The 144,179-nt window shown below is 34.0% G+C and overlaps 1 non-coding gene and 1 pseudogene across 1 annotated transcript; one reads left to right on the plus strand and one right to left on the minus strand.

The window, feature by feature from the left end:
- Positions 1-22,316: 22,316 nt before the first annotated feature.
- Positions 22,317-22,419, minus strand: LOC122496650. The gene has a single exon (XR_006300886.1). It is a non-coding gene; the product is annotated as a U6 spliceosomal RNA (small nuclear RNA).
- Positions 22,420-35,924: 13,505 nt separating this feature from the next.
- LOC122478745 lies at positions 35,925-120,624 on the plus strand (annotated as a pseudogene).
- Positions 120,625-144,179: the final 23,555 nt, after the last annotated feature.

A 144,179-nucleotide genomic window follows, 5' to 3' on the forward strand; every position in this document is an offset into this window, starting at 1 on the left:
GTCACTTCTCTGCTCACACTCTCTTTTCTCTGTCTCTCAAAAATGAATAAATGTGAAAAAGAAATAAATAAATAAATAAAAATAATAATTAAAAAATAATTTTTAAAAAGTGAGACAGCCAGAAAAGAATAATAAAATTGTGGTACAGTTGTGTAAATCTGTTGAAATACTAACCTTGATTTAATTTTATAATTTAAATGGGCTATGTTTATGGTATGTGAATTATATCTCAAATTGTCTGTTAGAAGAGCACAAAGCATTGCTACTACAAATCCACAAGACTGAAAAATTGTAATGACTGCCAACAACAACTCTCATAGAAATGAGAACAACAATGGGAGCTTTCATTTATTTTAGTCTGTAGTATAGAACCTGTTCACCCACTTTGGAAAATCTTTGAATATATGCATATTTTGTGGCCCAGCAATTCCACAGAATATATTCAATCAAGAAGTTGATATCAGCAAGGTTTATTATATCCAATAAGGAGAAACAAATCAAGTGCTCAGCAAGATTGGAATAGATGGATAAATTGAGACATATTCATAGTGACTGAATATTATATAACAAATAAATGAACAGCAGCTTCATATAACAATACAGATAAATCTCACATATAATTGGGTGACAAAGGCATTTGACAAAGTGATGCATACAATGTAATTTTACTTATATAATGTTGAGGAGCAAATAATATTCAGCTGTATTGTTTAGGGGTGTTTACATATATGTCAAAATGTTTTAAAGCACCGAGATAGTTTTTACATGTGGGAGAGAGCTGAAAGTTTGTAAAAAGGAAACTAAATATTGGGAACTTCTGGGATACTGTCTGTTTTATTTCTTGATCTGGGAGGGCATTATATGGGTTTTTGATTCATATACTGTTAATTATAATTTATATTTAATGTCCTCCCCTTCTGTATGAATGAATAAATATGGCCTTTCTTACAGTTAGTAAGACAAAAATAAATAAAAAAGTCATTTCAGGCATAATAAAAATATATTTCCTGATATAAAAACTGACAAAAAAGACTTTGATGTAGAATAGAGAATAGGATTCCATGTGGTAGTAGCACATGAGGTAAATGAGAGAGAGAATAGTTTGAAGTGGGTTGTGACAAGAAACGAATTATAGCCACGAGTGCATTGTGAAGCCTTTTAAAACTTGATCTGAGCAATTTTGAGCCACTGGAGGCTTTTAAACTGAATCGAGAGAGTCAGATGAAATTTGTGTTTTTATTCACCATGACTACAAAATAGTCTAAGGAACAAAAGCATTAACACTAGAAGCAAGAAGACATATTAAGATACTCTTGCAAAATTTCAGTTCCTGACCGAGATAGTAAGCCAAAAAGGAAAAAGGTATTTGTACACGAAATCTAGAGGGTGTAGTAAATACTTGAGTACAGAAAGACAGTGAAGAACTATACTGGCATCAAGATTTCCAACTTGGTGTATTAGGACTTCAGTACTGTTGTCAATAGCCATGAGAAAGGACACCTCAAAGGGAACATAAGGTTTCCCTTCTTGGAAGAGGAAGTTTCTCCAGGTTATTTGTAGCCATGTGCCCAACCAAACATTCTAGTATTATTCAAGAACAGGAGAATGGAAATTGTTAGTGATTAACAGTCTTTTATACAGATATGCATTTTGGAACAACTTTAGAAGAATATCAGAAAATTAATTGCAATGGTTATCTGTGAAGAAGAAGTGAGAACAGTGTACATGAGGGTAACATTGGTTGGAAAGTTTTCATAATATATCTTGTTACACATTTTGATTTGTGACCCATATGTATTGCCTATTTATGATAAATAGGGTAATTAAAAATCTGTTCCCTAAAGGTTAATAAATAAAAGAAGAAAAAAATATGTTCCAGGCAGTCTCAGCTTTGGTAAGAAGCAAGGAGGGTCTTGTGTCCATGTTTGGGTTAGAGCATCACATAAGGAGTCCATGTCATGGAGCTCAGTGAGCTAATAATAGTTCCATCGTTTTTAATGACTTGATAATAAGAAGGTATAACACAGAGTGCATTTGTTTTCTATTGTTGTATAACAAGTACAACAAACAGCAGTTGAAAATAACCCAAATTTTTACCACATTTCCTTGTGTTAGAATTTTGGCATGCTTTATCTGGGTCCTCTGCTCAGAGTCTCATAATGCTAAACTCAAGAAGTTGCCTGGCTATATAATTATGGGCAGGTTCTCAGCTGGAAAGATCCATTCATAAGCTCACTGGGTTATTGGAAGAATTCAATTCCTTGCAGTTATAGCACTGAAGTACTCATTTTTTTAATGTTTTACTTATTTTTTGAGAGAGACAGAGACAAAATGCAAGTGGGTTGGGGCAGAGAGAGAGGGAGGCACAGAATCTGAAGCAGGCTCCGGGCTCTGAGCTGTCAGCCCAGAGCCTGACACGGGGCTCAAACTCACAAGCTGTGAGATCATGACCTGAGCTGAAGTCGGACGCTCAACCAACTGAGCCACACAGGTGCCCCTGCAGCACTCATTTTGTTGCTAACTCTCCACTCCTATGAATTGCTTTTAGGTCCTACTGGCATGGCCTCGTCCATCTCAGCAATGGAGAGTATGCATTGCATCAAATTTACTCATGATTTAAATGCCTCTGATGTCCCTTCTGCAAACCCTGGAGAAAATGCTGTGCTTTTTAAAAAAAATGTCTAATGTTTATTTTTACTTTTGAGAGAGACAGAGAGCGAGCAAGCGAGCATGAGCAGGGGAAGGGCAGAGAGAGGGAGACACAGAATCTGAAACAGGCTCCAGATTCTATGCTGTCAGCACAGAGCCTGATGCAAGGCTCAAACTTAGGAACAGCGAGATCATGACCTGAGCTGAAATCAGACACTTAACCTACTGAGCCACCCAGGCGCCCTGAAAATTCTATGCTCTTAAAGAACCCTTGTGAATAGAATAGGTGCACTCTGATAATCTTTCTTGATTAAAGTCAACTGTACAATATATTGTAACCTAAACAAAGGAGTAATATCATTTTCCCAAGTTGCAGACATAATCAAAGGGAAGGGGATTATCTCATATTTGAAAAATAATTTTGCCGGATAAAGAGTTATTATTGACAGTTTTCTTTCTGCACAATGCCTGCCGATTGACCTACATGGCTTTGATATGAGAAGTTATCTGTCAGTCTTATTGTGGGTCCCTTGTGTGTGATGAATCACTTGTCTCTTGCTGCTTTCCAGATTCCCTCTTTGTCATTTTATAATCTGATTATGATGCGTCTCTTTGTGGATATATGAGCTTTTCCTACTTAAGAGTTCTTTCAGCTTCTTGCATGTGTACATTAATGTTTTTCATCATATTTGAGGAGTTTTCAGCTACTTTCTCTTCAAATATTCTTTCTTCATATGTTAGCATGCTTGATAGTATTTCATAGGTCCCATAGGATCCGTTTTTTTTTTTTTTTCTTAGACTGGGTAATCCTGATTGACCTATTTTCAAGTTCAATGGTTCTTCTGCCCTAATCTGTTTAAATGTGCTATTGAACTCTAGTTATTTTTTTTCCAAATTTTTGTTTTTATACTTTTCAACTCTAGAATTTGTATTTGTCTCCTTTTTATAATTTTTATCTTTTCATTGTGATTCTCTATTTGGTGAGACAAAATTAATTATTTATAATTCATAACATATTGGTGAGACATGTATTCTATTACTTCTTAGGTAGGTTTTCATCAGCTATTTGGATATATTTAAAATGGCTGATTTAGGGGTGCTTGGGTGGCTCAGTCAGTTAAGCTTCTGACTCTTGATTTTGACTCAGGTCATTATCTGATGGTTCCTGAGAGGGAGCCCACATGGGCTCTGAGATGACAGCAGTAGAGCCTGTTAGGGATTCTCTCTCTCCCTCTCTCTCTCTGTCTCTCCCCTACTGACACCTGCCCTCTATCTCTCAAAATAAATAAATAAACATTTAAATTAAATAAAATAGCTGATTTAAAGTATTTGAAAACAGGGGCTCCTGGGTGACTAAGCTGCTTAAGTGTCCAACTTTGGCTCAGGTCATGATCTCATGGTTTGTGAGTTCAAGCCCTCAAGCTCTCTGCTGTCAGCATGGTGCTCCCTTTGGATCCTCTGTCCCCTTCTCTCTCCACCCCTCCCCTATTTGTGCTCTCTCAAAAAATAAATAAATGTTAAAAAATTAAAGTAAAAAATAAAAAAATAAAGTATCTGAAAACTAAGCCCAACATCTGTGATTCCTCAGGATCAGTTTAGTTTCTTTTGACTTTTTCTGGTATCTGGGCCATATTTCCTTATTTCTTTCATGTGTTGTAATTCTTTTGATAAATGGTCATTTTGAAAATTATAATGTGGTGAAATCAGATTATCTTACCTCTGTTGTAGTTATTTTATATGTTTAATGATTTTTCTGAACTAAATTTGTAAAAGTTTACATGTGGCTAAAGAAATCTTGCTTCCATTTGCTTAGTGGCATTCTAATGATTGAGCAGGCCAAATACTTAAATACTTGGAACAAAAGAAATATCAGAGTGGCTCTGTGTGTGTTGGGAATGCCTTCAACACACAGCCAGTCCACTTATAACTCTGCCTTATCCTTCAACTCCTGCTTTCATATAGCTTCAAAGTTAGCAAGAGGTAAGGGAGTAGGGCTTCCTCAAGACTGTCTTGAGGATGCACACAATCCTAGACATGTACATGGTCTTATACATTCCCAAAATGTGTCAGAGCTTTCAAAGCCCTTATTCCCTGAATAAGATGTGCTTATTCTGCTGTTAACTTGAAATTTGATCCATTGCCTCAAAGGAAACTGATTAAAACATTTGTCTATATGTGTTTCTTCATACTTGCCCTAAGTTTCGGCTTTCACATTGGGCTTGTTCAATTTAGTTAAAATAAAGGGAATCCTTTTGAGCCAGTCTTTCAAGGAAGCACCAAACAAAATAAATAATTACAGTTCTTTGAAAATGAGATCCATTATGTTCCTTCTGGTGCTGTTACTGGAAACGCAGGCAGAATTTCCAAGGTCACCACTGAACTGAAGAGCAAGGAATGGGCTATGCTAAGTTAAAATTCCACAAAGCACTGTTTTTTCCCCAAGGTTCAACTGTTTTTTTCCTAAACAATTGTTCATATGGTTACTGTACACTATTGGTTGGTTTCTAGAGCTCCAAAAAGTTTGATGCCTATACTTTTTTTACTAGTTTTTTTTTTTCCATTGCTTTCATAAAGAGGTAGATGTTTGGAATTTTTTACCCCACTATTTTCAGTGATGTCATATTAATATAAGTGTCATCTCAACTTTATAGATGATAAATCTAGATCAGGTTATATTGATACAGCCTGCCAAATAAACACGAACATTAGACATTCCTTTTTCTTACCTGCAGCCCACACCCTCATTAGATGAAACTTCCAGGTTTGCTTTATTATGCCTATGTATTTTTTTTTAATTTGAGACCCTATAAATAATAGTCTTTAAATTTTAGAATGAGACAGTGTTCAGTATGAATGCATTCTTCATTTTTAGTTTTCATAGCTATAAATACTGGAAACCCTTGCTGAAATAATTAAGGCTCTAAGAATGAAAGATACGTTCTTATAACAATACCACTTATTCCTTTGAACATTTTTCAAGCCCTGGGAAAAATTATGTAGTGAATGATGAGTTTTAAAAATTAGTTATCATTTTATAATTGGATATCCTCCTCTAGCATTTTTGAAAGCAAAAAGAAGAAGAAGAAGGAGAAGAAGAAGAAGAGGAAGAAAGCAAGCAAGCGAGCTGGAAAACACAAGAAATTGAAATAGATGTGTTTATCCTATCAATTAGTACTGTAACATTTTAAACATGACACATATTCTTGTTTTACCATTCACCAAGTACAATGCACATCAGTGAGATTCAGAATGGTTGAGAATTTTGTCTTGCAAAATAGGAGATGCTTATTTGTACAAGGAGAGGTGAGGAATGAGCCACCATAAAGTCTTAAATACTTATCTATTATTTGGCATACTGATTTTAAGATATAATATGTAATATATAATATATGCACAAATTGAGGATTTGGAAATTGATTTACTTTAAATCTTTCTGTCTATGGGTTACTTGGAAAATCTTCATATACACTCAAATTAATAATGACTGCTGCTTATTTGTCATCTGCAAATTGCCCATGAGTAGTAAGACAAATGCTGGATACATTTTAGAAGTAAAGACAAAGCGTTAACACTGTTAAATCTAGAGAGACTAAGTAAAAGCTATACACAATAAGAATGGTGTCATAGTATTAAGGTTTCATTTCCAAACAGGGAAGAATCATCCCTGAGAAGCTGCCAAGTGGAATTAGTTTCAATAATACTGTTTCTCAACTAGCCAGACTAACTCTTGGTTGCTATCAGAAATGTTAATACTTTCTTTTTTCAAACTCAAAATTCAACTTGAAAGTGTGATGCCAGACTTTAACATGTAATTTGGTGATGTCATCATTTTATCATTGAAAAATATACTGCTTTATTGATTTATATTTTAATTTTAAACTTCTGAAAATATTCGCATGCTCTTGGCAGGGCATTAATGGGCAAGGAAAAGAACTTATCACATCCTCTGTAGTAATCATTAGATTGAAAAATGTAACAATATGATCTTTATAGGAAGATAAAATTGGAACTCCAGTATATGAAGAGAATGTTCATAACTGAGAATATTTTTTATTCAAATAACATCTTTGATACCTTCTTTTGAATAAAAGAGAGTTTATGGTTATTCACGAGAAAGGATTTCAAGGTTCAAGTTGCAATTGAAGGTGGCAGAGATTATCATACTATTGTGGGTTGAATTGTGTCTCCCAGAAAGACATGTTGAATTCCTAAACGCTGGTACCTGTGAATATGATCTTATTTTGAAACAAGGACTTTGCAGAGTGAATAAAGTTACGGTGCTCTCATCCTGCATTAGTGTGGGCCCTAATTCCAATGGATACTGTATTTAAAAGGAAAGACGCACAAAACAGAAGGCCATGTGAGGACAGGAGCAGAGATGGGATTTATGCTGGCACAAACCAAGGAATGCCAAGAATTACTAGCACCCACCATAAACTAGAAGAGGCAAGGAAGGATTTTATCTAGTGTTGTGGATTGAGCACAGTCTTTCTGACAATTTGATTTCTGACTTCTGGCCTCCAGAACTGTGAAAGAATAAATTTCTGTTTTGTAAGTCACCAAATTGGTGGTAATTCCTCTGTCAGCTCCAGAAAGTTATACATTGACTATTTATTAAATCTGCATCCTTTTATTCTTGGGCTTGCTGTTGGACTAAATTTCTCAGACTGTCTTGTTTTAGCCACAGGACTGAATTATAACCAATGAAACATGACAGGAATAATAAATGTCACTAGCTGATCAAACAAATGTTTATATAGTCAGTTTTTTCCGGGTCTGTGCTGTTCTATTTTGTTAGGCTTCCAGGAAATTTTTGTTAGATGCTTATTGGAAATGGGTGATCCTTTATCAGTTTAGGTCCCTCACGGTTCCAATGACCATAGTTTCTTTAACCCACTAAGCAAACCAACTACATTAAACTTAGCAGCTGTTTTGTTATGATGCTGAAACTTTGGTGTTTTTATGCTGAATAATCCACTGGAGATTTGTTTACAATGTGGTTGTTTTGCAAAAAAGGAAGATATTCCAAAATATTTTCAGTGTTAGTTACCATTGAAATCTGTTTTGTAGATTATTCCTTCACACTGCTCTGTAGTATTCCATTTGATATATTAAAAAATGACTTTGACCTCTACAAAAATGTATATAAAATATAACTTAATAGGTAATATATCCTTATTTTGAAAGGCAAAACAAATATTTTTTTAGAAAAGAGAAGTTATTGAGATAAAAATCATTTGAGAGAAAGCAGCAAATAATAAAGATGATAAACAACTATTTCTGGTTAATAAGTAGCATACATATGATAGGATTCCATGAAGAAAAAAAAAACAGAATGCAACTCCCTGAAAACTTTGAAAGTACTATTGAAATAGTATACCACATTCCTGAGAATATTGGTTCATAAATGCTAATAGTTCAATAGTTGAAAGAAAAATATATCTTTTGGGCATCTAGGAAGAACATGTGCTTATAAAATAAAGGCAAAAATTATATAATCAGCAAAACTTTCAAGTAAAAGAGTGCAAGCTTTGACTGCGAGTTCTTTCTGAGGAATTTACCAGGAAATACAATTCAAATAAACAAAAGATACTAGAGAGACTTTGACACAGAATCCATGTGTCACTTCTGACTAAGTGATCATTAAAGACGAGGGAAAAAAAAGCAATTATGGAATGATATAATTTTATCATCTCCTATATCCTTCATAACCAGCAATGCTGGTGTGAAAGAGAGACACATGTAATTGGAATGAGTTTTTGTAAAACTCATTAAAGTCTGTTGTCTTTAATTTGGATTGGAATTACCCATATGAACTCATGAAAGTTGTCTTGAAAAGGCCTGGAGGCAATTACTCATCCAGGAGCAATGAGCATCTGAACACCCAGACTATAGTCTTGAAATGCTTTTTCTCACTAGAAGATACCAAAAATTGTAGAGATAGCTGATCCTGAGTATACCTTCCAGGGAAGCAAATATACAAGATGATACAGTAAAACCCAGAGTTTGGAGAATACTACAGTTCAAATGGACCAAATTCATGCAATGTATTTTTTATAATAAAAAAAAATCACAAAGATGAATAAATAATCCATTTTGTACCAAAGGTGTTTGTCTTCTGAAATATCTGAAATATGTATTAAATACAATTTATCTCTGTAAGCATAGAATTGTAGACAATTGTCATTCCCCAAGCATTACTTGAATTGCATTTTGTATTTTTCCCTGTAAGTTGAAAAGTAAAAATGCTGTTATAATGTATATTAACAATAATGAAAGCAACAAGAAAACATCTTTCTTCCAAAAATTTTTAGGGTTGTAGCCAGTTATGGAATCTGTATGCACATGATCCAAAAAATGCTTAGAGATTCAAACTGATCAATTAAATTAGTGAAAGTCACTTAGTGTTAAATTCAGTCTGTCAGCATGTGGTAGATCCGCTGAATTAAACCAAATTTTCCACCCAAACAGGTTAATTAGTGCTCATTAGCAAACTCATTCATTTTGCTGTTCTTTGCCAGGCTGTATGACTCTTATGAATATTAGACAGATGTTATCTTCTAGCACTGCTGGAAACTCCCTACAGAAGAGTCTCATCTCATTCCCTTTTCAAAGGCCTTTTGTTCCTAACAAATGTATCTCCTGCCACCTTTGGGATGATTCCCTGGCTACAATTTTTAAACTATTTAAAACAACAAAGATGTTATAATAATTATAGCAAGTAATTGCAGATTAATTTGCATTTTATAAACCACTTTCTTTTCCATTGTCACCTTCGTTATTCTAAACTATCATTTTAAATGATTTATTGTTAAGTTTGAGAAGCATTATTATTCATCCGAGGTCATACAGTTAGAAGATGATGAGTGCTGTAGCTTTAACTCAGGACTTCTGAATGAAATTATGTACCATTTACATAGGCATACATATGCACCCCTGCGCACATACACATTTAAACCCCAGTGTTCTGAATAAAACTCTGCATTACTTTTGCAAAGCCCTACAACATAATCAATTTCAGTGTATAGCTGTGATTCAAGTTGGCCAGTAATAAGTACCAGGTAGTGTTCAAGGTTCTGTAGAGATGGTCAAATTACAACATTTCTACTTTTATGTAGTGCATAGCCCTGGCATGAAAAAGTAAGATTTTACTTATTATTCACATTACTAAATATAGATTTTCTTTTGCCTCCTTAAGCCATGTTATTAAACACACACAGTGCAGTAGAGAGGTCTGAACAGAAGGACTAGAATCCAAAAAAGCCAGGCTTTCACTTTTCTTTAGTGAGAGTATGATTTGGGTGGCCTTTATTTTCTGTATCACCAAAGTGGATTATTTTAGCACCAAATTGGAATGATGCATAAAAATATAAAGCACTTAGTATAGTGCTCCCCCCAGGTAGGTGTTCAATAAGTGTTTGTTACTAAGTTATTATCTCAATTGAGAGATCAAATTTAAGTGCTGATTCAGCATTTTCTTGATGTCATTTAAGGTATAATGTTCAGAGGATAACTCAGTGACCCACAGAAAGTTCAGTGCAATAACTAGAAGCATCTAGAAAAACAATAAAAGATCCACTCTAAGAGTGAGCATTAATTAAAAAGTGAATTTTCCCATGTGATATTGAAAGTAAAGGCCAGGGCAGGTTTGATATTGCTGTTTCTATACTCTTTGTTCATATCCTGACATCTATTTGCCATCTGTTGATGCGAATTAGTATACTCAACTGGCTGGTGAAAAGTTTTATATACATTTAATATAAATTTTTCCCTAGATGAATGATTAAGGTCAAATAGAATTTACATAGAATTTAAAAATATTAATTGGTAAGTGGATACTTAATACAGAATAAAAAATAATCTGTTATTTAATACAGTGTCATTAAAATACAATATTAAGAATAATATAATCATAAAAGGTGTCTGTGGAAAATATCTTAACAGGCTTTATGAGAAAGGAAATGGCATATAACAAAACTAACAAACTTCTATGAAACAAATGAGAAAAAGTGAGCAAATTGAAATATAAACTTTCCTTGATTGTAAAGAATCAAAAGTATAAAAATGCCAATTACTTCCACACTGGGAAGTGCCTCAAAATCCACCTATGGTGGGCAGTTTTACAGTATGTAGTATTTACAATGCATTCTCAATTTTAGGAATTTAGCTGAAGAAGCTAATTGAGTCTGGAAGTAAATGTGCATATAAAAAGTATATTAATCAGAACAGTTTATAGTAAGTAAATAGATAAAAACATTTATTAGCTATTGTTACAAGGTAAAAACATCCTATTGTAAATGGTTTTTCATAGTATGTCATACTTTGGAAAAAATATTTATCTGTATTGCACATATAGATGATTGGATATCTGTCTTCCTAGCTACTTATATATGTATATGTAGATATATAAATATATGTTTCTAGATATCAAAAAAATTAACTTCTTTCTGAGTATGGGCACAAAAGTTATTTTAAAAATATTTTATTGTAATCTTCTAATCATTTACCATCGTTACGTATTATTTCCGTAGTTTCTATGTTCTCTTTGCATAGAAGCTTAATTATGCCATCGAATCCTCTTTTCCACTCCACACAATACCCAACACCCATACCCACTTACTTCTTTGTATAATACCTTCTTCATGTGAAAGAACTGACAAAGTATGTGGATCCATTTTGGTACCAGATGCTCTTGCATTTCATCAGAATGCAGGTATCCATGACAACTGATGCTTTATGAGGGCAGGGATTTTAACTGTTTTGATCACCATTATATCATTGCTGGTAAGAGGAGTGCCTGACACCATGTATATATTCAGCAAATGTTTCAACTTAATTAAGCAATTACCAGAATTTACAAATACATGTTTTGTTCTGCCTTGAAAGCAGAACTATTCATTATTTTTTAAACTCTAGTTAAGAATTAAAAATGAGTAACTCATGGCTATCTTAAATATTTTGAGTGAATAAATGTCCATCTGTTTAAAGATATAATTCTAGACTTAGAGTAGTAAGCCTAAATAAAAAGTGACTAAGCCTAAGGTTTTTAAACAATTGCCAGTTCTTAAAAGGGTTGCTGGCCCAAAGAAAACAGTGGGATATAACACACCCCATTAATGAAAATGCCCTAAAAGAGTTGAGTCTTGTTTGAGTGTAAGAGGAGAATTATGCCTCACAGGAAGGTGGTATAGAAGCTCTAGAAATGGAATGCATGTGTACGTAAACATTTCCCACATTCCCATTATTTCTGGTATTACTCGTGTCTTTGCGTAATCCTATGCCTCTGAAAACGATTGGCCATCAATACCAATCGATACCAATTGATAATCTGGAAATGGGTTTAAAGAAACAATATGAACATATCTTTAATGTTGAAATAAGGTTGCAATAAATGATGTTACAACTCTAGGCCTTGATCCTATTTGGGGGTGTTGAATATACCTCTTTTCTAGACTCTGTGTGTGTGTGTGTGTGTGTGTGTGTGTGCATGTGTTTGATGATTTTTCTGTATGCATATTTGTAACGATACCTCCATAGGATGTGTGAAAAATACCGACCGTGCATTCTTATTTCAAGTACCATTTACTCTAGTCCTCCAAAATTTCCCCTAAGATCTCAGTTATTAACAGCTCCAACTGTATTTATTTTGAATAAAAGTATTATAAAGGCATAGGAGATGCCTTTCATTTGCTCTTCTAGATTCATTCTCCACCTATTTCCTTCTTTTCTCTGCCTCAGTAGGTACTCTCCATGATTAGTTATATCAATGTGCTCCTGTGCCCTCGGTCTTCCAGTTGGATCTAAGTAGTTATTTCCCTAATTCCCCTTGTGAGTTTGACTTGAATTTCTTGTGTTCCTTGGGCAGAGGTCACTGCTCCTCTCAAGATACCTTACCCTGTTTTACACTCTTATTCTAAATTCTAATATCTCCACCTTGTCTTTGTTCCTTCATACTTGTAGGCAGTGATAACTGCAATTTGCCTGATTTGGGTTCGTGCATTAATCCTTGCATTTACCCTCACCCCAACCACATCTTTGTAAATTAATCCTTTGTAATAATTCTTATTTGGTAGGGCTATCTTTATTGCACTTGATATAAAAATTGGTATTACAAATAACCCAGGAAGCATGTATTTGTGTCAGGTTGTTCAAATATTGAAGGCAAACACATATTCAAGCCATATTACTGGAACAAACAGGATTAATCTGTAGTAGAAGCGATCTCAGAATTGCTCAAATTATCACCAGTGGTAACTTGGTATGAATTATAGGTAGAAGGGATAATATTTAGAGAACAAGTCATTGTGGTACTTAGTTGCTATGGCAACTACAGTGATTATAAAGATAGCAGATTCACCTGATTTCTTCGTACAGTTCTAGAGAACAAACACAGAGAACAAAAATTTAGCAGTTATCAATATACAGTTAATATGCATAGAAACCAGAGATATTTCCAAAATCTTTGAAGAGGTCCCTCAGCTCCTGAATTATAATGAGTTTAAGGACCTTGTATGTCCAGTTTTTCCTAAATTTCCTTTGCCCCCACTCCTACCCAGGAATCTGATCTCTGCATGCCAACATTTCGATGGTTACATGCAAGGCATTATCTTTACAAACTGAGGTCAGTTATTCTTAGGTGCACCCACATTACCTTTTATTCCTTTCATTGTCTTCAAGTCCCTAATGACAATCAAACCTAATAAAATCCTGCTAAAGAAGCACAAGTCCTGATCCAGGAGAAAATCACCTTGACATTGAAAAAATTATAAGATTTCTAGGATCTGTATTGGCATAAGACTGGGAGCAATTGTGGAAGTGATTCTAGTGTAATAGACCAAAGGAAACATAACAAAGACTTGATTTGGTCAAATATATTGAAAAGCATTTAAGCTTTAGAGTGCTGATTTGATTAACAGGAAGTAATAGTATATTAGATGGGCTATTCAAAGGCAGGCTCAATGATGACATTAATTAATAATATGAAAACGCTGTAATTTCCTTGTGATATTGAAGTGAATGCAGTCTAAAGAGTTAGGAATATGTGAATATGGGGATGTTGAAGTGGATCAATTGAGTGCACATTTCTCAGCTGCATCTAAAAATAACTCCCTGCTGGGCCTTCCATAACCAAATATTAAGACCACTGTTTTTTGAGAGATACTCCCTTACCCTTGAAAAGCTCTCTGTACATCAGTGTTGACTAAGGGTGATACCACACGAGACACAGGCATCCCGATGTCATGATGATAATAGAACCTAGGGACACAGGCCAGTTGGCAACAGTAAACCATGAGGGACAGCATGAATGCAATTACCACAATTAAACTACACTGGCATAAAGTTAATTAGGTGTTTTAAGCTCAAGGATTTGTGACAATGGTTAAATGATCTCAGGGCACCTAGAAATTAAATAGAAATTCAGCTTCTAAAAGCATTGCTTGACATATATAGCAAGAACGGTCCTAGGTCTGTTGAGGTCTGCTGAGCAGAACACTAACCTGTCCACAGTAATGATTATTCTAATAACCTTTTAGGAGTTGTTAGATATAGACTTTGAATGTGAGCTGACCTTTGGCCACCTCAAAAGCTACTATAGTTTTTCATTCAGTGCAAAGATTTGTGGCAGTCATCTGGTAAATGGGTTCTTGGCCTGAGTCCAAGTAATTTCAGTGGGACTATGGTTTCCTCTTCAAATTATTTCCTCAATTCTGAAATGAATAGTCAAAATTTATATGTTTACTACATGGCAGAATTTCCATTTTGGTTTCCTAAACCATGGAGTGAGAGACATTATGGCAAAAAAATGCTCAAGTTGAAAGCATTATATTTGAGTCTTTCTTTCAGCCACAAATATAAAACAAAAACAATGCCACATTTATAGAGAGAATGGCAGAAGTCAGCATGCCAACTGAAGTCTTTTGAGATGCATGGGTGCTGATTTCTACATCTTTTAACTTGTTTACTTGGCTGATGCAAACTTCCCTGGTTAATGTAAATGTTACACTTCTTGGCCATCATTGGCCATCATTTTACTTGATATGGCATTATCTCAGTGGGATTCCCGCTAACTACCAGGTGGCAGGTCTATTACATTGGACTCCAAACACAATACAAATGAAAGGTATCTCTTCTCACACATATTGAATCACATTCTGAGTATGGATTTGCCATTTTTGCCCTCAAAGGCTCTTCTAACACCACCACACATGAAACTTTACCATCCTTTATCCATCAACATATTTCACACACATCATATCTGACCAAAGAAGTATAGCAATGCACTCATGGTATGGAGTTCATTTGTCATATTTTGTGTTCCCTTGCCCATAAAGACTGGGCTTAATAGAATGATTTACTGATGCTGAAGAATGAGTTATGGTGCTAGCTGGAGACATGTGGCTGAGAAATAAGCTATAAAATAAGAGAAAATGAAATAATATCATACTGTTATTAACTCACAAGCTTAAAAATTCTAATTTTAAACTCACTGTTCACATGATCAGCAGTTGGTCTCAACTGGGTAATTCTGATGTCAGCTGAGCTCATTCATGTGTCTTTAGAAATCAGCTTTGATGTTGACTTCTCAGCAAGAAAGCTCTGCTTCTGTAGGGTTGACTGGCTTTTGGGTGAGTATCTGTTTCTCCACATAGTTTTTCATCCTCTACTAGGCTAGTGAAGCCTTGTTCCAATGACAACAAAATTTCTGGAACAAGGGAAGAAACATACAATTTTTGTATGGTATTTTGAGGCCTGGATTCAAACCTCACACAATATTAATTCTCATATGTGTATTGCCAAAACAAATCCAAAGTCTAGCCCATAGTAAAAGGATAAAGAAAAGATTCATTTTATTGCTGAAAGGAGCTGCGACATTACAATGCAAAGATGTGTGCATTTGGGGTAAAGTGGAGGACTGTGAACATTTTTGCACTTTAATGTGGAGCAAAGGGTTTGTAACAAAATGAGATTAATTTGGGTGCTCCTTATTATTCTTTTGCCTGATATTAGTCAAAGAAAAACTTCAGAAATCCAATAAATACAAGAACACAAGGAATTGTATGCTATATGAATAAAGGCATGGAACACATGATCAAGTAAAGTAGATGTTATAAAATGTTAGATACTAAGGGGACATTTGAACGTGCAATGGAAAAAGGCAGACATTATTAGTAATTATGTCAGCATCAGAGGTAGGAACAATATGGGAACTATATTCCATATTACTCTCTTGTTATCATCATCCCTGTTTTACTCCACAATCTTATATAAAAACCACTATGTGTGACTGACATTTAATTTTCAGATAGGGTCTTAGCTGAACTAATATCAACACTTAATATAGTTGTGTTTGGAACTTGGTACTTCCTCTGAGTTAGGCTTTTCAATGTAGAAAAAGACTTTCAATATAGAAAAAAATCCAAGAGTAGATCCTGAAATTTTACATAGTGAACTGTACTAAATATCTTCCTATTGTCCTATAAATCCATTCCACCTCCTCTTTGTTCTAGGGTTCTAAGAAGAATGGGCTAAGGTAACAGGTATTCAGTGCTTTCTGATTTTTCATTTATTTTAGACACAAGGAACCCTGACAGTAGATCAGTAGATCAGAGAATGGAAAAGAGTGAATTCATTTTTTATAGAGAAACAAATAATTTGTTTCTCTATAAAAACAAAACAGAAACAATTTGTTTCCTGAGAAACAAATCTCTTCTAAGCTTACGCCATCATTTAATTAATAGTGGTGGACATTTATTGACCACCACTATTCAGCACTGTGCAGGATACACATGTTCTGTTGGCTTTAAATATTACAACCAAACTAAGATGATAGATTTCTCACACAAGATAAAATAACAATGATGTTTCTCAATAAGTAGTTTGGTATAATTTCCAAAATAACTGTATCATTATGGGTATTTAATTTAAAAACTCTCAGAATACATATTTTTAATATCAATAAAATTAAATATTTGAAGACGAAAAAAGAGACAGCATGCAAATGTCACTCTGTTCATGTCCACTGCCATGTCTGCTCTTCCCTTGGATTTCAGTGGTATGCTGCACAGATTTTTTAAATGTCTATTTATTTTTTAAAGAGAGAGAGAGAGAGAGAGAGAGACAGAGAGACAGAGAGACAGAGAGACAGAGTGTGAGTGGGGGGAGAGGCAGAGAAAGACACACAAACACAACCCAAAGGAGGCTCCAGGCTCTGAACTGTCACACAGAGCCTGACTCGGGGCTCGAACTCATAAACCGTAAGATCATGACTTGAGCTGAAGTCAGATGCTTAACTCACTGAGCCACACAGGCACCCCCAGGTTTTTTTTTCAATGTAGAGAAATCTGTAAAGTTTTAACTTTCTCCCTTCTAGCTTCATATTCTTTGACAGATGGTTTCAGGAATGCCATCTCTCTCAGCCCTGGCCATGAGCTCTGTGTTGCCTCAATTTTATAAATCTTTCTGTTGACCCACAAGGGAAGTGTTGCAGACTGAGTCTGGAGTTCTCTCTTGTCCAGCAAGAGAGTAGACACAGAATTGAATATGAGAGAGGCTAACGTACAGAAGGAGATGAGAGTCCCAAACAGGAGAGCTCTTATTGAGCACTTAAGATCCTTCATATGTGGTGAACGTGAAGAAAACAAGATCTTAACACATGTAGTGAACATGAAGAAGACAATCAGAAAGTAATTGTTAACTTGTGTGTAAGAAACAAAGGGTCTGGGGAGGGGGCAAGTGGGGTTTGTGATCAAAGTATATTGGTGCCAGATGAAAAGTAATTCCCTGCACATGATATAACAAGTTACTCAGGATCCCATTATACTATCTTCCTAACTAACCTTGGGCGCTTTTGTCCTGTGGTGGCGGCTTTCTGCCCTAAGCTTTCTTAATCCATTTATGTAAATATAAGGAATTATTGAACCTGTTTCCCCACAGGGAAGAAGACTCCCTGGTCTCATTCCACCTCCAGAAACAGAAGAGTTGTACACACTCTGCAGAAGGCTCCTCCCGAGAGGCTCATAATCAGCACTCAGGAAGGTAGGATGGGTGGTAAAAAGATTTATGCATTAGTGGCTATGTTTTTAGGAGGCAAGTGATAAAGAGATCCTGGAGGGCTTGTTGTGAGCAGTTAGAGTTTCAGAAGTTCAGTAAGGGGAAGCAAAGGTAAATTGTTTCCTTTCTGTTGCTTACTTCAGGTACATTGTTTCCTTTCTATTGCTTACTTCTAATTTCATTTATTCTTCTTATTCTATTTTTAACCGTAAAATTTAGATATATAATTTTAAACTGTTTGCAATAAGTGATTTGACTTTTTATAATTATACATTTCCCTCCCTAGAATGCTTTAGGTGCAGCATAAGTTCTGATATGCTATATTTTCATTACGATTTATTTAAAAATACTTCATGTGACTTTTTGGTAAACAGATTCTTTAGAAAATGTTTGCTTAATTTCCAAATATTTAGGGTTATCCTGTGTACCTTCTTTTTTAATGTTATTTATTTTTGAGAGAGAGAGAGAGAGAGAGAGAATGAGTGAGTACAAGGGGGCAGGGAGGGCAATGAGAGAAAGAAAAACACAGAATCTGAAGCAGACTCCAGGCACTGAGCTGTCAGCACAGTGCCTGACACAGAGCTTGAACCCACAAACTGTGAGATCATGACCTGAGCCAAAGTCAGACGCTTAAGTGACTGAAACACCCAGGTGCCCCCTAGGTATCTTATAGGCTTTTAATGTAATATAGTTGCAGTTAGAGCATATATGTATGTATGTATAATCCCTTAAAATTAATTGAAAATCTGTTTATGATCTAGTATATTGTCTTGGTGAATTTCCCATGTGCAGTTGAATTTTATTAAGAAGCTATTGGTTTTAGTGTTTTTAAACTTTCATTACAACTTCTTGTTCAACCCATCATGTGTTTACCATATCCAAAAGTATGGTGTTAGTTTTTCAGAGCTGTCATAATAAGTCACCATAAACTGGGGGGCTTAAAACAACAAAAAAGATTATCTCACAGTACTGGCAACTAAAATCCAGGTGTCGGCTGGATTGGTTCACCCTGGAGTTTCTGTGAGAGAATCTGTTCCATTCTTCCTCCTAACTCCTGGTGGTTGCTGGAAATTTTTGGTGATCCTTAGCTTATAGATGCATCTCTTTAATCTCTGCCTTTGTCTTCACATGCCATTCTTCTTTGTGTGTCTGTGTCTTCATGTTGTCCAACGTTCTGCATGTTTGTGTCCAAATGTCCCTCCTCTTATAAGAAGACTAGTCATTGGATTAGGGTTTACCCTAATCCAGAATAACATTGTTTTAATTTAATTAGGTCATATGCATCGATATTTTGGCATTAGGATTTCAACATGTCTTTTGGGTGAGGGGGACACAATTTAACTCACAACATATGGTTATGATTTGTACTGTCTTCAAAAGAAATTCTAATTTATTTATTTTTAAAATTTTGTTTATTTATTTTGAAAGAGAGAGTGAGAGAATGTGAATGGGGGAGGGGCAGAGAAAGAGGGAGAGAGAGAATTCCAAGCTGGCTCCATGCTTTCAGCTTACAGCCGAATGCGAGGCTCCATCCCATGAAATGTGAGATCATGATCTGAGCCAAAATCAAGAGTCAGACGCTTAAGCAACTGAGCCACCCAGGAGCCCCAAAGCAAATTCCAATTTATTGAGCAAAGGACATGAATAAAAATTTTCCAAAGAAAACATCCAGATGGCCAGTATGAAAAGATACTCAACATCACTCATCATCAGGGAAACACAAATCAAAACTACATGGAGATACCACCTCACACCAATCAGAATGGCTAAAATTAACAACATAGGAAACAACAAATGTTGGCAAGGATGTGGAGAAAGGGGAACCTTCTTGCACTGTTGGTGGGAATGTAAACTGGTGAAGCCACTCTGGAAAACAGTATGGAGGTTCCTCAGAAAGTTAAAAATAGAACTACCCTATGACCCAGCAATTGTACTACTAGGTATTCACCCAAAAGATATAAAAATACTGATTTTAAGGAACACATGTAGCCAATGTTTATAGCAGCACTATAAAAAATAGCCAAATTATGGAAAGAGCCAAAATTTCCATTGACTGATGAATGGATAAAGAAGATGTGGTGTATATACACAATGAAATATTACTCAGCCATCAAAAAGAATGAAATCTTGTCATTTGCAACAATGGGGATGTAGCTGGAATGTATTATGCTAAGCAAAAGAAGTCAGTCAAAGAAAGACAAATACCATATGATTTCGCTCGTATGTGTAATTTAAGAAACAAACAGATGAACATAGGGGAAAAGGAAAAAAAGAGAGGGAAGCAAACCAGAAGAAACTCTTAACTATAGAGAACAAATGATTGTTGGGGAGGATCTGGGAGGGGAATGGTCTAAATGTGTGATTGGTATTAAGGATGGCACTTGTAGGGCACCTGGGTGGCTCCATTGGTTAAGTGTCTGAATTCGGCTCAGGTCGTGATCTCACAGTTTGTCAGTTCCAGCCCCACAGTGGGCTCTGTGCTGACAGCTCAGAGCCTGGAGCCTGCTTCAGATTCTGTGTCTCCCTCTCTCTCTGCCGCTCCCCAGCTGGAACTCTGTCTCTCTGTCTCTCTGTCTCTCTCAAATTAAATAAACACTAAAAAAAAAAAAATTAAAAAAAAAAGGATGGCACTTGTGTTGAGCACTGGGTGTTATATGTAAGTGATGAATCACTAAATTCTACTTCTGAAATCAATATTATACTATAAGTTAACTAAATAAAATCTAAATAAAAATTTGAAAAAGAAATAATTAATAAGTAATTCTAATTTAATTGCAGTGCTTTAAAAATATATGCATGATACCAAATCTTTGCAATTCTTTTTTGAGTTGTTGTGGAGTCAATTTTCAAAATTTCAAAAATTTCAATTTTTGAAACGTCGTATTCAAGAGAAAATAAAACGTAAAAGATTCCTTTCTAATTGTTATTTGAAGTGTTCCATAAAAGATTAATAAATTTATTTATTATGATGTTGAAATTTTCTCCATTACTACATTTTTGTCTGTTTTATCTATCAAAAATTGAGAAAAGTATATATTTTTTAAAAATTTTAAGTTTATTTATTTATTTATTTATTTATTTATTTATTTAGAGAGAGAAGGAGCAAGCAGGGGAGGTGCAGAGACAGAGGGAGAGAGAGAATTCCAAGCAGGCTGTCTATGGTCAGCACAGAGCCCGATGTGGGTCTTGAACTGACCAACTGTGAGGCCATGACTTGAACCAAAACCAACAGTTGATGCTTAACTGACTAAATCAGCCAGATGCCCCCAAAAAAAGTATATTTAAAGTGCTCAATGTGATGAAAATTGGCTAATTTCTAAGAGGAGTTATGTAGATTTCTACCATATGTATGTACACATACACATAAATATTACAGACATTCACTTATATGGATGTGTATACTGTATTGCACTTTCCTTTAATGTATCATCATCATCATCATCTTTATCATCATTTTATAGAAACAGGGTTTATTTTATATTTACCTACATGTCTAAAGATTATTTGTTTACAAGTATTTTTTTCTCATTCTGGTTCTTACCTCTCAGAGAATACTTTCAGAATCATTATTTTTTTAAGGTACATCATATATAATTATACTGGTGAATTGTATTTTTATTAAATACACATATTTTTTTTCTTAAGTAATATCATAAGAAAGTGATTACTAGTATTTATTGTGCTGTTCATTTATTGTATATCCTTCCTAATATGCTGTCTTATACTTCCATAATCACTGAAAGGATTGTGTTGACATTCACAAGTATATGTGTGGATTTCTTAATTTCTCCTTTCAGCTGTAACAGATTTTGCTTAATGTACTTTAAAGCTTTGTTATTTGGTGTATATATATTTAGGATCATAATGCTGTGCTGATGAATTGATACTTTTATCAACATATGAAGTCCCTCTTTATCCCTAATAATTTTCTTTGGTCTGAAGTCTGTATTATCTGATCACATATAGCCATCCCTGCCTTACTTTGTTTTCCAAAGTAATACCCGAATGATGTATCATTTTCTATCCTTTTGCTTTCAGTATAACTGTATCATTGTATTTGAAATGAGTTTTTGGTGGATGAAATATAGTTGGATCTATATTTAACCATCATATTCAATGTAATTATTAATATGCTAGGACTTAAATCTGTCATTTTGTAAGTTGCTTTCTGTTTGTTTTTTTCTAGTTCTCAGTTCTGTTTCCCTTTTATTGCCTTACTGTGAGTTACTTGAGTATTTTTGGTAGAACTCTATCTTGATTTATTTATAGTATTGAGTATATTGTTTTATATCATTTTCTTACTGGCTCCTTTGGTTATTAAAACAGACAGATAAAACTTATCACAATCCACTGATAGAAAAATTTTACTTCTGGGGCACCTGGGTGGCTTAGTCAGTTAAGTGTCCCACACTGGTTTCAGCTCAGGTCATGATTTCATGTTTCATGAGATTGAGCCCCATGTCAGGCTCTTTGCCAACAGTCCATAGCCTGCTTGAGATTCTCCCTTTCTCTTTGCCCTTCCTCTGCTCATGCTCTCTCCATCTCTCTCTCAAACAAAACAAAACAAAAAACATTTTACTACTTAGAGTGAAGTGTAGAAATTTTATTTACGTTCAGTTACCTTTATTATTCTCACTTTCTTTTTTTTCTTGTAAACAGGCTATGCTAATCTTCTCTGTGTCATTCCAGTTTTAGTATATGTGCTAACAATGCAAGCACTATTATCCTTACTTTTAAAACAGAATTGCCTTGGTGCACCTGGGTGGCTCAGTTGGTTAAGCATCCGACTCTTGGTTTTTGTCTCAGGTCATGATCTCGTGATTCGTGAGTTCGAGCCCTGCATCGGGGTCTGTGCTGACAGCATGGAGTCTGGTTGGGATTCTTTTTCTCTACCTTTCTCTCTTTGCCTCCCCTGCTCGCTCTCTTTGTCTCTTTCTCTCTCCCTCTCAAAAATAAATAAATAAACCTAAAAACTTAAAAAAATAAAATAAAATATAATTGCCATAAGTATTTCCTCTCTCTAGATCTGAGGTATTCTGATTTTTTAATGAGTAGTCTTACTATTAAGGTTTAGTTGAGGGCTGGGTGCATATGCATTTTCACCAGGAAGCTGGTTCCATTTGACTCCACCTCAGTGCTGACTCAAAATGCCTGGCTGCAAATGGGTAGAGTGGAATTTCTTTGGTCTCTCCACTTCCCTCCCCAAAATGAGGCACCACAGGCACCAATTCTTTGCCTCCCAATGGATGTAGGATCAGCTTGCCATTGGATCTAATTGACAGCACTGGAGGGGGGAGGACAGGGTAGCTCACACTGCCACCTTGCTGTAATGTGGGCAGGTAGGCTCAGCTTCCAGATGGGAACAACAAAAATGGCAGGAGAAGTGAGATGCTGTCTAGCCCCAGCCCACTCTGTCTTGCTCATTTCACTGATATAAAATATAAAATAATATTTTTTTGCCAAAAATTTCAGAGACAATGGTTGGGAACTATAGCTAGTCAACAGTTCTTTGACTTGACACCAAAAGAATGGTAGATAAAAAGAAAATTGACAAGTTGTTTTTCATCAAACTTCAAAACTGTTACCTGTAAAAGACCCTGTGTAGAGAGTGAAAGCACAAGCTACATACTAAGAGAAAACATTTGCAATCCATATATACAGCAAAGGATTTCTATCTAAAAATAGATAATTTTTTAAAAATTTATCAGAATGGATAAAGTAAGAAACGGGGATAACACCAAATGCAGGTAAGGATATAGAGAAACTAGTTGGATCACTCCTTTATTGTTTATGAGAATGTAATATGAAGGCATAACAGTTGGTGACTTCAATAAATAAGAAAAGATAGAGTTGGAAGCGTTCATATGATTATGTATTAAAGATCTTCCTCTTAAATGGTCTAGTAAACGAAGAGGAAACAATGAATGAAACAGAGCAGTGAATGAAGTAGCAGAAATACCAGGATAGTATAAGGTCATAATACAAAAATAGAAACTGTCTTAAGAGGGAGGAGTCAAGTTTTAAGTGGTCAGTGTTTATGAGAAATACAATTTAGAAATCACGTGATATGAATTGGTTATGTTGTCCTATAAGTTATTAATGTTAACAGAGAAGATTTTTGTTGCATGGCTGAGGGTGGATTCAAGAATCATCAAAAGATGATAAAATTCAGAAGGCTAATTAACCAACCTTTTTAAAATATATACCTGTGTGAAGGTACATTGTATAGTTAAGGATTGTGGTTAGGATGGAAAATTCAGTAAAGGAGTTTTTTCTTGTTGTTTTAAATGGCTAGAGCATCCTAATAAAATGTGCAAATGCTTTTGAGAAAGATCAGGGAGAGGAACTGAAAGACAGAAAATGGAATATTTCTTTCATTTGAACATGAGGTAAAAGGGAAACATAAGGGAAGGAGAAAAGTTTGGATTTATACATTTAGTCATGGGAAGCAAAGTGATTCCTTCTCTCAGTGGTTTATATTTTCTAAAATTGGATGGTGAGCTTATGTACAGAGTGAACATGAGGAAAAACAAAGAATCCATGCCTGTGTGGAGAGTGCAGCATCTCAGAAACTAACATGACCAGCGCTGTGTTGACGTTTTCTGTAGCTGAGAACAACCTTGAATTTATAGAGGCACTTACAGTTGTCAACAACAGTGAAGTGTATGAGATTTTACTCTACTTTCTCACTGACAAGGTAGCCTATTGCATTTTCATGGATGACAGTAGAAAACCTGAGACACTTGAGTTGTAGACAATAGATTATTAATCATAGTACATCAATGGTCAGAATATCTGTACTTGGGCCTGTTCTTGTATGTTCCAATTCCACGGGGTGACGCAGACGGGACTGCCTGATGCCTGCACATGCAGTGGGTTGAATTAAAGGGGAGGAACCATGTATTCTGGGGAGATGACTCTTTTATAATAGGTAATTGGCCTGACCTTTGCCCAGAGGGTGGTTATCTTTGTTATACTAGACAACATACAAACCAGCTTGGGTCTCAGACACTGTCTCTTATTTTCCAACACTGTTTGCTATTTAACTATCCTTGTAAAAATAGTTTGGAATAAAGAGAGTCACTGCCTCCACTCATAGGCATGCAGATACATGAGAGGCATATGCTTGCAACTCAGTCAAATGAACTTCCAATGCTTTTAGTTTATTCACTGCTCTGTGTGGTCAAAGCTCATTTAAATTTACATCTAAAAAGGATGTATTCCTCTGTATGAATTGTAAAATCATAGTTAAAATCTTGGGTGTGTATATGGTATTTTTTTTTAATTTTACACAATTGTTGCAATCATTTATTTCCTCCTACCCTGTCTGTGCTTTCTCATTCTATTGTCTTTGCTTATGAACTTTTCGTCTTAGTTATATGAACTGTGTTGGACAATGGAATTTGAGCACATGTGACCATTGCCAATATGAGTGCATTTAAAAGTTTCTTCTGATTATTCTTGTTTAGTCCTTTTCTGTAACGGCATGTCCCACATGGTAAATCCCTTTCAGCCTGGATTATGAAATGAAAATGAGAAGAGACGTAAAGGTTAGCCTAGGTAAGCAAACTGAAGTCAAACCCAACCCATTGGGAACAAATCTAAGCCTCCCATGAGGCTGAGCCAACCCTTACCAGACCCAAGCTCTGGACAACCCATCGGAGTCAAAGCACTTCCACTATACTCATGAGTTTTACGGGATAAAACAACACGAAACAAAACTGTTTTAAAGCACTGAGATAAGATTGTTGTACAGTATCAATTAGTGAAGGTTAATACAGGGCTCATAAACTCATTCAGAAAAAGTGGACAGAAACAAGCTATACTTCAGAGTTATAGTAAGCAAATTTAAATGTGTATTAGATGTGAGTCTGTAATTATGCAGAAAAATATCATTGACAGGAATTATGAAATCTAGGATTTAGTCTCTACCTTCCTATTAGCACACCATGAACTTAAGAAAGCCAATTATTTTTTAAAATTCAAGTTTTTCACTTGTAATATAATGGAGTTGGAAAACTGATCTCCATGTTATCTCATTTTAAAATTCTATGATTGACTTTATGCTTCTGCTTATTGAAAAATAGCATATTGGACATAGACTTTATCAAGGACTGTGAAAGCTGGAGAATTTTACCTAATGACAAGATAACAAGGTAGTCTGTAGGTGGTGGCAGAATGCAAGAGATTTAGGATAGAAATGAGAATAGTTCATTTCTCACACATCTCTTGGGTGAGATGAAGAGAGGAAACCTAAGCTTAGAACACCTGATTTTTTTTTTATAATAAGCAGTTAAATATACTTCTCTGGAGAGAGACTTTATTTTCGTCTTCAAAGGCTTTCACTCTACAAACATCATTGGAAAACTTGTGCCGAAAAAGGCAGTCAGTGATTCTGTTGACAAGACATGCAAAAATGCAAGAGACTTGTAGAGAATGGTCTTCAAAGAAGCTTTAAAAAAATTCATGGTATAATATTATTAGTATGTTAGTACATAGAATAGCTTTTAATTAGTACAAAGTACATGGAATAACTTTCAATATAAACTAGTGTCAGAATTTGTATTGTGTAAAATATTATATACTATACTATTGGAAATTTACTTATTTCAGTTTTGCCCATTTTTATGTTTAGTGAGTGCCTATTAGGCCCTCAGTGTTACAAGGAGCACAAAATGAATATAAGATACGTCCAAATTCTGTTAAGAGGTTTAAAAAAAAAGTTCCCTGAATATCCTATTGATGAAACTGCAATCAAGTGTCAAACATGTTGCCCAAGTTGGTGCTAAGGAAACACAGTATTTAAAACAAACAAACAATCAAACAAACAAACAAAAACAATGGTTTTGGGTACCTAGGAAGGGTTTCATTACAAAGCAGGGAGTGAAGATAACAATAATGTGACCGGGGTATGCACAGATGTTCTCAGAGCAGCACCTGAAACTGTTCCAGGCCCTAACACGATATAGGTCAGGAAATCAGTTTAGTACTAGTAAGTGAGGGAGTATTAGTGAGTGTTAGTAATTAAGTTCCACAGTAACCCTTTGAAGTAGGCATTTTAAAGAATTACTGTGATTCCTATTTTTAATTGAGAAAATTGAATTTCAAGATGCAAAATGACTTCTCAAGGATGATACAGCTGACAAAGTAGAAGCAGGCCTTTAACTTATATTTATCAACTTCTAATCTCTTTTTCTTTTGAAATGGTCACAATCACTTGTGGTAATGAACAAGAAAAAAATGTGAAGTTTGCAATATTTACAAAATTAAAGTTGTATATTTTAGGAGCACCTGGATGGCTCCGTCGGTTAAGCGTCTGACTCTTGGTTTGGCTCAGGTCATGACCTCACAGTTCTTGAGTTCAAGCCCCATGTTGGGGTCCTTGCTGCTGGTGCGGAGCTTCTCTGTTCTTCCCCTGCTTGCACTCTTTCTCTCTTTCTCTCTCTCTCTCTCTCTCTCTCTCTCTCTCTCTCTCTCTCTCTCAAAATAAATAAATAACCTTAAAAATTGTGTATTTTATTATATATAGTTATTTTTATTTAATACATGAGAATTTCACCGAAATAACAAAAACAGAGAACTGATTTTGCAACGGTGAATTAGGAAGATCTGGAGGTGATATTACTATATAGCTAGTTAATTAGTCAGTTACAGGTCCTGCCTATCAGATGTGTGCATGTGCGTGTGCACAGATGTCTGTATGTGTGTGTGAGAGAGAGAAAGAGAGAGAGATCGATCTGTATCTTCTTTTGATTTTCAGTTTGTTACTTCAGCAATTCAAAATACACAAGTTGTTTGGTTTTCTGTCATAGTTGAGGTATTTTACTTGCGTTAACATTTTGACTGGGGTATATTTATTTTCACTGAGGGAGTAAGTTAATGTTAAGTGTGTGGATTTGTGATTATTTATTTCATTGAACACATTAAAATATATTGTCACTGAATGAGAAAAAAATAGGAATTTGTTTTTTCTTAAATGGTTTCAAAGTACTTTATTTTAAAATGTATATTTATGTTTGCATTTCAATTTCAATTTAAATCTCCACAGGATTTTTTTTTTTAATTTGATATACTACAAAGAGAATTGTGCATATCCTGTAATTCAAGAGCTTTAGATAAAATCTGAGAAAATGGAGCCAGTATTGTTATCAGAACTTAGGTTCTGAACTGCAAGAGTAAATACTGTTTTCTTTCTGCCTTCCCTCCTTTTCTCTTCCTTCCTCCCTCTTCTTTCCCATTCTTTTCTCTTTTTTTGTTTTCTCTTTCTTTCTTTGTTTCTTTAATATAGAATACATATTCTTTCTTTAGTATATACAATCTATAATATATGATATATGTAACATATAATATATTATATAATATGTATTATATAATTTGCATTATATTGTATATTATGTAATATATATTTCTTTTTTAATATTGGGTAGGATAGACCAAATGGGGTTCATGCCTCAGTTATATTTATATGTGATTCATGCCTCAGTTATATTAAACAGATGTTTAAATGGTGTAAAACCTTTAAATGTACCATTTGACTTTGTGAATATATGAATTGCATGCATGGATTCATTGATAAAGGCTTTATTGTCATCAGAAAGTTTTGCTTATATAATATCAATGTTCTGATTATTTTGAAGTTATGAGTAGTTTTATGAATATTATTGAAATGTTTTTACACAAAAAAATTCTTAATAATAAATTTGTACCCAATATTATATGTAATATATTTAATGGGTAAATTTTACAACCTGATGCACTTACAGTATAAATGTATGTAGTTTAATACTTTTACACAATTTCAGATCTTTTAAAAAATTTGAGTGACAAACTTTATTAGGAGAGTTTTAAAAGCCATAAGATTCAGTTAAAAGTTACTTATATAATTCATTTTAATAAAATGTTCATTTAACAAACTCTGACAAAAATTATATCATGAAAAAGGGCCTGGCAGGAGAATAGCTTCAGTAGAAATTTTCACGCTAAGGAAAACATTTACATATGTTTCATTATAGTTGGGAGCATTTTTATGCTTCCGTAATTTATAAAGGTACGTAGGCATGTGTACCTCAGCTGCAGTCAGAGTGGCCGTTCTTGTAAACTCTATGCACCTGTAGTGTTTTAAGCATCTGTGTGTGTGTGTGTGTGTGTGCGCGCGCACAGTGTAATTTATAAAATCAGTAATTTAAAAAAATACAAAAAATAACACAAAAAATTACTGTAATAGTGAGAAAATAAACATGTTGATCTAAATAAAAACAAGACACCCATGGATTGCTAGAAGTCAGCAGAGTAGTACATTTGTTCTAGTTGTTTAATGTGCGGTAAAACAATGGAACAGGCTTACTTCCCAAAGGATTCCCAATTCAGGTTGTACACTAACACACATTGAACTTTTCCAGATTGATATAGGTTGGTGAGCTTTTGCTTAAATACTAAATGTGTTGTATTTCTTTTGTATTCTCTGTTGTAGACAAATTCAGAATTTGATGTGAATAAAAGGAACAGTGGTGGCTGATAACTTGAAAGCTTTAATCTGACCTTAATATTTTAGTAAAGTTAATAACTATTATTTTTCATAATAATTATTATTGGGATGATATGGTCATTGGGTAAAAGGGATTGATTGTTGTCACATGATCCCTAAAGTTAAGGTGGACATGGTTACTGTAATGGATAACTGATTCAAAGGAGTGGAAAAATCCCTCTGACTTGGAGATGTTTGGTATGAGCTATCTGATCATAGTGTCTGAAGAACTGAAATAGAATGCTAGTCTGTTGAAGTTTTATTTGATCTGTGGAAGCAGGAAATCTCTAGGTCTACTGAGAAGGGGGTCTCACTTGAATCATCAAAATAGGGAGTCACATCTCTTATTTTCCAGGCTTAATTGATAGACCTCAAGCCTCTTGATGAAGGGGAGGCCATGGCCCCTTAAGAAAAGAACCTTCTACACTGACAGCAATTTATACTATCTTCCTTGCACAACTTTAAAAATGCATATACAGCCATTTCCCAAGGTGGTACCTCACTTGGCACATTCAGGAAGGGAAAATAATCAGTATATTTCTGGACACGGACTCTGACTGACACTAATTGTAGAGATCCAAATAGTTACTGCTCCACAAGTCAGAACAGAACCTTGTGGACATCAGGTGAACAATACAGTTTTGACTCAACTCTCTCATAGGGAATAATTTGGTGTCAGGACCCACTGTTGCAAAATGCCTACTTACAATAAGCATGCTTAGCCACTGGCAGAATCTGCACAGTCTTCTTCTGGGCAGTGGAATGAAGGCTTGATGCAGGGCTAGGAACTAGAGCAAGATAAATAAGCAGCCTGGGAAACAATATTTAAGGAGAAATATGCATCATTCTGAGAATGAGTGTTTTTTTTAAATTTTGTGCACTAAGTTTCTTGCTTGCCTCACTCTAGTCCCAACAGGAAGGGCTAAATGAAAGCCACAGTAACTACTTCTACTCAGAAAAGCGTTAAAGCAGAGTAATATCATTTTCATTGAAGGAATACAGAGATTATTGCCACCATCAAGAATTTGTCAGAGGCAGGAGTGGTGATTCCCATCACATTCTGATTGAACTCACTTATTTTGGCCTTTGCAGAAGACAGCTGGGCCTTAGAAATGACAGTAGGTTATTGTCAACTTTATCTGGTGGTGATTCCAAGTGAAGTTACTGTTCCAGTTACGTTTCATTGCTGAGGCAAATCAGTGTATCTTGTGACATTTGTTTCTTCACCTGGGGCATACCTTTTCTCTATGCCTTTTTTAAAAGACCACCAAAAGCAGTTTACTTTAGCTGGCAAGTCCAGCATTATACCTTCACTGTCCTCCTTAGCAATATATCAGTTCTCTAGTTGTAGGTTATAATTGAGTCCACTTGGAAATTTGAATGTCTTTCCTTCCACAGAATGCCCCCGTGGTCTATTAGATTTATGATACTAAACTGACTGGAGCTTGTGAGCATGAAGGAGACACTACTCTGTGTATATTGTGTTAACAACTATGTGCCAGAGGGGGGGAAATAAATACCAGAAAAAATTGATTACATATTAAATTTATATATCTAATAAATCTGTATTTCTTCTAGTGACATTATTGTTGAATTATGTTTCACTAATATTTTCCACTTATTTTAAACTTTTAAATGTACTGATAGAAAGTACTTCATAGTATAATGTTATGATCTTTAATCTGTAGAATTACCTTTATATTGCTCTTCCTGTGTTTAGTTCCTGTGTTTAGTTAAATTTCCATCTTGAGTATATTCAATGTTCATAGTATTCTAGGTGGAAACCTGTATACATTTTAGCTATTCTGATTGTTGTGAAGTGATGGTATCTCATTGTAGTTTTGTAAATCACCCTGGTAATATCATTCAGTATATTTTGATTCCATGATACTGTTGAAAAGTTAAATGTCAGTCTTATTGTTGTTCCTTTGTAGGTAATAAATCTTTTTCTCTTGCACTTTTTAGCATTTTATCTTGGCTTTGGTTTTTATTAGTTATATTGCAGTGTCTGAGTAAGATTTTTCTTTTATTTATCTTATTTGTGGTGGGGTCATAGCACTTCTCTGTATTTGACGTAAGATCGCTCATCAGTTTTGAAAGCTCATCAGTTACTTTCTCAAATGCTTTTTGTGCCTTACCCTTTTTATTTACTCTTCTGGGACTCTAGTTAACAGATACTGCATTACTCCAGGTTTTATATCTTTTAAGAATTTCTTCCTAATTTATTACTCGCTTTACTTTAGTCTGTTGATCTATTTTCCAGTCAACAAGCACTCTCTTCAGTGGTATAAAATATTTTGTTAATTTATTACAATCATTTTATTTTTAATTTCTAGGATTTGTAGGATTCTCATTTATCTCTAACTCCCTACTCTCTGGTGAAATTTTCTTCTATTTTCCTGAATATATTTATCATAGCTGTCTATGTTAGTCCATAATCTGTAAACTCCTAGATCTGGGTTTTCTATGACTCTGGTTATATTGCCTATATATAACCTATAATTGTAGGTACTGGTCCCTGGAAATTTTCCATGGATTACCATATACTTTCCACAAGGAATTTTTGAAGTTCTAGATATCTTCCCTGAGGTAAAACTTATCCTATTCTCTAACAGGCATGTGGAACAGTAGTTAGATATCCTCAATTTGATCAGAGACTGAGCACTTTGTGTGTTTCAATTTTTTTAGGATCGTTGTTTTTCTGATTAGTCTCCACTGATACAATGCAATCCTCTAAGAGACTCAATAGACAATTTATGGTATTTACCCTTATTATTTAGATGTTTTTGTATTCCAATTCTCTTCTCTAGCAATGTAAGACTTCCAAACCCCACCCACTGCATTTCCTTGTAGGTTTCTTAGCTACAACTTCTGGGATGATTATAAGTGCAGAAATGACTGCACATAAAAGAGGCAAAGAATGGATAGTTCACTTCTCTATAGTACTTTTTTTTTTCTTTTTGTCTTTATAATATTAAGCCATGAAATCCTTGCTGCCTTTGCTGGCTTACAGTCCATTTTTTACCCTTTATTATCTCATGAGTCTTCTGGTCTACCTTTCATTTTCTAACCTCTAATAATTTCCCAGTCTGTTAATCTGTAGGTTCCCTAATGCTTCCACCAAAGGTATTTTGTACTTATCCTTCTTAGTTAAATACAAAATCAGAAACATGTCTCATCTGAAGATCATTGTGCTATTCTTTCTTCCTTGCTGATATCATGAAACTGCATCTTTGTATCCTCGTCATTCTGTGATAAAAATGATGTTGAGTTTAAGCAATAAAACTATAACCATAGGGGCACCTGGTGGTTCAGTCGATTGAGTGTCCAACTTTGGTTCAGGTCATGATCTTACTGCTCCTGAGTTTGAGCCCTGTGTTGGGCTCTGTGTGAACAGCTCAGAGTCTGGAGCCTGCTTCAGATTCTGTGCCTCCCTCTCTCTCTGCCCCTCCCCCACCTCTCAGAATAAACATTTTAAAAAAAGCTATCACCATAATTATGAGTTACTGTAATGTAGTTGGAAGGAATTTGCTTAAAAACTAAGTGGGAAAGGTTGGATTTTTTGCAAAGTCCATGCTTAAGTGTGTGCCTTTTTTTTTTTTTTTCCAACGATTATTTATTTTTGGGACAGAGAGAGACAGAGCATGAATGGGCGAGGGGCAGAGAGAGAGGGAGACACAGAATTGGAAACAGGCTCCAGGCTCTGAGCCATCAGCCCAGAGCCCGACGCGGGGCTCGAACTCACGGACCGCGAGATCGTGACCTGGCTGAAGTCGGACGCTTAACCGACTGCGCCACCCAGGCGCCCCATGTGTGTGCCCTTTTAACAAGAGTGTATGAAAGCATCTCAATAATGTGATATATTTGTTGGGTAATCACTTAAAATTAAAATTGGGCTGGCTGAAGTTCTCATTACGTGCAGTGTCTTTGGAGTGAGGTTCTACTAATGTTTTTTGTGAAATATTTTTTTCAGCTTTCAAGACGCAGATATAGTTAAAATTATTTATTTTTACTGACAATTCTAAAGTAAAAAGGGATCACAGATATCATATTAGTGTTTGGTTGTACTATTTATATTTCAAGTTGTAAATCTAATTGAAAAGCGCAAACACGTATATAATCCATATTTATTGTGTAGGTATAAGTAAATCTTACCAGTATTAGCTCAGTGAGGTAACCTGACGCCTATTTCAGTTTCCTTGTCAGTATTTTGTTGTCTTGACATATTTTTATTTTATTCTTGGAACCCAAAAATCAGCTTTAAAAATGTACAGGAAGAAGCAGACAGAAATGCTGAACTTTGTACTAAAGATGTTTTTGATATCCAAGTCATTTCCTGGGTCCAGGAAACAGTGCTATCTATAATTAAAGAAATGATGTCCATCACTCTCTCTGACCTAAAAATATTTCAGTGTGAAAAAAAAAACCATTCAGAAAGATACGTTTTTAAAAAAATGATCTGAAATGTGCTGTGAGACTGAACAGTATCACATTGGTGAAATCTTTCACCGATACCTTCAGTGCATCAAAAGCAGCTATTTTGATGCCCCACATTCACTTCACCCTCAAAAACAAAATAAAACAAAAAAATGGAAAACCTCATTTACTTAACCTATATTATCCCACCCAACTTGTACACATAACACGTAATAATTTCATCATATCTTGTGTGGAATACATGTCTACATACTAGTCAAGGGAACTATAAGGGGAATCATGGTGGAAAACAAAGAAAAACTGATGAGAAAAAGAACCAACACAACAAAACAAAACCCTGTCTGTACTAGGGCCTTGTTTTCCTCTTTCTGCTTGGTAAGTTATCTATAAAAAAAGAAAACAGAAAGAGAAATATTTTATATATTTCTCATACTCTATTTCCCACCCACATTCATTTAAGTGTTCCTGATGGAAGTACATCGTTATTCAACATACTTGTTTGGAGCCCATTCTATAAAATACCACAGCATTGTGGGTTTTCATCCATCATAGTAGCTACTGACATTTATTGTTATTTTATTATGATGATGATGATCGCATTGTTCTTATTCCTCATAGAGTTGCCCATGCTGCAGTAAGACACTATGCTTCTTGAAAGTCAAAGCTTTGTTTCATCTCAGTTTCCTCAGTGTATGACACAGTGTTGTTACATAGTAAGAATTCAATATATTTTCTTGAAGAGTAGATGACAAAGTTTTATTGAAAATCTAGTCAAGCAGTTTGCCTCTAAATTATACAAACATGCAAGAAGAGATGGTGAAGAAACAGTCCTCTGTTAATTAATGCCTACATGTTGTTTTGCGCTGGCACCAGGAATTAATCACCGTATCAAACACTAAATAAGGATGTAAGTTGAAACTGTTTTACTTTAAATGTTTTATAACCATTTCATTTAAATATATAAAAGTTTTTTTTTCCTTTGACTTTAAAAACATAGGTTATTTTTCCACATAAATGGTATTGTGGTCATAATCTCCTAGAACAGCACACAAACACCCCCAAAAAGACACTTTTTGAACAAATTGAAATGTTATTATTTGATCATTTTACTATTACTGACTTTGAACTTAATTGAACTATGTTTAGATACTGTGGTCTGTATGATACATGTTTGTAAATAATTTGAAACATGCTTTATGGCTCAATATAAGGTAAATGTTACATGTATTCTCTGCATATTTTAAAATTTTTATTTTTTTAATTGATTAGGTATACATTGATATTGTGTTTTAGAACACACTTATTTAAATTTGTCATCAAATTTCTCTACAAAATTATTTTTGTTTTCAGTAGTAACCTTTTAATCAGGGGTATCACTGGCAAGAGGAGGCAACCTCAGAGTCCATGATACTGTAGTTTAATGAATGGTTTACAAAATCTTGTTAATTACAAATAGCATAGATAAATTCTTGATTTTAGTGATAAGCACTTACTAGATATATATAGATTTTTTTTTAAATATTCTATTAACCTTTCCAGGGTTTTTTGATGTGGGATAAGTAGAACTTTTTCAAAATAACTAGTTTTCCATATTGTCAAAATTCAAAAATATGATTATTAAAATTAAAGAGAAATAATATGGGGCGCCTGGGTGGCGCAGTCGGTTAAGCGTCCGACTTCAGCCAGGTCACGATCTCGCGGTCCGTGGGTTCGAGCCCCGCGTCAGGCTCTGGGCTGATGGCTCAGAGCCGGGAGCCTGTTTCCGATTCTGTGTCTCCCTCTCTCTCTGCCCCTCCCCCGTTCATGCTCTGTCTCTCTCTGTCCCAAAAATAAATAAAAAACGTTGAAAAAAAATTTAAAAAAAATAAAAAAAATAAAGAGAAATAACATTAGAAAATAATTGTTATTAAGTCTTCTTGAAAACCAAATATAATTTATGAGGTTGATTTTATGGTGAAAAATGTGTATGTACAAGCTTGGAAACCTCTCTCTCTCTCTCTCTCTCTCTCTCTCTCTCTATATATATATATATATATACTCATATTTGTATATACTTAATATTTAGTATTATGGTCTAATAGTTACAAGTACAGTTCTAGGCACCAGATATACAACAGAGAAATTAGCATAAGGAATTCTCTCTTATAAAGAGCTTAATGACTGTGGAGTTTAGCAACAAGCAATGAAATAAATATGTAATATAATTTTTGATGGCGATAGTGCCTTTAAAAAAAAAGTCTAAATATGGGGGAAAACGGTGACTATGAGGGGATCAGTGCTAGATAGTATTACCAAGAAACACTTGCCTGAAGAGGTGATAATAGGAAATGGGCCAGGTAACGTGTGCTTGATGTACTTGGTTTCAGATTCTCCAGTATGCATAGACTAACCCACTCCTGTATGCCAAGGCTTCAGGACAACTTCAGGTCCAACTATTCCTAGTGGATCTTTATTCTCACAGCTTCTTCATTGTTCTGCAAGGTTTAATTTCTATAATAATTATTTTATCACATATATCGCCTCTGCTTCCCTATCACAGCTTGGCTGATGCACTGATGATGACTTAGAAAACTGTAACTTTTGTGGAAGTATGAATACATTGTAACAGGGTTATTTTTTACCAGTTGAACTAAAAACCCTATTGTAACTCTAGTGACAAGTGTCATTTTTTTCCACCCTCTTCTTTTTATCTATAGTTGTGATGATGAAAGTTACCTCCCATGGCAATTGTCACAAGGAAATCTCTAAATTAATGTGTAAAATAAAGTTTTAACATGGTATTCCTAATTTGAGTACTGTATCATATAAGCTATTAGAAACAATAAATTATTTCTCTCTATTCTTATAATACCTAGCATAGAAACTAAGAGTAAACTTTTCAGAAAATGAAAACTACTCAAATCAAAAAAAGAAAAAAAATCTTGTTATTAACAGCCAGTGTCACTCCACAAATGTCATGAAACAAAAAAATGAATGCCAGCAGGGTTTCCTGGCAGTTATAAGTGCTAGAGAAACGGGGAGGAAGAAACTTTGAACACTGCATAACATATTTGTCTCTGCTTCTTTTCAACTTTTAAATAAATGCAAGGATGGAAATCACACTAAACTAAATTCACACACCTAGAGAGCTTTCAGTGCATTTTAGTTTTCATATATATTTCATTTAATCCATAGAAACCTCCTCCCAATTAAAGAAGATGGTAAGATTATCTTCATGTATAGATAAAGAAAGCACATATAGAAGACAATAAAACTGAAATGTACAGGGTCTAATCTTAAGAAAGTTACCTATCAAGACAAACACAGCAGGGGGGCCATGTCAGTTTATCTCCACATTACATAAGGAATCCCCAACAAGATAAATGGATGAACTCAATAATTATTGGAATATATTCTCAAATTTCTGAGAGTATTTTTTAGACTTACATTGAAAAATCCATTTGGGGGGCACCTGGGTGACTCAGTCATTTAAGTCTCCCACTCTTCATTTCAGCTCAGGTCATGATGTCACGGTTCGTGAGACAGAGCCTCATGTCGGGATCTGGGCTGACACCACAGAGCCTGCTTGGGATTCTCTCTATCCCTCTCTGTCTCTGCCCCTCCGCCTATGCTCTGTCTGTCTCAAAATGAAGAAATAAATGTTAAAAAATTACTTCAGTAATTCATTTTAAATATTAAGTGTAGATTAATTTTTGTTCCATTTGTTTCATAAGATTTATTCAAAATGAGCATTTTTAGAGTATGTCTTGAGAAAATGGATTATGAGATATTTAGAAAACTTAAATGGGAGAGAGGGCTTCTGAAAAAAAAATTTGGGTCACATTTGAGACTCAGATGGCTTAAAGATAAACTATCCTTGTGCATCTATTAAATATTCAGATGCTAAGGATATACAAAAGCACAATTTTATTTTTTGTGCCAACAAGAATAATGCACGGATCCATAATGGCTTTAGTTACACAATGGTTTCCTTGTGACAATAATTTCAGAAGTTTATGATTCATTGATTTCATTAAAGGTTAATAGAATAAAGCTTAGGACTCACAGTAAAGTAGACATGTTCTGGGGTTTTCAAAGATCATTGCCGCTGGTTAAGAGAAAGGCACAGAGTGTGCTGAGATCAATCTCAACTCCTCTGGCACAAAATCAACAACACGACACAAGCTGTTTCCATGCAAGTGTTCTTTCATGCTGAAAAAGTAAGATGCTGAAGGTTAGGAGCCCTCTTATTCAGCACCTTTATTATGGAAACACGAACCGGATCCAATATGTCTTCTTTCATATTATAATGCTCTCTATTCTTTTAATAAAAGCAAAACCAAACTTTGTATTATTCCATTGTACTTTTGGTACTGAAGAAAGGTCTCTGCAAGCCAGGCGGCCCGTGGGGACTGACGAAGATGACACACACAGCTGGGGGAATGGACACGGCTCTGCACCTGGTTGCTTCACTCAACTCTCTCACCCACTTTGGTTTTTCTTTTCTTTTCTTCTTTTCTTTTCTTTTTTTTTTCCTATCCTTCTGTGCTTATGATTCATACAGATCAGGCAGTCATTCCCAAAATGGTTCATCGGTGGGCAGAAGGAAGGGCTAAGGGAAGTAATTTTGTTCTTTGGTAAATCTTACTTAACATTATAGGGAAATACTCATGCATAGGATCATTATTAGCAAAAGATTGCAGTTTTTCGTTTGGAGGCACTGCTGATACTCATTAGCAGGTACTTTCCTCTGAAAGCTAATAAACATAATCCGTGATATGGAGTTGCTAAATGTTATTGATCATGATCTGTCAATATTTTCTCACACTAAAAACTTAACGAAGCTTTATAAAACTCTAAGCCTCCTTCACTGTATGTGAAAAATGTCATTACAAAATCAAGTTTATACAAAAGCTGAGTTGGAGTATTAAATTAAGGAATATGGATAAGTTAAGTCTCACCACTAGTTATGTCACTTGTTTGATGTAGAGCCATGGTCAGTTTTCATAAGTGATTTGAAATTTAGTTTCCTCAAATGTGGAACTGTGAGGTAATACCAAATGCAAATTTCTCTGAGGATCAAATGAAAAACAAAATGTTATTGAAAGACTATTTTTAGAGATTTCTTTTTGATCATGCAGTTAGCAAAAGGCAGGGCCAGTATCTGAAACCCAAGACTCAGAACCAGCTTCACTCCGTTAGGTCATACTTGCTACCTAAGAAGCCACAGAACAGTGTGCTCGTGGCATGAAAGGGAAAGAGTGCTGTGTGTGTGTGTGTGTGTGTGTGTGTGTGCAGGCACACGTTCTTTCCAATTAGTGATAAAGACAGACTTTAGACTTGTTTTTCTCTTATTTATTCCTCTGTTCGTAGGCTCAGCACCTCTAGCACATCCCCACAGAGCTGCTCTGAGTGTAAGACTGAGCCATAGGAATTGTTGATTATGTAAATGAAACACCCCATCTAAGCAGCTCCATGGAGAGAGAAAACAGCAAAGGAGTAGATCCAGACATGAATTGAGTTAATAAAGCCTATAGGGAGTTCCACTTATAGTTTTCTCTCATACAGAGCTGAGAAATTTTTCATTTGATGTGGAATCTCATGGTTTTGCTGTAAATGAGGTTCACTCAATTTCATACTTTGTGTGTGAAAACATGTGTGTGCATGTGCACGTGCACACATGTATATGATTTGTGTGTGAGTGTGGCATGTGGGCATTGGAGCTTAACTGTGTATTTTTTTTATTGTATAATCATATTTTAAGACAGGAAAGAGGAGAATTTAGAGTGAGTCTCATTAAACATAACAAACTTAAGATCTACTCATAGATGTTAATTATGGTGTGAAAGTCCTTATTAGTTATTGCATATTTCATAACACAGAAACTATAGCAGTAAATACTTCTATCCTTTACAGTTCTTACTAATGTAATACTATATCTAAAGCAGTAAGATGCCCTAGATTATGTGTGGTTAATATAAACATAGGACTTGATTTTTCACATTGAAAAATCTCATTATTGGGTTATAAGAAAAGCTAACATTAATGCAGAATGTGTATAATATTCCTTAAAAGTTCCAGACGCATTTTTATAATATTTTTTCAAAATGTAGCATAAAAAAGGTATCACAAATGTATGTCAGGCCAGGTGTACCTTGATACAGGTATACCTGTATAATTGAAACAGTATCCAAAGAGTTAGTCAGTTTTACTTCAATATTTAGTATCCTCATATACAATTGATGGTTAGTGGTGCACTGAAACAGAATCACAAAACGAATGTGACTTACATTCTGCTTTTGTTTCACTTTGTTGCTACTAACCATTTGATACTGCCCTGCTATCTTGAGTTTTATTCTCTCTTCTATTTCCTTTAAAATTAAAATTAAAATTTTGGATGGCTCAGTCGGGGAAGCGTCCAACTCTTGGTTTCAGCTCAGCTCATGATCTCACCGTTCCTGGGATCCAGCCCTGTGTTGAGCTGTGTGCTGAGAGCACAGAGCCTGCTTGGGATTCTTTCTTTCTGTGTCTCTCTGCCCCTCCCCTGTTCATATTCTCAATCTCTCTCTCTCTCTCTCTCTCTCTCTCTCTCTCTCTCTGTCTCTCAAAATAAATAAATAAACTTAAAAAAATATTTTGTTAGGTTTTAGACTTGCTGATGTCTGTTCCGGCTTCTCCAGACAGTTGTCTTACAAAAATATTTCGAGACATAATGCATCTGCAGAGAAAAAAATTCCCACAACTGTCTACCATATTCTATTTAGCCTCTATCAACCTGCAATGAACATAAACATTTCTTTTAGAAATTCTGAGGCCAAACAGCATTCTTTTCATGCTTCCTTTCCCACATAAAATGATATGAAATATCACAAAACCAAATAGTTTCCTGGACTTTGCTTTTCATTTGAATCTTAATGTTGGAATCGCAGGACTTGCACCACATTTTGATACTATTTTAATATCCACCATATTCTTCTACATTAAAAAGTAAACAAGATGAGTAATAAATGTTTGAATGGATGTGAACAGATCTTGATGATTTTTGCCCCACAGGGCTTTATTCACAGAACAAAAAGCTCAATTAAATTGTTTTATGTAAGGCTCTTCTCTATTTGGGTATAAGAATATATCCTTTAAATACAAGGATGAGATAACGTATCCTTCTGTATAGAAAACTAATTTGCACACATTCCTGTATTTTCTGAAGTGAGAGATACAAGTGTGATCATTTCCTTGAAAAATTAGATGAAATAAGGAATAAACACATATACCTTCTGAGAAAAGTTCCTCAAAAATCGTATGTGATTGAATTCTAAAATGAGCATGAAGACAAGTTCTATAATACTAGATTTTAGAATGACTATATATATATATATATATGGATATACATAAATATATATAAATATATACATATATATACACATATATATATAAATATGCTATATACTATATACTATAATATATACTATAGTATATACTATACTATATACTATATATAAATATATTTAAATATACTCTCTCTATATATATACATATACATATATATATACATATATATATATATATATATATATATATATATATAAAGTGGAATCTGTAGGAAAGGGAATGGCTTATGTTTTTCTTTTTCCTGTCCTGAAAGAAGAAATGCTCTTTCAGGACAGGTTGATACCACTATTTATAGTATGAACATGCAATTATCTATTTGGGGACTTGGTATCTTGGCAGTTTTTCTCAATAGAAACAGTCATATTGGCCCTTCGCTTTATACAATAAAGTGAATAATATAGTTGTTTACACAAAAAGCCCCTTTTTGTTAACAATAGAAATTTCTAAAAACTGTGTACATTTGATGGTGTACTCATATTCCTGTGAGGCATAATTGGTGCCAATATCTAGTTTCTTTGTGTTTTTCTGCTGCTGTATTTACCAGGAAGCTTCTATAATTGTTCCAGAATTCACTATCATTAAAATAAATTGCCTATCTTTACATATTTTTCTGTTTTGGTAATTATGTTACTTTTGAGATGTAAGATCCAACAACAGTTTTTACCTTTATATGTGCAGTATGCCTTTCTAAAATGTGGTGTATTTTATTCTTAGTCTTGATGGAGTGGGATTAATTGGGGACACATACACACACACACACACACACACATATACATACACACATACACACACACATATATGAAGTCTATATGCATTTCTATTATGTGCCATCTTGCTATAAATTTTAAATTAAAGTATTACATTTTATTTTTGCTTTTTTATTATTGATTCCAATTCAGTTATTTTTAGAGTTATGACATATGTGCATTACAAGGTAGTGTTAGAATCATAATGCTAGATACTGTTTAAAAGGGATTGCATGTATTTGATGTATATAGTATGGTTATACATATTTAGATTAGATTAAGCATTAAATAAAGTTTCATGAATAAAAAGTAAATGAATTTTCTGATATCAACAGAATATATTACACAATAAATAAAAATCTACTTCATTTTAACATTCTAATTTTCCATAAAATTAAAATAAAAGGAGAAATCATATAGGTCCTTGGAGTACAATTCTTTAAAATTTTATACATAAATAACTGACATAAAATAGCTTCATGACAATATGTAGATAGTTGACCCTTGAACGATGCTAGGGTTAGGGATGCTGACCCCATGCACAGTTGAAAATCTGTGTATAACTTTTGACTTCCCAAAAGCTTAACCACTAATAGCCTACTGTTGACTGGAAGCTTTACTGGTAGCATAATAGTCTGTTAATATATACTTTGTATGTTATATGTATTATATACTGTATTCTTACAATAAAGTAAGCTAGAAAAAAGAAAATATTACTAGGAAATCATAAGGAAGAGAAAATACATTTGTAGTACTATACTGTATTTATGGGGGGAAAAAAAAAACAATGTGTAACTGGACCCATGCAGTTCAAACCCTTATTGTTCAGGGATCAACTGTATTTTGTTTGTTGTTTGTACATAGAATTATCAAATAAGCTATTTTCCTTTACTTTAAACAAATATGAAACATCTAATTCACTCACTTTATATACTAGTATGATTCCTTAGATGTACAGGGATTAAAACAATGAAGTAGTTTTAACATTATAATACCATATGGTATTTAAATACTCACTAAGGTAGGTCTACCTTGCTGGAAGCTGACAAAAGCAAAAATCTGCAGCAACTTGCATCCAAGCACTAATAAACACTTTGGCATGTTGTCACAATTACAGAGGCAGTAGAATATTGCTTCTGTTTCCTCTCTCAATATACCAGGAAATATGTCCATTATTGAATTCATCAAGAGAGTTAGATCAGCATACTTTGTGCATTTAAAACCTAAAAATATATCATGTACATAAAATTCTTTAATTTTCCCTTAACTATAAAATAACATATTGCTGAATTTTTGCTTACTTTATCAATGTGTACAGATGTTTTTCTCAAGTTTCTTAATAATCTTCTTTTGATAAATATTAGCATACTTATTAGATACTTTCTCTCCTCCTGCCTATAAATGAGCTTACGCTTCACTCATTTTTAAACAAACCAACCAAAAGCACTCATTCCCTTTACACACACACAGATAATACACCATATCATCCTTTATCTACAAAAATTTATTTTCCTTTTCCTTTAGAATCAGTCTCCTAAATATTCTATGCAAGCTGTGTCTCCTTTTCAATGCAACATTCACTACTCAAATCATACGAATACCTGTCCCAGAACTCGGAACATTTTCTCTGCTAAAGATCCTCAGTGAACTGCTTTGATCAAGTGAGGATATATATCACTTGATATACTACTATTATCTTACTTGAATTTGCTATAATACTTAAGACTATCGATTTTTACTTCCTTATAACTGTTCCCACTTCTTACCTCAAAAAGCATTGTCAGCTTTTTCTCCAGTATTAATGACAAATGCTACGCAAACTTTGCCAGGGGTTGTATTTCTGTTTTCTGTCCCATAAATTCTATAGTGTAAATTGTTAATTCCTGCTTACCTTTTCTTCTCATATTTTTTTTCATGTTACTACATATGTGGCTCTTTTTCATGTTACTACATACATAATTACCTTATATCTCCTTAGGGATTCAAGCTTTATACCCGTACTAAGTGGCCTTAAGTCAGCTAGTTACTTGTCGTTCTTTTGTCTCATTGGTGTTTCAAACTCTGTAAATTCTGTATTTAATAATCCTTCCACCCATAGATCACAAAACTTCTTGTGTTTTCTCGTTGCTTTCACCCCCCTACACCAATTAGCATAGTTGAATTCCATATTCTTGAATGCTGATACGATGAATTTTTTCCTTCGTTGTTACATCATTAATCCAGACTCTGATTGTAATTCTCTTAGATTATTGGAGCAGCATCCCACATTTCTCTCATTTCTTCTCTTCTTGAAGGCACTCTCCACTGAGAGTTCTAAAATCCAGTTTGCCCATGTCATTACCTTGGCTAAATACAACTTTTGCTCATCAGAGCCTATCCGGGAAACACTGAACTCTTTGTCATATTATGCCAGAAGCTTTATCATTTGGCCTTGCCTAAGTGTCCCCTTTCTACCACTCACCTCATAATTCTGAATTAGGTCCATTTCCATGATAATAGCCATGTTTTCCATTTCTTTCTACTAAGTTGGATCTTCTTTCCTTTCTTGTCTTCATAAGGCAAATCAAGGATAAACTAGTTAGGGAAGATTTCTTTAACCTTTCTCATCAGATTAATTACCGCATCCTCTATTTGATCACCATGCCACACATGTTCTTAGCTTTCACACTACAGGCGCCCCGAGGATAGATTTAATAGCAAATCATAGGAAGTAAAATAAAAAGTAAAATAAAATAATAATTGTGCTTCTCTTAGAAAATAAACACAAATAGTGCAACTTGAAATAATACAAATCAAATATAAATGATAGAAATATATACATATTATATAGTTATATATAATATACATGATTATAATTATACATATATAATTATTCAAATTACCTATTCCATTAAGAGCAGAATAGAATAGTGAAAGGAAGTTTATGTTTTAATGTTATAATATTGTCTGAAGGACACATAAGAGGAAATTAGTGAAAGCATATATGATAAACACATGAACAATTTGTTCATCAATGCATGCATTACTTAACTTTCCATTTAAAATATTTCCCTTTCTGGGGCATCTGGATGGCTCAGTCGGTTAAGTGTCCGACTTCAGCTCAGGTCCTGATCTCACGGTTTGTGAGTTCAAGCCCCGCATCAGGCTTTGTGCTGATGGCTCAGAGCCTGGAGCCTGCTTCAGAGTCTGTGTCTTCTTCTTTCTCTGGCCCTCCCCCAACTTGTGCTCTGTCTCTCTCTGACTCTCAAAAATAAATAAATGTAAAAAAAATTAAAAAATATAAAATATTTCCCTTTCAATTAAAGTAATTAAACTTAAATATTTTCTTATTTTTCACTTAAAAGAATTTACATAGTTAGCTAAAACCCAAAATGTCAAGGAATTAAAACTGTTAAGAATAATTCAAATAATTTTTCTGAAGTGTGATAACAAATATAGATGTTTAACGATTCTTCTAAGATTAAGAAACTGACCATATAGAACAAGAGTCCAGAATCATGTTTATTTTAAATAATTTTTCAAAATTTAGACTATCATTTGACTTCTTTCTATGAACGACAAAGGTATTACCTCTCTCAATATCCCTTTCCAATTACTATTTGCTATACTTTTATATGCCAGCGTACATCACTTATCCTTTCTGTAACACCAATTCAAGCAGTGTGTTTTAGCTTTAGTTCGAGAATTAAATGGAGTGACTTCTTATTACCATTTCATTTACCACGACTTATTTCTAAATTATTTATTTTGATTCAATGTTTAATCAACAGGATCATGTTACCAATATATCTTTAAACAAGAATTCATGAATTTTTTCACACTTAACATTAGGGTTTATGGCCTTTATACTTCAATGTCATTTTGGTTACATACAACTCTCTTGGATCAGAGACCTTCCTCAGATCTTTGTGGGCATTTTTTATTATCTTCTGCCAATGACCAATTTTGAAATCAAATATTTCCTCCTTGTATTTGATTTACTTATTATATCTTGATGGATTAAGAAGTATGTCTCAATCTCTGAAGTTAAATAATTTAACAGAGAATATGTCATTGTCTTTAGGATTATTTAACATAAACTCTTAGAATTTTCTGTGCTCTTCAGGTAAAAGTTTAATTGGTAATTTGTTCTGAAGTATGTGTTGAGATCTCTACTTCAGAGTTACCAGTGATAATCCTTATTTTGGATTCTCTTTGCTCCTCATAACTATTAGCTTTTCTCTGATTGTTTTATCTTTTTTACTGCATTCACTAAAGTTATTATCTCAGCTTCTACTTTTCTTTTTTTAATTTTTTTAATGTTTATTTTGAGAGAGAGGGAAAGACAGAGCACGAGAAGGGGAGGGGCAGAGAAAGAGAGAGACACACAATCCGAAGCAGGCTTCTGACTCTGAGCTGTCAGCACAGAGCCCCACGTGGGGCTTGAACTCCCAAATGGTAAGATCATGACTTTAGACTAAGTCGGCCACCCAATGGGCCAAGCCACTCAGGCGCCCTTCAGCTATTTCTTTACATCAGTAATGTTATTTCCATCCATATATTTTCAGTGCTTTGTTCTTTCTACTTATTTTCTTAATCCTAGCATGGCACTTTGTTTCTCAATGTAGTTTGTTTTGTTTTAATGTTCATTTTTTTTATTTTTTTAAATTTTTTTAACGTTTATTTATTTTTGAGATAGAGAGAGACAGAGCATGAACGGGGGAGGGTCAGAGAGAGGGAGACACAGAATCTGAAACAGGCTCCAGGCTCTGAGCTGTCAGCACAGAGCCCAACGCGGGGCTCGAACTCACGGACCGCGAGATCATGACCTGAGCCGAAGTTCGGCCACTCAACTGACTGAGCCACCCAGGCGCCCCTAATGTTCATTTTTATCTCATTCTGTTGTTTTCTCATCTTGAACTTGTAGCTTTGATTTCACATTGTTACCAACTTGCCCTATAATTTAAAGAATTTGAGAGAAATTTCTTTCTGATTCTTTATGTTATTTGCATCCAAAATTGCGTATTTTTCTTCTTCTTCCTTTCCCTGATCATCTCCTTTTTCTTATAATCTATTTGCATAGAATTTCTTTTCATTTCACTCATATTAAACAGCTTTTTCCAGACCTCCAATTTGCTGATATGGTGGGAACATTTCTTTCTTTTTTTAATGTTTATTTATTTTTGAGAGAGAGAATAAGACAGAGAATGAGCAGGGGAGGGCCAGAGAGAGGGAGACACAGAATCAGAAGCAGGCTCCAGGCTCTGAGCTGTCAGCACAGAGCCTGACGTGGGGCTCAAACCCACGAACCGTGAGAACGTGACCTGAGCCGAAGTCGGACACCTAACCAACTGAGCCACCCAGGTTCCCTGGTGGGAACATTTCTTAAATACCCAACTACTTTAACCACTTAGCTTTTATTATTAAGAGCTACTTTTTGCTATGTTTCATATTTTAGACATAATATTTTTCTAGATATACTGAGTGGAGAAAGGAAACCACAGCTTAATTGGTAGGTGTCCTTCTTTAGAATAATTGCACTTTGCCCTCACTTCCTAGGTGCCTGAATACCTCTTTACTCCACCTAATTGTTGGATGTAATGCTATCCATAAGAATACAAAATACACTGATCCATTCATATAGCAAACAGAATGAAGCATCTCATTTTCCCAGACCCAAATTTAATCCATTACTCCTCAGCAGTTGTTTTCAATATTCCCACAAAGTGGGAAGAGATTACTAAACATTTGAGTTTGCTTTGCTCCCTAGTTGGAGGTAGAGAAATTTTCAGAATTTAAAACAACATTTGGGACTGAAAGGGGGCAGGTTGATTTGGGGAACTTTCTGTGCTATGTAATCTTTCTTACATTTCTTGATATCACTTTCTGAGATCTATATCATTGGAATGCAGGTTATATACATTATCAATTAAGGGCCATTACATATAAATTAGTATCAAAATATTACCTGATAGTGTTACTTAATATTCTGTCTTCTCTCTTTGCCTCTTTCTCCTTTTATTCATGTTGTTGCTTTCACAGCTAATCATATTTCCACCACAGTGCCTTATTTTGCTGAATTCTCGTTTAGAACATGATGACTCATCTTTCCTTTTGGTAACTTAAGAAGAAAAAAAAGTGATGAAACTCATCATATAATGGAAAGCAATGTTGCCTGTATAGATTGGAACAGATTAGAATAATGGAATAGACCTATCATGTGAAAGAGTAGGTGCCATTTTGTTTTTTGTTTTCTTGCTTTATTTTGGAAAACACAAGACTAATAAGAATTCTTATATTTTTTAGAAGATGTAAAAGAATTTTATATACTAGAAAATATTTTTGCTGTTTTAGTATTTGTAGGATTATGGATGGTTTGAGGCTACAATGTTTTATTTCTTTGCTTTCTTTTAATACTTTCAAGAATTTTGACTGTCTGTGCTTCTGGTGTCCAGGTTGTTTTTCTTAATGTATACTTGTTTACTCATTAGTGTGTGGATGCCTTTTTCTAAGTAAACACAATTGGGTAAGAGTGACAAGCTGGTCCAATTTTGGAAAGAGTAGAGTTTTGGGGAGTAGAGAAAAGGATTTAATATTTTTGCAAGGTCAGAGCTTTCTGAGAAATAGGAGACTTGAGTCAAAGGACATACCTAAAATGTTAATGAATGATTAGATATTAAGAGACCTTCAGAAGAGTTTGCCTCACTCTAGGTAATATATATTTATATCTAGGTATATATATTTAAGCTATATTAGGTGTATATATATATATATATATATATATATATATACCAATTAGGTGTATATTGCAAAGGAGCTAAGAAAGCTGGTGGTAAACTTTCCCCCATGGAGACATTTATTTATATAAAGAACCCAGGGTTCTTCCCTTTTCTACCCCAGGAGAACAATTACTTTAAGAAGATTTTGTTTTTCTTACTTTCTCGGGACAGGAGGGAAAATGTATACATAAGCCCCCATCATTGTATAATTGTGATTCCTTTTCTATATTACCTTAGGACATAGGGTGACATCTGATGTCATTGCTTCACTTCACATGAGGGAATAATTAAGGAAAAGGGAAACCAATGTATTATTATTATAAAATAAACTCTGATATTTACTATAGAAAACATGTGTTTGCATTCAAGGTAATAAGCATAAATATAGATATTAAAATTATCTCATAGGAAAGGGAGGATTAGACCTCTTTAAACTCTATATAATTGAAATACAATGTTCATATACATGTAGCTTTCGAAATCTTCTATCCCAATTCATTTGGATAGGAATGGATGCATAGAAGGAGGGAAGAGGTTTTGCCTAATAATATATATAGCATGAAAAGATGAATGTCAAGAATAGAGCTCTAAAAAGGAAAGAAATCTGAGCAAAAAGCACACTTACGAGTGGTGCCCCTCCACTTCTACAAAGCTTATGTCAACTAAATCCATTTTATCTTAAGGACTTCAAAATTATGATGAAGGAAACAGATTTAGCAATTACTGTATGCTAAGTGCTTAGATCAAGTCTCAATTGTCACACTAAAAGTAGAATGTAAGTACAAGATGGTTATTATATTCTAGATTTAAAAAAAGGACCAGCATATAAAGAAATCAATAAATTCAATTCACCAGACTGTCATAAGTAGTATTGGTATTCACATTTCAAATTTGTATTTGACTTTAAAATAAAGCATTTTATAAATGCAGCCTTTCATCTCTTCAGAACAGTCTCTTCTGCCTCCACAGATCTGAGATTATCTGTAGACTAAAGAAAAAATATCATTTGGGAAATTATATTTTCATAATTTAAAGAATCTTTAAAACATCTATGCAGAGTCTACTAATGTTTACATCCATGTAAGTTTTAGAGTTAGAGAGAAAAACATTCAAGACAATAGAAAAACACTTATTTACGAAGAGTTTAATTTTTGATTTCTCTTCTCTCTATATGGAAGGATGAATAATTTATTAGACATACACCTATTTAGGATGGAGCAGTAAAATTATTAAATTAAGTGATATTTCACAAGCAAAATTTCTATAGTCAAATTAATCCAATTGCATTAAAATGGTGAAAGTAACAAAAGTTCCTTCCAAAGTGCACATGAATAATGAATTATAGGTAATTTCCTAATGTGACCACCTAGTAAAATAGATTTTACTGTTTCATGAAGCAAAAAATAAGTGATTGCTCCTATAATCTACATTTATCTATGTTGTCACTTCATTCTTAAATTTAGCACATTCTTGCCACTTCTCTGGGCTTTATGCTTTTTTATCTCTTTGGGTCCAATCTGTGACCTATGAAGTCAAGAGCCAATAATATATGTCATAAACTTTATTCATTAAAAACTAAGTTAAAGACTTACTGGAGAACTCATTAATTTAATAAAATCTCAAAATTCCTAAAATGATTAATAAAGGTGTATGTGCACCCACTCCCACACCCTCACTTCCCCAACCGCCACACCTCCATACACATACACATCAGCACAGAGAGTATCTCTGTCCAGCCACAGAATTATTTTCCTTATTCAGTGATATTAGGGCTGAGATTTTATTGAGGTATTGTGAAGAGTTCCTTTGGTCTTAGAAAGGCCAGACCATACTGTAGGAGTGTGACTTTGATGCAGTTCTTGCCAATAAAATACAAGCAGATATTGATTAGAAGTTCTTGAGAAACCTTTTACTTCCTGAAAAGAGTAGGGAACATCACACAAAGTACTTCCACTGTCACCAAGACCCCCCCTGTATGTTAAATGTGGAATAAATATGTAATACTTAAAGTTGCTACATCCACATAGCTGTTTTGTGACCATAAGGAGAAAACCAGGAGACCCACAGAGCCACAATTTGCAGATCCATCACCTAATGTTAGCAATTATCTAATGTCATCTTCTTGTCAGGTGAGAAAAGTAAAGCCTTTTGGATAAAATCTGTTTGTTTTTGCTACTTGTACCCCATGCTTTTCTTACATATTTAGTCATTCACTAAGTAATGTCTCCCTCCATGTTGATCAGTTCATTGAATATCATAAAAATGATAGCATAAATAATAGCAAGACATGAAAAGCAATATTTGAACATCTAATCAGATATAAATGTTGCCGAATATGAATATTAGGATTTCACATTTAATCAAATATAGCACTGCTACCAACATAAATCTCATATAAGATTCCTTCCTCAATCCGAAAACAAGCTACCAAGGCAAATTTTAAATCTGTTAAGGGGGATCTTCCTTGTATGTGTGTCATCTGGCTATACTACTCCAGGTATTAAACCAAATTTCTTTTTTACTTCAGAGTTAGCTGTGTTAAAGCTCACTAAAATAATAAGCAATGCATGAAGTAATTAAATATATAATTTGGAGTTATTTTTGAAAGATCTCAATGATCATGATGTTTCATGAAGAGAGCCATATATGCTTTAACAGTAAAACAGCAATGAATTCAAAATACTTTTTTCAAAATATTAAGTATTTAAAAAGATGTTACTCCCTATTTCCTTGTTTGTTTTTTCCTATACATAAACCCATGTATGTTGCATCATGAAAATTACAACCTTGTGAGATATCACAAAAACTGAAGCAATCTGTAACTCAAAGGACATGGAAAATTCTGAAATGTCTGCTATTTATTACTTGAGTAACTGGATGTAAAAGAAACTTAAAGTGAAATTGAAAAGTTTAGTTTTAGTTCTATGCATTTTCCTACTTTTCAACCAATCATCAGTAGTAGAAAGTCATTAATGATCTAAATAGTTAAAACTATGGCATCCACTACCACAACTTCTTGATTAGTCTCCTTTATTTACATTTATTTATATTCAAGTATAAAAGCAGTGGTCACCTGTGTGGGTCAGTTGGTTAAGTATCCAACTTCAGCTCACGTCATGATCTCACAGTTTGTGGGTTCAAGCCCTGCATGGGGGTCTGTGCTGATCGCTTGGAGTCTGGACACTGCTTGGGATTCTGTGTCTCCCTCTCTCTCTGCCCCTCCCCACTTGCACTCTGTCTCTCTCTCTCTCAAAAATAAATTAACATTAAAAAAAATTAAAAGTTTCAAGCAGAAAGGATTTCTAACTTAGTCATATGCATTAAAATAAAAATTATTCATGAAAGGTATTACATATTTTCTTATTAAACATATATATATATATATATATATCTTTAAATACATGCATATATGTAATTTTAGTAATAGAAAACAATGAATTTCTTTAGATACCAATGCTAAAACAATGTAACTAAGGGTTAAGACACCTAGCAACTTACATTTATGTTTGTCTAAGATTCTTCTCATTTCCTCTCTATACATAAAGATCATTTTTTGTAGAAGTGTTTGTGCCTTCAGTGATATTTAGGCTGTTAATTAAACCTAGACAAGAAAGAGTGGATCTGTGTCATAGCAGATTCAAAGTACTAACAAATATTTTCTCTCTCTCTGTATCTCTCTCTTTCTCTCTTTCTTTCTTTCCTTTTTTTCTTCCTTCTTTTTTTTTCATTCAAGAACACAGACCTCCAAATGACAAACTCTCAATTACTCTTGAAATCATGGGAGCTAATTATATATTTTTTTTACTTACTCACATCGGCACTTAGGTAGAAATAGTCATAGGAGGGAAAATCACAGAATGACAATATCCCAAATTCACAATTATAGCATTGATTTTTGCATGATTGTGTTGGGTTGCTTTGCTAAGTTTAGTTAAATAACTAGGCTAATAAGCAATTTTAGTTCCCAAATAAATTTTACTAAATGTCTATTCATTTTAAGATATTGCTATCATCTAATCTTACTTCATTAATTTTGATATCATTTCAATATATATCATTACTAAGAAGGTTTATTTCTAGACAACATTTCATGTGTTGAGAAAAAGTTAACAAACCACAGCTAATAATATTTTGTACAGAAAACATACATCATAAAAGTCCAAGTACCTGAAAAGAGATCTCATATTCATATCATTCGAGTCTTCTATCAGCAAGACTTAGGGGGAGATTTCAGCAACACGCAGTATAGTATGCTCCATTGAAATGACTGTAGTATTTTGCCTCAGTTTAAATATTTTGCTTGTAGATGCCAAGGCAAACTATGTAGTTGCAAAAATGTTATGTGTTTAAGAGAATTATTTTTGTTCTGATAGCCGTGCCACCAAAAAATGAAAACATCAAATATATAGACATTTGTCATCAAGAATTTTACAAACAGTATTAAAAGGTGAAAAGGACTTTTAGATGTAGAAGACTTGGTGATTTTTTTTGTTCTTTGCATTATATATAGGGTATTAAATCATGATTTAAGACCATTTTGCTGCTGTTACTTCTTATTATTTCTAAAACTAAGGTATGTTATAGGAGACTACTGAGTGGACTCAGTATTCCCTTTTGAACCCATTGTGATGCTTGTGAGATCACAAATCTTAGGATGATTTCACAGCACTGTTGTGACCTACATCTGAGAAACAGCCAATTTTCCTGGGTTTAGTAATCTAGGAAGAGCTCCAAAAACACAGAGAAATGCTACAAAGATCATGGCTAGTGGGCAATTGTTATCTACTGATGAACTTTTTAATTTTTTTTTTAAGAAAAGGAGATGGATCTTGATAAATTAATAATACATCAAGGTTAAATATTGCCAGTGGAATTTCCCTAGGCAAGTGGGGGGGGGGGGAGCCCTTGTATCATCAATTTACTTTTTGAAAAGAATAAAATATCTGAACAATTTTCCTTGACATCACTACAATAAGAACTTAAAAGTGTTCAGAAACATAATACTATAATACTGTCAGAATTGATTTGTATAGTCAAACTAGCATAGGACTCAATTCTTGCAAGGAAATTCACCCATGGTAATAATTGAAAACTTGAGTTTGCTGACTTATTTGATTCAGGGTTGTGGAAAATTCTGAGAGAATATTCCTATAAATTCACCTGTGAGGACAGATCCTTTTGCACTTTTTTCTTTAGACATGATGAGAGAAAAAAGTCTGTCCCACTTTCTCTAGCCAAATCACTATGAACAAAGAAATAAAGACAATGCTCATAATAAAACTTTGTCTTTAAAGCCTTCATTCAAATGTAGCGCTAGAAATGAGGCCACATTCATGGGAATTTCAAATTTATTTCAAGAACTATTGAGTACTGCATCCATGAGTAAATTCAATTTTCATTTTAGAGTCTAAGGATATATACATATTCCAAAATGTGTCAGTAATAATTCAAACTTCAAAGCCCCAGCTATAATTTGAATCATTTACAGCAAAACAAAGAAATATAAAAAAAATCTGAAAAAATTATAATCTTTATGTTCAAATTTTAGAGACACTTCTCTAATTCTTATTTTATAACTCTTAACTGACATTTTTAAAATCAGTAAAATAATTCCACATGAAAAGCTTAACTATGCTAGTTCCATCCTTATTAAAATTTGATATAGAAATAGCCATGAAAAGAAAACCTAAGTAGGAAATTTTAAATTCAGATTTCTGAGGAAATCATTAGGTCCCACTGGCTTCCCAATGTGACCCATGTCTTTCATTAGCATTATTAAACACATTGCCTAAAATAAGTTATGAGTAAAGCACAAAATTCTTAGAAATAAAGAGAAAGGTGTATTATACTCATAGAAGCATGTAACAATGATGGCTTGAATTAACATAATCAATATTTGGTGCTTTCAAAAACAGAGTTAACAATAGCATTTGAATAGTGGACAACTAAATGAGAAGTAAAAAAAAAGAAAGAAAAGTCAAGAGAACGTTTTTTAACTAAAAAAAATATGTTTAACATTTATTCATTTTTGAGAGAAAAAGCACGAGCAGGGAAGGGGCAGAGAGAGAGGGGGAGACACAGGATCTGAAGCAGGCTCCAGGCTCTGAGTTGTGAGCACAGAGCCCAGCGTGGATCTTGAACTCACGAACTGGAAGATCATGGACTGAGACGAAGTTAGATACTTAACCTACTGAGCCACCCAGGCGCCCCGGGAGTATGTTTTTAAGAGACCAATATGAGAAGTATCTTTGTCCTCATAGTAAAAATGTTCCTTTTTATGTCACACTCCTACAAACATGACTCCAACTATAAATATAGTGGTATTCTTGATAGTCTCAATCAAAAGTTGAGAATTTGTTTCTCTCATACTTTTTTCAACTGGTTGGTTCTCTGGCCCATGACCAGCATCAAAATCAGAGCCAACCATATGAAAGTAATATCACATCCTTTAATTTTAGAATCTATGCTCCTTCCCATTTAATTCTTACTATGACACTTTACACATTTTAGAGCTAGTTAGAAGGATAAAAATGAACTATTTTTATAGTACTATATATTATCCTTATGCAAGAGCACGTAAAACAATGTGCTAAAAACTCATTTAAGTAGTTTTAGTTTGAGTACTGTGGTAAAATAAAGCAGAATAAGTACATATTTTTTTGTGATTTTTACAAAAGGATCTTGTAAAATCACTAAAAGAAGGAGGAATTAAAAAGTCCCTAACAATTAGTGATGACTTTTTTTTTAACATTTAGTATCTATATTTTTATAATAATTTGAAGTCTTTTATTTCTATAATGATAGAAATCCACAAAATTTATTTTCTATAAAACAAACTGAAATTAATAAAAAAATAAGTTCAGTATATATTACTTCACCTTATCTGGAATAAAAATATTGGGATTTTTTTTTCTTGAACTACTCATATTTAAGTAGTATGAATAATGGCTTGACCTATTTCATCACCTAATAGGTCATTCCTCTAGGCATTGTATTACTCCTCTCAGAGAAGTGTGCAAATTTCAAGCAGTACTGAAGCCTCATCTTGGGATGTTTTCAAGTGGCAAGCGCGCATACAGATGCATTAATGAAAATGTTTCCTCTCTGCTGTAAAGTTTAATGTAAAAACCTTATAAAATCTTTCAACTCCGTCATCTGGCCAGTTATTCAAAATATACTAGACACATCCTATGAGTAAATTTTTTTTGAAATCAATTCAAATAATAATAGAAAACCATCCATTTTAAAGAAAGTGAATCAGCCAAATGGAAAATCGTAAACATATTGTCTCAAACGTATTTTCCTTCTTACATCTTCTTTAATATTTTCTTACCAGTTTTGAGTCATTACAGTAATCTAATGTGTAAAAATATGTGTATATACATTATTTTAAGATTAGGGCTTCACAATATTTTGTAATGAGCAAAGATTACAAGATTACATTATAAGATTTTGGCTAAGAACCTGGATAAAAGTAGCCCATCTTTAGTCACACTAAATATAATCATAAGAGAAGCTTTAAAATACATGATTATACATTTATGTATGTAATGAAATATATACATATTTCTCCTGAAGACAAAGTATTAAGTGTGAACTTTTTTTGTTTAGTAAAATATTATTTAAAATTTGCATGCTGTTAAATTTGAAGTCATAACATTTTTTATTATGCTGTCCTAATTCTTAGTCATCAGTTTTATGTATTGATGATTGTTTCTATGCAATCATTTCCATTCCTTCTTATTTATGGACATCTTTTAAAGAGAAGTTCTGTTGATCTCCCATTATTGACACAATTTTTGAATGATGTTGTTACATGAATAGAAAAGTTCTGCCATAAGTTGCCTACGTTTATAGCTCTTATAGAAATATGAAACCCAAGCGAATGTGCATGTTATGTACAAACTTATAAAACATATAAATGCAAAATAATACTTAACTGAAAATAAAAGTTTAAGTCAAGGATTACCCTTTGAGATAAAGAGATTTGTTTTATGTGCCACATATATTTTAAGCTTATGTGTTAGTCAGACATGTTTTCTTACAATATCATCCAGCATCAGAACTCTACAATTATTGCATTTCTTCAGTGTATCTTTGATATATTTTCCCCATTCTCTCTGTTGCCAGATGTGTAACAATAACTCCCAGCCATTTTCCTCTTCTAAAGTTTATTTGCAATATGCCCAATTATTGACTGTGTCATTTCTGCTTTGTAGTAAGAGCTCAGAGTTTATTCTGTGTTTTCCTCTCTCACACCAAGGAGTTCTCTAATTTTATACAGTACGAATTTAACCTTTATCTTGATGAGCCAAGAATGAATAGTGTTGATCTGTCTTTTCCTTTCTGGTGTGCCCAGCATGGCTTGCACACAAATGTCCTTTGACCTTGTAGGTCTGCAGTCCCTGATTATAAGAGGAACTGGTACAATTTTAATTCCAGAACCAAAAGTATAAGAGAATGATCTGGGGGTAAAAAAAGAATTTCAAAATATACAATATCTCAGTGCCTTTTGTAAAAACTTAGATATTGCCACCATAAAGTAGCTAACTGTTATGGTTTTTGTTACATTTTCCCATTATTTATACCTCAGGATTAAAGCAGAAGTTGCAAAGTGCAGGTAGAGGAATAAGCCTTTCTTAAACAATATGACCAAACTCAAAAGGAACTGCAAACCACAGGAATATAAAAACTGCTAAAATTTTCAAAATAGTGAAACTATTATCAAAATTAATTTTGCCATGTAAATTTTTTTCTGTTATTAAAAGATAGATGTCTGCAAATGAATAAGTGACAATTTTCAATAGACCAGTATAGCTGAAGGAGAAAATAGTAATAAAAAATAGTAAAAAGATACAAACAGCATGGTACCAGATTGCCTTCCTGTTATGTATATGTTGTATGAACATAGGAGAAAGGCTAATTACATAGGAATACATTAGATGCTTAGGGACACAAAAGTGAATTACTAATAGTTCATATTATTTTAAGTTTCACTTTTTTAGTGGGAGACATAGGTGATGAAAAACCATGCAGAATAAATTTGAATTCTGTTCTACTCTGGTCCACAAAGAATTTATATTAAAAATGCTCATAGGGGCTCCAGAGTGACGTAGTCAGCTGAGTGTCTCTTTCGGCTCAGGTGGTGATCTCAGGGTCATAGGATAGAGCCCCACCTCGGGCTCTGCACTGAGCATGGAGCCTTGCTTGAGATTATCTCCCTCTCTTTCCTTTTGACCCTCCTCCACTTGTGCTGTCTCTCTCTCTCTCTCTCTCTCTCTCTCTCTCTTAACAAAACAAAACAAACACCCTAAGTATTTACTATACTCCTCCGCCCTAAAGAGGAAAAGATTCAGCTATTATTTATTTTATTGTATTGTATTTTATTGTATTTTATTTTTACTTTTTCCTTCTCGCTGTTACGGGGATGGTAGATAAATGCAAAAAGAAAGGGTTAAAAGTTTTAAATTTTTTTATTACATTGTAATTATTTTTGATAGAGAGAGACAGAGCACAAGTGGGGGAGAGGCAAAGAGAGAGGGAGACACAGAATCCGAAGCAGGCTCCAGGCTCCAAGTTCCCAGCTGTCAGCACAGAGCCGGACGCAGGGCCCGAGCTCACACACTGCAAGATCTTGACCTGAGCCGAAGTCGGACGCCCAATCGACTGAGCCACCCAGGCGCCCCAAAAAAGTGTAAAAGTTTTATCAGAAAGCCTGAAAGAGGATTATAAAGATACAATCCAAAGAGTTTAAAGAGGATAATACATCAGATAAAATTCTACTCATTTTAAATACTGTTAGGAAAAAATATCTTCCCCCAAAAATTAATGTATAGTAAATGTAACACTCATAGGAATAAATGTCACAAGACATGAATATCAGAAAAATAAAGCATTCCTTAGCAAGGCCAAAGAACAAAGTTAATGCATAAAAATCAAGTAAAATTTTTTTTAATGTTTATTTATTTTTGAGAGAGAGAGAACGAGAGAGCACAACCTGGGGAGGGGCAGAAAGAGATGGAGACACAGAATCCTAGGCATGCTCTAGGCTCTGAGCTGTCAGCACAGAGCCTGACATGGGGCTCGAACTCACAAACCATGAGATCATGCCTTGAGTCAAAGTTGGACATTTAACCCAGGCACCCCAAAAATCAATTTTATATACTAACAGTAGACAGAACATGTAAACAAAATATTTGCTTTTGCAATATCACCAACATGTTGTAAATAAATCTAAATTGAAATATGTAAGACTTCTGTGTTGAAATCTTATAAAATTGCTGAAGAGATAGTAAAATAATGAGTGACTGAAATATTTGTTTAGATGTCAAATTTTGCCAAATTTATGTATAGATTTAACTCAAACCTAGTATTTTTGTAGAAATTGAAAAGCTGATTCTAAAATATCTATAGAAATGTAATGTACCACAAGTTACATGTTGTTTGTTCATTTAATAAGGTTGAGAACTTATTCTACAGGATGTTAGTTGTATTAGCTATCGATTTCTATATAATAAACTTCCCCTAATTTAGTAAACACCTAACATTTATTATCACAGAATTTCTGGGTGCTGCTTAGTTGGATGTCTCTGTCTTAGAGCCTCCCAAAAGGTTGCAGAGAAGTTATCAGGTGAACTGTCAGATCAAACTCAATTGGTGGAAAATATCCTTTCAAGATGCTGGCTTTTAGCAGGTCTTAGGTCTTAGCAGGAGACATCCCCAGTTCCTTTATATGGGGGATTCTCCATTGTGGAAGCCTTCCTCCCCAAAGGAATGATTAAGAGAGAGAGAGAGAGAGAGAGAAGGAGGGAGAGAGATAGAGACAGAGAAGAAAAGGAATTGTCTTCTTGTAACCTAATCTCAGAAGTGAGACTTTATTATTTGCCCTACACTTTATAAATGAGACCCTAGATACAGTTCATCATCAAAGAGAAAAATATACAAACTCATGTGTAACACAAAGCAGAGAAAGGCCTTTGAGAATCATTTTAAAGACTGACTACCACAGTGCATTTTCTATGAGAACAGTATTTGTAAACACAATATAGGAAAAAAAAAGGTTTCATAAAAGGTAAGGTTAACCTGCTAAGACAAAAATTCCAAATCTCAAAAAAATAATAAAAGAAACATCACTACCGATAGGAAAAACAGGCAAAAGTTATGGTGGAAACAAAGAAATTACCAAAATACACTATTGAACCACTAATCATGAAAACATTGTTCATTTCAGAAGTAATTAAAATTAAACTTTACTTTCCTTATATGCTCTGTTTTAGTAGAAAGATAAGAGTTCTTTCTTCATAATAGATCTGAAATGTCAATTATGTATTTGGCTAGTCAGCTACACAAAAATATATCTTAAACCGATTGTTTAAAGACTAAAAAAATGTATGCTTAAAGTAGAAAAATAGATATATTAGATGGCTTATTTTTCATCTCAATACTTGTCTATGTCAGTTTATCATAAAATTGTCAATCAAATTAGAAAATAGCTTAATATTTTAGCTAAACAGCTTACATTTGCAATTTTGTAAATGGCTTAAAATTTAAACTTTAAACATTAAAAATTGTGATTGAAGACTTCTGAAGACTTACAGACTACTAGGACTGAAATTTAACAGATATCCAAACGCACAGCTATACTAATTATTTATACTCTGCATTAGTTCAGATTGGACAATTTTGTTGTTCATCTGTTTCCAATTTATTATTTTTATTATCCTCGGATATTACTCCAAAGTGACTATCACAGATGACTATAGCAACATCTCCACCTCCCCCCAAATTATTTCTTCTTCTTTTGAGAGTAGATTTCCAATATTCAAAAATGAATATTATTGTAACACTTTCATATCCCAAGAATTATTGTTATTCTCACGTTGTCTGCATTAGTTTAGACTGTTATAACAAATGCCCTAGGTTGAAAGGCTTTCATTCAGAAATTTATTCCTCACAGTTCTGGAGGCTGGAGGTCTGAAAGCAGGGTGTCCACGTGATTAAGTTCTGGCAAAGGCCTTCTTACTGATTTGCAGACAGCCATCTTCTCCCTAGATCTTCACATGGCAGAGAGGAGAGAGGAAAGCAACCTCCCCTCTCTTTTCTAATAAAGGCACTAATCCCATTCATAAGGGCTCCATCCTCATGTCCCAGGTACTTCTCAAAGGCCCTGCCTCCAAGTACCATCATATTGGGGATTAGGCTTCAACATATGAATTTGGAAAAGGCACATTCAGTCCATAACACTTGTCTTAAGAATATATTAAAGACTGTATATAATCCATTTATACAACAACTTTACATTAAGTACCACAGTTGGGCTGGGCACTTGGGCGGGCATTGTGGATTCATAGGTGCCCAGTCTGACAAACATCCTGTCATCATCTGGACTGTTGTCTGTGGAAATTTAAGACTTTATGGTATTCATTTTATTTGTTACGACCTTGATTCCAAACAAGCAAGAGGAAAATATTCCATTTTTGTATATTCAGAATAATTTCTGTGTGCTTATGTTCATAGCACATACACAATAATAAATGTTACTTAATTCACTCATGAATCTGGGTTTCTTTTCTTATGAACCTGAGTTTCTAAAAGAATCATATTAGTAATAAGGAATTAAGATGCCAAAGAAAAGCAACATATACACTTTAGAAGCTATTTCTGTATGACAATATAGCACGTAAGAAATGTTGGAAACAGTTTTTACTCATTCTTACATTAACAGCTAAAAATATGTCTTAAAATGCTAGAAAAAGTTATATTGTTTATCTCTTAAAATTGATACCATTTCTAAGTAGTGTTTCATTTTCTTCTAGGAATCTGGCAGCAAAAGTACATATATATATATATATATATATATATATATATATGTATTTAAAAATTTTTTGTAATGTTTATTTATTTTTGACACACAAAGAGAGAAAGAGGGAGACACAGAATCCAAAGCCGGCTCCAGGCTCTGAGCTGTCAGCACAGAGCCCGAAGCAGGGCTTGAACCCTCAAAACGTGAGATCATGACCTGAACCAAAGTAGGAGGTTTAACCAACTGAGCCACCCAGGCGCTCCTAAAACTCATTTAGTTGTGTTAGTTTTGAAGCAAATACTTAAATAATATTTTATGTTTATTTCTCTAAAAAATTCACAAAGGAAATATGTAGAGATCTTTTTTTTTTTTTGAGAGCAAGAGAGTGAGTTGGGGAGAGGGGCAGAGAGAGAGAGAGAGAGAGAGAGAGAGAGAGAGTCTTAAGCAGGATCCATACTCAGCATGAACCCAATGCAGGACTCAATCCCGTGACCTTGGAATCATGACCTGAGCTGAAATCAAGAGTAGGAGGCTCAACCAACTGAGCCACCTAGATGCCCCTAGATTTTTATATCTTTAAGAAACAAAACAGTCCTGCCCATTTTCCCCACTGAATATACATTGCTCTTCTTTATGTTTTTACTTCTCCTTTATAAGTAAAATATCTGTAACACTATCCCTAGTTTCTAGCTTCAATTTATAAAATAGTCATCAAGGATACCGATCTAAATTTTTCAAAACTACATCATAGAATTATACATATTATTACATATTTTCTATATTAGACATTTCACATAATTAAAAAAATAAATAAGCGCTTAGAGACAATGAAAAACCGCTTTCTCAATCTCGGTCAATATTGAGTCAGGATTTAACACCTGCCTGACATTGTACAGGTTTGCAAATCTGGTGTTATCTGACTTTATAGATCAAGCCAGGACTTGTTATAACTGACAAGACTTTAATTAGGTTTAGTTTCATGGCCATGTGCCTATTACTCAAATGTGTTGCCTTTTAAAAATTATACCAGTAAGATACTGGCACAATTTCAAGTTCATTTCCCTGCAGTCATCAGAGAGACATAACCCAGAAACAACCAGAGTGCTTATCTCAAATAAAAGTACATAATAGTGTTGTTTGAATACCCACATGAAAATAGTGATTTCAGTTTACTTTGCATGGTAAATGTAAATCAGGAAAAGTGTACATTCAGCAAATGTCAGAAGAGCTTCAACTTCAGCAAATATTAAGAGAAACAATAAAAATCTATGAATGCTACTGATTGATATAAACACTAATTAAGGGAATATTTAGTTACTTGAATGTAAACTAAGATATTAGCATTTATTTCTTAACATAATGGTGAAATTGTTGTCGTGCTACAATATTTAAAACTTGGTAAAAAGATAAAGCTATATATTTGGAAATATATGATTGAACAGACACATAGATCAAAGCACTGAAGTAGTTCTATCTGAAAATACAGTGCAAAGAATAAAAAGGCAGTGGGTTAAAAAGATCCACAAGAGACAAGTTACATTTTTATTTTGTTTTGTTTTGTGTGTTTTATTACATCTTGGCGTCTGTAGGATTTTTAAAAGCAAAACAATGTTACCTCATTTTTAAGGTAGAATCAAGCCCCAGGGCACCTCTGAAAAGTGGTCTTGCCTCTTTCTGCACCATACCCATTCATTATTCCTTTGGGAAATGTCTAATTTGTTATAAATCTTAGACTGTTTTTTGAAATTTCAACACCTTCATAGTATTCCCCTACAGGGATTTATGAGGACGATGACCAATAAGTATTTACTGGCTGTGTACTAATAAACATCTAGTGTAATGGCCTTATATGTTGTTACTTTAATTCTTGTAACAACCCCTTGAGTGTTTATTATTATAATTCTCATTTTTATAGAAAGGTAAATCAAGGCACAGTGATGAGACTTGTCTAATGCACAGAACTAGTAAGTAGCTGACACGAGATTTAAAACTAAGCAGACTATCTCCACTATGTATGCTCTCATAATTTATTAAATAGAATGTATTTTTATTTACATATGCCTTTCTATGACCTCGGTAAGTATGGAAGCTTATAATTATTGAGCTCTAATTAAATAATCTGAGGGGCACCTGAGTGGCTCAGTCCATTAAACATCTAACTCTTGATTTTGGCTCAAATCATTATTTCACGGTTCGTGAGTTTGAGCCCCACATCAGGCTCTGTGCTGACAGTGCAGAGCCTGCTTGGGACTCTCTCTCTCTACCTTTACTCTCTGCCTCTCTCTTTCAAAAATAAATGAACATTACAAAAATACTGAACCTGATATAGAAATGCAAAGTAAGGGGAAAATTCTTAATTTGATTATTACCATCATATTTCTTACAATAACTGTAAGAAAATAATCAACCCTGTAGAAGTCAGTATTGTTTTGCCTGATATTTGGGTACCATTAGATCACTTAAACTCAAATAGCAGTAGGCATATGTCTCTCATCTTTAAAATAAACATGAAATATACAATTTAAAAACTACATTTGCGTATGTAAAGTAGGTTTCCTGTTCTGTGAGATTCTCGGCCTTCATCATTTCAAGGTCAATGAAATGTTCACTATATACATATGTATAATTTTTTAATGAATCATTTTTCTTCCCCAGTAAGCTAAATACTAAAGAAATATGAGCAGATTTGTGTGAGGAATTGTCAGTAAATATCCTGATCAATATAAAAATTGGACAAGCCACATGCTGAAGTCACATTAAAATGAAAATTGAGGAGTACATCCATAGGAGGATTGTAATATGCACAGATGGCAAGGATGGACCTGGTTGCTTTCCAGCTAGTACCTGTTCTGGAATATATGAAGCTACAACTCTAGAATATCTTTACTATATTAAGTCTTGGTTGGTGGCTGCCAAAATCTAAAAGGATTTCCCTCTTAAAAGAAAATGAACATGAAATTCACAATTGAAGAAAACATATTTGCATATATAAAGTAGATTTCATGTTCTATGGAGGTCAAAATTGAATAATACAACCAAAGTATAGGAACATAATTTTCTTAAACTAAGCTATATTAATATATGAAAAAAGCTAGAAGTTCCACATTTTAAATGAGCAGAATAAGAAGCCCGTGCTTTAGGTTCATGGCCAATAGCCCAGACTAGGAAGCAACATGGGAAATAAGAATTTCTCTTCCCACTGTTAATTATAATCTATGAGCTGGTCCCCTTTGGTTCAAGGTACAGAAACTCAGTTAGGACTGCATTGGGCCCAGATGGTTGAATGATTGACTGGCTACCATATTTGTGCCAGATTGGCCCATCTCTCTACTTTTTCATCCAGGTCCATACGAACTAGAAGAATGTATATGAAGGAAAAAATTATATCGCAAATGAAAAATAAAATATTTTTAATATCCAGAAAGAGTAACACTGAAAATTTGGGAACAGCTCTTAATCTAAAAGATTAATGTTACATGTTTTCTTTCCTAGATAGTCTCAATCATTAGAGATTATTTAAAAAGACTAAAATATTTACATTTAAGCTAAATTATAATGATAAATCTATATAATGACAAACTCCATATAGTTCTGTAATTTTCCACATTATTCTATATTTAAGCAAATTCAGATACATATGAATATTCATTTAATATAGCAGAGTATTCCTTGCTTAAAGCAGAAGAGAATATTTTTGAAATAAATTAAATATTGGTAGAAAGAGTTAAATGCATGTATGTATGTACATATATTTGGACTGATTAAATTAATTCTAGTGTATTTCTCAATGAAAGCTTTTTTATATAACTTCATAAACCTGAACACAACATTCTAAAAAATATTTACATATTATGCTATTCTAATATTAATGTTATTTAAAGTAGAATATTATGAATTTAATTTGTAATAAAATGTCTATTTATTCTGATGACCAATCAGATTTGAAAATCCCTAGTATAACCTGAATAATATAATAAATAAAGCACTTAAGTGCAAGCCAATATACTCTTATTTTTGTCAGATTTAATGCATCCATGTGATTGAGAGGAAAGTATTGATCAAAAAGAAAATGATTATAAAAGCGAGTTTCATGGTCAGACAATGGAATATCAATTCTGTCATTTTCTAATAATGGTAGTGTAGCAATTTAATGTCGAAAGGTATATTTATTTCTGACTCTATAATTTATTAGAAGCATGACCAGTGACTATGAAGTTATATGTGATTCTTGGCTTATTTTAAATTTTAAATGTGGATAATTGGTTGATTTGTACCTATATATGTTCCTATATATTTATGTTATTTTATAGGATATAAATAATGTTCTATATTATCCATATAAAATGGCATCCCCTTTTTATACTAGTAGGCAATTTGCAGACTGGGAATTGGCCTCTTAACTCACTTACTAGTGTCCAGCCTTTGTTTATTGACCATAGTCTCTCAAATTCACAATACATAAAACATTGTGTATTTTATAAAATTTTCATTAAAATAGTTTTTTGTTGTTTTTGTTTTTATAGTTTTCCTTACTCTGGTGGTACTGCATATTTTTGTTATTAGGATTTGAAATTTCTTTCTCAAAACTGTTGATGTCCTTTTAGCTTGCATTTTTCAGATTCTTAATTTAATCTCTGCTGTGAGGATATTTATAGTACTGCATAGAGCAACTGAAACATTGATGAAAAGTCCTGTTGGTCTGGAAAGTACAGTCATTTTCTCATTTATTTTTCAGATTGCATGGTAAAAAAAAAAGAAAAGAGAGCCTTTAGTATCTTTACTAAGGAATAAATAGTATTGTGTGGTAACAGTAACTTTTAATCACGTTCATAGAAAATTAGTTAAATCAGTAACAGAAGAATCTTTCAAATTATAACAATTTATTTTACGCCAAATTCTATTAGATTGAAGTCCTTGTGTATTTCTCAATGAAAGTTAGCTTTTTCACATGAAAGCTATGTGGGATTTGATGAAACTTGAATAGAAAATTTAAAATATCGTATTCTGGCTTCTATGTCAGTTATTAGGTTTTAATTGATTGACACCATAAGAAAGCTAAAGTGTATAAGAAAGGAGCAGTGGCCTGGTATTCCAGGACTTTGAGTGTTATCTTCAATCTGGATTTTACCTAGTTCTTTTCTTTTTCATTAACAGGTCACATCCTGTCAGAGTATCCTTTTAATGCATAAATTAAAGAGATTGCATTCAATAATGAATAAAATCTCATCTAGCTAAACGAAATTCAATTAACCACTCTAACCTTTGATGTTTTAAAATGGTCACTAGTATTAAAATGATAGCATCCTTCTTGGAAATATTAGAGTACATATGCCCTGTAGTAAATATGAACTATAAAGAGATACGCTCTGTAAAAACAAACATAGCAACATTATAAAAATATTGCACATAATTTGTAAGTAGAAAAATAATTTTTAAATGGTCCCTATGTCTTCATGAAAAAGAATGATTTTTCTTAAAAAAAAATCCTTTCCAAAATGCTGTACAGATTATTTTACATAAGTTTCTATTCTATTCAAGTAAACAACTATTATTAATTTGACATTTCAACTTGATTTCAGTATTCTGTCAATCACTAATAGCAATCAGTTAAACAGTTAATAGTATATTTGTTTTTCTTGATTATTAGCTAAATGTATTAATTAAATAAAATACAAATTGATTTATTTGACAAATATTGACTACCCAGTATTCCTTTGAAAGTTTGTAATTTTCCTTTAAAAATTGCCAATTAAAATTGTTAAATATGGAAATAGTGATGGCATTAATAACACTGAAATTGTCCAGGTTGGTACTAAATTCACATAGAATATTGAAATTCATATATAACATCCAGATTAACTATGCATTTATATATTTTATAAATATAAAATCTGTGTTCTACAGAATTAATTCTAACATTTTTAAAGGTCATTTATTCATTTTTGAGAGAGAGAGGGAGAGAGAGAGAACGCATGAGCAAGTGCAAGTAGGGGAGGGGTAGAGAGAGAGAGGCAGAGTGAAAGAATCCCAAGCAAGCTCTGCACTGTCAGCAGAGAGCTGATGTGGGGCTCAAACTCACTCATGACCTGAGTCAAAGTCAGAAGCTTAACTGGCTGAGCTACCCAGGTACCGCTAATTCTAACATTTTTAATGAAATTGTTTTATTGTAAATTCTTTATTGGTCAGGTGAATTATGACAAAGATTTTTTTTAAGTCAAGAAATTTTATAATTATTATTTTTCTCAAGGAAAGTTGTTCATAATGATTGCATTATTATAAATACATCCACTTTGAAAGTAAAAGTGTATCACAAAACTCAAAATGTTTTCTAATTAAAAAGAAATTCTCAAAATTTTACCTACTGAACAGCTGCTTTACAGTTAACCAGATACTAAAATTTGTTTTAGTAGACCAGATGAAATGGAATATATTCAGGTATGCAAAACCCATACACAAATAATTGTCTAGCTGTTGAGATATCAGTTGTTGGGCTTTATCAATCTAAAGTGCTATGATGAATCAAGTCAATATTTGTTTTGTCAAAAACCAAACTCGGGGCGCCTGGGTGGCGCAGTCGGTTAAGCATCTGACTTCAGCCAGGTCACGATCTTGCGGTCCGTGAGTTCGAGCCCCGCGTCGGGCTCTGGGCTGATGGCTCAGAGCCTGGAGCCTGTTTCCGATTCTGTGTCTCCCTCTCTCTCTGCACTTCCCCCGTTCATGCTCTGTCTCTCTGTCCCAAAAATAAATAAACGTTGAAAAAAAAAAAAAATTTAAAAAAAAAAAAAAAAACCAAACTCTGCTCACCAAGTAAAACAAAGCTAAATACATACATACATACATACATACATAAAGAGTTCAGAGTTCATTGCAAAGGTTTCATCCTGCAAGCTGGAAAACTTAACATTGCAGGAACAATGAGTTCTGAGCTGCTCAGTGACCAGAAAGTTTTTATGGGGTTAATGTGAAAGTCATTTGGCGTGTTCAGGTAATTGTTTTGCCTGGTGGTCTTCCTTATTTGGTTCAGGGCGGCTGAGGGAACAGGGAAGGCCTAGAGATGAAGTGAACAGATTTGGCATTTGGCAATTGGCTTGGGTCCTGTGCTGATTTCTGAGAAAAGCTGTAAATTCCTGCAACTTGTATTAGGTAAGGTTAAGTTTCATTTTCTTTAATGCACCTATGTTGGCCAACTCCCAATTTGTCCCCGACATATGTGACTCTGTTTTAGTTTTAGATCCACGGATTTTTCAGGATGGCTGAATAAATATGCATATTTAGAAACTGAGCTTAGAGGTAATTGTAGAAAAGTTGATCTTAATTGGCAACTGTTACCCTTGTTAAAACATTAAAATAACAACAACAACAACACATTAAAATACATTTTTATTTAAAATTCTCAGTAACATATCTCAACTATATATATTGAATTAGATGCATTATGATAGCGTCACTTAATTGTTAAACAGTTAAGTGATCTGGCTTTCACCTCACCTGTCTCTCTTTGCTTCTTTCTGAAACAAAAATTTAAATGATTAAAATATATCCTAATAAAACCAATTATTTTTTCAGGAACCACTTAGTTTGAACTTTAGAATTAAAAAAAAAAATACCTTTGAGATCTGATCTAAAGGTGTTTTATACAGCATTTCATGTCATCTCTCAAACAACAATTCATTTCCTGAACGCTATATCATTTCCAATTAAGTATTGCATGTCACAAAAATGATTTGGTTCTCTGCAGCTCTGACTTCCATTAGATATTCAATTATTTATAATGCGTTGAAGCTTAATTAAATAAACTTAATTAAAATTAGATTAACCCTTTTCACAAAGCATTATCCAAGTTATATTAAGTGAAGGACAAAAGAAACTTTAACATCATCCTTAAGCAAGGGGACACTTGAAGGCTGTGCTTAAAGAGATTGCATTATTAAAATTTAAAAGCAGACAGTTACAATTAAAAGATACTCAAGCTATTAATGTAGCTCTCTTCAGAAATTCAGAGGTTCACAGGGCATTATTATTATAGATAATGCTAAAATGCTTAATTTCCAAGTTAAGCCACTGCCAGCAGTTTCAGTGGTGACTTTTAAATTCACTATTGAACAGATTTCCATATTCTTTAATGCAATATTTAGTTGAATAATTGTACACTAAGGAAGTATTTATTTCAGACCTTTGGTCACTGGATGGAATCAGTTCTGCTTTTTAAGATTATCCCATCAGAGTTTTGTTTTATTATTATTATACTTTATGTTTAAGACGTGTTAGGTTTTATTTGTTCTCTTCATATCATTTTATTTTTATTAATTATGCTCAATTGGATAGATAATCCAAGGAATACTTGGGGAGATATTTATTCTTTCTTTGGTTCCTGGGAGTTCAATGACTGTTCTTTCAGAGCAATGGTTCTTAAAATGTAATATGCAGCACATACACACACACACACACACAGAACACATCTCAGAGATGATGTTTTATATATGTGTGTTGTGTATGTGCACATAAGAGTTCTTTTTAATAAGCTTATTCCCCCATAGATGCTGATTTAATTTCTTTGAAGTAGAACCAAGCCATGTACATTTTTATGTGGAACAAACATAATTCAGGTGCAAATTGTTTGTTTTCTATTTGAGAAATAGTGCTTGCATTCCCTTCTTGTTTTATTTTCCAACCATTGTCTACTCAACAATTATTTTAAAATAATAATATAATAAATATCTAAGTTCTACAACCTAACTAAATAAAATTATATAGTTTTAGTATTGGTATCCTGGTTATTTTTTAAGGTCTTATTTAAATTCTAGTTAGTTAACAAATAGTGTAACATCAGTTTCAGCAGAATTGTGATTCATCACTTACATATAATGCCCAGTGCTCATTTCAAGTGCTCTCCTTAATACCTATCACCCATTTAGACCATCCCCCACCCACCTCCCCTCCAGAAGCCCTCAGTTTGTTCTCTACAGTTAACAGTCTCTTATGGTTTGCCTCCCTCTCTCTTTTTTTTCCCTTCCTCTATGTTCATGTCTTTTGTTTCTTAAATTCCACATATGAGTGAAATCATATGGTATTTGTCTTTCTCTGGCTGACTTATTTTGCTTAGCGTAACACTGTCTAGCTCTATCCATGTTGTTGCAAATGACAAGATTTCATTATTTTTCATGGCTAAATAATATTCCTGTGTGTGTGTGTGTGTGTGTGTGTGTGTATATACACACACATATATACCACATCTTCTTTATTCATCAGTCCATGGACATTTGAGCTCTTTCCATAATTTGGCTGTTGTTGATAATGCTGCTGTTATAAATATCATGGTGCATATGCCCCTTTGGATCAGTATTTTTGTATCCTTTGGGCGAATACCTAGTAGTGAAATTTCTGGATTGTAGGATAGTTCTATTTTTAACATTTTGAGGAGCCTCCCTACTGTCTTCCAGAGTGGCTGTACCAGTTTGCAATCGTACCAACACTGTAAGAGGGTTTCTCTTTCCCAGCATGCTCACCAAAATCTGTTATTTCCTGTGTTATTAATTCTAGCCATTCTGACAGGTGTAAGGTGGTATCTCATTATGGTTTTGATTTCTGTTTCCCTGATGATGAGTGATGTTGAGCATCTTTCTGTATATCTGTCAGCCATCTGGATGTATTCTTTGGAAAAATGTCTATTTGTGTACTCTGCTCATTTCTTAACTGTATTATTTGTTTTTGGGTATTGAGTTTGATAAGTTCTTTATAGATTTTGGATACTAACCTTTTATCATATATTTCATTTGCAAATATCTTCTCCCATTCCATAGGTTAATTTTAGTTTAGTTTGTTGTTTCTCTCACTTACAAAAGCTTTTTATCTTGATGAAGTCCCAACAGTTCATTTTTGCTTCTGTTTCCCTTGCCTCTGGAGACATGTATAGCAAGAAGTTGCTCTGGATGAAGTCAAAGAGGTCACAGAAAACAAAAGAAAACTTCCTATGAAGTTTAATTAATATAATCAGCCACAGGAGATCATATTGTGTCATTAAAACAAGAAAATGTTACAGATAACATCAACCAGAAAACATTAAAAGAGCTTTTGGAAATTATGTCCAGCAAATATAGAGATAATGGGCCAGTAACAGAAAAAGATGAGTATCCAAGGGTTACTGGAGGATATCTAACAGCCAAATAGTACAGTATCGAGAAGAAAACATGGGAAACAGAGAAGAGGAAATTATCAAAGTGGCAGGAAAGATAATTTCCTAGAAAGGATATTTTTCTTTAAAAAAATTTTTTTAATGTTTATTTTTGACACAGAGGGAGACAGAGTGCGAGTGGGGGTGGAGCAGAGAGAGAGGAAGACACAGAATCCGAAACAGGCTGCAGGCTCCAGACTGTCAGCACAGAGCCCAATGCAGGGCTCGAACCCAAGAACCTTGAAATCATGACCTGAGCCAAAGTCAGATGCTCAACCGACTGAGCCACCCAGGCGCCCCAGAAAGGATGTTTTTCTTAATGAAGGGCAAATACAATTAAATAAAAATAGATTTGTAGAAGGGTGTAGTAACAGGGCATTTTAACCCAACTGGGCAAAATGAATATCCTTAAATTTCCCGCTGGAAAATGTTGATATAAAGTTCATCAGTGCTCAAATGTGATTGTGCTTTTAGATAAAAATACTGGAATTTAGAAGACAATATAGATCAATGCTTTCAAAATCTGAGAGAAAATAATTTTCACCTTTGAATTCTGGACACAGTCCAATGATAACATACAAGGTTAAAATAAAGATAATTTTCAGATGTGCAAAGTTTTAAAATTTTTTCTCCTGAAAAATTGATATCAGGAAACTGCTAGAAAATATACTTGAACAATATAATGACATACAGGGGGAAAATAGGATTCAACATAAATAAAGATGACCAGTTATTTGACTTACTGACTGTGTGTAATTTACACAAAGAGAGTTAATTGGCAGTACTCTTGATCAGTGTGTGAGAAACTTAGAGATTCTATACAACTCAGTTAAGTTTTTTGTTGGTTGGTTTGTTTTGTTTTTTTGTTTTTGTTTTTTGTTTTTTTAGAAAGCCAGATATTAATTATAAAGGAAATTAGACTTTGGATGAAAAAGGAAATATAATCACACTGAAAAATATTTACAGTTGTCCTAGTTAAAATTACTATTAATTTAACCAAAAATTGTGACATAATAATATTAGAAGAATGGGTGCAGAGGAAGGCAGAAGAAAGAGATATAAAATATTTGTATATTATAACTAATAAAAAGTATATCAATATTTAGTAGCATAGCATAAAGGTTTATTTTTCTTAATGTGTATTTATTTTTCAAAGAGAGAGAGAAATACTGTGTGAGTGGGGGAGGGACAGAGAGGGAGACACAGAATCAGAAGCAGGCTCAGGGGCTTGACCTCACTAGCTGTGAGATCATGACCTGAGCTGAAGTCAGATGCCCAACTGACTGAGCCACCCAGGTGTCCAACATAGCATAAAGTTTAAAAAATGTAAAGGAAATCCTGTAAAAGCAACAGGCTAAAAATGTTTTTATGTTTTAGATGCCTGATTCTGGAGGCAGGACAAGATAGAGGCAGAACAACTGAATTTTCTTTTTCACTACATGTTTGTTTGATTGTTCGTGTGTGTGTGTGTGTGTGTGTGTGCATGTGTTTGTTTTAGTTTACTTCTACCTTGAAAGGGAAAAAATAAGTAAGTAATAAGCAGGTAAATAAAATCAATTTGATAAGCATACAAATAATTTTTAAAAGTGATTAAAATCAACATCCCTAATTCAATAAATAAATATTCATATTCTCCTCCAGTTAGAATCTAGCTTTTTTAAGCTTCTGCCAATGTATAGTTATAAATTTCCCCAGTGACTTAAAACTTTATGTTTATTATGTAATAAATTATATATAATTTAATTGTCTGGACTGCTCTACAAATGACAAGTATTATGTTTATGGTTGTACAGAATTTGACAGTAAATTGGGGTGTAGAAAACAAGATGAAAGGAGAATTTAGTAAAAGACAGCTAAAATTCTTTGACCATATATAACCAGAAAAAATAAAGGTGCAAAAAGAACACATATAAAACATTAAAATTGAGAATATAATAAGATATAATACAATATTGGATATTTTTTCTAGTCTTTTCTTGCTGTAGTTGGTTTGGATTTTGTTTGTTTTGTTTTATGACTTTTTTTTAATCAGTCAGTTTAAATTAAAACTAACTTCATTTATTTTCTTGCACATTTAGATCCAAAGAAAGGCACTTTGAAAAATTTTGAAAATAGCTTACAATTAGTATTCAATAGATTTAAGGTTCAGTGTATTTTGAGTCAGTAGACATTTGATAAACAAATCATAAATCCATAATTCTTTTTTGTTTTTGTTTTTTTAGTAATCAGAAATGGGAAGATGTAAGATAGTTCTTCCTACATTCATTGAGCCTATGATTTGGGGAGATACAAGATAAATACATAAAAATGTACAAAGCCAACAAGTAATTTTGTAAGCCTTATATTTTCCAGTCTTCAGTAAGAATTAAGAGTATTTTGGGGTTGTTTACTTAAACAGCAGTTTTGAAGCCCAATAATCAAAGAGTCTGGTTAAGCAGGTTTGGGGAAGAACTCAGAGATCTACTCATTATTCTCCTGCATTCTAGTAATTTATAGAGAAAGGTTGAGAGAAATTGTTTTAAACCCTCTAAAGAAATAATATATTCATTTAAAAAGGAGATGGTTGGGGTGCCTGAGTGTCTCAATTGGTATGCGTCTGACTTTGGCTCAGATCATGAACTCAAGGTTCATGAATTAGAGTCCAGTATTAGAGCATGGAGCCTACTTCAGATTCTGTGTCTCCCTCTCTGCCCCTCCCCCACTCATGTTCACTCTCTCTCTTTCTCTCTTTCTCTGAAAAAAAAAAAAAGTAGACATTAAAAAGGAGATTGTTATCCAGAGAAACAAAGAAGGAGAGCCTTAGAGAGGAATAGTGGTAGACCCATCTAAGTCCTTTGACGGCAGACTACCCAGTCAGGCTGGTGAGTACTCAATTAGCCTGACACATATATCTCTTATTATAATGACTGTTGTAGTATTTTAGAAAGTGCTAGTGTCAGACTTTTCAACTAATACAATTTTCTTTACTTTGATTACTTGCTTGCTAGGCATCCTTCAGACCATTGCCTTCAGTTGCCATTACAACAGCAGTGGAGTATGTTCAAATTCACATAAGAATTCAGTCTACTCTAAAACTGCATTTCACATAGTAAATCAAGCTGAAACCCTGACTTTTCTAACCATTTTTATAAGCTTTGTTAGTATGACATGACATGCCTGAATCTAATTAACTCTGAAATACTTGCGAGTTTGTGTTTCTGAACCTACAAAGCCAAATCTTGGACTTTGGTGAATTTAATGAATTAAACTATACCTTTTTAAAAATTAACTAATTCACTAAGTCATTATTTTTGTATTTATTTATTATTATTGGAGGATAATTGACATACGATGCTACATTGCTTTCAGGTATACAACATAGTGATTTGACACTTACATACATTATGAAATGCTCACCATGGTAAGTGTGGCTACCATCTGTCACCACACAAAATTATTACGATATTGTTGACTATATTCCCTATGCTGTCCCCATAACTTCTTTATATAACTCGAAGTTTGTATCTCTTAATCTTTACCTATTTACCCATTCCCCCACTCACTTAACCCTCTGGTAACCACCAGTTTCTTCTCTGTATTTGAGTCCTTTTCTGTTTTTTGTTTTTGTTTGTTTGTTTTTAGATGATACATATAAGTGAAATTATATGGTATTTGTCTTTCTCTCTGATTTATTTCACTTAACATAATATCCTCTAGGTCCATCCATATTGTCATGAATGATAAAAATGCTTTTTATGGTTGATTAATACTCCATTGTGTGTGTGTATCTTATATATATACATATATGTATATATATACACACACATATATATATCTTATATATATCTTATATATATCATATATATCATACATATACATATATATATATATCATATATATGTATATATATGATATATATATATATATATCTTTATTCATTAATCTATTATGGACACTTTGGTTTGGTTGCTTCCAAATATTGGTTATTGTAAATAATGCTGCCAAGAACATGGGGGGTGCAGATGTCTTTTTGAGTTAGTATTTTCATTTTCTTTCTATAAATAACCTCAGTGGAATGGCTGGATGACATGATAGTTCTTAAGGAACCTCCATGCCATATTTCAACTTATATTCCCACCAACACTGCACTAGGGTTCCCTTTTCTCCACATCCTTGCCTACTATTATTATTTTTTGTCTTTTTGATGAGCCATTCTGACCGATATGAGGTGATAACTCATTGTGGCTTCAGTTTCCTGATGGCTAGTAGTGTTGAGCACTGTTTCATGTATCTGTTGGCCATCTGCATGACTTCTTAGGAGAAATGTATATTAAGACCTTCCACCCATTTTTAATTGGATTATTTGTTGTTTGTTTTTGAGCATATGAGTTCTTTATGTATTTTGGTTATTAACTTATCAAATATATCATTTGCAAATATCTTCTCGCATTCAGTAGCTTGCCTTTTAATTTTGTTGACAATTTCCTTCGCTCTGCAAAAGCTTTTTATTTTTATGTAGTCCCAATAGTTTATTTTTACTTTTGTCTTCCTTGCCTGAGGAGACAGATCCAGAAACATATTGCTAAGACCAGTCTGAGGGTCTACTGTCTATGTTTGTTTGTTTGTTTTCCTTTTAAGAGTTTTATGGTTTCAGGTCATACATTAGGTTTTCAATCCATTCTGAATTTTATTTTTGTATATGATAAAAGAAAGTGGTCCATTTTAATTTTTTTTTTTACAAATTATGGTAATCAGTATGGTACTGGCTTAAAATTAAACATAAAGATGAATGGCACAGAATAGAAAGCCCAGAAATAAACCCATGAGTATATGGTTAATTAATCTACAAAAAAGGAAGCAAGAATAAATCATAGGAAAAAGTCTCTTTGAAAAATGTTGCTGAAAAAATTGGACCAGCTACATGATATATTCTGAGGCTTCCTGCCATTAAATGAGTTAGGATGAACTAATGACATCTTTCTTGTCCTGCTGACCTTTTCTTTCTATGTATGTATCTGGTGAAAGGATACTCACCAGTAAAAATTAAAGAAAGTCAGAAGGAGCTGACATATGGGCATGATTTTGAAAACTGTTTGGCATTTGTTTAGAATATATGGAAGTAAGGCAAATACACATGTAATTATGAAGAAACAATATAAGCAAAGTTGAACAAGGAAAACATAATATGATAGTGATCTATAGTGTAAGTAAGTTTGTTTAAAACATTGAGTTCAGTGAAAAAGAAGGAAGAAGGAAAGAGAAAATTGAACTATGATTAGTTTATGGAGTCCCTCTAGTACAACAGTAAGAACATTTTATTCTCTACAACATCTTGTAATACTGTCAAATTTTACAATGTGGAGATGGCCAAAGTACCTAGACAGACATTCCAAAGATATATTTTGATAAAAATATTGATCACTAAAACTATTTGTAAATACATAGGTAGAGATTTCAAAATAAGGAAGTAACTTAATATTCATATTTAAAATGTTATGTGATGTTGTACTCATTTATATCATCTTTTGGCATTGTAGAAATGGAGTCACAGTGAATAACAGTCATTATTTTGAAGTTATCATACTCTATTAGATAAGCTGAATATAAATTAATCACATACTCCAGCCCGTACGTTATGCCATGGTCATTTGTTCCTCCTAAACCTATAGTTTCTATATTGTTCTATCTCATAAGTTCTCCTCATCAAGGATCTTTTAAGGGTGATGAGTAAATTATTTTTATGTTTTTTGCAATTAATATCCTTATCTCAAATGGGTCTTTTTTGGTTTATCTAAATCCTTTGAAAATAACTGTTGACATAATTACTGATAGCCTTTTTTTTTCCTGTAGGTATATGTCACATTTTAATAAGTGAAAATCATATTAATTCTTGATAAGAACATATTTACCTTGGCACAGTGGCTTAATCACTGGGCTTCTAGTAATGACATATCCCCTTTTAGAGACTTCAGGGAAGCAGGTTTTGGCCTTATGCTTAAATAATATTGGAATCCATATCCTAGGACTATGATACCTTCAGTCCAGAGAGATAGAAATAATCTTGCATTAACCATTTTTCCTATGAACAAATAAGTGGAAAGATATTTTTATTCTTCCCCCCAGATGGCTTTGAAAATTAAACTCATAAATAAAGTGAGGGGGAGAAAAAAGGATAATATTTTCTACAAAATCCCAAAACAATTCATGTAGAATATGTGATTGAACTTTCTGCTTACTGTAATGGAGAGATTAATGAAATCATTCCTCATTACTAAGACATGTCAATCCTTTAATACATTTCACTTTTCTATAATATGCTTCTCTTTGACTCAACTGACCTTGTAGCAAATGTCCTCTGCATGTCTTTTCCTGAATACCAATTATGGATTTAGTAATGTTATTGCAATCTTTGCTCATTTTTGAATGATAAAATGCAAACTATTCCTTTATAGTAGAACATGGATTCTGAAACAAATATCATTCATAAACTTCTCTGTAAATGGTTAGATATAATTATATTTTCCTAACAGGTCTATGAATTGTTTCCCAGCTGAAATTAAATTCTTAATAATGCTGCATTTGTAAGGCATGCAATACCACCAAAGATTTCTGTAGTCAAAAGGAGGGTATGCTGCATTTAGAGAGATAAGAAAAAAACTGAAATCAATATAATTAGATTTAGGAGTATTTTTTTTAATTCCACAGGGAATTACTTTCTCATGTTTCAACAGATTAGTATCAGAATTACCCAATTAAACATTTATAGTTGACTTTTTTTTAACCACTAACTCTTGTCTTTAAAATAGAACAGAATTAGGAAAAAGAAGTAAGACATGATGTAGCCTGGGTGGCTCAGATGCTTGATTTTGGCTTAGGTCATGATCTCACCGTTCCTCAGTTTGAGCCCCATGTCGGGCTCTATGCTGACAGCTCAGAGCCTGGAGCCTGCTTCGGATTTTGTGTCTCTACCCCTCTCCCATTTGCTCTCTGTCACTCTCTCTCTCTGTGTCTCTCAAAAATAAATAAAACATTTTAAGAAAATACATGAGGTGACCTTTTATCAATAGTCAAAAATATTTATCAATAGTCCAAAAATATTTGAATATCTACATATGTACTTACAGAGAGAGGAAACTGCACATATATTTTATATATATATATATGTATATATATATATATATATATAATGGAGTCTACATATTATACATTTACTCTACATCACTTTGCTATAAATAGTAATAAATTACTTTTCCAGATTAATATCCATTCTTTCCAAATTATCTTAATCTCTTAACTCTTCAGTTACAAAGACTTTAAATACATTTTGATTCTTTCTCTTGGACTCATAATTCTTTTCTTAGTGAATCAGATTTTCTCTGGCATTCATTCTGTTTGCTATATATGCCATTTGCCACCAAAATATTGATAGATTTCTCTCTACTGTATCCTTGGGTAATTACAACATAGTTTATTTATGTGGTCTCAGAATAAAATCTCTCCACTGAAAGATACTCTGCATAGGTTCCATACATAGAAGGACTTTTTAAAAGCAATTCTATGACTTTGCTAGTTACATGTTAAATTACTTTCAAAACATATTAATTTGAACATGTTGACAAAGTTGACTTAAGGGAATGCAACTTTTAAACTCATTGTATATACATTGCATTTCCACTTTTATAGGGCCTTATAGATACAGTTTCTGACTAAACATTTCATGTGCCTCTAAGGATGCAGTTTAAAGGTATCTTTTCATTTGTTATCTCCCCATCAGATCCTGTCTTTCCTTACAAAAGAGAAAATGAGGCCCTGAAAGGAATATTAAGAAATCATCTGATTCCTGCCTGTTTGCCTTGGGAAAATGAGATCCTCTCAGATAAATGTCTGCCTTATTCTTAGGGCTCTCCAGGGAAGAAGTCTTCTGTCAGTAACCTATTTCTGACAAAAAGTTTTCCGTGTCAAAATGACAAGTCCTCTATTTTCATTTAGATGTTCTAAGGATCTAGCTATTAAAAAAATTATTCTCTTTGTGTTCATAAGATCATGATAACAATGCTAATTTCTAATAACATTTCTGCTGGTGATTTCCTACCCCCATTTTTTTTTCTTTTTGAAATATGGAAAATTGCAATCAACTTCTGCTTCTTCAGTTTACGAATTACCTGATTATTACAGAACACATGGAATGTAATGTATATATCAAGTAGATAATGAGTAAATTAGGTCATTTTTTTAACATACAGGATACTTACTTTTTGTTAATATATTGCTTAGGTTTATCAGTCCTGGTCATTTATGCTTTCTGTGGAATAAGGTATTATAAATATTTTAGTTGCATTCTTAAGACTTACGATGATCACAAATCATTAATATATTTTTTAAACTTCTCATGAACCAATAAATCTAGTAATATGTATGTGTTTTGCCTAAGAGAAAATCATCCCATACTTTAAATATATATGTACCTATAGTGCTCGCTTCGGCAGCACATATAAATATATATGTACCTATATATACATATATACATACTTTGAAATAGATAGCCTCCATATACTTCTGACAGGTATATGGTATGCTCTAGAACAGTATAATGCAATGTGATTTTATGTGCTTAATGCAACTCATCAGCAGATTAAATATTAAATATTGCAATAGTCCTCATTACATTTTTAACATGTACATATAGATATTGATATGAATAGGAAGCCTTAAAAAACAAATTTAAACTATCATTTCTGACTCAATTTTATATGAATAATCATAAGGTAGAATAGATTTAATATATGTTGGAATGTTCAGTTGCTTGGAGGTTGCTTGAACAACAATTTTTTGTTATATTCCAATCTTCCAACTTTTTGTTATATTCCAATCTTACAGCCATATTTAGATATGGCCCTTGGCCATGGACTCAGAAAAACACACCACCTGAAATAAATGATTATTGTTTTCCTGGTTATTTATTTCTTTATTACTTACTAATTCAGGTCACCCAACATTAAACTATGAGCTATATTTCCTTGAGGTAAAAATAAAATGAATGATTATAAAAGTTTATAAATATCTATATTATAAATATGATATATATTATACACAATAGATTTTTACTGATATTTTATAACTGGTTTTAAAATATTTTAGTAGTTTTGAAATATCCTCTCTTCCAAATGAAGTCTTTTGAAATCTATTCAACAGATATTTGTTGAATGGTCATCATGAAACACTGAGATATGCTCTCTGTGTGATAGAGAAATAGAGATAGAACCTATGGTCAATAAAAACAATAAGAAGTTTTTAATAATATATAGTAAAAACAATATTATTCATAAATAAAAACTCCCTAAGAATATAAAAAATTGATTTTTTTTTAAATTCAGACTTGATGGGGGTGCCTGGGTGGCGCAGTCAGTTAAGCGTCCGACTTCAGCCAGGTCACGATCTCTCGGTCTGTGAGTTCGAGCCCCGCGTCGGGCTCTGGGCTGATGGCTCAGAGCCTGGAGCCTGTTTCCGATTCTGTGTCTCCCTCTCTCTCTGCCCCTCCCCCGTTCATGCTCTGTCTCTCTCTCTCCCAAAAATAAATAAACGTTGAAAAAAAAATTAAATTCAGACTTGATAAAAAATTTAAATTTGAAATCGTTTTGCTATTGTTGTTTTTGTTGTTGTTTCTTAAGCATAGCAACAGAGATGTAGGAAAGGGGAAAGTGCATAGGATTACCAAGAAAAAAAAAAAGTTTATTTTGGAACATAGAATTTACCTGGTGGTGAAGTCACAAAAAAATCTGGGCAATAAATTGATGTCCTGAATGCTAAGTGATGATTTTGAGCTTTTGTACTGATTTGCCAAGGAGCTCTTCAAGTGGTTTTTTCACATGGTCAGCTTTTGGAGATTTTACTCATAACAAATTTCAGACTGATTAAGAAAGGAGAACTTCAAGAAAAGGAAACATTTTCTTGAATGATAAAAGGTCGTTAATGGATCTGGTTTTCATCCACAGAAAGGGTCATATACCATTAATAATTTTTTAAATTATGATATTTGTCTTTCATATTCAAACCAAGTACTTTAAAGTACTTACAGAAATGTAATTAAGAGGCTAAACTTAAATAGCATATTGATTTTTGAAAAAAATTTTGATGTGTATTTATTTTTGAGAGACAGAGACAGAGTGTGAGTGGGGGGCGGTGGATGGGGAGGGCAGAGAGAGAGAGAGGGAGATACAGAGTCAGAAGCAGGCTCCAGGCTCTGAGCTGTCAGCACATAGCCCCACGCGGGGCTTGAACTCACAAACTGTGAGATCATGACTGGAGCTGAAGTCAGACACTTAACCAACTGAGCTGCCCTGACACACCTTGATTTTTTTTTTTTTTTTCTTTAGCAGTTGGGTCATTCCTGGTGTTTAAAACTTCTTGCAAATGAAAGAAATTGAGAAGACACTGACTTTTCATAAAAATATAACTTATATTGTCCCAATACACAAACTACCACTTTCTTAGTATTATCCACCAAAGAAAGAGGGAATATTTAATCACATTAATATTAATATTAACCATAAAAATTTTGGAATTGGGGAGAAATGGAGAGATCATGGTGCCTCACTTCCTAGGAAGTAACAGGACTAAAGCGTGCAAGATTTCATTTTGGTATTTTTCCCCCCCTTATCTTTGTAAAATCAGAAAATGAATGAAGTATTGGTGCATTCTTAGATAAGTCCATTTTCCTATCCCTTGTTGAATCTGTGTTCAAAGTAGAAATACTTTTTAATGTTGACCTCTCTTAATCTACTTGCCTCCATCTTGAAAAAAGCTGTTTTTCATGTATTTTGAATTTTTCTCTCTACATTTGCCTCATTATTCTGAACCTACAACCAAGTTCAAGTCCGCCTCATACTAAATTTTAAAAAGAAATATGTAATTAAATTAAATTAAATTGTTTTGTATAATTCAATTTCCCAACCACAACTATAGTCATCCATAAATACAAGCAAAGATTAATTAACTATAAAATCTAAGGAAGTTTAATAGTACCAAAAAGGACTAGCAGAACTTCACTTATCTGTACACTGTGAAGAAAGCATACCAATATATTGATCACATCTCCTAAAAATTATTTTCAAAAAATTAAAATTTGTATTTAGTTCTTCTAACATCATAGTAAAGCAAAACATATCAGTTCCATACATAGAAATAATCTAATTGTTTCTAATGGAACAATAATATAGGAAGTTTATCATAAAAATACCTATCAAATGCTTTTATATATATATATTTGAGCACCAGCAGATTAGGTTTGTTAAAATTATGATCTATAACTGATTATTTGCCTAACCTTCAACTCAAGAACTTGGAAGAGTTAGTTGTACACAGAAAGGCTAAGAATCTTCTGCAATTAGTGCTAAGAGCCATCTATAAAACATTGCCCAGGATAGAGCATTCCTGCTAAAGCATTTATCTTAATGTAGAGATAGGATTAGTAGAACTCTGCATAAGACTTGTGAATATGCATACTACCTATGTATTAGATGATATGTTCTCATTTTTTTTCTCAAATTGATTCTACTTGATGGAACTATTTTTCTCAGTTAATATTTTTCCCTCCTCCTCCTCCTTCGTCTTCTTTTTTTACTTATTAAAACCTCCAAATAAAGAATCATTCATGTTTATTAAACACAAGAATTTGAAGCGATCAGTTCTAGATGAAATTTCAGCTAAGATGTGGCTCAAAGACTGATCAGCATCCCTTCATAAGAATATCTTAATGGGGGGCGCCTGGGTGGCGCAGTCGGTTAGGCGTCCGACTTCAGCCAGGTCACGATCTCGCGGTCCGGGAGTTCGAGCCCCGCGTCAGGCTCTGGGCTGATGGCTCAGAGCCTGGAGCCTGTTTCCAATTCTGTGTCTCCCTCTCTCTCTGCCCCTCCCCCGTTCATGCTCTGTCTCTCTCTGCCCCCAAAAATAAATAAACGTTGAAAAAAAAAAAAAAAAGAATATCTTAATGGGATTATCACTCTAAATCCCTCCTTTCTGGTTCATATTTCCTGGTTATCTAAATGTTCTCATTTGATCTTATCTTGTCTATCATTGTCCATTCCACATGGCATTCTAAGACCATTGATGGCTCTTAATTATCAAACATAATTACACTTCTCCTGGGCCTATCCTAGTAAAATTTTCTAGAGTACTTGTATTATGAATTGCTTCCCAAAATATCTCCTACATGAATCTACTCTGCTGTTTTCTCTTGCAATGGTCTGTATGCTCATTCTAAGCCACTTTAATTGTCTAGTTTTTGTTTTTGTTTTTAACTGGGTCCTCTTAAATTTCAGAGTTTTCTTAAGTTCATGTTTGTTTGTTTTTAATTTCACACTAAATCTGCCTTTAACTTGATGAATTTGTCTGGATCCACACCTTCTAATTCTGTGTATATTATTAGTAATTACCAAATATATATCTTTCCTTTACTAATCTCTTCACTTATATTTTTAACTAGTTGGTTATCTACACCTGGTGGCCCATCAGACAAGGGATGAAACAGCATCTCCATTATTTACCTACTTCTTATTTTCTTTTCCTTTTCTTAGTTAGTGGGGAGAATGTATATACTAGATTTCAATATTTCTGAATTCTGAGTTTCAAGAGAAACAAAATGTCTGTTTTTGAAACGTTAAGAAGAAACATTTTCTCAGTCTCCAGAAATGGAATCAGTAATCTGTATTTGTCTTACCCTTTCTTTGTTGTAAGAATATTAAACTCAGTGAAAGCTCTTACTTTTTCATAGATGGAAATCAAGTTATACCTCATCATTCTTGCCTTTTGGTGGCCTGGAAATTGATGAAATGCAAATACTTTACACTGGGATTATCTTTTATAATATCTGCTTCAGTTTTAGAAAATACATCTGCAAGAAGGTTTAAATTTTACAGGAATATTTTCTTTCTCTGAAAAAAATCACACAGGGACACAACTAGGGATGGGGTCCATTCAGATGGGAAATAAGATATAGTTCTGGGTAGGAAATATTCATAATGGCAGATTTTGGAAGCATTCAGGATTTTGTTCTGAATAATGATTATGGTATATAAGTGTTTTCAGTTATTTATTAGAAGCATCAAATTAGGGTCTGCTTTGATTGAATTTTACTAAATAATAGTGAGGGATAGAATGAATCCAAATTGTGGATCAGTGTGGAGAGATAGTAATGATGTGGCCAATGGTGATTAAAGAGAAACCAGAATTCACATCACTATGAGAGGTAAAAAATGACACACAGTACATGAAAACACTCCTTAAGAATGCTCAGAATTTTTCAAGAGAATCCTCAACTTACTCCATGCAAACAGGACAGAGAAATTGTGTTATTTTATTTGAGTGTTAATGAAAACACACATGAAGTTCCCTCAGTTAAATGCACTATCTTCCAGTAAGAAATTACCACAATTCATTTCCTAATCACCTTTCCCCATCTAGTTGTTCAAGGCCTAGAAATTTAACATATTCTTTCTATGCCACTGTCTAGTTTTAGTTACTTATTTCTAACTAGAGCTAATGCTTTATTTAGTTACTTGCCTGCCTTCATTCTTTCTCCTCTTCACTATATTCTCCACATTGCCAGCAGTCACAATTGTTATGTCTTTACTCCTATGATTAAATGTTTTCAAATCTAAATGCCACTGCATGAGATACAAGTTCTTTGACAATCTTATTTTAACAGACCTGTGTAATGTTTTCATAAACTCAACCCACAATACACATACACAGGGACACACACATTCATATACATACAGATAAATGCATATCCTTCTCTTCATCCATGTAGGCCTGCTCATCATTTGTGAATATATTATACCTCACCATTATCTCTCCTGCTTTGCACATGGCAACTTCTCTTTTAGAAATGCATCCTATTCTGATTTCCTCCTCTTGTCTTCTCTATCCAGTAAAGCTAAGACTGAATATCATCTTTGTTTTAAAGAATTTCCATCCATATCTTGGAGTTAGATTTAACCAAACATTGTCCTGTGCCCCTTCAATACTATATATTATCATGTATTCCATACTATTTTCATTATGCCTGCCTTTTCCTCTCAGTGTAGACTTCTTAGAAGGCAGAGGCCATTCCTTACCACTAGTCTATATCATCATAGTCAAGTAGGCAGTAGATTTCCAATAAATATCAGCTGCAAAAATAAGTAATTTAATAAGTGAATAAATTTATGGGTAAAACCAGATACTTCTGTAGAGTTTTCATAATCAGAAAGATTTCTGTTGTCTATTCTTGGAAAGGAGACATTAGTATGTTTCCTCTTTTATAAAATATAGAGGATTTCCCTACATGACATTATACTTGCCTAAATTCCCACATGTGAATGAAAAAATAAGCTGCTTGAATTTAAAACACCAAGATAATTAGCATTTCATTTGCCCAGAGAGGAAATAAAGGTCCTAGTTCATTCACTGCAACACTGATTTGGCACTCTCCATGTCTCAGGAGTTAATAACAGAAGGGCACAGATTATTAAACAAAGTGCTCTCTACCCTGTTTCTCCAATTCTTTAGCATTTATTTCCACATTAATCCTAAAATATGGTTTCTTTCTCAAAAATCCAATGAAGCTTCTGCCTTGATAAATTGTGTATGTCAGAATTCTTAATTGGATAAAAACAGCACACTAGCTAGTTCAAAAAATGATTTTTAAAGGATATTAAATAGGTCAAGGAATCTCTAGGGAGATAGCAAGTTGAGCTTTTGGGCTTTCAGCGCTCCACAGCCAGATTCAATGCCCAAATCTCACCAGAAGACTGTTCCATGAGGACCACAATGACCCACAACTGGGCATAGACACTGCCTCCAAACTCGGGAGCTGGGCTTGACACCATAACCTTCAATCACTCCAGTTTCTAAAGACCAAAGCCTGCCTTCTAACCTTACCACAGGCAGGTTCTGAATACTTCCCACCCCCTCACCTTGCTTACCTTCAAACTGAAGTGTAAAGGAAGCTAATCTGTATGCTGGAGGCTACATACACCATGTGTCTGACCCCTAGCTGCAGCGCTGTATATGCTGATTTTCTATGGCTGCTGTAAAAACAAAACCAAACCAAATAAAAGAAAGCACAAATTTAAATGGCTTGACAACGAAATTTGTTATCTTATAGTCATGGAGGTAAGATGTCCAAAAGGGTCATTCTTTCCAAAATTAAGGTGTTTGTGGGGGCGCCTAGATAGATTAGTTGGTTAAGTGGCTGACTCTTGATTTTGGCTCAGGTCATGACTACACGTGAGATTGAGCCCCATATCAGGCTCTGTGCTGACAGCATGAAGCCTGATTGGGATTCTCTCTCTCCCTCTTTTTCTGCCCCTACCCCACTCATGTTCTCTCTTTCAAAAATAAATAAATATTTTAAAAAATTAAATTAAGGTGTTCGTAGAGCTCCATTCTTTTTGTATGTTTTAAGAGAGAATCTATTTCCTTGTCCTTCCAGCTTCTAGGGACCATACTCATTTTTTGACTTGTTATCCTCTTTCTCCATCTTCAAAACAAGCAAGTTGGGCCTGAAATCCTCCTAATATTTCCATCTCTCTCATTCTTTTTCCAATTTCTTCTTCCACTTTAAAAGAACCTTGTGATTACACTAGGTCCAAATGTATAATGTATAATCCAGGCTATTATCAGTATTTCAGCTGATTTGCAATTTGCATTCCTTCTGCAACCTTAATTACCTTTTGTCGTGTAATCGGACGTTTTCACAGTTCTTAGGATTAGAATTTTTATATCTTTGGGCAGTCATTGTTCTGCTTACCACAGTTCACCCTTTGGTCACCAAACTTCATGTCCTTCTCACGTAAAATATACATTTACCATATTCCAAGGCAGTGGTGGGATAGGCATAGGATAACAAAGACATTCCTGTTTGAAATGGGAGAAAATGAAAGGCAAATGGAATTACCAGTTCAAAACTATTTCAAAATCCAGTTAGGCAAATTCCATCTAGTTTCAAAGCCTGGAAATAATCCTCTTTGATTCTTAACTCTGTCCTCTGAATCATTCTTCCTAGTTAATCAGTGGTACAATGTGCTTGCAGCTGAATAGTTTTATTTAGCCTGTTTCTTGCATGTAGAATTCAGGGAGTCCAACATCCTTCTTTTATTTTGTCCTCTTTTAGCTCCTTTTAATGAAATATAGCTGTGTTTTTCATACAATATTCTTAAGAGCCTTGTGATTCTCTCTAGTATGTTATGTTTCATGTATAACATAATGCTACATATGAATATGTGGATGTATGTGTTCATGCATGCATGTATGCACAAATGTATACATGCTATTAGGCAAGAGTCTCCTCCAGAGGCCATTCCAAGATCCTTTCACCTATAATTTTGATTCACTATGATGACTGATGGGCTGTATGAGTCACATATTTAATCTTTTCAATGACCAGCCATACATTCATTTTTCCTTCTTCTTCCAGATAGTAAGTCCCTTAATCTTAGCAACCATTGTAATAAAGCTAGGCTGAGACCCTCCAAATAACAGTCCTAGTTCCTTTTTGTTTACAAGTTCTTAAGATTGTCCGTTCTTCTCAAATTTTATTATAAAAAGCAAGAAGAACCAGCTCATATTTTCAACACATTGTTTGGGAATTTCTTCAACTAAATACTCAGGTTCAACACTTACAGGTTCTGCTTTCCCCATAACTAAAGGCACAGTTCTGCCAACCTTTCTGCCACCATGAGGATCCTTTTCTCCTCAGTTTCCAATAATATGTCTCTCATTTCCTTCTGTGTTTTTCACAATAACACCTTTAACCTCCACAGTTCACTAACAATCTGTTCATAGTTATATAGATATTTGGCAAGGTGATTTAGACTTTATTTACCATGCTTCCAACTTCCTGAATACTCAGTAGCAGAGACATTAAGATTGATATTTCTACAAAAAATCTCTTATAGACAATTTAAGTTCTTTTTATTATTCTCTTCACAATTCTACCAGCCTCTGTTTATCTCAATAGATGCAGAAAAAGCATTTGAGAATTTCAACATTTTTTTCATGATAAAAACTCTCAAAAGCTGACTATAGCTAGAAGTAAGCTCAACATAATAAAGACCATATATGACAAGGTCACACCTAACAACATACTCAGGTATAAAAAGCTAGAAGCTTTTCCTGTAAGATCAGGAAGAAGACAATGCTGTCCCTTTTCACCACTTTTATTGAACATGTTACTGGAAGTTCTAGCCAGAGAAATTAGGCAAGAAAAAAAATGCACATACCAGAAAGGAAGAAATAAAATTGTCTCCATTTGCAGATGACATATTATGTATAGAAAACACTAAAGACTCCACTAAATAAAAATACAAATATTAAAACCAAGACATGAGTTCAGTAAAGTTGCAGGATACAAAATCAATATACAAAAATCAGTTGCATTTCCATGCACTAACAAAGAAAATTGGCTTAGTTGGTTAGGCCTCCGACTTTGTTTTGGCTCAGGTCATGATCTCATGGTTCTTTGATTTGAGCCCCTCCCCTGCTCACTCTCTATTGCTTTGTCTCTCAAAATAAATGAATAAACATTAAAAAAATACTTAGGAATAAATTTGATCAATGAGGTGAAAGATCTGTATACTGAAAACTATGATACTTTGATGAAAGAAGTTGAAGAAGATACAAATAAGTGGAAAGATATTCCACGCTTATAGATTGGAAAATTAATATTGTTAAAATAACCATATTACCCAAAGCCATCTACAGATTTAATGGAATCCCTATAAAAATTCCATTGGCATTTTTCACAGAAGAAAAATAATACTAAAATTTGTATGGAGCCACACAGGACCCCAAAAATATCTTCAGAAAGAAGAAACAAGCTAGAGACAATAAAAGTTCTGATTTCAAGCTATCTTACCAAGCTATAGTAATCAAAACAGTATAGTATAAAAACAGACACATAAATCAATGAAACAGACTAGAGACCCCAAAAATAAACCCACTCCTATATGGTCAATTAATTTTTGACAAAAGAGCCAAGAATATAAAGTGGGGAAATGATAGTCTCTTTATTAAATGTTAGGGAAACTGGATAACTACATATAAATGAATGAAACTGGATTCTTGTCTTATACCACATACAAAAATCAACTCAAAATAGATCAAAGACTTGAAGTTAGAAACCATAAAACTCTTGACAGAAAACATCAGGAGTTTAAACATAAACTACTTGATATTATTAGTGTTGGCAGTGATTTTTTTTTTAGGTTTGAGACCAAAAGCAAAGGCAACAAACAAAAGCAAAAAAACTAACAAGTGGGAACCCTTGTGCACTATTGGTATGAATCTTAATTGGTGCAGCCACAATGGAAAACAGTATATGGGAACCTCACTCTGGGTATATATCCAAAGGAAATGACAAATGGGATCTTGAAGACATAGCTGCTTATTTATGTTCTTTGCAGCATTGTTGACAATAGCCAAGGTTTAGAAACAACCTAAATATTCATCAATGGATTATTTGAAAAAGATTATTTGAAATACACACACACACACACACACACACATATGTGTGTGTGTGTGTGTGTGTATATATATACATATATATAAATACACACACATATATACATTATATACATTATACATATAAAACTTATATTCTACTAGAATTTCTCAGGTTTAAATGTACAATTATTAGGTAGGAAATATTTTCCAAAATGAGCAGGGAATTTGTAAATTCACTGTTGCCGTTTGTATTTATCAGGAAAAGATTTTACATTCTTAAATGATTTTTCACCAAAATTAGATTAAAAATTACTGTACAACAAGAGACACCAAATACTGAGTTAGGTTTATATTGCTAAAGTTTTAAAGTTAGGTTTATTCTGCTAAGAATGGCAGATCTAGAAACCCCAAGAATGGCAGATTTAGAAACCAGCGAGAAAGGAACAATAGACTTCTCTGAAACTCCTTATTAAAGAATTTATCCTCATCTGGAGTGCTATTTTTGTGGAGGATAATTATTTCTAATTTTTCAATGATAGTAATAGGTGAGCAATTATCCTAAGAGGATGCCTTTTCTTATTTAGATTTTTTTTTTAAACTGGGCAGCCCAATAAAAGTATCTGTCTTTTCTACAACTGTACTCTGAGATACATTTCCAAATCCAGAGTGCTTTTTGAGAGAATACTCTTCAATTGTTTTTTATTCCTGAGTGACTGCCCTAAGACAGTCAATCTATGAGGAAAGTTAGGCAACGCTTTTCTTAAATGGGGGCAGTATTGATGCATGACAAACTACCCCAAATCTTAAAAATATAGACATATTGCAAAAAATTTGCTTGCAAGATTGTGATGGCTGACAGGAAAGTCCAAAATCTAAAGGATGGATGGTCAGAGGGTACAGGCTAAAACTCTAGAGGACAAGATGAAACAGCTGTTCATAGGTGGAATTTCCCTCTTCAAGTAAGCCTCTGATTGGCTTTTAGACCTTATTGAATCAGACCATACAAATTATCTAGGATAATCTCTCTTACTTAAAGTCAACTAATTATGGAATTTAATTACATCTACAAAATACCTTCTCAGCAGCGCCTAGTGTTTGGGTAATTAGGGACACACCAAAATGGCAATCACACTGGGCAAGTACATTTTCTGGTTTCTGTCTTGGGTATCCAGGGCTCATCAGAGAAGAAGATTCTCAAGCACAGGAAGTACGTACAAAATGTGCTGGGTGGCCAAAAGACATGACATAAGGCCACTACACAAATTCACAATTCATATGATTTTCCTCCAGGTTTCTTTTGAAGCTGTCAGTGACACATTCCGCCCTTGCTGGTGATACCATTCACTCACTACCCACTGGGATTCCACCCCATCCTGAAGACCCTGCAGGTCACCTGTAGACTCCTGCTGATCTATTCCATTCACCTTCCTCACACCCCTTTTCACAGCTCTTCAGGAAATGGGGGTTGGGGGGATTTCATTTCCAGATGGACTATTTTATACCAATTTTTACACCATATTTCTTTTAGTTTTTACTATGCTTTCATTTTGTTACTTTTTAGTCTTAATCCCATTCTCTTCTACCTACCAGTATATATTCAAAAATGCTATCTCCCTATAAAAATTTATTTCCTAGGATGGCATATTTCTTTTCCTTTCCTTTTTTTTTTAGCTGCCCTTTGCCACACATCAGGAGTTCCAAATTCCATTTTTATCGTGGACTGTAAAGTGTCCATGTGGTGTTGAATTTTATAACTTTAGAATCAGTAGAGTCAAATATCATACAAATGACCTCTGCAAATCATGATGGAAATGGTCACAGTAGATGACACAGTAATAGCTAGGATCCTGCCAACTAAAATTAGGTTTAATTTGAGAAGAAACAAGTGTGAGTCAAAGCAGAACAAAAATATTTGATCTGATCTTGTCTTACTCTTCAATCCAAGCATGTTCATCGTTGAAAAAGTGCTTAGGATCTATGCAACACTTCTTAAAGTAATTACATCTTTCTTCAAAGACAAAATACTATTATTTGCAAACATTGTCAAAATATATCTGTATTAGATACCCTCATAAATTTCTTTATAGTGCATAAATGAATCTACATTGAATTTTTTTCTTGTGAAGCAGCTTATGTATGTTCATCTTTGTTATTCACAAGGTCAAAGGTAATATGGTTACCTTTATGCTTTTTTGAAACTAAGGTATGTATAATTTTTATTATCTATTCCAATGGTGAGCTTTGGAGAAATATATTAAAAAATAACTATTCTCTGGAAAGGAAGAATGTAAAATGAATAAAAATTATTTCGATGAACTGCTTATACTATTGAATCTTATTAGAATCTACTAGTGAATCTTAAATTCTATTTTATGAAGCTTGAGCTTCCTAATTTTAGAGATAAGAAATAATATTCAGGGAATGTAAAGTATCTTCTCCAATTCCCTGAGAAGAATTCCAGTTCTGGTGGGAGCATGCAGGTAATCATACAGAATATTAAGAAGAACCATAGCCACAGTTAAAAAAGGAAACTAGGATCAGGAAAAAAAAAATCCACAGGCAACAAATTGTGTTCAAATGTTGCCAAAAGCAGAGGTCCACAGCAAGTCAGGGGGTAGTTCCATGGGAATGTGCCAGGAAGTGAGCAAAGATCTGTATCAGAAATGTAGAAATTGGAAGCTCAGAAATTGCTAGAGATAATACCTAACCCAATGAGATGCAAAATATTAAATCACATATGATATTGGACTCCATTAATAGAGATTAATGCAATTATTAAGATGAGACTACACAGTGACTGGTGGGGAATTCCAGAGCCTGAGCTCAATTTAAATCTTATCTGGCATAATTGGTTTCTTTTTCTTTTTTTCTTTCTTTTTTTATTAGACTTTTTTTTTAACATTTATTTATTTTTGAGAGACAGAGAGAGAGCATGAGACGGGGAGAGGCAGAGAGAGAGGAACACACAGAATCCGAAGCAGGTTCCAGGCTCTGAGCTGTCAGCACGGAGCCCAACGCGGGGCTCAAGCCCACAAACCGTGAGATCATGACCTGAGCTGAAGTCGGATGCTTAACCGACTGAGCCACCCAGGCACCCCTGGTATATTTGGTTTCTGAAGTCATGTGATGGCATCTCTCTAGTTTGGTTTAAATATCAATGTAGAAAGTTCCAGATTATTTATTATTCCAGAAATATTTCCAGTTAGTTGATATCCGTTCTGTATATCCAAGCTGACCCAAAACTAGGAGAATACTGGAATTATGGCTACTCAATTATCCACTTCCCAATTTGAGGTGGGAATGATACCAGTTGCCCCATGGATTCTGTCTGTCTGCAGTATTATCTTCCAGCTTACCTGAGAGGAGATCAAATGTTAGTTTACCCCCACTTAAGGGTAGAGTGGTTTTTTTATTAAGTTCGTTTATTTATTTGGAGACAGAGTATGTGCATAATCAGGACAGGGGGCAGAGAGATAGGGAGAGAGAGAATTCCAAGCAGGCTCCATGTTGTCAGAAGAGAACCTGACACAGAGCTCAATCTCATGAACTGTGAGATCATGACCTGCCGAAATCAAAAGTCAGATCCTTAACTGACTGAGCCACCCAGGTGCCCCTGTTAAAACCTATTCTTGGGTGCCTGGGTGGCTCCACTCATCTCACAGTTCCTGAGATCAAGCTCCAATTTGGGCTCTGTCCTGACAGCATGGAGTCTGCTTGGGATTCTTTCCCTCTGGATCTCTGCCCTCCCCAGCTTGTGTGCCCACTCTGTCACTCTCTCTCAAAATAAATAAGTAAACTTAAAAAAAAAAAGAATAAGTTTTAACAGAGAACAGGAGCTAATTTCTCATTGAATACAATTTGCATTACCAGAGCTTATTTTTGAATCAGAGTAAATTATTATAAGATTTCACCACATTGACTTCCAGAAAGAGAGGGTCCCAGCAGAAGATAAGCATTGGAATTAGAACCAATATTGAATATAGTAGAATTTCTAAAGAAGCAGAGAGGGGAGACTTAAAAATTGTGGTGAGGATTATTTCCCTGAGATAGCAGTTTCAGCAAATAGAACTTCTATAACTGAAGGCATATCTTGTAAAGCAAAAACTGTGAGATGTAGGAAAGCCAGGACTATTAGTACAAGATTTTTTTAGGAGATCCCTGAGAGCCAGAGATGCTGTATTTTTAAGTTCTTTGCAGAAACAAAAAGGAAATCTTTTAACTCAGGAAGCTTGGAAAGCCACTCTGAATCAATCCTATTATTGCTGTCCAGGAATCTACAATAATAGTCAATAGTCAATAGCCAATAGTCATTGGCTACAAATGTGACCAGCAAAATAAGAACAAATCTCACCTCTAAATATGAATGTATTAAGGAAAAAGATGAAAAAGTTTAACTTTTGTCACATCATTGGTGAAAATTATAATTAAATATTGCAACATCAACTAAAATATATGTAATAAAGTATTTGATGTTTTAAAGAAAGAAGATAAGAATGGCAGGAAGTCCAGAAATATAGGAACACAGAGAAGAGATGGTCTGTGAGACTAGTGTGTCAATTGGAACTATCAAAAACCTGAGAAAGCTATGAAAGAAAAAGAATTAGTTATATCATAAGTGAAGGAAAAAAGTACACCAAAAATACATTGATGCAAACTATAACTGGATCAAAATTTTAATGTCAAAATGATGTTCTAGACGTACTAGAAGAAAACATGAATAAATTTCTCTATAACCTTGGAGTAGGAAGGCCTTCCCAGCTGTGACTTACCATCCAGAAACCATAAAAGAACAGTTTAATAAATCAAAAACATTTACAAAATATTCTAAACAAAAGCAAGACACAAATGGACAGTAAGGGTACATGTGCAATATGAGAGGATTACCCTGCCAGCAGGTACATGGAGAAAGGGAACAGGTGGGGCACTCAGTGTTACTGCCTCCATCCCCAGAGAGGGAGGAGCAGCACAGGCTTGAGTGGTTCTCTGGAGGGGAGGCAGAAAATGGCATATGGCCTAAGAGCTGCTGACAGAAAGGTGGGAACCTTGACTTTCATCATGGGCTTGGAGGAAGCTCATGGCAAAGGGCACCAGCAAGATATGTTTCATCATTGCTCACAATCCCAGAGGCAAAATGTTAGTAGATAAGTTCAATACTGTATCTACATAAAAAAAGTGAATACTTTCAGTCCTGTGAGCTATGTTTCAGGTCCAACACAGATTCAAATTCTATAACAAGGAATTTCCAAATTCATATCTTACAGAAGGTAACTAATGTCTAAAGGGATTCTACACAACAGAATGGAAAAAAGCCAACAGCTCTGTAAAAGGGGGCTATAGATATACATAAAGAGTTCGGAGAAAAATACATGTAAGTGGCTCTTAACCATAGGAAAAGATGTTCAATCTGCCTTCTGAAAATCAGAAATCAAAAAATTTTTAAAAATAATTTTTTAATCAGAAAATGAAAAAAAATTGGACTACTATATTTTTTTTACTTGTTAGATATAAAAATCTAAACATGTACAGTATGTCCTTGAAAGGGGCATAAGAAAATCATTTCTTTCATTCACTACTAATAAAGATGCAAAATACTACCATAGTAGAGGCAAATCTTGCAAATCTACCATCTGACCTAGCAACTCCACTTCTAAGAAGCTATACCAAACACGTGCAAAATGAGGGCACGAGGCTATTTACAGCAGCAATACCTATGATAGCAATGGATGTGAAAGAATTCAGTTTTCCATCAATGGGGGTCTGGTGGGTTAAATTATAGTACATCCACAAAATGGAGTGACCTTTTATTGTCCAGGAAGTCAAATTCAGGGCACCTTGGTGGCTCAGTTGGTTAAGCATCCGACTCTTGATTTTGGCTCAGGTCAGGATCTCACAGTTCATGAGATCAAGCCCCATGACCAGCTCTGCTCGGGGTGTGGAACCTGCTTCTCTCTCCTTCTGCCCATCTCCCACATTTGTGAGCATGCTGTCTCTCTCTAGAAAAAAGAAGTCAAGTTCACAAAGATGAATTGAGGCAGGGATTGAGGAGCTGTGACATCCATGATGATTGTTTATGAGTGAGAGAGAAAAATACCTGCCTACGTATCCATTTTTTTTTCTTTTCCATGTATATATATATATGATCTTTATATACTTTTTTCTTTATTTATACATTATAATTATAGACACTGACATCTTAAACTTCCCCAAACTGAAATAGGCACTAAATCCAGAGATTGGTTTTATAAGTGAGTTTTGAAGGTTGCTTTTGTATTTCAGTAAAAAGATGGATCCACAAATTAATAATACTTATATAATTTAGGAATTATACAACATAGCGTTGAGAATATTATGAGTTGGGAAATTCCGTTTTTACAGACAGGTAAAGAAAAGGACCTTTCTTTATTCTTCCCAGTCAGCCTGTGGAAGATGTCCAATTCAATCCTACACATTAAACTCGTAGGCAATTACCTTTCCACTACATACAAAAAGAGAATATCTGTTTTTTGACAAAATATTAACCATAAATAAATCTAAATCATTGTTCTAAGCATTTTATTCAAAGTAACTGCATACAACTTCTGTTCATACAAAATAACAGAAAATTATTAGCAAAGATATATCTTGTTAATAAATCTCCATAGATCTTGTCATGGATATAAATTCAGTCACTTGATATGTTTTATTTAAGTTAAAATGGCTTAATGTGTATGTCATAATACATCTGTGGTAGATTGTTATTCATAATTCACACTCTTTTTCTTTGTAAGAGACCTGAAAGTATGCACCCCTTCTGGGGGTAGGTGATTTGCAATGCCTTCTGGAGGTACAGCATAATTCCCGGTTTTACTAACTTTAGACAGACCACGTGACTAGTTTTGGCCAATGTGAAAAAACATGGTTATACAGCATCCACAGACAGTATTAAGTATGACACATTTATATCAGTTCTTACTCTTCCACTTCCTGAAGAATTTTCATGTACTATATAGGTGCTACTTCTTTTCCTGTGTTCTGGAATAAAGAGACATGCCAATCATACCCAAAATGGAACAAAACTGCAGTCTGAAACAATCTTAGCCTGAAGCCCAGCAACTGCCTGGAGCAAAGCTGCAGCCACCCCATAGCTATGTACTGTGTGAGTGATAATTAAGATTCTTCACCATTATAGCAAAGCTTAGTAGTATTTTTGTAATTACTGATTACAAAATAATTTTGTATTTTTTGTAATATAATTGTATTCCATTAAAGAGTCTCATTAAGTATTCTTTAGTGTTTTTTTTAAACGGTTTTGCTTGAGTCTTATTTTCTCATAATGATGAGCAGATACATATTCTATTGCATAATCTTGTCCATTTCTCTTAAATTTTGAATATATATTCCATACATTCAACAAGTATGTATTGGTTAGTTTCTGATATGTTATCACTGCATTTTCTGCTTAAAGTTTTCCACTCTTTTCCAATTGTTTAATTTGGAAAATAAAATAATGATTTTTCTTAAATTTATTTATTTTGTTTTAGAAAGGGGGGGGCGAGCAGGGGAGAGGGGCAGAGACAGAGGGAGGGGGAGAGAGAGAGAATCTTAAGCAGGGTTCACACTCAGTGTGGAGCCTGACATGGGGTTCGATCCCATGATCCTGGGGTCATGACCTGAACTGAAATCAAGAGTCCAACGCTCAACCAGCTGAGCCACCCAGTCACCCCAAATAAAATAGTGATCTTGAGAAAAGTTTGTATACTGGAAAAAATAAGTTGGTTGTATTAAATAATGAATACAATTTCAACTACCCAATGAATTCAATTAAATACATCTAACCACCATGCAAGTCTTGAGTTGACAAAATGTATTAACATTTCTTTTTTTTTTAATGATTATTTTTGAGAGGGAGAGACAGAGCGCGAGTGGTGAAGGAGCAGAGAGAGGGGGACACAGACTCTGAAGCAGGCTCCAGGCTCTGTGCTGCTGGCTCAGAACCTACTCAGGGCTTGAACCCACTAGGGGCTTGAACCCACTAACCCTGAGATCAAGACCTAAGCACAAGTCAGACACTTAACCAAATGAGCCACCCAGGTACCCCAATGTATTAACATTTCTAAAGAGACATTGAGTCAGTTAGAAAAGAATGTTGGTTTGATGTGGATTTATGCAAGAATAGAATCATGAAAGTGAATATGCTTGCAAACTCTGCCCAAGGGAAAGAACACTGTAGCTGATGGATGCTTTGTATTTCATTCAGTAGTTCAGTCCATGTTTGTTGTGAATTGATCACATTATGCCATTTTAGTTCACAACTATTAAGCACTTAATTGATCAAGCTTATTTGCCAATGGCTCTGATTGTCATGCACACAAAGACATATTTACAAAAGAGTTGGAATCCTGTGGAGGGCTACCTGGAAGAAGAGAATTCACTGTATCTGCAGACAAATATCTTCTGGCCCCTGTGTCAGTTACTGACTTTTTTGTTTTTTAAAAAAATAAAATTGAGTTTGGTCAATGTGATTTTTTTTTCTCTTAGACTTAGAATGATTGATTCTCAGTGGTTAATTCTGAACCCAGTAAATTCAGTAATGCAGTTATTCCAGATGTTGTTTAAGGAGCATGGGATAGGTGTGTGAAAAAAAAATACAAAAATCTCTGCCCTTTTGGAACTTAAACATTCACTAAGTTAATGCCATACTCTGATTTTACTTGAAGGTAGCCCTTTGGCCTTCTCTCTTTGCCTTATCTCTTCAATTTCCATCTGCTACAATTCCCATATGTTTTGTCAATTGAAAGAGGCATTTAATCATCCAACTCATAGATGTGCTGGGAAGCCTTCTGGAAAGAATCAATGGATGTGCATTAGCCTATAATCCTAAATTTTGTCCAGTAGTAGCCATACTTTTTTCCTTCCTCGATGGTCTTGAATTCAGGTGGTAGCCAGTCATTTAAAGATTATCTTAAAACTGTGTTCTGTACATCAACAAGTTAATTTTCTACATTATTTACTTCCAGATTTAGTTCTTCCTAATTGAACTCAACATAAGAAAAGGATAGTATAGGTGTCCACATAACTTGATAATCTATTTCAGTTGGGTTTCTCTTTAATTCTCTCCGGGAGTTTGAAAAACACCCAACATTAAAATAGTCATCACTCTACAAATATTTATTGAGCATCCATTATATGAATATGCTATGTATATACCATCATATATTGAAATTATGCAGAAGCCATTGAAGACATTGATGACAAAAAATTCAGTTGAGAAACAAAATGGTCTGTACTACAATGAAGCTAGAAAGAAAAGGGTTTTGAAATTAGATGGACCTATCTGGAATGATTCTGACATTTAAATATCTTTGCAAATTTGCAAGGCATATCAGCTTTCCACATTTTGATTTCCTTATTCAAAGAATGAGATGAAATTACCTATTATAGTGAGAATTAGGATTTTAAAAAGTATCTAAAATCTTGGTAGAAAATAGCAGTTTAAAGTTTTAAAATGCGCTTACTACTGGAATAAAATACCCTCTACTTTACTATAGATTTACAAAAGCAGTGTGTGTGTGTGTGTGTGTGTGTGCGCACGCGCTATGGGTACATGCAAAAGATACTTAAATAACAAAACAAGGAAAGAAAAAAAACTTGATTAAGTGCCATAAAAATTCAGGACAAATCTAAAGTGACATAGAATGAGGTAGTTAATGGAAACTTCCCAGAAGAAGTACAGTTTTAGAATATGGGAAGACATGTCTTTTAGATGAAATTATGTGCATGAGTAACTATCAGTTCCAGTTTTAATAAAATGGCCATTTTATAGTGCTATGCATTAGTAGATAATGTGGAAAATAATATAGGGGTCCCTCCCTTAATGGTCTTAAATAATAAGTTAAAGATTCCCTGCTCTGGTCTGATGGCATTGAGGGGCAACTACTGATTTTTTTAAGTTTGGAAGGACATGATAGAATGGTGACTTTAGAACAAAATATACACCTACATCTTTGCCTGCTAGATGATTCCTATAAGTGGAATGATTTACCTTGCTGCTTTTGGATGTCCCTTAACTTCCTTAGAGGTCATGCCCACAGGCCCATATAATTCATCAGATAAGCATTTGAAGGAAAAATATGAGGCAGGGAATGATAAAAGATCTCTGGAATACTTAAGTTCCTCACTAACATCTTGTCTTACAAAGTGATTAAATATCTCTATCAAATCAAATGTGCTTCTTTTCTCCTTAAAACAGTGTTGTGAATCTAGTAAGAAAATTCCTTTGCTTTTGTATGCTTTAGGGCAACCAAGACACATGATTAGGTAGGTGGCCCAGCCTTATGTATTTTATTCTGGGAAGAATAGGGCTGAGAACCTAGATTTCCTGCTGCAGAAGGTTAAAGGACCCTCTCTGCAGGTGGAAATTAAATGTACTTCTCCAAAGAAGAGGCTCCTGTGAGAATGTCAGAAATTCTGGCAATAGAACTCAATTCCCACATTCCATTTTCACTTTACAAGGAGGTAGATTCCCTTGGGCCAAGGACAGCATACTGTTCACACTTTAAAGCTTCCCTCACCATGATTGTAACAGCCAAATATCTTGTAACTGAGCTGTGCATCTAATAGAGCAATGTTTTAAACCAAAATTTTTTTTTAATGTTACTTTTCAACTTATACTAGTTTTTTATCCCCCCAAAACCATTAGATTCTATTGTAAACACAGTCCAGGTAATATAATTGCTCTGATACTTCTGAAAAGACTTTTATTTTTCTTAAACACCACTACCATCTCCAAATACGCTGTAGAGAAAAACAAAACATCTTAAAGACTTTTCATGTTATCTTCAATTTTTTATGGAACAAGAAATATTTTTAGATATTATTTGTTCATTCTTCCTAAATTATAAATTCACCAAAACATAATTTATTGTAGTCCTACCACTGAGTATTTTGGGGAGAAATTCAATTAAACACTTGGTAAGTTTCCTTTTTTCCTTTGTTATTGAAATAATATCAATATACAATATTTACTAATTTCAAGTGTACCTCATTGTGACTCAATATTTTTATACTGCACACTTTTTCCACAGAATCAGAACAAAGAACCCTAAAATTTGTATGGAAACACAAAAACCCCAAAATAGCAAAAACAATCTTGAGAAAGAAAAAACAATGCTGGAGGTATCACACTCCCTTATTTCAAACTATACTAGAAAGTTGTAGTAATCAACAGTATGGTATTGGTAATTTTTCTTTTGATGATTTTCTGATTTTCCTCCTTTTAATAACTTAAAAATAAATTCAGAATGTTAAAAGTGGATTTGGAAAGATCACCTTTGATTGATTAGCATATAGAAAGATATGAAATATTTTCATTCCCTCTGTAATAATAAATCATCGGATTAATTTTTAAAAATCGTATTTTCCTTTTAAATAATTTTCTTTACTGTTTATTTATTTTTGGAAGATAGAGAGACAGAGTGGGGTAGGGGCATAGAGAGAGGGAGACACAGAATCTGAAGCAGGCTTCAGGCTCTGAGCTGTCAGCACAGAGCCTGTCGTGGGACTTGAACCCACAAAGCATGGGATCATGACCTGAGCCAAAGTCAGACACTCAACTGACTGAGCTACCCAGGTGCCCCTGTATTTTCCTTTTAAACCATCAACAACACCAGATGCAAGGAAATATAAGAGAAATAAACTCAAGTTGATGCACACTTCGTAGATTAAACAGGAGATAGATTTTCTGTTCCTGAAGCCATGTGGGATCTGGGCTATCAAATAAGCAAGCCTAGCATAAAAATGGCAGTATATGTTAACAGGATAAGAACTAGCCAAACTTTTGATAATTGAATGGGCTGACATTGCCATATTAGATTCTGGAGAACCACAGTGGATACATTATACTCTTGATATAGAGCAATTCTCCCTAACGACCGTTGAGTAAGGAGAGGTTGGGAGCTCAACTGGAAAGCAGAAGGAAATTTTTGCTATATAAGGAGATTATTTACATATAACATATATGCCCCACATGTATAATTTTTTTTTTCAGGACCTTGTTACCAGGTTTTACTGTTGGGCTACAATGTGGGAAGTTGTTCTACATTTATAATTCTCTAGGTATTTGCAGAAAATTGAGGGTTTTTTTTTTTGTTTTGTTTTTCAATTTAATCTGAAAGTTTATGCCTCTTAATCCCCTTCACCTATTTTGCTCATCCCACCACCTTCCTTCCTTCTGGCAATCACCAGTTTGTTCTCTGCATAAGAGTCTGTTTGTTTTGCTTGTTTTTGTTTGTTTTGTTCATTTGTTTTGTTTTTCAGATTACACATATAGGTTAAATTATATGGTATTTATAATTTCTTTGACTTGTTTTATTTAGCATAATAACTTCTGGTTTCATCTGTGTTCTCTCAAATGGCAAGATTTCGCTTTTTTATGGCTGAGTAATATTCCATCATATAATTGTGCACACACTACATTTTCTCCATCCTTTAAAACAAAAACATTTCAATGGGTTCACTAGAGATGTGTCTAGAGTACTTATTTTGGAATAATTATAATTAAAGATTCTAATTGCTTCAACAGATTTAGGATTGTTAATATTTTTCATCTAAAGTTTTGGTTTAGTCTTTTCCAAAATAATTCATGGGAAACCATCATAAAACTGCTAACAAAATGAAAGGCAACCTACAGAATATATACAATATATGCAAATATTCACTCATTATGTTGTTTAATATAATCAAAATAGTATAATTTTACATGTCAATTATATCTCAATAAAAAATGAACAAATTACACAAGTTAAAAAGTAAATAATGTTGATAGAGTTGAATATATATTAATTTTTAAACCTTATTAGGTAAAACAGTAAACAAAGAAAAATGATATACTTGAAAAATAATCACAATATGGATTAACATTCATGATGTATGCATTTTTAAAAAGCTATTATAATTGCACATGTGAAGAGATAAGAGTGGCTTAGCCTCAGATGCTTGCATTGAAGGCAGTTAAAGTGATCACATTTTGGACATACCACCTTCCTTACCTCTCAACGGTTTAATTAACATCATTTTGCCATACTATCTCATGAAAAATTATTCGCCAGATAATAGCACCAGAGGTGGGATTAACAATGACATGTCACTCAAAAATACGCTAATATCACATCCTTTTTGGTCTACGTTCATAGAAAAGGATATTAAATGTCTTTACACTAATTCAAGAGAAAATTCACTTTGAGTTCACTTTGTTTTCCCCTGCTGTAGCTTTCCAAAATTAATAAATGTACTTTCACGAAAGGGACTTCTCAGTGAATAACGCTGATATATTTTCATGATGGTTACCAGTGGAGAAAGTGTATCCCATGCATCTTACTTAAATCTAACAATGCTGCAAGGCAGACAGGCTAAATATTATTATCACCATGCAGCTAATGGGGAAAGTGACAGCAAGACATATTATTTATAGGCCATTTATTTTCTAACCATAGCTCTAAGTTATATTGAGAGTTACGATTTAAAAACAAAATTAAAAAAATGGTCCCTGTTTTCCAGGGAGATCATTGAAAATGCCATCAACAGGAATTTAAATGCATCTGAGAAGTATGGAATAACTCAGAAAGGCTCGTTAGTGGATCCGTTAAATAGTAAATGGATCTAGGCCAAAGTGAGAAAGGTAGAAATCGAGAAATAAGAAGGGCTTTTAGCAATAGCAATAATTTACACAAAAGTCTTGAAACATGATGTCAGAATTTACTCTATAAATGAAAAAAATCAGTATAATGATCATAGACATGTGATAGAACTGAAGAGGTTCAATTGTAAATATGCTGAAAGCCTTTCTTCAAATGTGTAGGGTACAACTGGAGGCTTTTGAGCAGTAGCTTAACAAGGTCAGATTAATAATTTCGAAGACCATTCTGGTAAGTAAGGTGTAAATTTCAATGGACTAGCAAAAAATTGGAGATTAGGAGGGAAATAGGAGATTTACAACAATCCAGACAACACATATGAGGACCTGAATAGACATTGGCACTGGGAATTTGAAGGCGATGGATGACACTAAAAGGTATTACCGAAGCAGGAAGTTAGGATTTCCTCCATGCTTGCACAAGAGGATGTACAAGGGGACATTGTGGTTACAGGGGAACTGATGAAGAGAAGTAGAAGAGGAAGTCAGGTCATTGGAGGGGAAAGGATTTCATGGGATTATGAGGGTTTTAGGTTTGACTTTGTTAAACAGAAGACCCTGGAGGTCTTGATTTAAAAAGGAACACAATTTGTTTTATGTTAAAATCACTTTGGCTGGCTACTAAGTTGAGAATGGACCATGGAAGATAGAAGTAGAAGCAGGGGGACATATATGATGGATAGTAATTCAGGTGAGAGAGAATAGTGGCTAAAACCTGACAGTAGCAGTGCAGAGAGAGGGGGATGAATTCAAAAATGGTTTTCCCTTCTATTCCATCTTTTAATCACGTAATGAACCCGCATGATCAGATTCTAAACAGAAATTCTTCCTGAAAAGATCCTGTGAAGTGTATATTCAAGGTTTCCAACCCTTATGATATAGGAAAGGATAACTGAAGAGGAAAATAATACAATCACTAATTCCCTTGACTATTAGCCCATATGGTGTAATAACAGAAACTCTCACACTTTTTTTGTGCATTATAATATACATTTTTGGAAATTGTATCCTAAGGAAGAGATAAATCCTAATCTTTACTACTTTGGAAAGTAACAAAATAAATAAAGTTTTAATAATGGAAAACTTTAAACTATTTTAGAAAAGTGTAATATAGTAAGTTTTTTTTAATATTACAAATATATTTCAACTTTGGTTTTTAAATCTACTGTGAGATTTGAATTGATTATTGCAATGTCTTTTTAAGATACTGTAGAGTTCTTAGTGATTTCTATATCTGTTGTATAGAATTCATATCTGTTGTATCCATATCTTATTATTTATTTATTTTTAAAGTTTATTTATTTGGAGAGAGGGAGAAAGAGAGAGAGAAAGAGAGAGCACATGAAAGAGGGAGGGGTAGAGAGAGATGGAGAGAGAGAATCCCTAGCAGACTCTGCACTGTCAGAGCAGAGCTCCACACAGGGCTCGATCTCACAAACACTGAGATCATGACCTCAGCCCAAACTAAGAGTGGGATTCTTAACCAACTGAGCCACCCAGGCACCCTAATAATAAAAGAAATATTAAGATACTTAGATTGCATTTGAAACTTTCATTACACTTTGTTACATTATCTTATTATCACGCTCTTTCAGCTATTAAATTTCAGATGGAGGGTAAATATTTTGTTTGACAGTATGTCACATAGTTTATCTGAAACCTTAGAAAAAGTAGATTTCAAGTTGACAAAATTACTTCAAAAATGACTTCTAAGTCTGCGTATATGTGATTTTCCTTTCTTATAAGCAGTTAAAACAAGAAGTTAAAAGAAGAAAGTGCTTTTCTGTTCATTATTTTCATGATGTGCATGACAGATATTTTAAAATATCCTTCTTTCAATTTGAAGTAGTAATAATGTAGAAAAGAATAGTACTGTTTATATTGCTCAACCAACGATGGGTACTAGTAATTTGATTGACTATCAAACCATTGGTCAAGTGCTGAAAGGATAAAGATTAGTGAAAGCTTTAGAGTTGTGTAGAAGATTTCCATTTTTATTAGTATCAAATGTGCCAAACTGTATGATGAATTTGGCAAATATAATGAGTTCAAATAGCCAGCCAGTGATTCAGAGGGCACGATGCATCTGCTCTTACAGCAACATTTTAATCCCTACATTATCCATCTAAAATTCTAACGGAACTTTAACTTTAAACTATATACTAATGGCTATAAGCCATACCATGCATATTAGGATGTGAAATCAAACCTGGTCCACAGGAAAAATTCCTTTCATATCACAACTACTTCTATAAAACAACTGCTATATCTTAACTAAATGACATAAAGGGGGTAAAGTAAGTAAGCTTTCAGTTACCATCCAGCCCCGTGGCACAACCTATGTTAAAACTTCTTCTTATAAGAGCTTATTTAACAGGGTGTTATATTTGCCATCAACCATGCATGTATTTAAAGTTCAACGTGACATAAAGAGAATGACATAGATCACAAATTGCCCAAAGACTTGTCAATGTATATAAAATATTTAGTTTCTATAGATTGTTATTTAAAAATATTTATGATTAAAACTATTTATTATTAATCTCCAAATAGGAAGTATATTGAGTTTGCAGGTGAGAAAAATAATTTATTTCTTTAGGATTTGAATATGGTTTCCTGGAGCATGTTAAATATGATTGGTGCTAAAAAGGAGGCATCAGGTAATTTTGAGAAAAGTGATAGAAGTATTGTTAATAAAGACCCAGACCCACATAACAATTTAGTAGATATGTTTAAGTGAGGAGCTGGCAGAAAAAAACTTTGTGTCATACCCATGTGATTAGGGATCACACTAAGGGATGTAAAGTCCAGTTGCCTGAATTTAAAACTTGAACATCTTCAAACTGTGTAAGCTTGAAAGAAACCAATTGTTCTTCACTTGAAAAATAGAGGAAAGTGTATCTAAAAGATTCTCATAAGAAAGAAGTGAATTTAAAATGCCAACTTTGAAGAATAGGTAGAGTTTCATTTTCTTTCTCCTCAATTATTTTTGAAATAATTCTAAATTGAGATGTAATCCATACCCTATAAAATTCACTCTTTAAAAGTGTACATTCAGTTGTGGTTTTTTGATTGTTTCATCTTGCTAAAATATCACACAGTTGTGATATTGCTGTGATCACTGCTGTGATCACTGTTGTGATCACTGCTACCTAATTCCAAAATATCTTTATTATCCTGTCTTAATTACCCATTAGCGGTTGCCCAGTTCACTCTTTCCATGTTCCCTGGCAACCACTAACCTACTTTCTGTCTCTATGGAATTGTCTATTCTTTATGTTCCCTGTAAACAGAATAATACAATATGTGGTCATTTGTTTCTGGCTTCTTGAACTTAAAATGTTTAAGGTTACTTTGTGTTGTGAATGTTTCAGATCTTTCTTTCTTTCTATGTCAGAAAAATATTCCTTTGTATGGATATACTGAATTTTATTTATCCTTTATCAATAGACATTTGAATTGCTTCAAGTTTTTGCCTATGATGATTAATATGAACATTCTGATATAAATTTTTGTGCAGACACATGTTTTTGGCATTCTTACGTACATACCTTGGAGTGAAATTGCCGTTTTATGTGGTGAATCTATGCTTAACTTTTTGAAAAACTACCAAAGAGTTTTTCAAAATAGCTGCTTCATTGTACACTCTTATCAGCAATTCATTACGGTTCTAATTGTTTGACAATCTTGCCACATCTATTAATGCCTGATGTTAAATAATAAATTATATCTCATTTGGGGGCAGGGGTTGTGCTATATATATATATATATATATATATATTCGTAATAAATATTATAATATACATTATATATATTATATATTTATTATATATTATAATATATATTTTGAATATATATTTAGGATATATAGTCATAATATATGCATATTTATCATATGTATTTAGAATATATACATATTTATGATATATAAATGTGTTTACATATATTTGTCATTTTAAACATTTTTATACTATTTAGTAGTTTTAATTATAAACACAATGTTGCCTCACCATCACCATTATCTATTTTCAAAATTTTTTTATCACCCCAAAGGGAATCTTAGTATCCCTTAAAAAATAACTCCTCATTCTCCTCTCCTCCCTGTCTCTATGAATTTGCCTATTTTCTAGATGTTTCGTATAACTGAAACCATATTTTATTTGTCCTTATGTGTATGACTTGTTTTGCTAAGCATAATGTTTTCAAGGTTCATCCATGTTTTTAGCATGTATCAGAACTTCATTTCTTTTTTTGGCTGAATAATATTCCATTGGCAGTATATACTATATTTTGTTTCTACTTTCATCTGTTATTGGACACTCGGGCTATCCTCATTGTGGTTTTTACATTTACCTGATGACTACTGGTGTTGAGCATCTTTTCTGTGGTTATTGGCCATGTGTACAACGTCTCTGGAAAATATTTATTCAGATGTCTTTCCCTCTTTTTAATTGAGTCATTTCTTATTGTTGATTTTCAAGTATTCTTTATGTATTCTGGATCTAGTCTCTTATCAGATATATAATTTGTAAATATTTGCTCTCATTATATGGGTTGTTTTAAAGTATCCTTTAAAGCATAAACATTTTTAATTTTGATGAAGTCGAGTTTATCTATTTTTTTATTAGTTGTGTTTTGAAACCGTTACCAAATCTAAGTTCACAAAGATTTATGCCCATGTTTTGTTGTAAGATATTTATAGTCTTAGCTCTTACATTAGGTCTTTGGTCAATTTTGTGTTATTTTGTATATGGTGTGAGATCTGGATGCAACTTTATTCCTTTGCATGTGGATATCCAGTAGTTCCAGTACCATTTGTTGAAAAGGCTATTCTTATCTCATTGGATTCTCTTGGAACATTTGGAAAGCATCAGTTGACCACAGATAGTAGAGTTTATTATCAACTCACAGTTCTAATCCATTGACTGTTAATCCGTGCTTCTAATAGTACCCACCTGTATTGATTACTCTAGCTTTGTAGTAAATTTTGAAATTAGAGGGGTGCCTGGGTGGCTCAGTTGGTTAAGCGTCCAACTTCAGGTCATGATCTCACGTTTTGTGAGTTTGAGCCCCGCATCTGGCTCTGTGCTGACAGTTCAGAGCCTGAAGCCTGCTTTAGATTCTATGTCTCTCTCTCCCTCTGCCCCTCTCCCACTCATGCTGTCTCTCTCTCTCTCACTCAAAAATAAATAAACATTAAAACAAAATTTAAAAAAAGAAATTAGAAAGTGTGAGTCCTATTACCCATTTTTTTTTCTTTTAAAATTGTTTTGGCTATTATAATAGTCAAAACTATTCGAGTGTTTTTCATTTCCATATGAATTTTAAGATAAACTTGTCAATTTCTGCAAAGAAAGCATTTGAAATTTTGGTAAGGATTTCATTGAATCTGTAAGTCAATTTGCAAAGTATTACTGTCTGAACAATATTAAGTATCTATTTCATAAACATGGAATGTCTTTCCATGTATTTAAAAAAATTTTTAATTTTTTAAGCAGTATTTTGTAGTATTGAGTATATACATCTTACAGTTAAAAAGTTTATTTCCAAGTGTTATTCATTTTTATTCTGTTGTAAATGGGATTGCTTGCTTAATTTCAGTTTCAGACTGCTCATTGTTAGGGGCACCTGGGTGGCTCCATTGGTTAAGTGTCTGACTTTGGCTCAGGTCATGATCTCACAATTTGTGAGTTCAAGCCCCTCATTGGGCTCTGTACTGACAGCTTGGAGCCTGGAGCCTACTTCAGATTCTGTGTCTTCCCCTCTCTCTACCCCTCCCCTGCTCACGCTCTGTGCCTCTCTGTCTCTCAATAATAAATAAACATTAAAAAATTTTGAGAAAAAAGATTGCTAATTGCTAGCATGTAGATTTTCAATTCATTTTTGTGTACTGATCTTTTCTAAACTTTCTATACTCATTTATTGGCTGTAATTATATACCTGTGTGTTTTGATTCCTTAGGATTTTTGATATACAGAATTATGTCAACTGCAAATAAAGATAATTTTATCCTTTCTTTTCAATCCTAATGTCAATTATTTTTATTACTTGACTAATTGTTTTGGTTAAAACCTCCAGTTCAATGTTGAATGAAAGTAGTGAGGTAGACATCCTTGCATTTTTTTAATCTTAGGAAACACTTTTTTTGTTTTTGTTGTTGTGATTGTTGTTGTTGATCTTATAGACTGAACTATGGAATGTGTGAATGAGCTGGGGGACTGGTCAGGGAAGCCAGGAAATGGCTTCAGCTGATTAGTATCCACTGTTGCAAGAATACTGTCACGCAGAGGTCAGCGTGGTTAATGGGATTAGTGATGCTAGCCTGAAACTGGCTTTAAAAAATATACATCAGAAGGACTATACCAAATTTTTAACATTTCCAAAAGTCATCTTCAGAATTTAAAACAAAGTCGTCCTAACCTAAACTATAAAGTTTATATTGATGCTTGGTTTCATGCACTTTCTCAGATGTTTCTTTTAGGAATTTTGTTCCTGCCTTCCTGGCTTTTCATATAGCTGTAAGTGCTTGCTTTCTTATCCTCTCACAAGTTTTCAGAAACAATTCCATCCCTATTTATTTATTTATTTATTTATTTTTTAATTTTTTTTCAACGTTTATTTATTTTTGGGACAGAGAGAGACAGAGCATGAACGGGGGAGGGGCAGAGAGAGAGAGGGAGACACAGAATCAGAAACAGGCTCCAGGCTCTGAGCCATCAGCCCAGAGCCCAACGCGGGGCTCGAACTCCCGGACCGCCAGATCGTGACCTGGCTGAAGTCGGATGCTTAACCGACTGCGCCACCCAGGCGCCCCTCCATCCCTATTTAAAACACTTCCACAGTTGACTTCTTTAACAAATGCCAAGCATTGATATCTAACTTGTTTTCATACTTAGCACATGAAAGTTAGCCTACTGCCTTGAAATGCAGTTTAAGTCATAATTCCAGAGACATTTCATTTATTAAACTTTTATTGAGCACTTTTATGTGCCTATCATTGTCCTAATACTCTTTGTATTTACTTGAGCCCAAGTTTATATAGTTCCAGGAAAAACTTTCTGTCTCTACTTCAAGAAGACAGAAGTAATTCCAATTTGTGTTCCTTTGTTGGTAGTTAAATTTTTATTGAGCTATAATTTGTATGTAAAATTGTTTTAGTTTTCAGTGTACACCATAATCATTTCATAAACTTATATATTGGAAAATAATGACCACAATTGTAGTTAACCATCATCAAACATAGCTAGAATTTATTTTCTTGTGACGAGAACTTTAAAGATCTACTCTCTTAGCAATGTTCAAATATGCAATACAGTAATGTTAACCACAGTCACCATACTATACATTACATCCCCAGGACTTGTCTTCTTATAACAAATTTTGTACCTTTGACCACCTCCCCACCCCCAACCTCTTACTTCTGGCAACCATATATGTTTTTCGTGTTTATGACTTCAGTTTTGTTGTTGTTGCTGTTGTTGTTGTTGAGGTTTATGTAATTTCACCATCAGTGTCATGCTAACCATGTTTTTCATAGATGCCCTTCATTGAGTTGAAGGAGTTCCCTTCTATTCTTTGTTGAGTGTTTTCATCCTGAAATGGTGTTGGATTTTGCAAAATGCTTTTTCTGCGTCTATTGAAATGATCTTGTATTATGTATTAGTTTCCTTGACTTCTGTATGTTGAACCAATCTCGCATTGTTGTGATAAATCCCACTTGGTCAGAATTTGTAATCCTTTTTATATATTGCTGTATTCAAATCACTGTATTTTGCCACCTAGTTTTGTATCTACATTCATGAAGGATATTAGTCTGTACGTTTGTTTTCTTGTGATATCCTTGTCTGGTTTTGTTATAGGTTAATAGTGTTTTAACAGAATGAATTCGAAAGTATTCTTTTCTCTTTAATATGTTTTGGAAAACATTTGTGAAAGATTGTTGCAATTCTTCTTGAAACATTAGGGAGAATTCAACAGTAAAGCCATCTGGTGTGGGCTTTTCTTTGTGGGATATTTTTTGATTGCTGTTTCAATCTCTACTTGTTATGTGTCTAATCAGTCTTCTATTTTTTTTTTTTGAGCTAGTTTCAGTAGTTTCTGGCTTTTCCTTAAATTTTATTTAAAATACTCCATATCCATTTACATGAAAAAAGAGCATAAATATATATATATAGATCAAGAGGCTCTAGATTTGTAACTTGTCTTGTATCTGTAAATATATATATATATATTTATGCTCATATAAATATATATAAATATATATAAATATATATATATTCATGGAGAATTTAATATTAAACTAATATTAATTTCTTATTACTATTTTAATATTAATTTAATATAAAATTTGTCATTTGTTTGCTATTATTCTGCTCAGTGGTGTAGCTGAGTATCATGTAGCTGTACTTTTTATAGGTAGAAGATATCAGCTAATACAATGCATATCTGTAGATACACAATAGAATCGGGGGTTATATGCAGAAATAAAATAGTCATGATTATATAGATAAAAAGATTACACTTAACCTATTTATTCAGAAACTTTATGTATGGGGAAAAATGAGCCAAATAATGAAATTATTGACTTCTCTAAGGCCTGAGTAATTTTATTCCCCACTCCCGTGCTCCTTATAATGTGGTATCATAGCTCTCATAAAATCAATTGTTGAGAAAAGCATTTTATTTTATTTTATTTTATTTTAGACAGAGAGAGAGCATGAGCAGTGTAGAGGGGCAGAGGGTGAGAGAGAGAATCTCAGGCAGGCTCCAAGCTCTGTGCAGAGCCCTATGTGGGGCTTGATCTCACAATCCTGAGATCATGATCTAGGCCGAAATCAAGAGTCAGACACTCAACCGACTGAGCCACCCAGGTGCCCCGAGAAAAGTATTTTAAAGTTCATGTATGTGTGTGCTTAATTTGCCTCTCTATCAACCAGTATATTTTTGCCAGTTCAATGCTATGTGAAACTGAGCCAGCTTGATGTACTCAGACATCAGTGTATACCATGTACTTGCTACATTTTAGTTATATTGTTCGATCATCACTAAGCTTTTCATTACAAGAATGTTTACTATATGGAAAATAAAATGAGTCTACTGTACTGTTAAAGTCCAGCTAGTAGACAATAACATACTAATCTAAGGAAAAGGAAGCATCTATGTGGTGAATCATACCTTGTAACTTGCCACAAAGATGCCCAAGGGGGTTCCTAAAGGAAGTTTTCCACAGAAAGGAGGCTTGCTGACACCAGTTCACCCCCTTTGGAGCATCGGGGGAATCTGACCACAGAGTTACTGTATCACCTTAGGTACTAGCTTGAGGTGTGGGTGACAAAGACTTAAATCGGATTAATAATATGCAAATGCCTAATGTGCATAATCTTTCATGGGCACTCCTTAGATCAAGAGGCTCTAGATTTGTAACTTGTCTTGTATCTGTAAACTGGACAAGAGTTCATGACTCTTCTTTATGAGAAATATTGTCAAGTTTTTTGGCTAGCAACATAAGGCTCTCTCATTACACTGATTAATCTTTGGACACTTTAATCAATTTACCGTTACATAAGATATATATCGACCAAGACATTCTGAGATGGGTACTTCCTGCTCCTTTCATGTGGATGTTCTCACCATGTTGTTGACAGTTAACAATGGCACTTGGTCTCTGCTAACCCAGGATCCCATAATCCCCAGTGAAATCGGGGAGCCCACTTCAATGGCAATATCTCATATAGTTATACCTGGCTAGAAGTTGAGAATAACCACAGAACTTATCCAAGATGTGAGCAATCCCTTCACTTAGCTATTTCTTAATGCTTTACAGAAGGGAATGTCTTCTGGGACTTCTGCAGGCTTTAACAATTCCATTTTAGGTACCAATGTATTCATATTCTGGAAGTAAACCTTTGTGTGTCCCAATGGCTTTCTCTGAAATTTGAATATATACATTCCTAAGTTTGGTGCATAACTCTCAACTCTTACCTTTCAATTAGACTATATGATTTAGGTCATTGTCTTTGGTTCTCTTTTCTTGAGAGGAGCAGTTTACCCTGACCTTTGCATGGTTTTTATTTTCATTCTGGCTCTTAATAAAGTTCATAAGAAAATATGAATAAAGAACAATATCTGAATCCTTGCATATGTAGAAGTATATTTTATTTTTGCCCTCAATTTTAGTTGATATTGTACCATGCTATTAAATTCTACTAAATTAATATAATAAAGTATTAAATTAATATTTCCTCATAATTCCTAGTGTTTTTACAATCCAGTGTAATTGGAAAAAAATATCTACTATAAGTGAGATTCTTATTTATTTATAGATTAGCTATTTTTACTTTCTAGAAATCTTTAAAAATAAGTAATTATTTTTAAAATGTAGTTTTTCAAGAACTAAAAGGAGGATACATTTTTATGCCAAGTGAGCTCAGTAAGCTCTTGGCATAATTTATGAAAAAAAGACAGTTATCAGAGTATAATAGACACATATGGCTCACGCACTTTCATGTGAAGAATAATATATGTATATATACACACACGCATGTGTGTATATATATGTATGTGTGTGTGTGTATATATATATATATATATATATATATATATATATATATCTCATATGTATATGTTTAGAGACAGGCAGAGACAAAGAAACAGAGGAAGAGAGAAGAAATTGACAGACATATGGGGAAAAATACATAAAGATATAAACTAGGTTGTTAACTTAAATCCTAAATTATCTGAAGAATGTGATGTATGGGAGTTGATCTGGGGACTATCAGGGTAGGTGGAAAACAAAGAAAAAATTATGTAAAAAATAAGATTGGAGACATCATCAGGAGCCTCATCATAAATAGTGTTTTAGGCCATGATGAGAATTTTAAGTGCATGGGAATTCACCAAAGCATGTCAAAATGGGAGTAACACATTTGGATGTGTACTTAAGTAGGTCATGCTGGGTATGCAGAGAAGTCGATAGTATATGCAGGGAGAGGAGAATGGAGTGTATTAAGATAAAATGTGAAAAATCATGGAGTTTGGGGGAGCAAATAAAAATAGAAACAAGTAAATATATTTCAGAAAGCAGAAAATTAATAGACTAGACCTGGGAGAAGTGCCTGGGTGGCTCAGTAGGTTAAGCATTTGCCTTTGGCTCAGGTTACCAACTCGCAGTTTGTGGGCTTGAGCCCTGTGTCTAGCTCTGTGCTGACAGCTCAGAGCCTGGAACCTGCTTCGGATTCTGTCTCCGTCTCTCTTTGCCCCTCCCCCACTTGTTCTCTCCCTCCCTCCCTCTCTCCCTCTCTCTCTCTCTCTCAAAAATAAATAAAAACATTTAAAAAATTAATAGACTAGACCTGGGATACACTGAATCTAGAGAATAAATGAAGGTGGTAATAGCAGTGACTTTGGGTTGTTAGTAAGAAACAGGAATAAACAGGTGGATATAAAAATAGTGTCTTATAGGTTTGAACCATGATAAATAGGGCTGGTGATATGGAAAAAAATGCAAATGAAATTTTGAGTTAGCTTAATTTTGAGTTAGCTGTTAGAATCCAAGTTTTAGAAGTCATATCTGGGGCTAGAGGTAGTCAGATAATTATTTCCTGGAAATAGTGATGTCAAAATTGCAATAGAAAGGGGCGCCTGGGTGGCTCAGTCGGTTGAGTGTCCGACTTCGGCTCAGGTCATGATCTCACGGTTCATGGGTTTGAGCCTCAGGTTGGGCTCTGTGCTAACAGCTCAGAGCCTGGAGCCTGCTTCGGATTCTGTGTCTCCCTCTCTCTCTGCTCCTCCCCCACTCATGCTCTTTCTCTCAAAAAAAATAAATAAACATTAAAATTTTTTTTTAAAAAGGATACACAGGAGTTAGTCAAATAAAATTACTCTTTAGTATGACATTCTGGACTATTCGTAAACAGCTTCCTCTGTTCATTTTAGGCTTATCTCCAAATAGTCACTGCTCTGATCCCTCTGTTCCATCAATATTGATTTGTTCATTCTTTCAGAATGAATTGCTGTGTGCTACATCATCCACATTTAATTTGCCATTATAATGAGAATATTAATAAATCATTCACTGAGATGGGTTGATATTAGTCATGCATTTTTGCATTTATTATGAATCCCTACTTAATATAAAATAGGTATGACTATATTCCCTCTATAAAACAATTTCTAATATCTTATATACAGTATGTAAGTATGTGATTTATCAATATTTTAAGCTGTAAAACGAGATTACAAACACGAACTTCTGATTTAGAATTCCATGGGTATATTTTTAAATCATTTTAATGGTACATTGCAGAATTCAAAGTAAAACACATCTAAATCTCTGTAGCTTATGTTTTAAAATCCATACACACCATTCTCACTTTGTTAATGTTAATTCTAGATACTAATCGCATGAGTTTACAGATAAAGTTTGTTAAATTAGGGAGGAAATACACAGGTTACATAGTATTGAAATGTAATTTTTTTGTGGTGGAGGTGGCAAGCACCATCTGTATCTTGCTGATGGATTTCTAGCATCCTGCTTTAACCAAAGGATGATGCAATGCATTTCAGTAAGCTAAAGGGTAGTCTACTTATGAGGAATGTCAGAGTGTAGAGAATGTCTTCATTTTCTTATATGTCACCAGTTGTGTCTTATTTCTTTCATCATCCTTTATGCAGTGGTGAAGGTGGCCATGTAACTGATTGATAGCCCCATCAATTGAAGTCTTAATATTTTTTTTCACTTTTATCAATTCTTGATTCTTTCAAAGTTTTCAGTTATCTTTTATAATTCCCTACATTGTCATTTAATTTGCGAAACATATTAAATATAGTTATTCAAAGTTCTTATTTGAATACGCTAATATCTGATCAGAATGTCTGAATACTTTTCATCTGTTTCTATTGTTCTCTTTTTTTTTTTTTAGTCAGTTGTTGTGCATTTGTGTATTTTTTTTTTCCTGATTCAATGCTAGATGTGATTGCTTACTTATACAGAAACATTTAGAGCACAGGATACTATTTTCTACACCCAAGAAGTACTTTTTTGTGTCTGCTAAGGAGCGAAGGAGGAACAAACACTTAAAATCAATCACGATATAAATGACTTAATCTAGGTTTCAGGCTTTAGGATGGTTGTTAAATTTTCAATTCAGTCTTACTCCTAACTTGTCTCAACTGAAAAGTCCAGGGTGCTTTCTCGAACTCTTTTTTGGTATCCACTGAAGTGAAGGTTTTGCCTTAGCCGCAAGAGCTTTTCAAAATCTCTGCTTTTTAGTCTCCCAGCTACCACTTTACAGTTTGCAGATGCCTTGAGGTGAAAGTAGTACTAAATAAAAAGCCCACGTGCTTGAATTTTCTTTTTTCTAGCCTCTTGCAACACAAGTCCTTTTGTCTTCAATGTTTTCAAGAAAGTTTTATTCACTCTTTTGTTTTATCTTTTTAATTTTTAGTATTTCTAGTTTTTTAATAGGTGACTTATTCTGAAAAAAATAATTTCTCAAATCAGATCATTATAACTGAATATTTACACTTAAACTTCAGATAATTAGAGCTACATTATAGTCATTACATGTCACACATTTAATCCAGTTTGAGAGAAGGGAACTCAGAATTCTTGGGCTTGCTCTATCTGGGTTTGGCTTTTATCAAATGGAATTTACTATAATCAGAAACACAGGAAGCTCACAAACTTATTAAATGAGTTTTGTTGGTGAAGAGCCCAGCCTCCAGTAGGGCTACAAGGGACTGGAAATTTTTAGAATATAAAAAGGTTTCTTACTCCCTGATTTTCCAAGAATAGAAATCAACTTGAGAAAGCTGTCTTTTACCATAGGCAATTTTTTTTCAAAAGTAACTAATGAGGGCAATGAACAAAGAGTATCCCAAAGGATCTGCAACAATACTAAATCAACTTTCATTCTTGTGTGCTGATATGCTTCTATTTGAAACTTGAAGTGATGAAACTATAAATTAAAAGCATCATTGTGGTTTTGAGTATGTGGTGCTCCAGATCTCCCAGGATAGAGTGTCACTATCTCAAAAGAGAGTCATTCATCTCAGTGCCATATCATTTTGTCTATAACCCATACATTCTGGCAACATAAGACCATTTAAATTTATTTTTTATTGAGTTTACATAAATTTTACATGCCATTGTTAAGGGTTAACACTAAACATTTTTTTAAGTACTTAATCCAGGTACAGGCCACTCTGGTTACTTTGGTTACAGATTCCTATAGATGATACATTTCTACTTATTTTTTTTTTCAACGTTTATTTATTTTTGGGACAGAGAGAGACAGAGCATGAATGGGGGAGGGGCAGAGAGAGAGGGAGACACAGAATCGGAAACAGGCTCCAGGCTCTGAGCCATCAGCCCAGAGCCTGACGCAGGGCTCGAACTCACGGACCGCGAGATCGTGACCTGGCTGAAGTCGGACGCTTAACCGACTGCGCCACCCAGGCGCCCCCATTTCTACTTATTTTAATACCAACTAATATCTTCAATTAGCTTGATTTTGATACCTAAGAATTAGAGAACTGCAAACATGAATGGGGTTGTCTTCAAATTATTTTTGAAAAAACAAAAAAGAATATCCCACAAAGAAAAATCAAGAGTACTTAAGTCAGTGCACTGGAGAGACACATCCAGGAGGCAGAAAGGAGGTCTATTCATGTAACACTCTCACTGTTGGGATAGACTCACCTGGCAATATATGTTCAGATGTATTTCAGAATTGCTCCATAAAAATCCATAGTGACTGCTTTGTAACCCTCATTCTCTCCCATGATGAATGAATATCTGTTGTGGTTATCCTGTCTCTGTTTCATCACTGTATCTTGGGTGTATTGGGTGACAGATCAATTGTCTTCTTAAATCATAGGTCCCCAGGTCAAGAAATGATGCATCTAAACAATTCCATCTGTACTAATGTAGATCATAAGATTTTGGATTTTTAACTCGATGCCATGATTGGATGTGTCCTTAGATATTCTTGAGGTAAATTTTGGGGACCATGGGGCAGAGCATGATAAGTTGGCTTCTCCCTGTATCTCATGACCCATGCCATTTGAATTCATATTTACATTAAGTGGTATCTGTTTTGCTCTGCAGATGAATCTGGGCTAAACTTATGGTTTGCTTTGACCAATATGATGAGTCAGAAGTGATAGAATATCAATGAGTCATATAAGTCTAGGCCTTAAAGGCCTTGTGTATTTTATATTGCTCCCTAGGATATTTACCATGCCATGAGAACAAGGCCATCTGTCTGACAGCCAGCCAACTTCCACACCTGGATGCTATTGTAGATCAGCCAGGCTGCAGTATTCTTGCCATCTTAACCCTAAGGCATGAGTGAGCACAGCAGAAGCCAGAAGAACAACTAAAACCATTAGGTTAGCATATTGGGCTAGTAGGTTTATTAATAGCAAAATTAATAATAAATATAATATTTATTTATTATTTTATAATAATAAAATGAATTAAAGTTCATTTTTAGATCTACAAAATTTGGGTATGGTTGTTATGCAGCAATAAATAATTAATACACATTCATCTTTTTTGAGATTATTGATATTATTGTCTCAGAGATTTAAAATATAGTTACTTTAAATGTTTGAAGTGTATATACCATATATGTATCATATGAGAGAATTTCATTGTCATGTGCTCAAACTGATTGAGGATTTCTATTAAATTAGAAAATCACCTTCAGATGCAATATCTGATTAATAGATATAGATATAGATATAGATATAGATATAGATATAGATATAGATTTTGTGTGTGTGTGTGTTTTTGTTTTTTTCTCAGATTTTCTTATTTATAAGTTCTTACATTTTAGAACATGATCTCAGAATGACTTCATGCATGTAACATTATTATTAGTCACTATCTTTTTTGCATATAAAAATTTTCCATTATATGTCCCATGAACTTTAGAAAATCTTGTATTTGTCAGCCATATTTGTGTACCTTATATGCAGGTTTAGATTAAAATTCTATCTCCTAGTAAATAACATAAATAATTATCTGAATTCCATTTTTTTCTTGTTGACCATCTGTTACTTTAAACTCTTTTGGGGCATTTAATTTTATCCATAACATAATCTACATTTTGAGATTTTATTACATATTCTTGATGTGTCACTTACGTTTGTCCCATTGACCTTTCCCTAGAGCACAAACCACATACAATTCATTATCATGAAGCAAAGCCTGACTCATGAAAACTAAATAGTAAATAAATAAACTATGCCATACTTTTATTTTTTTTAATTTTTTTAAAGTTTATTTATTTATTTTGAGAGAGGGAGAGAGGGAGAAGGAGAGAATGAGCAGGGGAGGGGCAGACAGAGAGAGAGAGGGAGAGAGAGAATCCCAAGCAGGCTCCATATTGTCAGCACAGAGCCCAATGTGGGGCTTAAACTCAAACCATGAGATCATCAGCTGAGCTGAAATCAAGAGTTGGACACTTAGCCTACCGAGCCACCAAAAGGCACCAAAAGGCATCTTATGTTAACCTGCCTACCTTCGCTCTGTGTAACACGGACTCTCCTCTGTGCCATGTGGACATTGCCATCCCTTGCAACAACAAGAGAGCTCACTGGGTGGGTCTGAAGTGGTGGATGCTGGCCCCCTGGAAATTCTATGCATGTGTGGCACCATTTTTCGTAAACACCCATGGGACGTCATGGCTGACCTCTAATTCTACAGAGATCCTGAAGAGATTGAAAAGGAAGAGCAGGATGCTGCTGAAAAGGATGTGACCAAGGAGGAATTTCAGGGTGAATGGACGGCTCCAGCTCCTGAGTTCACCGCTATTCAACATGAAGTCCCAGATTGGTGTGAAGGCTTTCAGGTGCCCTCTGTGCCTATTCAGCAGTTTCCTACTGAAACTGGAGTGCTCAGCCTGGCACTGAAGACTGGTTTGCAGCTCCCACTGCTCAGGCCACTGAATGGGTAGGAACAACCACTGAATGGTCTTAAGCTGCTTTTCTACAGAGCAAACAAAAAGGAAATAAGGTTGACGGAAACTAAACAGTTTCTAAAAAACAAAACAACAACAACAAAAATGCATTCGTGGGCCGCTTCACCTTCTCCAAGGAAAGACCCCAGATACCACTGGGCTCCCAGCACCTCCCACTTTTAAAATATGTGTTAGATATACTTTTCTAACATGATTTCGAAAAGTTGTGGTTTAATTTCTCAAGATTTTATGTAATATTATATATAAATTGGTTATCATGTTGTGTTATTTGGAACATACAAAATGACTGATGTAGTGAATCCTACAAATACTGACAAATGAACATGCAGTTATCCCCCACCTCTGTGACTTCAACCACAGCAGATCAATTTAAACTTAAACAATATAAAATCCCTCTCTGTCGCTGTCTCTATCCCTGTCTCTTTCTCTCTCTTGCACACATACACACACATACACACACACACCCCCATTGTGAAAGAAACTCTATTTCTAGGTAAATACTCTGATACTCTGTGACCTCTGATGTTCAGTGTGTCCATAGCAAAAGCATTTTTACCTTGGTAAATGGCAATTCAGATAAAGATTATAATAGCCTAAATTTAGCCTATTTTTTGAGCATGTAAGTCATAGTCATTAGAATGTTAACAGAAGTGGTAAATGTAAATCCATATGTGCCCTTCAGTGGTAGGGTATGCCTTCTGACCTCCCCATCTACCATCTTCTCTGGTATGTAATCAAAAGTCACACACTGGACTCCCCTCTGTTCGTTCCGTATGCCAGCTATATTCCCACCATAGGGCCATTTCACTGACTCTTAATTCTTGCCTCAAAGTCCATAGGCATAAATACCTCACCTCTTTCTAGTCATGGCTCAACTATTATCTCCATAGGGAGCTGTATGAAGATAGCCAATTCACTAATTTCAACATTTATTTAAACAACTATTGCATGAGAAGGACATAATTAAGATTAATGTTGCAGTATTTCATTTGTGAGATAGTATGAGCTTCGCCCATCTCGTTGGTAGTCATGATGGATATAAAGGGATGTATAAGAGAAATGTTAAGGTGTGCACAACTTAGATCTTAGTGAAAAATTGGATTCAGAGAACTGAACAAGAAAATTTCTAGACTCACATCCTTATTTATAGTTTTGATCATTCAGTTCATGGTATTAATAGGAAAGGGAGTAAGTTTTAAGGAAAAATAATTAATATAAGTGGGAATTCTTTCATGACCCAAGTTTAATCTGTTAAAATAACATTTGACTATCATATATTCTTCTAAATGAACATTCTTAACATTTTTCCTTTTTAAAAAGTTTCACTGTTATTGATGTAGTTCAAGTTATACATCTATTTATATATGTATCTAATCACTAGTGACTCAGTACTAAAGTTTAAGTAAGACTGTATTGGGGTGCCTGGGTAGCTCAGTCAGTTAAGCATCTGGTTCTTGATTTTGGCTCAGGTCATGATCTCGCAGTTCTTGGGATCAAGACCTGTCTTGGGTTTCACACCATCTTGGTAGTCTCTCTCTTTCTGCCACTCCCCTGCTTGCACTTTTTGCTCTCAAGGTAAATAAATAATCATTAAAAAAAAAAGAATAAACCGAATCTTATATGTGCCTAGGGGGAAAATGTAAATTATATTGTAAAAAATAATGAAATTTGAATATGTCATTATTTTCATATGTCCAGAAAATTGATGATCTAGTATTACAATACCACATTTTTGTAATATACAACACTAGTGTAATTATCTCAGAAAGTATATCCTTGTATTAGTCAATTTGCCAGGTGGATATTGTTGGCACATTCAAATTGGTGTAACTTGAAAAGAGCATAAAAAGGGAAATATTTCAGGGGAGTAGGCACGGTATAGGGAAAACATAAGGCATAATTCAGTAGCCTGGAGATTAGCGTTAACAGAGATGTAATTCTCCCAAAGAGAGGGAGAAGGTTGTTACCAAACCCCAAGGGAGAGAACCTTCAGAGGAATAGTTCATAACTTTCAGATGAGGGACACAGCCAAACCCAGGTGATCCTGCAGGGGAAAGATAAGAGAGTATCCTGCGTTCACTTCCCTGCTCTAATCTCTTAGCAGATTTACCTTTAATCAAACCAAGAAGCCCCAGGACAAAGAAAACTATTGATACAGCTTATTTAGATCAGTTTCCCAGGACAGTGAGTCAGCAGAGAGAAACTTCTAGAGTAAATATGAGATGATACATAGAAGATGGCCAGTACAATCTTTTTGAAGTTTGCTATTTGCCAATATAAATATGTTAAGAAATTTTCCCCAAGTTAGGAAACTGTAGCCTGTGATGATATATGTATAACATAAACTTACACATACAACTACATTTCTCAAATTTTCTGAAATTCTCAAAAGGCAAACATCAATTAATGCCTGCATATTTTTCAACATTAATATAATGTTGAAACTATTAAACTATAGTGCATTTTGTGCATTAATGTTTTCAGTGAATATAATGTTGAAACTATTAAAATACAGTGCATTTTGTGCATTAATATGTTTTCAGTGAAAATTATCTATATTTCCAAAATGAAACCAATGTATTTTTTGAGTCACAACAGCATCAGAATTTTGTGAAAATATTCAATGCCTATATTTGCCTTCAAAAGAGCTTACTAAAATACCGTCAAAGAGAGAGAATTTTGATTTTCATTTTTTGAAATATATTTTTTTCACATATTAATTTCATATACTTAGTTCATGTGAAACGAGCTTAAGTTCTTTTATTAACTAGTCAAGGCAAAAACTTATTAGAGTATGGAAATTTTATTTGGTAAGAAGAAACATTTTGCATCTATTAAATAGTATTAAACAGTGAAGTGTTTCAAAGTTGCTTTAACAGAGAAAAATATAATACACATAATAACAGAATAAGAGAGAAAGGGCAATGGGCTCCTACTTCACCACCATGGTGCTAAAGTTATACTTATTGATTGCCTAGTTTTTATTACCTTTCCTAATACCAGTAGCCTAAGTGGTGCGGCTATTGGAATTTAAATTATCAACTAGAGAAGAATGTTTGCTTTTACTGTAGCCCCAACTTAGAAATCATAAATCCAAGTATACAGAACAAAAATTTAACTACTTTATTTTCCGACTTCCATCACTCACCCTTCTAGCATGCTTGTAAACAGCATCATTCTCATTGTTGCATCTTGGAATCCCATGCCTTGACCAGTCCTCAATGTAATTTCCCCATTGTCCAATTTCATGTTCCTTTTCCTCTCATCACTGTATTTCATGGTGGATAATGTTACACATTTGGTTGTATATGTATAGTTTCTCTACTGTTTTGAGTCTAAGCACAGTTCCTTAGGAGTTAGGAAGAAAATCACAAATTTATTTGTATTCCCCACCTATTACTTTATGGTTTCTAATTACAAAGATCTATAGAGTTATTGGCCAGAATCCTTTTTTAGCCTTGTTTTTTACTTCTGTAGTTTCAGATTTTTTCTGTCCTTAAAACTTTCATCCAAAGACTGGTCCTTTCCTTTACTCTCAGGAGATTATCTTGCTTACTAGTCACAGAAATACAAAATACAAAATAAATAAAATAAATAAAATAAAATAAAAGCATAAGATAAAATAAAATTAAATGAAAAATAAAATACTATCAGATACAATTTACTTTTCTGTCCCCAAAAAGCCTTACAAACTTTGTGCATCTGCATGTATCTTCTCTGCCTCCATCACCTGCAGTTGGAGACGTTGTTCTGCTGGAGCAGATGCCTTCCACCCTTCTCAAAGTCGCAGCAGTACGTATCCACTGACAGTCTTCTCCCACTCTGTTACCAAATTCCTTTTTATCAGCATCTAAACATCTTCACATATTTTCCAGCTTAAACAAACAAAATCCTGATCTTCAACAGAAATAACCAAATAAAAGTGTTCTCCTAAGAGTAAGATTTTGTTCACATCATTTATTCTATCCAATTTTACTTGATCTTTTGCTTTCTCTTTTAGGCATATCTACGAAGACAGTATAGTCATTATTGGCATGACTATAAAATAAACATTTTTTAAGTCACTGAGATATTTGGGCCTGCTTTTTACTCCAGAACAATCTAATATATCTGACCTGGTACAGAAAATTATTCCTGGAAATAAAATAGTGTAATAAAAAATGAGTAGATGTATGGCATTGGGTTAAATACCAGCATGCAGACCTCAAGGAAATCGTTTTAGTGGATGGATTCATGGTGATCCATGTTAGGCAGTATACAACATTGATAAAACTGCTGACAGAGATAACTCAGGATGCAGATCATGTACCAAATAAACATCTAAAGGAGAAAAGAATGATATCATGTTGGTTTCTGTAAGATGCATTTAATAAGATCATTCCAATAAGATATGATCTCAGAAAACAAATTGGCTCATTTTCAAGCAGAGGAAAAGAGTAATAGAGGGGATCCAAAAACTTTGAGGTATTGATGGTTTTTCAACATCAAATACTAAATGTATATATTATATATATGTATATATATTATATATACACACATATATATGTATATATGTATAACATATTAAGTACATATATATGTGTATATGCATATATATGTATAATGTATGAAGTGAAAAAGGTAATTAGATCTCTGCCTCAGTAGGAAGAATTAAAGAGTTGCACGTTTGCACGAACTTTAAAGTTTCTCAATATATTATGACAGTAGTACAAAGTAAATTATTTCAGATGGAAAAAATGCTCAGGGAAAAGCAACTGTAACCTGGATGATAGAGAGGGCAATGCTTGGTGCCAGCATTTCATCTCTTCCAAACAATCTTAACTCACTATAATCTGACCTTTTTGCTTACTGCTTCTCCAAAACAGTCTTCTTCAGGATATCAATATGTTCTTTGTCATTTTCTCTAACAGCTATCTTTTTGGCTTATTCTCATTGATGTCTTGTCACAACTGGCAGTATTGCTTATGTACTTCTTGATGTTCTTCTTTTGGTCTTGATGACTCCATATTCTGGTTTCCCTCTTAGCTATGGCCCATTTATTGTTATTACACCTATGCTCACCCCTTTTGTAGTTGTCCCAAGGTCCTTGGGCATTCTGTTCTGTTTTTTTTCACTTTGTTTTCTTTGCTTCAGTTTTCAAGTCTTCTACCGGTATATCCTCTAGTTCAGAAATTCTTTCCTCAGCCAAGTCCAGTCTACTAGAAAGCCCATGAAAGGCATTGTTCATTTCTGTTACTGTGTTGTTGTTGTTTTTTTTTACATTTTTTAACGCTTATTCATTTTTGAGAGACAGAGAGAGACAGAGCATGAGCGGGGAAGGGGCAGAGAGAGAGGGAGACACAGAATCTGAAACAGGCTCCAGGCTCTGAGCTGTCAGCACAGAGCCCCACGCGGGGCTTGAACTCACAAACTGCGAGATCATGACCTGAGCCGAAGTTGGATGCTCAACCGACTGAGCCACCCAGGCGCTCCAATGTGTGTGTGTGTGTGTGTGTGTGTGTGTGTTTAATCTCTAGTACTTCTAGTATTTTCTTAGGATTTCCATTTCTCTGCTTACATTGCCCATCTGTTTTTATATGTTATTGACTTTATGCATCAGATCCTTCAGCATATCAATCAGAGATATTTTAAATTACTAGTCTGCTACTTTAACATCTCTGACATGTTTGGTTCTGAGGCTTGCTCTGTCTCTTCAAATTGTGTTTTCTGTTTTGTGGTATGCCTTCTAATTTTTTCCTGATGGCCAGACGTGATATACTGAGTAAAAGGAGCTTCTGCAAATAGACCATTAGTAACATGGTGGTGAGGAGTTGGGAGAAGGAAAGTTGTTATATAGTCCCATTAAGGAGGTTCTTTTAATGAGCCAACGTCTCTGTACTGTGAACTTCATAAGAGTTTCTCAGTTTTTTCCCATACCTTAGGCAAGACAGGATGGCTAGAATAAACTAGAGTTGGATATTTTTCTTCTTCGAGGTGGAAGGCAAAAGCAGGCTGGAGTTGGGTATTTCTTTTCCCCCAGGTGCATTAGATTCAGATAATACACAGCAGGTTAGGTTCTAGATGACTAGTTTTCCCTAATGGCCAACCTTGTTAAGAAGGAAAGACTATCCTGGCCTATTTCAAAGTGGTTCTTTTTCCCCTCCCCCTGCCAGAAGGAAGTACAGAGATCTGTTCTCCCCCACCCACCCCCCAGCCCCCCAGTATATACTGTGGGAATCTGGCCAATCTCCTGGAGGAAAATCTCACAGTGTAGTGAGGCTTTTTCTGATTGGTTCCCCAGGAGTTTTTAACTCTCAGAGTTGTCCTCACGGAGCCTCCAGCCATCCGTGATTACACTTGGGGTTTTCCTCCCTATTCTGGTTCCAGCAGCAGTTTCTACTCCCGGATTCTTAGTTCAGGTAGGACATGACTCTCTATACTCACCTGTCTCTTCAGTCTTAAGGACAGCAGTTTGCACTGTCTTCCCCTTTCTTATGAATCCGGGAAGTATTGTTAGTTTTTCATTTTGTTCAGCTTTTCACTTATTAGGATGCAGGGTGGCTTCTGTGTACCTTACAGCTGAACCAAAGCCCGCCAATTTTCTGTGTGGTTTCTCTTGTTCTCACAAATGTTAGAGATCTCATTTTCCTGTTCTAGGTTTTCTTCTCCACACTCAACTCTGCATTATCACATATTTGTGTTTACTGAAAGTTCCCCCAGATCTATCTTTCTGGTTCTTATTATTTCTTGAACTTATTAACTATTAATCTTACTGTCTTCTGTACATTATTTTTGAGTTACCAAAAATGAATAAAAGCCCATGGTCAGAAATAAGTGTCAGTGGGTAGTAAACTATTGATATTTGCAAATGCACCCTGACACAACAAAAGTTATTTATATAAAATTAAATAAAATTGTTAAATAAAATATATGTCAAAAAATCTCTTGAGAATTTAGAATGTGGTACAGCTATAACACTTAACTAATTGAGAAAAGATATAAAATGTATAAGCATTGAGCCATGACAATTAATGTATGCTAAGTATTGTGGTTGTATTGGGGAAGATTTGCAAATAGTAAATATTTAAGCAATATCTGTAATGCATACGCATTCACTAAGAGAATTCACAAATATGTGAGAACTTACTGTCAATGAAATACAGTAGTACATAAGAATATGGAGGAGTAATGGAGAACATTATTGCTCTTCAATGGCCATGTTAAGGAGTATATTCCTGCTCCTTGTTAATAGATCTCATTTAGGAAAAGGTGAATTCATATTTGAACTCACACTATGAAGAGTCCTTAGACACTGTCATTACCACTGCCACTAAAAACAGCAGTAAGTTGATTATATGGGTGTATTAACTGTTTAGTGCAGATCTTAAAACTTAACCAAGCATATAATTCAAGAAATATGTAGAGTGCATTGGGTCTCATCACAGTGTTGAGGAGATGCATTTTCTGTGTGTCAGATGAAAGAATCAAATATACTACTTACCTGAGGTTATGACAAAATAAAATGTTCTGCAAAAGTAATTTTTATAGATGACTAATTTTTTTTCTCTTTATGTGCTAAATGTTTGAAAAAAATACCTGGTAGAATATTTTAGTGACATATTTTTAAAAGTAGAGACACTTATCCCTACCTAGAAGGATAAATTAAACATGATATACTTTTTCATGATGGCTCAAGGTCATATCAACAAATATTAACATAAGTTATGGTCATGCAGTGATGTTCATTGGTGCTAATGAGGTGCACAGAGTTTTTGTCTTTTTTTTCTTTGCAATCTATGGATTCAAACTATTTTCCTTTTTCAAAAATAGTGGAAATACCTTTTTCCTGCTCTTTTGGACTTGGTCATGCTTTTTAAAAGCAGCTAGTCCACTCTCCCTGCCTTTTATATAATACTTAACTTTCTTTTATTTAAAAAAGTTTTTTTTTTAAGTTTTATGTATTTATTTTGAAAGAGACAGAGCAAGTGAGGGAGGGGCAGAGAGAGAGGGAGAGAGAGAGAGAATCCTAAGCAGGCGCACAGCTAGACACTGGACACAGGGCTCAACCTCATAAAACCATGAGATCGTGACCCTAGCCAAAAGCAAGAGTCAGACGCTTAACCAACTGTGCCACCCAGGTGCCCCTATAATATCTGCTTTCTTACTGAACTTCTAAGATAAAGATAAAAGTTTTGTTCAAAGAAAATAACTATGTTACTTAAAATTCTAACTAGTATAGCAGGTGAGTTTTTTTTTGTTTGTTTTTTTGAGAGAAAGAGAGAGAGCATGTGTGAGGGGTAGGGGCAGAGAGAAAGGGAGAGAGAGGATCCTAAGCAGGGCTGGACCTCAGGAACCATGAGATCATGACCTGAGCCAAAATCAAGTGTGACAGTCCACCAACTGAGCCAACCAGGTGCCCCTGAGCAAGTGACCTTTGAAAGAAATCATTTACGTAAATTATAAGACTTTTTTTCTTGTATTAAAAAAAAGACTTATTTATAGGTTCTTTGTACTGCTTCTGAATTGTTTCTACTTGTGAATTATTAGAGAAGTGACAACCAGGTTGGGAGCTCTTATTACCTTACAGTTACTGTTAATGCTGGGCATATGCAGTAGCATTTGGTAACAGTAGTGTTACCCAAAGCCACAAGTAAAAATATTTTGTACAGTTTCTTCATGACATTTTAAGTGTAAATTCATATGTAAAATCATATGAAATGTTTTATGATGTAATAATGAACTCAAACTTTGAACTAGAATGAATCTACAAAGCTTATAATGCTTATAAATGCTTCTGTGTTAATAATTTAAGACCCAAAATTGTAAAAACAAGGCTTCTCCTCAGTTGAAAAATCTTATTATGTGGCTAGTAAATAGTTTTATTTTTACTTTTTAATCAGAAATGTTATCAAATGTACTACATAAGGGAGTATTTAGTTGATGTTCTATTTTTTTTTTTTTTAGATTTTTAAATGCTGATGTTTATATATGTGGTACCTGCATGATAATAGTTAAATACTAGTAAATCAAATTGTAATGATTAAAGTTTGGTGGTATATAGAATGTAGTACCAATTTTGAAATGAAAAATGATCTTTAAAGCCAGAAATCCATAGGGATATGAAGCAGAAATGGGAGAATAGTTTGCACTTTATTTCTATTCTAAATATTTTGCGGTCATGAGACTCAGTACAACTCTGTGAAGTTCTTCTTCTTACATAATTCATTGCAGGGCTTGTGAAATTCAATAAGAACACCAGTATGGCGGGTGATTTTAAACTTGCAAGTCATTGCACAGCTGAATTTTTGAAGGATAATGTCCATGTCTCCTCATATTTAACTTGAAGAATTTGTCAGAGTATCTGGCATATATTATAAATTCAAAATTTTCTGAAGAAATTAATATATGCCAAATATGTATAGAATTCAAACCATTGCAAAGCAGAAAACAAAACTGGAAATTAAATATAATTTTAGAAAGTAAAGTAATCACTCTTCATTCTCCTATGTATTCTTTAGGCTCTATAAACAAACAACTACAGAAACGTTATCTTTTTTGTCATGAATTACATGGACTGTTCACATTTTTTGGATACATACATTTATCTGACATAATTTTTTTCATCTCTGACTTTGTCCAATGTGCCGTTGTCTAGCAGGCCAATGATTACATAACAATGGCTCAGTTACAAAGATAAACCCTAATCTTACGTAACTGGCTGTCAAGTTAAAAAATGAATAAACCTATATGGCACAAGAAATAATACCTAGAAGTTTTATAAACGAAAGATAAAAACAAAAGTAGATTACTCATTGCAAATTATGTACTTTATATGGAAATATGGAATGGAATGAATTAGGGAGGTTTTGCTTCATTTAGAACCACTGCAATCAGCTGTTTGAAACATTCCATTTGGCAAGTATCACTTTAGTTTCAAAAGCTCTTATTTATTTTTTCTTTTCAAGTTTATGGAACTACTTTGGATTTCTTAAAATCCTTGGGAAAACTGTTAATTATTAGATCCCTTAATTAGTATATGCAGTTTTAATGTACAAGCTATTTACTGAGCACCACCCTTACAACAAGCACTGAGTGGAGGTGTGGGAAGACATTATTATTACATCATAAACAGTCCCATACACAAGCAGATTATTTCATGGCAGAGAGAATAACATGTGGTCTGAAGAGTGTCCTCAAGAGTTGCAGGTTGTGATTGTATAACTTATGTAAGTTCAAGTTCATGGAGTGCTGCAGAGGAGGTTTAGCTGAATATTTGCTGGGTGGGGATTCAGGGAAAACTTTTTAGAGGGGAGCACCCTGAGCTGAGTCTTGATTAAGTCCGTTGCTACAGTTTGGCCAAGAGTCGCTTGCATTTTGAAGGCACTGTGTGCACATCAAAGTTCAACAGTCAGTAAATGCTGTTATAACCAATTTTGACTATGTACGTATTTGACAATTCTAGAACAATATAGAATGAAAAATATGAATTATCTGAAACTTTGGTGACAGATTATATGTGTATATATATTAAAAAATGTTATTTTTCATGCATAAGATATTGGAATACTTTAGAAATAAACACTGTTATAATAGAACTTTATCACTATTGATAGCTTTACTTAACACTAGCATTTAAAAAGGTTATGGAATGAAATTAATAAAAGATGGTGGTTTGGTCTGTCATATCATAAGGTTAACATAAAATAAACATAAATGCATGTGATTGGGATAAAACATGTTTTTATAAATAAATAAGTGTATATAATAATTAAATATGATTTTCATTTCTAAATTCTGGCCTAATATTAAAATATAACTTCTACAAGTGGAAAATCATACATATTCAAGGTTTTCCTAATTATTTTAACTGGCTTTTGCAAAGCAGAGTTGTGAAATTACATTACTTTTTTTTTTTCCAAATTGTTTTGTTTAGTGATTTGTGGACACACTTAGAATGGAAGGATTTCTTTTCTGTTATTTTTTAAAGTTTATTCATTTAGTTTGGGAAGGGGAGGGGAAGAAAGAGGGAGAGAGAATCCCAAGCAGGCTCTGTGCTGTCAGTGCAAAGGCCAACAAGGGGCTCAATCTCACCAACCATGGGATCATGACCTGAGCCAAATCCAAGGGTTGGATGCTTATCTGACTGAGCTTCCAGGCACCCCTAGAATGGAAGGATTTCTAAGTTTAGTTTCAACATTTTTTAGAGAATTTTGCTTTACACAAATGTAATGGGCTCCTATTATTTTTTAATACATGTATTTTTTATTATACATGTATTTTTAAAATATGATTAAGTGTTAGTCATTTTGTTTCTTAGAAAATAAATTTGTTAAAAATGATGATAAAGTTTAGTCATATTCTAAAAATCATCACTCCCTATAAGGGGAAAAAGACAATGAGTATCAATGAATTTATTTTAAAAACTCTAGGAAACTTAGAAAGTTTGCTTGCTAGCTTGCTTTTTTGTTTCTTTTTTTTAAAGTTCATTTATTTATTATTTGAGAGAGAGAGAGAGAGAGAGAGAGAGAGAGAGAGAGAGAGAGAATGAGTGGGAGAGGGGCAAAGAGAGAGAGAAGAGGATCCCAAGTAGGCTCCATGCTAACACGGGGCTTGATGTCACGTACCATGAGATCATAACCTGAGCTGAAATTAACAGTTGAAAGGTTAACTAACTGAGCCACCCAAGCCCCCAGAAGCTTGCTTTCTTTATTCTTTTTTTTTAAATTACTAATCTTTATTTTTATTGAATTATAAATTAAGCTATAAATTAGATAGGTTACTTGACATATTTTTACATGTTCTTGGAATAAACGTATTTTTTAAACATCTCTCGTTTGATTTAGCTACATTTTATGTTTCTCAAAAAAATAGAGTATATATTATATATGTTCTATTTCTAGAGTGTACATAAGTTTTATAAACAGGGTCACATACTTCAGTACATTTAATCATAGGAGAAATACATTTCTCTTTGTAAGTTAATTTGACCTTTGAATATAACATCTCACATTCAAAATAGAACTTTCCAACAATCTTTCATATCTTTATATGATACATTTGAAAATACATTTTAATGGGATGTAATTTTAAATATGGTAACCTTTATAAATCACCTATAACAAAGATTTTCCTTTCTGTCTTTATTTTTCTTTCCAAATGACCAGTGAGAGAGTTGATGTTATACTAGTATGTTATACTCTATACTACACTACAATTCCTGAGAATAGTCCAAAATGGATGCCATTGTCATCTCATTTGGGTGTGATACACTATGAGTAATAAGATAAACAAATAAAAACTTTGGTCATGCCCAGATGAAACCATAGTGATAAAATCCCCTTTCATTAAACAGTTCCAATCAATCTGAAATTTAAAAAATATCATTCTAACAAAATTATTTTCTTTTTAGGTACTCTCAGTTTTTCTATGAAAAAAAGTTTTCAGTGATAGCCATAAGGTTTAGTTTGTCTCTGTCTCTTGTGATGCTGTGGAATAATTGAGGAGACATATTTGTTCTATGACTAAAATTTAAGTACCTGGCTAATATTCCGTGCTCAGCTGCCAAGAATGTAGCTAAACAAAAAACACAAGAAAAATTGAAAAGTGAATAATTAGTTGCTATTTTTAATTTCATGACAACTAGAAATCATTCATGCATATCAGTTGCTTTTAAAGAAAATGATAAGGATAAATGGAATATTCAGTGTGTATCATATATATGTATATCATGTATATATGTGTGTATAATATATAAAATTACATGTACACACACAATCTGGATTGAATATATAGAGACACTGAAAATGAAAATTCTTCTACTATAGTAGTAAATGCTGAAATTCATACCAATATATGGAAGACCTTAACATGATTACAGTATAAAAATTGTATAAAATTATATAAAATTTTACACTTTTTTGTATAACAATCCTAAACAGTTTTATGCTCCAATTTTAAATTGTATAAAAATAGTAAATTGTATAAATTGTATAAAAATATAAATTGTATAAAATACTAAAATTGTATAAATACTAAATAGCTATGATCCAATTTTAAAAAGGGAATCTGAAAAACATAAAGGTAATGATTCAGGGTGTGCCACTAAATACTGTAAGAGCTAGAATTTATATTTTTGTATTCCAATAGCAGATCTCATTTTATCATACATCATTGCTTTTTTACAGGAAACATATCTTTGTAGAAGAGCATGAATATATTTGAGAGTAGAGTGGGTAGTCTACTTATGTCACCTCCATTCATATGCATATAACTTGTTTTGAAAATTTGAACAGTTTTATTGAAGTACAATTGATATACAGTTAGATGCACAAGTGTAAAGTGTACAGTTTGACAGGATCTGGCATATGTATTCATCTATGAAAACTTCACAATCAAGACAATGACTCATCCCCCAGAAGTTTCCTTTTGTTCCTTTACATCCACATCCTTACATCTTTCTTTGCCCCCTTCATCCCCAGTCAACCACTGATCTGCTATTACTGTAGCTTAGCTCATATTTTCTATAATTTTATGTAAATGGAATGATACAGTATGTATGATGTGATACAGTATGTCTAGTTTGTACAGTATGTTTTTGTCACTCAGCAAAACTAGTGGAGATTCACTTATATTGTATCTGTTCATTACTTTCTTTGCTGAATAGTGTTCCATTATAAAGATATACAATGTTTATTGTTTCCAAGTTGACACATATGTGTGATGTTTTCCATTTTTGACTATTACATATAAAGCGCTTAAGCGAAAGTACTTACACTGACATATAGTTTTATTTACACTTGAAGTAGGAGTAGAATAACGGGTTCATGCTTAAAGAAATGCTTTCTGAGGTTGGTTCCTCCATTTTTTATTCTTCCCGGCAGTATATGATGATTACAGTTGCTGATACTAACCAACGCTTTTTTTTTTTATGTTTACTCTTTTTAATTTTAGCCATTCTGAGAGGTATGTAGTAGTATTTCATTGTTGAGTTTGGATATTCTTAATAATCAATAGTCTTGAGAATATGATCATTTGCTTATTGTCTATATAGCTTTTTAGATGAAATACTTGTTTGAATCTTTGTCCATTCTTTTTAAATGAAGCTGTTTTCCTTCCCTTATTATTGAGCTGTGAGAGTTTTTTGTTTTTGTTTTTGTTTTTAAATTCTGAATTCCCATCTTTGATACATGATTTATAAATGATTTTTTTCCAATTTTCCTTATCTTTTCATTATTTGAGCAGTGTCTTTTAAAGAATAGTAGTTTGGAATTTTAATGAAATATAATCTATATGTTTTTTAGTGATTGTGTTTTTAGTGTCATATCTGAGAAATCTGTGTCTCACCTAACTTCACAATGCTTTTCACTTATTTTTTCTAGACATTGTAATCTTTGAGTTTTTCCATGTGGTGTCTGATCTATGTTGACTTAGTTTTTTCTAGATAGTGAGTTAATAGTTCTTTATAATGATTAGTGGTATTTATTAGTAAATCCATCTGGTCCTAGAGATTTCTTCTTGGGAAATTTTTTTTTTTAATTTTTTTTAATGTTCATTTATCTTTGACAGAGAGAGAGAAAGAGAGAGAGAGAGAGAGAGAGAGAGAGAGAGGTGTGTGTGTGTGTGTGTGTGTGTGTGTGTGTGTGTGTGTGAGAATGAGTGGGGGAGGGGCAGAGGTAGAGGGAGACACAGAATCTGAAGCAGGCTCCAGGCTCCAAGCTGTCAGCACAGAGCCCCGATGCGGGGCTTGAACTCACAGACCACGAGATCATGACCTGAGCCGAAGTGGACACTTAACCAACTGAGCCACCAGGCGCCCCTTCTTGGGAAAATTTTCTTAAGTGTAAATTTAATTTTTAATAGATACAAGACTACTTGTTTATTTCTTCTTGAATGAGCTTTTGTAGTTTTTGTCCTTCAGGAAGTTTATCCATTTTCTCTAAATTATTAAGTTTATTCTTATACAGTGGTCATGAGATTACATTTACAGATACTTTATCATTTTTTATAATGATTATTTCTTTTTAAGGGAGAGAGAGAGAGAGAGACAGAGCATGTGCAGAGGAGGGGCAGAGAGAGAGGGAGACAGAATCTGAAGCAGGTTCCAAGCTCCGAGTTGTCAGGGCAGAACCCAACATGGGGCTGGGACTCACAAACCGCTAGATCATGACCTGAGCTGAAGTTGGATGCGTAACCGACTGAGGCACCCAGGCACCACAATTTTATTTATTTATTTTTAATTTTTTAAAATGTTTTTATTTATTTTTGAGACAGAGAGAGACAGAGCATGAGCAGGGGAGGGGCAGAGAGAGAGGGAGACACAGAATCTGAAGCAGGCTCCAGGCTCCGAGCTGTCAGCACAGACCCTGACGCAGGCTCGAATTCAAGGACTGTGAGATCATGGCCTGAGCCGAAGTCCGACCCTTAATCGACTGAGCCACCCAGGCGCCCCTATTTTATTTTTTAATATTTATTTCTTTTTGAGAGAGAGAGAGAGAGAGAGAGAGAGAGAGAGAGAGAGAGCATGAATGGGGGAGGGACAGAGAGAAGGAGACACAGAATCTGAAGGAGGCTCCAGCCTCCTTACACAGAAGCCAAGTGGGGCTCTAACTCATAAACTGTGAGATCATGACCTGAGTCGAAATTGGCCACCCCAAACCGACTGAGCCACCTGGCCACCCCAAACATTTACAGATATTTTAATATCTTTAAAATCTGTAGTGATTTAATCTGTGTACATCATGGTATCGATAGTTTGTGTTTCCTCTCTTTTAGTCTTGATCAGTTTGACTAAGATTTATTAATTTAGTTTGTATTTTCAAAGCCTGCACCTTTCCCTAGTTATGTATGATGACATTCCAATTCCAGCCTTGTATGCAGTTGCTTTTGAATACCCTAGACTTTAATATCTGGCTCCTAAAATGGGAAAAGAAAAAAAATGAGGGATGAAGATTTAAAGGCCTTTAAATCACCTGGAAAATCATTTCAGTGCGAAGGGGAGGGGCTTGCAACAATTTGGGGAAGGTAAAACAACAATGGCCACACACCTCTTTACACTCCTTAGATCAGAAGCAGTAGACAGTGTTCAAAGCCCAGATCCTCAATATTTGGAGAACAGGGTCTTGTTTTTTGCTCCAGCAATGTGGACAGGCTCCTGCCACAATGGCAGGTAAGAGATGGGAGCTGCTACAGATCTAAGCATGAAATTGACAGAAATTAACTACAATTTGCCCTCTAAGCCTTCCCCTAACACTTGGAAGTCTTCAGTAGGCTCCAGAGTTCCAAAATAGTTACATCAGAGGGATTCTTGCGGTGTAATTATTGCCAGGATGAGGAGACAGTGCTGGGGCTTCCTACTCTGCACTCTTCCCAGAATCCTCCTCCTATGTTAGTCAATTTTAAACTCCCTTAAAAGACTTTAGAATCACAATGAAATTTAAATTTTGATTCTGCCCTTCAGTGGTGCAATAACCATGAACAAGATGTTTAAATTAATTAAACTCCATTTTTTTCTACTTTTTAACCTATAAAATGGGCTATTATTATTAATCTGGAATACATTTATTGGATTAAAATATTTAATTTATATAAAATAGCTGAATAATATCTTACGTATAGTAGACACTAAATTAATGTTAGTTTTTATTATGAGGTTGTTTTTACACGTTCAAAATACCTTAATCTTGTGTACCATAAGGTGTTTACAAAATGCTGGAGCAAAATCAAACAAAATACAAATACAGAAAAGTGACATAAAAGAGGAAAAGAGAATTAAAAAGAAAAATATAAAAGCTATTTTAGAGCATTGTATGGCGGTTGAAAAAAAAGCAACCCATAAATACCTCTATTTTTGTTGTTCTTGAAAAATCCTGACATAAGTTTCTTTGGATTCTGCTTTTTTTATTCCCTAGAGGTGTTCATTTTGTGAAAGAGAGTTTCTGACAATCAAACAATTAATCATAGAGAAACATATTCAAACTGTACAAAGTTCCTTGTCAAGGTAAAGAAAAGATATTCCACTGAGCTTGGGGAATAACTTTCGTACTTTTATATATCACTGTATATACATTAATTACATTTTGCATATAATTATAAACAAATCTGTTTTTGAGGGACTATAAAAGCATTCTATTTATAATGACAGTGTTAATATGGCTTTAAACTTTAGACTTTTTCTACAGAAATGACCTTTCCTACTGATTTGAACGTATAAATGGCACTGAAATATATTTATGACTTTATAAACTGTCACCAGTAACATAAGTAGGGAGAAATTGTTTGAATAACATTTCACTAGTCTGTTACCTTCATAGATAACATTGGATAAATCATGGAAACCCTATGTTTTATTCACAGTAACTTTGAAAAAAATATATGATGCATTACATTTTTCTGATTTTGAAACATGATTCAGTTGAAAGGAAATAAGTAGATGACATTGTTAGATATTTCTTGAATAACATATATTAAGTCTACTGTTACTTCATTAAGTCTTTACTACCAATCATTATTATAATTTTCTTTGAATATAAAAAAGGAAAGTAATGACATACTTCATATGTTTAAAGAAAAAAAAACATGGTTAAAAGTAAAAGGATAAAATAATATGTTATTGTGTTGTCAGGGTGGCTCAGTCAGTTAAGTGTCTAACTCTTGATTTCAACTCAGGTCATGATCTCAGGATTTGTGAGATCAGGCCTTGTGTTGGTCTTCACACAGGGCATGAAGCCTGCTTAAGGTTCTGTCTCTCCCTCTGCCCACCCCCACCCTCTATCTCTCAAAAAATAGTAAATAAATATATATATATATATATATATATATATATATATATATACACACACACACACACATATACACACACATATATATTAATAATATGTATCATTAATATTATCTTTAAAATTATTCTAAAGAGAAATGGAATATATCAGTTTGGGATATATTTCCTCAAAATAACATGAATATACTTTACTAAACTAAGTAATTAGCAATTATTAGCTTATATTTCTTTAAGGACATAAAAGAAATGAACATTAATGAGAATTCCATGGTGAAAAGGAAAACAGAATCCTGTACTGGAAGACTGTAAGCTAAATATATATCATCAATGATTTTTCACTTTTAATAAAAAATATCTCCAGTTGTAGTTTTTAAATTAGTTATGGGAAAATATGCTTTTTTGAGGTTTGTCGGTTCTAGGAGAACTATTGAAAAGCAAAAATGTTTTTAATTTTTGTTGTTTGTTTTATGTTAGATCAGGAGTGAAAGATACTGAATTTATAATCCTTCCCCTCCCCCACCACTATTTTTGTCCTTTTGTTTTTGTTTGGATAAATTCTATCAATATGCTTTCAAATTAATGTTTATCCTGTGAATCTAGTCTGTTCTAGTCTGTTCTTTAGCCCATTATAAGAGTACTTCATTTCTGATACTGTCCTTTTCTAGCATTTGCTTTTTCTACATAATCTCACTTTTCTGCTGAAATTCATCATTAGTTACACGTGCTATTCACTTTTTCCACTTCATTTTAAAACATTTTTGTGATAGTTTCATTCAGTCCCCTGTCTTAAAACTCCAGCAGTTAAGCCATCTTTCAGTTTCTTCTCTTTACTGTTTCCACTCTTGTACATAGTTTATGATTACTTGCTTTGATGTGTGTCTTATAATTTACCCCAGAAAGGGACACAATCTTTTTTTTATGTCAAGAAAATTGTGTAAAGAACTGAGTCAATATAATATTTAATAAAATTGGATGTGGGGTTTGTTACGTCTTTGGTATTTTCAGGTCACCATCCATTGACTTCAAATATTTTGATGTTGGGATCAAAACTTCTGCTCCAGAGAGAGACACAAAATTCTTTAAGTTTTATAACCTATTTCCCAATGTTCTGAAACATTTGAGTGTTCTTTCTGCTTTACAGCCTGTTTGCCAGCTTTTTCTAGCACCAGGAAATTTTCTTTGCCCTCAAGCCCAACCTCTGGTTATACGTACTATTCAGGTACAATCTGTTCTCCCTGTTGTCCCCATGTAACCTTGAGTGTGCTGCAGCAGGTAATCAGTGAGTATCTGGGATGTCCCAACTTTCAGCAGCCCCACACTACTTTCAGCCTGGGTTAAGGAAGGCACTAAATGCTTTAGGGAACTCTTTCTCAAATCTTCTCTGCTCTCAGCCTTCTGTATACCAACCTATATACTTGTTGTATTTGGTACTTCTTTTGTGGGATTAAAAAAATATAATTTTGTAGCTAATCAAGCTTTTTATTATTAGGGTTGAAGCAACAGTGCTTTGTAACACCTACATTTTTAAACAGAATTTGAAGTTCTAATGCCTTCAATTTTATCTTTTTTAAATTAGTAAATTGAAATTTACTGAGAACACAAGTATATTCTTTCAATTAATATGTATGTAGCAGAGTAAAACTTTTACATCAGCATATATTTATTTGCCCTAAAACTGTTCATTTATTTCTGTTTACTCAATCTACATTGTGAGCTTTATTTGATTAGTAACTAAGAATTATTTCTCTCTGCTTTACAAAAACTTTCAGTGTTAAACATATAGTAAAAAGACTAGTGAATACTTACTGCTGAATAAATCTAGAGTATAATTTTATTTGCTAACTTTGTAATATTTTTCAATATTCAAATATGATTACCTTTAAAAATAACATACTTTGGAGCACCTGGGTGGCTTAGTCATTTAAGCATCAGATTTCAGCTCTGGTCATGATCTCATGGTTCCTGAGTTCCAGCCTTGCAAGAGCTCTCTGCTGTCTGTGGCACAAAGCCCGCTTCAAATCCTCTGTCTCCTTCTCTCTCTGCCTCTCCCCCAATCATGCTTACTTGCCCTCTCTCTCTCTCTCTGTCTCTCTCTCAAAAATAAATAAACCTTAAAAATTTTTTAAATATGCTTTAATCTTGGATTTATTCCATAATTTTTTTCTTTCTTTTTTTAGATATAGAGAATATAGTGTTGTATGTAATTATCTCATTTTAAATATTTATCTTTTATCATAAATACAATTTTAAAATTACCTCTAGGCCTATGAAGACCAATTATTGAAAATTTATACTGTAAGCAATCTAGATACTTTTCTTAAATTTGTACCCATTACTCACAGTAGTTTTCCCTCTAATATAGACAAGAGCTATATTTCAGTTTTCTGGGCTAGGGACAATAGCTCTTCTTTGCTTTTCTAAAGCAAAAAATATATATATATCTTATTTACTCAGGTTGTTTCAGAGAGTTGTGGTATGGAATCTTTCAGAAAACAGAGTATAACCATGTGGCAAATTTATTTCATTAACAAAGTTATTTACATTAAATCTAATTCTTCACCTGATCAGAAGTAGAAACTCTTAGCAGTTTCCACTGTATTTTAATGGCCTCAACATCACTGTATTTAGATGGGCCCATCTACTTTGAGAATGTGATAGGAAATAAAAAGCATGTGTACTACTTGGCTTAAACATTATTGATATCTGTATTTTCTTTGGCATTTCAGGTGATCAAAACAAATTTTACTGCTTTGCTATTTGTTTCACTAATTTAATTTAATTTTTATTAAAAAAAATTAATGTGTATTTATTTTTGAGAGAGAGAGTCAGTGCAAGCAGAGGAGTAACAGAGAGAGAGGGAGACACAGAATCTGAAGAAGGATCCAGGCCTTGAGTTGTCAACACAGAGCCTGATGCGGGGCTTGAACCTACAAACCGTGAGATCATGACCTGAGCTGCAGCTGGATGCTTAACCCACTGAGCCACCCAGGCACCCATCACTATTTAATTTTAAAGAAATGTTAGTTTACCTATGTTGAATAAACTGCTTGCAAAGACCCAAAGCTAAAACTTGAAGATCTCTACCAGATTTTTCTTTATTCTTTATTTTTTTTATTTTTTTATATTTTCTAATTTTTAATTATTTTAAATTTTCATTTAAATCCAAGTTAGTTAACATATAGTATAATAATGGTTTCAGAAGTAGGATTTAGTAATTCATCACTTACATATAACACCCAGTGCTCATCCCAACAAATGCCTTCCTTAATGCCCATCACCCATTTAGCCCATCTCCCTGACCCATTTTCCTGCCAGCAACCCTGAGTTTGTTCTCTGTTTTAAGAGTCTCTTGTGATTTGCCTCCCTGTCCATTTTTATCTTATTTTTCCTTCCCTTCCCCATGTTCGTCATTTTGTTTCCTAAATTCCACGTAAAAATGAAATCATATGATATTTGTCTTTCTTCGACTTATTTCACTTACCAGATTGTTTTACACAGGTCTGTTTTATACAGATTACTACCCAGAAATCAGTGCAAAATTAATTAATATTTATGTTTACAAAATAACATCAAAGATTAAACTTTGTTGACTTTAAAAAATAAGAAATAAAAACGTTTAGAAAATAAAACTAACAGAATTGAGAAAAGTATTCATTCATTTGCTCTTAAAATTAGAGGAATATATTTCTAGAGCACTAAAGAACTCCCAAAAAGGGAATGTTTTTATTCTTTGAACTTTTTTTGTACTAGAAATTCTAGTGCTAATGCTGTCAACTTTAAAAGCAAGGTCAAATTTGATGCAATTTGCAGTGAATGTGCTACTCAGTTTAAAATAGTTTAAGAAAGTAGTATATAGCCGATGACTACAATCTATAGCACAATTGATTTTTGTAACATTTTTTGTGCAGTTAACTGTTCAATTTTGCAATGTGGTCATTTATCACCTAAATACAGCTTTTGAGACAAAAGTAATAATTTTTCATTATATAACTTAACATTTCATTGGATTGAAGACAGTTACAAGGGGTGAAATTTAATTTTCTTTTTTTTTCTTTGTTTTTATTTTATTTATTTATTTTTTTATATATATGAAATTTATTGACAAATTGGTTTCCATACAACACCCAGTGCTCATCCCAAAAGGTGCCCTCCTCAATACCCATCACCCACCCTCCCCTCCCTCCCACCCCCCATCAACCCTCAGTTTGTTCTCAGTTTTTAACAGTCTCTTATGCTTTGGCTCTCTCCCACTCTAACCTCTTTTTTTTTTCTTCCTTCCCTTCCCCCATGGGTTCCTGTTAAGTTTCTCAGGATCCACATAAGAGTGAACACATATGGTATCTGTCTTTCTCTGTATGGCTTATTTCACTTAGCATCACACTCTCCAGTTCCATCCACGTTGGTACAAAAGGCCATATTTCATTTTTTCTCATTGCCACGTAGTACTCCATTGTGTATATAAACCACAATTTCTTTATCCATTCATCAGTTGATGGACATTTAGGCTCTTTCCATAATTTGGCTATTGTTGAGAGTGCTGCTATGAACATCGGGGTACAAGTGCCCCTATGCATCAGTACTCCTGTATCCCTTGGATAAATTCCTAGCAGTGCTATTGCTGGGTCATAGGGTAGGTCTATTTTTAATTTTCTGAGGAACCTCCACACTGCTTTCCAGAGTGGCTGCACCAGTTTGCATTCCCACCAACAGTGCAAGAGGGTTCCCGTTTCTCCACATCCTGTCCAGCATCTATAGTCTCCTGATTTGTTCATTTTGGCCACTCTGACTGGCGTGAGGTGATACCTGAGTGTGGTTTTGATTTGTATTTCCCTGATAAGGAGCGACGCTGAACATCTTTTCATGTGCCTGTTGGCCATCCGGATGTCTTCTTTAGAGAAGTGTCTATTCATGTTTTCTGCCCATTTCTTCACTGGGTTATTTGTTTTTTGGGTGTGGAGTTTGGTGAGCTCTTTACAGATTTTGGATACTAGCCCTTTTTTTTTTTAAATTTTTTTTTTCAACATTTATTTATTTTTGGGACAGAGAGAGACAGAGCATGAACGGGGGAGGGGCAGAGAGAGAGGGAGACACAGAATCGGAAACTGGCTCCAGGCTCCAAGCCATCAGCCCAGAGCCTGACGTGGGGCTCGAACTCCCGGACCGCGAGATCGTGACCTGGCTGAAGTCGGACGCTTAACCGACTGCGCCACCCAGGCGCCCCTGGATACTAGCCCTTTGTCCAATATGTCATTTGCGAATATCTTTTCCCATTCCGTTGGTTGCCTTTTAGTTTTGTTGGTTGTTTCCTTTGCTGTGCAGAAGCTTTTTATCTTCATAAGGTCCCAGTAATTCACTTTTGCTTTTAATTCCCTTGCCTTTGGGGATGTGTCGAGTAAGAGATTGCTACGGCTGAGGTCAGAGAGGTCTTTTCCTGCTTTCTCCTCTAAGGTTTTGATGGTTTCCTGTCTCACATTTAGGTCCTTTATCCATTTTGAGTTTATTTTTGTGAATGGTGTGAGAAAGTGGTCTAGTTTCAACCTTCTGCATGTTGCTGTCCAGTTCTCCCAGCACCATTTGTTAAAGAGGCTGTCTTTTTTCCATTGGATGTTCTTTCCTGCTTTGTCAAAGATGAGTTGGCCATACTTTTGTGGGTCTAGTTCTGGGGTTTCTATTCTATTCCATTGGTCTATGTGTCGGTTTTTGTGCCATCATTTTTAATTTTTAAAGGTTTTACTTAAATTCCAGTTAGTTACCATACAGTGTAATATTAATTTCAGGTGTACAATATAATGATTCAAG

Source organism: Prionailurus bengalensis, chromosome A1 (assembly GCF_016509475.1).
Source record: "Prionailurus bengalensis isolate Pbe53 chromosome A1, Fcat_Pben_1.1_paternal_pri, whole genome shotgun sequence".
Classification (NCBI taxonomy): Eukaryota; Metazoa; Chordata; class Mammalia; order Carnivora; family Felidae; genus Prionailurus; species Prionailurus bengalensis.